Source organism: Natrix helvetica (genome assembly GCF_964273705.1).
Source record: "Natrix helvetica genome assembly, chromosome: 7".
Classification (NCBI taxonomy): domain Eukaryota; kingdom Metazoa; phylum Chordata; class Lepidosauria; order Squamata; family Natricidae; genus Natrix; species Natrix helvetica.
Window position 1 is genome coordinate 21,930,319 of NC_138558.1, and position 144,179 is coordinate 22,074,497.

A 144,179-nucleotide genomic window follows, 5' to 3' on the forward strand; every position below is an offset into this window, starting at 1 on the left:
GGCGGCAGTTCCGCGCCAAGGAGGAGATCTTCCCTCACCCGGGTTCAAGGAGATCCGCCGATCCTCCCGGAGGATCAAAAAATGAGAGACTCCCGGCGGGCGGTGTCATTTTAGACCACGTGGTTTCGGGGGCGCCAGCCAGCGGGTTGCTCCCCCGGGGTTGAGAGTCCCCCCCCCATGACATTATTGTACACGGGACGATCAAAAACGGATGAGGAAAAACGCAACGAGAATACCCGCATGGCGTTCTCGAGCAGGCCTGCACAGCGTGGTTTGTGGCACGAGCCACCCTCCTTGCGTTGGCAATGGGAATCATACAGTAGACGGATATTGATAAACTACCGCTTAGCCACGATCCAGGCCAAAATTAAACGTTTTGCATAATACCAAGCCGCTGTCATGCAAATATAAGCTGCGTTAGAGATGACTACTGCGGGTGTATTATTTGTAAAGATGCTTAGTGTCTTTCACCTATGCTTGGTCATGGCTGGGGATCTGCTGCCCAAAATCGTGGGCTTTTCATTTGTGCCTGTTAATTTTCCTACATTGGGACTGATGGGAGCAAGAGCCAGTGAAGCTTATGGTATGGATAGGTAGGGAGAAAATATAAACTCCGAAAAGTGTTTCGTACTTCAGGTTGGTATGTTTGCTTTCAGATAACATGTAAGGCCATGAACATAATATCCAATGCAGCCAGCATGGTCCATTACAACCACCTTGTTACTAGTCATGAAACACTTCTCATGGCTGCAAGTGGGCAAAGTTGAGAACTGTAAATAAATCAGAATATTCTTCTGACTTCTTAGAATCCTGATCCTGCTGCCAAGGCAAAGCCCCGGCATCACCTGATCTCAAAGTATCCTCGCCAGGTTAAAGCATCCCTTGTTACAGGTGCCCTGGATGTACTAGAGTTCACATCTCATTGTTTCTTGAAAGCCTGAGTTTGTATTGTATAGCTATTCATTTAGCTTAAAGGAATCAGGCATCCACCCCCAGAACAAACTGTTGCGTCCTTTGTTAAAGGATCTATACACTCTTTGTCAGTCTTACTTGAAGCCTGTCCTTTATGTCCGTAACAAAGTTTGTGCATCATATTTTCTCCCAATTCTGCTAGAGAATGTAATTATTTTCTCCTGTTTTATTTGATGCTGAAATTCCAGGTGCCTGTTGTCTTCTTGAAATTCACCTTGGTATCTTCAAAGTGCTTTTTACACACACAGTAAATTTTTGGCTCCTTTTCTTGTATTGTTACGATTATGGTTAGAATAGTCCATGGCTAAAGAGTACCATACTAGTATGTCTTTAATAATTGGTCTTTGAAAACCCTATGCTAAGAAAAGAAATCTTTATTTTAAATTTATTTATACACTTCTAACAGGAAACAGTGGTGCCCCAGAACTGTACATAATCAGCAGAAGGCAGGCATGGATGGTATAGGAAAGCCAATTGAAAGTGAATCTCATATACACATTTTTTTCAAAATGAACTTCTATTAATACATCCATATGTATGATTGAATACTCCAGGAAAGTGCTTACATTAAAATACTATAAATATATCACCATATTATATTTTCCTTAAATGGAAATATCATTTTTTACCTCTGTAATTTATGTTTGTTTGTTTGTTTGTTTATTTCATCATGTATGAATTAGGTAACAAATACAAGTATAGACATGATTATGAATACATGAAATGAATATGAATACAAGGGAATATTAGGACAAGGACGGTACACATGCTGGTGTGCTTATGCCCCTTAAAGACCTCTTAGGAATGGGGTGAGGTCGACGGTAGACAGTCTAAGGTTAAAGTGTTGGAGGTTTGGGGAAGAAACCACAGTATCAGCTAGTGCAGTCCAGGCATTGACAACTCTGTTACTGAAGTTGCATTTTCTGCAATCAAGTTTGGAGGAGTTTACCATAAGTTTGCATCTATTGTGAGCTCATGTGTTATGGTTGAAGCTGAAGTATGCATTGACAGGTAGGACATTGTAGCAGATAATTTTATGTACTACGCTTAGGTCGGATCGAAGACGGCAAAGTGCTAAGTTGTCTAAGCCCAAAATTTCAAGTCTGGTGGCATAAGGTATTCTGTTGCAAACAGAGGAGTGGAGGATTCTTCTCATGAAATATCTCTGGACTTGTTTGATTGTATTTATGTCTGATATGCAGGGCAGGTTCCAGACAGATGAACTGTATTCAAGAATTGGTCTCGCAAAAGTTTCGTATGCCCTCCTACAACCCTTAATGCCTTTTTGGCAATGCTGTTACAAGTGAGCTTTGGCACTTAGATCGTTTGAGATGAGTACTCCAAGATCCTTGACAGTTAGGGTTAGGCTTAGTTAGGGTTAGATCCTGTTCATCCCCTTCAGTGTTTGCATTTATTGTAAAACATTGCTGTGTACCTGTTTGTCTATTGTAAGCAGAGAGAAAGACATTGTTGTTGCTTGCCATTTAAAAATAAAAAGTGAAATCTAGGTGATTATTTCAGCCCTAACATTTGTTTGGCAACTGAAAGAACCTTGGGCTTGAAAAAAGCAAAGAGAAAAGGTTGATAAATGTTTTTCACATTTCAGAGAACTCTTGCGGCTGACAACATCTGAATGATCTTGTCTGATCTTAGAAACAAAATACCACCTAAGGAATACTATGGCTGTAGACTAGATTTGGAAGTAAAAATAATAATCCTAGATGATGACAGTGGAAATTTATCTGAAAAACAGTATAGAAATTACCCACTCATCAGAAGTCAAATGTACTGAAGGAAACTACATTATTTTCATTATGAAGTAGTATATATTTTATTTTATTATATTTATTATTTATTTCCTTTATTATCTTGATAAAATTCAAGGTGGCTAGTATACCTGATACTCCTTTCTCTTCCTATTTTCCCCAAAACAACAACCCTGTTAGGTCAGCTGGGCTGAGAGAATAACTGGCTCAAAGTCTTTACACAAAGGGATAAAACAGTCCAACCTATCAAAAGCAGCACCACAAAATTAGGAACACAAATTGAAATAGGGAAGAAAATGGTAAGTGAGCACCTGTCTACCCTAGACGAGTTCAAATCACCAGGACCGGATGGATTACACCCCAGGGTTCTGAAGGAGCTAGCAGACGAGATCTCAGAACCACTGAATTATATCTTTCAGAGATCCTGGAACACCGGGGAACTACCAGAGGACTGGAAAAGAGCTGATGTGGTTCCCATCTTCAAAAAAGGGAAAAAATTAGATCCAGGAAACTACAGACCTATCAGCCTAACCTCAATACCAGGAAAGATTCTGGAAAAAATAATCAAGCAACGAATTTGCAAACACCTAGAAGCAAACAAAGTAATAGCCAAAAGCCAACATGGATTTGTCAAAAACAGATCATGCCAGACTAATCTTATTGCATTCTTTGATAATGTGACAAAATTAGTGGACCAGAGGAATGCCGTTGATATAGTTTACTTGGACTTCAGTAAGGCTTTTGATAAGGTAGACCATAACCTACTACTAGATAAAGTAGAAGAATGTGGGTTAGACAGCATCACCACCAGATGGATTGGTAACTGGCTGACCAACCGCACTCAACGTGTAGTTCTCAATGGAACTGCATCTACATGGAGGGAAGTATGCAGTGGAGTACCCCAAGGCTCTGTTTTAGGCCCAGTACTCTTCAACATCTTCATCAATGATTTGGATGAGGGAATAAATGGGGAACTCATCAAATTTGCAGATGATACCAAGCTGGCAGGAATAGCCAACACTCCAGAAGATAGGCTTAAGATACAGAAGGATCTTGACAAACTTGAACATTGGGCACTATCTAATAAAATGAAATTCAATGGTGAAAAGAGTAAGGTTCTACATTTAGGCAACAAAAACGGAATGCACAGGTACAGTATAGGTGATACCTTACTCAGTAGTAGAAACTGTGAAAGGGATCTTGGAGTCCTAGTGGACAACCATTTAAATATGAGCCAGCAGTGTGCAGCAGCTGCCAAAAAAGCCAACACAGTTCTAGGCTGCATCAACAGAGGGATAGAATCAAGATCACGTGAAGTGTTAATACCACTTTATAATGCCTTGGTAAGGCCACACTTGGAATACTGCATTCAGTTCTGGTCGCCACGATGTAAAAAAGATGTGGAGACTCTAGAAAGAGTGCAGAGAAGAGCAACAAAGATGATTAGGGGACTGGAGACTAAAACATATGAAGAACGGTTGCAGGAACTGGGTATGTTTAGCTTAAGAGAAAGAAGGACTAGGGGAGACATGATAGCATTATTCCAATATCTCAGAGGTTGCCACAAAGAAGAGGGAGTCAAACTATTCTCCAAAGCACCTGAGGGTAGAACAAGAAGCAATGGGTGGAAACTAATCAAGGAGAGAAGCAAATTAGAACTGAGGAGAAATTTCCTGACAGTGAGAACAATTAATCAGTGGAACAGCTTGCCTCCAGAAGTTGTGAATGCCCCAACACTGGAAGTCTTTAAGAAGATGTTGGATAGCTATTTGTCTGAAACGGTATAGGGTTTCCTGCCTAGGCAGGGGGTTGGACTAGAAGACCTCCAAGGTCCCTTCCAACTCTACTATTGTATTGTATTGTATTGTAAAGTCACCCAGCAATCTTTCATGCCTAAAGTGGAATGAGAACTTAAAGTTTCCTGATTTCTAGCCTGGTGCCTTAAGCATTAGGTCAGACTGGCTCTTTATACCAAACTGCCAGTCCAACAATAGAAGAATTGGCTCAAATGAAGTTGGATACAACTGCTTAACAAATGAGCAATAAATCTATTGTGTGAACAGACTTTTATAAATGGATGGGTTAGCCTTTATCAAATACTTAACGAAGTGTATGAATTTTTATTTTGGTAATTAATTTGGTAGGATTGTTACATGTGCATGTAGTTTTGTCCTTTTTTTTAATCTTCTGGGATAGTAAGGACACTAATTTGCAGGTGGAATGTCTGCAGAAGCTGGTCACATGCTCCATCCCCCATCAATGATGCATTCATTGCCAGTCATGTAGGCCGACTGAAATTTAGGAGAGAGAAAAAATAAGTTAGAAAATAAAAACAAACCTGGCATTCAAGTGATAAAATGCTTCAGAAATGAATGTGATTTCTAATATAATAGGAAATACTAACAAGATTTAATACACACATTGATAATGTGGTTTAACTGGTTTTGAACCTAGTAATGAACTACAGCATCTTTGTAGCATCACCAGATCATCATTGATGCATTATTGTCTGTCTTCATTCTCCTTTCACTTAGGCACAACTTTAACAGATGTTACAGGTCTCTACGAAATTACCTCTGCAGGTTATGGCAACAAATGTTCAATTTGTTGCATAACTTTCACAATAGCAGTTTTAAAGTATGTTTTATTACTGTATGAATCAAGTCAGTTGTGATTAAACAAACCATTTTTTAGTATGTATGAACTCCAGCTTCAAGAAGATTGGTTACTTTAACATCTTAGGACATCAATGATGCTTCATCAGAGAAGAGCAGATGAGTTAGAGGATTGAGAAGGTATGCTAATAAAGTGTCAAATTTGTGTTCAAGCCAGCAATCATGACCACTGATGGTCATGTACTGAAGCCAAGGTGGAGATGATGGCACATGCTAGAACGTTCCAGATTATTGAAATGGCCCAATCAAAGTTAAGGGAACTGACCAATTAGAAAAAGAAAATGTCATCTGCAGTATGGACCCTGAAGGTACAAAACTGGGCATTTACTCTCAAGTTTCAAGGGTCCTCATCAGCACCAGATGTTGCGACTTGAGTCCAAATGTTGCAAGTTTCCCTGCCCTTGCTTCTCTTCATATTTGTCTGGATCTTTAATCAAGCTAAGCATTTAATGAAAATCTGTAACTGGAGATTGAAATCTCCGAAATAAATTAAAATTAGCTTTGATCATCTTGCACAGTAATTTTGAAATGATTTTCACCTTGCTTCTGTAAATACTTATTTTAAATAAAAGAGGAAGTTAATTTTCACTGAGTCTCAGTATTCTGTCCTATGTCAGAAAGTCATCTGTGGGAAAAAGTTCCTAGGGCTCCATTTAGAAATAGAAAAGGAAGTGAAATAAATTATGTTGATAATTGATAACATTTTCTTTTACCTCTGTTTCCCTATTCATACAGTTCCTTATTGCAAAACCAGACTGGCTTGGGATATAAATTGAGGTTTGATTCACTTGGTGTAGTTGTTAAGGTGTTGGCCTAGAAACCAGGAGACTGGGAGTTCTAGTCCTGCCTTAGGCATGAAAACCAGCTGGGTGATTTTTGGGCCAACTTACCCCACAGGGTTTTTGTTATAGGGGAAATGGAAGGAGAAAGAAGTATTGGTATGTTCACTGCCTTGTGTTGTATATGGGGAAAAAAAAGTTGGGATAAAAATCTTTTTAAAAAGTGTTTTTTTTGTGTGGGGGTAGCTTCAAATCAGTGTCGGTCAACTATCTGGATCAGTTCCTGCAGTTTTCTTAGCAAGATTTTTAGAAGTGGTTTGCCAGTGCTTGATTCTTTGGACTGAGAGAGAGTGACTGGTTTATGGTAACCCATTGGCTTTGTGCCTAAGGCAGGACTAGAACTCATGGTCTCCTGGTTTCTAACCTAATGCCTTAATCATACAACCAAACTGTCTCTCTCTATATATTTGTTTTATTTATTTATCAAATTTTTAAACTGCCTATCTCCCTTACAGAAGGGCTGGGTGATGTACAATAAAATAGTGAAATATAAAAACAAGACATAATATAAAAATTTAAAAGAGGGAAAGATACTTAAAACACATATTAAAAATTAACTGAAAGGCGACGGAAGGACTCTCAAGGTGGCCACCAGCCCCGTGCTTATGTTTTCCTCTGGGCTCCACATGCAAGACCAGAGAGCCATGTTTTCACAAGGCCAGCAAGGTGGGGGCCTGTTTCATGTCGGGAGGAGGAAGAATGTTCCACAGGGCAAGGACAATGGCAGGGGAAGTTGTCTTCCTGAAGCCCATCAATTGGAATCATTTGACTAACGGGGTCTGCAACATTCCTGTCTGACAGCGTGGGATGGGCAGATGTAATGGGACAAAAACAGTCCAGTAGGTAGCTTGGCTATACCAACATCTTGAATTGAATTTAGAAGCAAATTGGCACTCAATGCAGTTTGCGGAGAAAAAGTGTTATATGCATCCTTCTTTGGGCGTCCACAATTGCCTACATGGCCACATTCTACACCAGCAGAAGGACAGTATTGGCACAATTTACCAAGAGATAAAAACTGCTGGGCTAGTAATTCCAGGAACTAGCCAGAAGCACAACATAGAAAATAAATATGCCCAAGTGTGTTACATACATTTTGTATCCTCATGCAGAACACTAAGAATAATAAGAGTTTGGAAACCTCCCCCAAATGCATAACGATCTTGAGGACTGTTGAGGGTTTTTAACTGCATTTGTTTACCCTGTTTTCCTGAAATTTAAGACCTCCCTGGATAATAAGCCCAATCAGGCTTTTGAGTGCATGTGCTAAAATAAGTTCTCCCCCGAAAATAAGCCCTCCACAAAAATATTGCAACACAGCAGCAGCCATGAAGTGACCATGCTCGCCACCTCCTGCACCTCAAAAATAATAAGACCTCCCTGAAAATAAGGCCAAGTGCTTATTTTGGGAGGATCAAAAGAAAATAAGACTCTGTCTTATTTTCGGGAAACATGGTACATATTTAACGAGCAATCTCTTCACTCTTAAATTGCTTCTGGCAATTTTTGTCAAACTGGACAAATGTTCACAAATAAGCATATAGAAGTAGAGTTTATGCTGATATGGCAGACTCCATATACACTCCCAATCAGGGGGATCATCCAGTTTAAAATGCAAAATAAAAGACTGTAGGCCACACAAAAGAGAACATCAAAGGATTCACTGCAGCAATTAACTGCAAACCAAAATATTTGGCTTCACTGCGAAAACAATTCCAGGTTTAAGAAAATCTATTTGCCAGTTGAATCTGACTTATCCCCTGATATAATTAAACACCACACAATTTTTGTTATGAAGTTATTTTTAATGGTGTTGAAATCCTACACATAAATCTCAAAATATTGTAATGTCACCTTGGTTGATTATGGGATGTAGCCATATAATCCAAAATTTTACAGATGAATTATTTTGCATTTCAGATAAGAGTTAGATTGTCAAAGGTTAAAATACTTTTTCTCAATTGAAATACGCAGTGCAGTTGGTGCCAGAATTAAAACTACTATTTGACTGAAGGACACATCCCCTTTCTTTACTAACCCATTTTGCATGGTGTTTATTGTGGCAATAAATATGTGCATGACATCTTTCCACTGGCATATTTACCACACATAGCTTGATTTATATTTCAAGGAAATAAGGGCTGAAGTTCACTATGGCCATAATGTCCCATACAGCACATGATTATTTCTATTAGAATAATTTTTGCACATCATACTTTTTTAATCTTCTGAAAGAAATTTGGAACGGTTTTCAGATTTTTTTGGGGGGGGGAATTATTAGTCACGCAGACTAATGCATTTCTTAAATGGGACTGTAATGCAATAATGCAGAAGGACATTGGTGCGGATCAAGATTATTGTGCTAATTATTATGCTATTAGGGGCCTCAGGCTGAACTGGTGACCTTGTGTTACTATTAAAGTTTTATTACCATTAAAACTTTTGCATAATTGCATGAACCATCTTCTGAATTTTAAATGGCATTAAATTAGGAGTGGGAAACTTGCGATACTTGATGACTGCAATAAAGTACTGTTCCAAGACGTCTATAGGTTATGGTCAAAACAAATCAACATAAACCAAATGGAGCTTCACATTCTAATGGTTTCCCAAAACCCTCACAACTGGCCATATAATCTGAGACTGCCAGAAGCTAGAACTCTGCAATGTCTGGAAGTAGATGGCTTCAGATTCCCTATTCTTGAATCCCTATTCCTTGACCTATCAAAATCAGGACAATAAGAGTAAATATTTAAGAAAGAAACTCTAAACAAATGGTACAATGATAATTTGGGATTCAGATTCCATTGCACATATTTGCAGTTATCTATACAGGTAGATCTCATTTTATGACTGTAATTAAGCCTGGAATTATGGTGATAAATCACTGAGTCATTAGGTAGGTCACCATGTGACCATTTCCAATTTTATTACTTTTTATTATGGTAGTCTTTAAGTGAACATGGTGGGTGTTAATCAAATACATTTTATCCAATGACCCTTTTTTACCAGAAACCAGCAAAGAAAGAAAAGAAAGGGGGGGGGGGATCATGGTCATGTGACCATGGGATGATGTGGTGGGCAGGTTGCCAATCACCCAATATGTCATATGACTTCTGGGGACAGCCCTCAGAACTTCAAAATTGGATCGTACTAGGTACCTTTTGGGGGCTCTGTTGTAAAGAGCGACGCCCAAAAGTGATTAAGCAACCTGTCATTAACCAATAGTAGTAGCACTTAGACTTATATACCACTTCATAGTACTTGACAGCCCTCTCTAAGCCGTTTATAGAGTCAGCACATTGCCCCCAACAATCTGGGTCCTCATTTTACCCACCTTGGAAGGATGGAAGGCTGAGTCAACCTTGAGCGGGTCAGAATTGAACTCCTGAAGTGAGCAGTTACTTAGCGTGCAGTGCTGCATTCTAATCACTACACTGCCCTTACCTATAATTACCTATAAAATATCATCTATATATATTTACATATATGTTTCTTCTTCTAAATTTCCCATTTTACCAACAATCTCTTAAGCAACAGGAAAGTTCTATTTTTTTAAAAAACGCCATATGGCTGATCCAAGAAACTTACTTCATCAGAAGCCAGATATACAAAGAGGTGGGCAATTTCCCCAGCGGTAGCCAATCTGCCCATCTTCTGCCTGGCAAGAAAATCTTTTAGTGCCTAGGGTGAAAATGCCATTGGCAGTAAATATTCAGCCCTGGAGTTAGGATTTTTCATCATCAGACGTCACAGATCAGCATTCTAACACTCCCTACAAATGATTTGATAAGTGTCAAAATCTTACGTTGTTTCCAAGATATAATTCAAAAAGAGTAGGACACCTACAAACCTAGAATGCAAATTAACGAAGTTTAATTATGGTAAAATATTGAATGGGACATTTGATACATTTGTTCTTTGGTTAAAAGAATAAACAATATCAACTGAAATAATTTGCTAACTGAAATAGCATAGAAAATAACAGTTGCATCCTTCAAAATTCAAGATATATTGTAAACATTATCCAGCTTTCTTTCTTGAAACATCTTCTCAAGCATGTAATACTCAATACTGTAATACTCAATACTCATCAATACTGCACAGATAAGTACCGCAAGGTCTAAAAAGTACCAGTGTACAATGTTATCACTTGGCACAGCAGCAAATAATTAGCATAACCAATGAAACTCACATAAATTAAAAACTTACTTAAATGGAACAGGTCTCTAGTGTCCATTCTGTACATCCAAAAAGACTAAAAGGGCTAATCATACATCCTTTGAGACTTTAAAAAGTTATCTAATTTATTTTGACACTTGAGGGAAGATGTGCCATTAGCACAGTTACTTGAGAAGACTGTAGTAATGATTTGCTGATACCTCAAAGTCAGCCTATTGAAGCAGTCCCTTCTTTCTAATAGTGCAATTAGTCCAGTAGGACTCCATAAAATCCTACAACAGAAGAAGGCCTCTCTACTGCCATCCTATTTTAGGAATTTGATCTTGGTTGAAGACAGTATTCTTACAAACATGCTGTAATTCTGTAATGATATGGAATGGCTCTTCAAGCAAATCAATTATGTTTTCCTTTATAACAATAAGAGTGCTGTTACCTTCCCACCAAAGTGGTACCTATTTATGTACTTGCATTTGTATGCTTTTGAGCTGCTAGGTTGGCAGGAGCCTGGGCAAGGACCAGAGCTCAATCCGTTGTGCGGATCTCGGGTCTTGAACTTGGACTGCCGGTTTTCCAGCCAACAAGCCCAGCCCCTTAACCATTGAGCCACTCAAAAGTGCTCTGTGATGTTATGCTAGCCACATGACCATGGAAATGTCTTCAGACAGCGCAGGCTCAATGGTCTTGAAACAGAGATGAGCACCATCCCCTACAGTCAAGTCTACAGATTAGCGGAGTAAAATCTGCAAGGACTCCCTTTACCTTTTTTCATACCATGAAAGGCAACACACACATTCCCCTTTGTTGTGGTCCTCCTCTTTGGCCACTGAAACACTGATTGTCAACAACTACTACCTATATATTTGGCTTATTAGATAAATCTAGAAGAAAACACCAGGAAGAGTCTAAAGTAGATTTCTGTCTGAAGTTTCATTTCTTTATTATGTTTTGTATGCTACCAAGTACATGTAGGCTCATGGCGACTCATAATCAGGCATATAATTAAGGATAACATTTTAAGTGTCCTATTTATCTCTCTAATTCCACTTTGTTAGCCTTTTCAAATGTCCCACTTTGGATGGTAACACGGTGTCTTTGCATAGGAACTTCCCAGCAAAGGTTCCTATAAATATTTGGGAAAGTCTTATAGAGCTAGCTGCTATATATGTGTTCCTTCACTGTGCACTTGTTTATTTTAATAAAATGCATTATATACTGTATTTTTCAGAGTATAAGACACACCTTTTCCCCCCTCAAAAAAGAGGGTGAAAATCTGGGTGCGTCTTATACACTGAATACACCATTTCTGGCCTCCCAAAACCTCGCTCCTGCGCATCCCGTTTTTCACAAAAATGGACGTGCAGAGGGTTTGGGAGTCCTGCAATTGCTTCTGGGGCCTGGGGAGGGCACAAATGAGCGAAAAATGGGCCATCTTTTGCTCGTTTTTGCCCCCGCAGCCCCCAGGAGCACTCTACAAGCCTCCAAAGCCTATGTATGCCCTGTTTTTTGCAAAAAACGAGGCGTGCCAAGGGTGTGGGAAGCCTGCAAAATTACTTCTTCAAAATCTTGGTGCATCTTATAGTCCAAAAAATATGGTACCTGTTCTGGATCAGGTCTTGCTTGGATTCTTTCCCTCAGAGAAGGAGTGTCAACAGTGCCTGTAAAACATACCCAAACCTTAATTTAAAATGATGCCATGCGCTTCACAAACAGAGATGGGGCATTTTTTAATTAGACTCTAGACTAAGTAAAAAATACATAGTACTATAAATCAAATGTAGCTGATGCATTGTAAGCACATAATCCCTTAGATAGTAAAGTTCTTCAACTTTGAGCTACAGTTTGAATTCTTTTGAACAATTCTGAAGGACAAAAAAACCAAAACAGAGATTATAGAATATTACATACCAGGACAAACACAGTTGCATCTGATTCCTTTTTCAATGAAGTCAGCAGCTACAGACTTGGTGAGGCCAATAACTGCTGCTTTTGAAGTACTGTAGACACATCTATTGGGAACCCCTGAGGTAGAAAGGATTAGCAATCAGGTAGGTAAGTGGAACATATTAAATGAAGAAGAGTGATTATGTTCCATTCTGTATCGGCCTCCATCTCCATAATGGCTCTTTTGAATAGTCTTGAGCTGCTCCAGACTTCTGTTTGGTTATTTATTTATTTTTTTACAAGGAGTATTTTGTAGATCAGGGGTATCAAACCTGCACAGATCGTGGGCTACAATGTGACATATCACAATGTTTTTTGCCTTTGCAGAGACGGGATGGACATGGCCTTCATGGGCTGATCTGGCCTGCAGGTTGCCAATTTGGTAGGCCTGTGGTAGATGGAGCAATTCTATGCTTTATACAAATTTCTCAATTTTAATTGTATGGACACATTCCTATTTGTTTTTAATTTTTCCTTTTTTTTTTTTTTAGGAACGGAAGCATTCAGTACATAAACAAGTGTTAGCTGCAGTCTTCATTGTCCATCTTTTTAAGCACATATATTCACTCCCTTTCATGCTAGCTGGAACCAGTTATTATCAGCTACTAACCTTTGATACTGGATGCCACAGAAGACATGTTGATAATGTTACCAGATTTCTGCTCAAGCATCTGTTCAAAAATTGAAATGTTAAATGCTGTGATCTCTTAAGTATTAAAAAAATGATTTACAAGTAGAGATCTAAATACTATATCATCTGAAGAATGAGTTTTTTTTCATAGAAGGCACAACAAATATTTGACACAAATGCAAACTTTTCCCAACTTGGTATACCCTGTAATTTTCAAGAACAAATTACATAATTCCCAGCCAGCATTTTGGTTGACAATTATCAATCAAAAAAAATTGGTTGATAATTTGATCAAGAAGTTGAAAACCTATTGAGATTCCAGATTCAGAATGACTAACCTACCATATTTTTCAGAGAATAAAATGCACCTTTTTTCCTCAAAAAAGAGGCTGAAACTCTGGGTGCGTCTTATACACCGAATACAGCATTTTTTGCCTCCTGAAGCCCCCTTCTTCACCAAAATGGCCACGCATACCCTTATGGAGGCTTTCAGAGAACTCTTGGGGACTTGGGAGGGCAGAAATGAGCAAACAAATGGGCCGTTTCCCCTCCCCCCCAGCCCGAGCACTCTATAAGCCTCCATAAGGCTATGCATGCAATTTTTTTGACAAAAACAGGCCTGTTTTTGCAGAGTGCAAAAACTTTTTTTTTCCTTTTGGAAATCTCTTTAACTGATTGATGAGAATTACATTGATCAAGTGCTGTGCCAGCAGAAACAAAGTATTAGGTGCTGCAGATTGTTAGCAATTTCCTTCTCCAGCACATGGATAAATACACCTGGAAACATCTACCTACCTGCCTACTCTCTCTTTCTCCCTACCTATTCACTGTATTTCTCTCTCCCCCTCTATCTACCTACGTACCTACTTACTCTTTCTCTCACCTATCTACTGTATTTCTCTCTCTCTAGCCCTCTACCTACCAACCTACCTACTCTCTCTCTCCCCCTACCTACTGTATTTCTCTCTCTCTCTCCCTCTTTATCCCTCTATCTACCTACCTACTTTTTAAAAATTTGCCTCTTCAAAATCTTGGTGCGCCTTATACTCCGGTGTGTTTTATACTCCGAAAAAAGGCCAAAGTATATGTTTTGGGCCTAATACCCTTTGTGTATTGTTGGCTTTTGTGCCAACAATCACACACTTTTTAATCTCAGCTTTTACTAGCCCCAGCCACCATGGCCAATTGCAACACGTTATGAAATTTGAAAATATGAAAGATATCAGCTGCTGTGCCTTACAGCAGTGTTCCCCAACCCCCGGGCCGCGGACCGGTGCCGGTCCGTGGATCAATCGGCACCGGGCCGCCCGAGGAACTTCAAATCATTTCACTGTGGCGGGCGGCCGAGGCGCAGAGCATTGCGCCCTCCCAAGCCCGCCCATTGTGTGACAATAGCGAATGAAAATTCGCTATTGTTACACTGATGCTCCTCCTGGCCAATCAGGGAGCGAGTCCTCCCGCTTCCTGATTGGCCGAAAGGCAAACCTCACGCCATTGGCCGAGGAGGAGGCGCCACGGGAGGACTGAGGACTCGAGGTCGGAGACGCGGGGACTGAAGAGAAGCTGCCGTAAGATAAGTGCACGGAGGGCGGGGGTTCTCTGCTATTGAGGAGACTCAGCACTATGGCGCGATGATCTCTGTATTGAAAGGGGGAATGCTGGGGCATCTCTGTATTGAAAGGGGCACGCTGGCATCTCTGTATTGAGTGAGTTAAATAAAATAAATCACTTTATATTCATTTTTTGGTGTAGCTGTATTTTATTTTGAAGGCATGTTTAAATACAATTAAATTAAAATTATTAAATCAAAACAAGCGGGCCATGGAAAAATTATCAAATATTTACCGGTCCGCGGTGATAAAAAGGTTGGGGAGCACTGCCTTACAGGATTATTATAAGGATTCCAGATTATTATAAAGTATTACGGTTGCCTACCTCTTTAAAAGATAACATATATTAGGTGGCTTGAGAACTTTTCAACTTCCGAATTTCTTTTCGTCTTACCCAGTTGCTCTACAGACATGGGAAGTCTCAATCTTACCTTAGGCAGGAATGTTTTGATCATGAGATACATGCTACGAACATTGACATTCATTGTGTAGGCCCAGTCTTCTTCCTCACAGTCCAAAATAGTCCCATGATGAACAAACCTACAGCAGAAGACACAACTCTTTTATTTTACTTTCTGAAGCACATAAAGTGTCAAGGTGGCAGAATAAAACCATAAATTAAAGATTCAGGACAAGTCCTAGTATGCTGAAATTATGACAGTTGTTTCAGAACTACAAAGATGATGAGTTTGCACATGTATGATCCACAAAGTGGATAATCACATTTACACTTTCTGAGAAGTGAATTTGTAGGCATTGGCAAACACACTGGCACAAAATTGGAATTGCAGAGGTGTCATAGTCTCTAATACATATAATTAATTACAGGAGGACATATAATTAATTATAGGAAGCTTTGGGACTATGGCAGTGGTTCTCAACCTTCCCAATGCCGCGACCCTTTAATATAGTTCCTCATGTTGTGGTGACCCCCAACCATAAAATTGGTGTCTCGGTTCCTAGGACCATCGAAAATATATGTTTTCCGGTGATCTTAGGTGACCCCTCTGAAAGGGTCATTCGACTCCCAAAGGGGTCCTGACCCACAAGTTGAGAACCACTGGACTATGGCAATAGAGAACGGTTTGATAGTCTCTTTTCCTGTGCTATTAATCAAACTGACACTTGTTCTTATTTTTATGCAGGTTGTTCTGAGCTTTGGAGTGATATTTCAATTCAACCAGGTTTTTGAATGAAGTCCTGTATTTTTCGGACTATAAGACGCACTGGAACATAAGACGCACCATGTTTTTTGAAGAGGTAATTTTTTAAAAAAAGTTTATATTTTAATATTCTAGCATTTATAATATTATTAGGTTTATGCCCATCTGATAGGCAGAATCAAGAAGATTATTATAGAAGGAATCAACTTGCTGTTACTCATTAAATCTTGCATTGCCAAATCATTGTTGATTTAGATTATTAATAATCTAAGTGGAAACAAGAGGCAGATTTCAGAAAGGAGAAAGATTAGAAAAACAGTTAAAATCTGTTAACATCTTACCCTGCAATATTGCACAAAACGTCGATTCTCTTCACCTCCTTGGCCAATTTTTCAATTTGTTCTTTGTTGGTGACATCAAGCACCCGGATCTGAATGCCTGTTAAAAGAAATCAACATACTCTATGCTATGATGAGTGTTTTTTATGTTCTCAAAATTAAAAAAGCAGCCGTATTACGAAGGGGAAAATACAAGTAAAGGGACCATACAGTACTTCCAAAAACAAAAGCCATTTCACAAGTTCAACTTCCATAGCATTTTGGCCCATGTTATCTTAGCAAGGCAAAGTCAAAGAAGAAGGGGGACAAACAGAACCAATTCAAAATATCCTGCTGCCTGAGAGAGAAAAACAAGATGGCACCCACTTGACTTTCTTCTTGCAGAACCCAGAAGATTCCTAAGAATGGTTCCGAAATGCAAAACATGACCTGTTTCTCTTTCTCTCCCTCAAAAGAGGGCAACAGAGGGGGAAATGTCACTCCTGCCCTCCAACATTTAGCAACCCAGATGTTTGCTTTATCCAATGAAAGAGAACTCTTGGAGGCTGATATGTTCTGAAGACATAGGAATTTGGACCAGCCTTTGCACACCTATTCATTTGGTAGTCACATGTTTAGACAAACTCCTGAAGCAAGAAGAAAAAATAGATGTCTTTTGACATCAGCACTCTGCGTGATGTTGGAATGGATGGATGGATGAATGAATGTAGAGCAGAATTTACCATGCTTTCTAATCACATGGAGTAGCTCTGCACCGAGAATCCAAATGCTACTGATGCCGATTCTCCTTCTTCTATGAAGAAATAGCAACTTATAAGCTTTTGCCTGACATAGTCCTCAACATTCATTTATCCATGAAAAATTTTCTTTTACACCGATCTATTTATTTCTTTTATTTATTTATTGGAAATAAATAAATTGTGTCAATGTCTCGATTTTGTCATACAAAAAATGAGAACAAGAACAAGAGAATAAAAATACAATGACAGAAACAATTGGTACATTAGTGCACTTATGCACACCCCCTCTACTGACCACTTAAGTATGAAGTAAAGTCCACGGAAGTTAATTTGTAACCGAAACCGTGAAAATTTGTAGCTGAGACAAATGAATCAGGAAGGGAATTCCAGACTTTGACAACTCTATTACAGAAATCATATTTTTTACAGTCAAGTTTAGAACGATTTACATTGAGTTTACAGAGGTTGTTTCAGCACATATTATTGCGATTAAAACAGAATAAGTCATTTACAGGTAAAACATTACTACGTATAATATTTTATGACATTGCCTACATGTGGTACAGATAGTCCTCCACCTACAACCATTCATTTAGCAACCACTCAAAGTTACAACGGCACTGAAAAAAAGTTGCTTATGATTGGTCCTTGCACATCATCATCTCAACATCTCCACAATCATGTGATCAAAATTCAGGCAATTGACATATATTTATGAGAATTGCAGCATCCCAGGGTTGTGTATTGCCATTTCTGACTTTCCCAGCTGACTTCCAACAAGCAAAGCCAGTGAGACTAATTGGATTCACTTAATGACCACATGACTCACTTAACAACCATGACAAAAAGATGGTAAGACTGGGCATGACTCAACAATTCCCTGGCATAGCAATGGAAATCCTCCTCCCAACCATGGTCGAAAGTCAACTGCCTGTGTCAGCTTCTTCGAAAGCATACACAAAACATCATAAATGTTAAAATTGTTCTGCTCGCAGTAACAAATTTACATTATTAATGTTTCAGTTAGAAGTTATTTCTGTTTGCTGAGTAACATTTTATGTGCCAGCATTTATAACCCAGAATCATAGACACATTTATATCTTCCACTGAATCACTGAATAATTTTCTGAGTTATTTGGAAAATGTAGAACTGAAAATCAAATTCAGAAATAATTGGATCACACTCAGCTGCCTGAATAAAATCTTTTTAACAATAACACCGTTGAAGAATAGGACATTAAACTTAAAGTCAGTTGAAGTCAGCTCCGAGTCCATTCAGGTTAACTACTCTGGAACTTCCTTGAGGATCTAGGAAAGTAAAGGAATCTCTGGAGAAATCAGAGGCAAATGAAGAAAGATTCATGGTAGAGATACAGTTGACCTACATAGCTAAAAGCCAGCCTTGGCACCACTGCTAAATAAACACCAGATTGGAAATTTAAATTAAAATGATCTAATGGAATGAAGAAAACCTGAACTTGACCTGACAATTTTAAACAAATGACATCTGACAATTACCGAGAACTAGGACTTTGGGAGAGTCGTTTATGGAGGCCTTCTTCAGTCCAGTGTCCAATCTTCTCCACCCACTATCCAAATATTTGGGCTTCAACTCCCAGAATTCTCAGTCGGGATTAATTCTGCTGAGACAATTAGGATGTCACATCTACACATCTGGAATGTGCCAGGTAAAGAGGGCAGAACACCCACAGAACTTTTGACAGCTGCTTTATGATTTGCTCATTTATCCTCTCAAAATAGCCGGGAGGCCCATGAGCAGAAGCTGCCAGAGGTTCTTATCTGCATGGTAGCCTTCGGGGTAGGCCTTGCAGGCCACAACCTTGCTGCTTATATTAGAGCTATAAGAGAGAGGAGATAGCAAATGTGAAGGCCATGGTAGCTCCCTTGTTTTCTCTGCTTAAAGATTTGCTCGTTGCCCAGAGCTACCCTGAATCCTGTTCTGACCTAGGCTTCCCTAGATCATGAAGCAGACTCCTCGTCCCGATAAAATCTATTTTATTTAGGTTAAAGGGAATTCCTCCCCAGCAAAGTCCTCGCAAACAGTCTTCCATGAGATTTCACAACTGCAGACCTTTATCTGGCTTGGAGAGTTGCTAGGCCTATATCTTCCAAATGCCACTCTGTAGCAGCAATTACTTGGCAAGAAGTCAGGAACAGATCTTCACCCTAATAAATTGAAGTAATTGTCTCCTGCAAACTCCCCTACCCTTTAGCTCCTCTTTATTCCCTATGGGAGGGGCCATTCACCGTCCACCTGTGCCTTTACTCCCGAGTTCCCTTCTCCTGGCAGCTCTGCGGATGTGCACATTGGGAACAGGCTCCAGCTGTTTTTCTGCCTCACTGATATCCAACTCCAAATGGTAGCTGATAACTGTTGGACAGCCCTGGCCCCATCTTTGCCTCATCAGAACTTCCCCAGACTCCAGAACTGGCCCATGTTCCTCCCCAACCTCCTCACTGTCTGAGTCTGCCGCCAGCTCCACTGGCCGCTCCCCAGGGTCCAGAGGCTTTATAGGAGCCTGGGGAGGGCGAAAACAGCCTTTGCTCTGGAGAACAAAAAACAACTCTACGAGCAAGCCTTCAGGGAAGCCTCCTGAAGGTCCCTGAAGGCTCCGGAGGACTAAGAACGGCCCTACAGACAAACCGGAAGTGACTTCCAGTTTGCTCGTAGGGTCATTTTTTGCCCTCCAGAGCCTTCAGGGATGCCTCCGGAAGGACTCGAACTTCCGATTTGCCCGTAGAGCCAGTTTTTTGCACTCTGGAGGCTTCAGGGAAGCTCCTGAAGCCTCAGGAGGGCCTCCGGGGGGCGGGAGGCTATTTTCACCCTCCCCAGGCTCCTATAAAGCCTCTGGAGTCTGGGGAGGGTGAAAACACCATGCCAAAAAGTGGGGGGGAGGGGAGTGCTGGTTGTGCACATTGCATTATGGGTGTGGCATGCCCACGCACGACCCCCCTTTGTTCTAAGTAATTCAAGGAATACCTGGATAACTTTCCAGTTCTCGAAGTTTGGACTCATTGATATCTGTAGCAATAACTTGAGCTCCTTCTTTTGCAAAAGCCTTTAAAAACAAAAATAGACATACATGTTCATTTTTACAAACTATAGCCAAACAGATAAAAGCAGCACATTATTTTTCTTGTGTTTTTAATAGTTGTGTTTATTTTAAATTGTTATTATCATGTTCTTCTTTGCATTACTCTGGTTCCACTGGAAAAATGGCTAACAACCAACCACAATAACAATAAGATAACAATAGTATCACCATCAAAGATTACAGAAATTGTATAGATTTTATGCCTACAAAATTGATTAGGAACTAATTTTTTCCCTGAGCTTTTCTGGAAACTCTGAAACTGCTATTTTTGATATATGTTCTGAAATACCAGAGAATCTTCACAGACAATGAAAAGTTCTGAAACTGCTGAAAAAAATGACTTGATAGAAAAAAAAATCAAGTCTTTTGCAAGCCATCCTGTAAACTAACAATCTACTTGGGAAAAATGAGTTTTCGCATCAAATGAAAAGACTTTTTATACTTTAACTTTTATATTCAGAAGACAAACCAAAATATATTGGCTGAAAAAAAATTCACGATATACTAAAATCAGATTTGAGATGAGATCTTTAACCCATGAAGTGGAAAGTATTAGTCTATTTGTATATGTTCCAGGCCTGAGGCCCCATATGTGAGAAGGATTCCATCTACTGGTTGTGCCAAGAATTGTTGAGGGTAACATCTTCCTTGGTTACTGTGTATTTTAATCTTTGTATTTATGATGGGAATTATTTTTAATTTAAGATTTCTTGCCATCCCAAATTACTTGTTCAGGTGGGAGTCACAGAAATTGAACATTTGCAGGATACTGATGGTTTGCAAAAATTGGAAAAATGCACAAGAAAAAAAATCTTACCATTTCTCCTAATCGCTATGTATCTATGAAGGGATAAAAAAGGGAAAACTTGGAAGTAGGAATGGAATGGAGTTTTCCAAAAGAAGCTATGGCTGGCAAGCTAGATCATGGATTTTTATTGCAAATTCCAGCTAAATATATCAAATATTATTCCCTAGTATAAACAGTATTTATTTTAAAGATTTATGCAAGTCTTCGCCTTAATGGAAAAGGAATATGTATAAATGGAACAAACCAAGATCATAATATTTTCCTCTGTGTAAGTTGCCCTGTTTTTAAAATTAGGACTGACTTTTATCTTGCATGATTTTATATTATTATGGTTCGCTACACAGTCAGCCAGATGTTCAGACTGGATTTTGAATTTTTATCCACCTATGGAGTCCTTCCCAAGAATCTGAGATAGGCAGGTGTTGGTGTTTTGTGATGTTAGAAGTATCATTGCAGGATATAAGTTGTTCTGAGTAAAGCTGCATTTTGCAATTATTATTATTTGTTCAATTTCTTTAGCCGCCCATCTCAGTAAATGATTCTGTATATACTCTAAAATTGGCCATTAAAGTTTACTTTTTATAGTTATGAACATTATGCCTACGGTAGCTTGAAATACCCACCTCTTAAATAAAAGAACAGAAATGCATACACAATACATTTACTTTCAAAAAGAATGAACTTATAAATGTTACATCACTAAATGAAGATTACTTATGGTGCCTATCTGTAGACACGGGCACAGGTTTTTTTTTTGATTTTTTGCAATAACATGAAAGTGATTTGCCATTGCTTTCTTCTGAGACTAATTTCAGAACTTGGATTCCAAGGATTTCCTGGGAGTTTCCCATCCAAGATGTAACCATGCCTGATACTGTTTAGCTTCTTCAAGATCAGTCAGTCATGAAATGTTGGCACCTGATTGTGATGAAACATAGGCAGCATGACTATTATTCTGATAATATTAAATCCTTTCTCTTCATGTTTTTATTTTCACCACTTCTTTCAGCACATATCCTTTAGCGCTTAAAAGGAAGGTATTTTTGTACCTGAAACTTGTAAAATCAATTGCACAACCTCATGATGATATTCAACAAATAATTCTGCACTTACTTTAGCCACCGCTTGGCCAATTCCTTGGGCTGCGGCAGAGAGCAGTATTACCTTCCCTTCAAGCCGCCCCATTTTAGAAGCAGCTCCGATCAATTGTAGGGCCTTATGGATTAGTGTTCATTACAGCTGCAAGGTAACATACGTTCATTATATTGCCATTTATATAGTAGCCCAAGAGATCTTCGTGCTTTTGTACTTCTGGTTATAAATTTTAGATTTTAGAACTTAATTTACAAGCAGAGTTATTAGAAGGCTATTATGGTAAGACAACATCCTTATTAGCAATCCAGATCCTCATTTATCTGCACATTATTTGAATGTTTTGAGAATGGTTTACTTGAGTATCTAATCGCATAGCCTCTTCTTTTTCATATGAAGCAGATCACCCCACTCCTTAATTTGTAGTTATCTCCAAAAACGTCTTCTATGGTCACTGATTTTGAATTTTATATTTGGCAACGGAGGGGATTTCTAACAAATAATAACATGCCAGGTGGGGAATTCTAGGAGTTGAAATCCTCACATTTTAAAGTTGCTAAGTTTAAAAACATGCTCTGAAGGGTTTGTACCAGTGGTGGTATTCAGCCAGTTCTCTCCGGTTCTGGTGAACTGGTAGTGACGGCTGCGGGACGCTCCGCCCACCCGTCCCGACATAATGTGCGGTGCACATGTGCAGAAGGTGGCTCACATTTACGAACTGGTAGGGAAGGTAAGTGAATCCCACCACTGGTTTGTACTTGAACAAAAAGAAATACAATCCAATATATTCCATGGCGTTCCCTCAGAAAGAAAACTGAACTCAAATAATATATATCAACCTTTTCTTCACCACAGACTTCCTTTCAATAACTTCTGTGGCCACGGACCATGGATCACCAACACTTAAGATTTAAATCATAACATTTCTTCAAATCTTCGTGGACCCCATGACATCACAGCCCCCAGTTTGTGGACCACAGGAAGAGAACATTATACATAACGGTGACCTGCGGCATTATGGTACGTTAATCTTCCTGACTGAAAGCAACTTTTCAAATATATGTGGCAGTTATTGATAAAAAAAGTCAAAGTAGTGTTATTCTTCAGCTATGGAAAGGATGAGGATTTATTAGTTCAAAGAATGAGGCACTGCAAGATAAACCGTTAATGGAATCATTTTTCATAATGAAGGAAACATCTACTTCTCTTAAATTCTGTCCCTGGTTTTAAAAGAACAAGCCCATTTCCTATCCTGGAGAGGGAAGGCTTGGACTTAACACCTTTGCTTCATATGACAAAAGTCATTCCTCTCTCATTTTTGCTTTTGCTTCAGATACTTGTTATTTTGTGAATCCTGGTTGATTCACAATATCATTAATTGAAGGCATTAATGAATCAATGCTTATAAAAAAATAATAAATATTAACTCTCTCAAACGCTCAAGTTCACATATCCCAGGACCAGCCAAGAAATGCAAACTCACGTGACAATATTTTCTGAAACAATCTTCTCCAATCTGAGGTCCCCCACATTTCCCCCTCTCATAAATCCCTAAAAGAATGAATGTAGGAATGGCAATCTGATGGGACAAGGCTGAAGCAAGATGAACAAAACTAGTACTGAAGTTTCATGCTAATTCTGGTTAATCAGCCTCCTTTAACTTATTAAATCAGCAGACACAGTAAATTGGATTGAATGGAGCAGAGTTTGGTTAACAAACAGTTAACTAAGCTTAACACAGTGGGCCGATGCGTTGAGCAAACAACAGCTCTAAATTGCTTGCATTTTGCTTGCCCCTTTGAAAGATCACACGGGGGTTTAAAATATCTACTAATCTTTGATGACATTGACACAATTCATTATGGAACTTAAATCTTTTGGGACCTTTCTCACAAGACTGGAAACAAAGTTTCCATGAGATCTTCGGAGAAAACGCGTCGTTTAGGCATAGGGAAGTGTGGGTGGAGCGATTTGCTTTGACTTCCAATATCTTACATGACAAAGCCCAATGCAATTAAAATTCTTTCGAACTTCTTTTTGCCTACAAAAAAACAACAACCCTGCAGCCTAATTTACTCTCGCATGCGTCTCATAGAGTTTCTTAGCACTAAAAAAAATAATAAACATGACTGCAAGGAAGAAACTCACCGCAGGAATCCAGCAAGGACTTTTACCAGGAGGCAGGCTTCTGTTTTCTGAAGCATGGTGGGATTTGTAGTGCAGTAAAGTGGCCGATTTTTTTAGCGTCCCCGCACGGCAAGAGTTTATACTGCCATCTAGCGAGGAGCTGATTTCAAACTTATTTGGCTGCGTTGAAGTTAATTGTTTGAGGAAAGCTGTTGCTTAATGGAAGTAGGAAAGATGTGGATAGCTGAGAATGAACCTCACCCCTCGTACAGAAATGAACTCGGATGGCAGCCAGCTTTAAGAATGTCATCCCCGTTTTCTCCATCCAGCCGTTTTCAAACTGTTGTACTCTGGATATAGTACTGTGATGGTGAACCTGTGGCACTCGTGTGGCACACCGAGCCCTCTCTGTGGGAATGCCAGCTGTTAAACCAGCAGAGCTCCACCTTGCACCTCCCGCCAGCCAGCTGATTTTTGGGTCTCTATCGCACATGCGTGGGGGAGATGCATGTGCGGGGTGAGCATGGGTGGTCACATGTCCATGTGGGTGTGGGACACGCATGGGGAAGTCGTGTGCATGCACGGGGATCACCTGCGGTGGGGGGGCGCGTGTGGGGGTATGTGTGCATACGTGGGGGCAGTGGAGTACAGGGGGGTCACAGGTGCATGTGGGGGGTATACACGAGGGATTGCATGCACATGCATGGGGGCAGGGCGTGTGTGGGGGTTCACACGTGCATTGCATTATGGGTGCATAATACACTTCTGGCACACAGCAACAAAAAGGTTAGCCATCACTGCTATAGTATGTTAGACAACTATCTCTAAAGTTCCCAGTCAGCAAGGAATTCCCTGCTAGGAATTCTTGGCAGTTGAAAAAATTATGAGATGCAGTGTATCATGGCACTGGCATGTTCCCATGTCATTGTAACAAAGACACTTGTATAATATGCCTATTTCCTTATATGTAAACAATGCCCTCCCCCCCTTTTTTTCCCATCACCAAGAGTGCTATTTCCTCTTGATTTTCACAATAGCAACCTTCCTAGTTTGCTATATTCCCTTTACACATTCCTTAATGGTTGCTCCCAAACTCTTAATACGTTTCTCAATCTGACAACTTGAAGACATATATGGACAATCAACTCCCAGTAGTCCCTGGCTGCCATTGCAGTATTGGAATATTTTTATTCCTTACCAAGTCCATTTCGGAGCTGGGATTAAAAAAAGAAAGAAAGCACCAGCAAGCTGGCTGAGGTTGTTTTTTATTCCTCATCCAAAAGAGATGACAGCAATCTGCTCAAGATACATATGTGGCTGCAAAAGCCTCCTTCATCCAGACACAGGTTATATACATTACAATCAGCCCCTATTTTACAATATCACTTCTTTACCCAATTCCATTCTCACATCATCCTATATAAGGAACTTCCTTCCTCTTGTGCAAAGTCTCATTACATTTTCTGAGAATATATTTATCTAATGAAAAGCTATGTACAGCTTATCTAGCTTCCTTGGGTAAGCTACTTTTAAGGCTTGTAAGGAGTGAGAAGGCCAACTAATTTTAAAGAAAACAATATAATAATAACAACAACAACAACAACTATCAGTCTGAGCCAGAAAAATGTGGATTTCAAAAACGAATGTATCAGATTTGGAAGGTGAACCACATGGACTGTGATATCAGTGAACAAAGGCTAATGGACCAACGACGTGTAATTCTGAGCCACACATTTTTCACTACAGCAGAATTAACAGGAATGGAAGAGAAAGCAACTAATGGTCTGAGTATATCAACAAAGAAGAGTAACATCAAGAATGATTTGCAGACTCAAAAGCAAACTGAGGAAGAAAGGGAGGAAGAGGCTGCTGAAATGGATGAAGATAAAGAACAAGGAAGCACTGAAGAGCAAGGTCCTAGAAGATGATGGAATACAACTTGAGAATGAAGAAATGATAAAAGCAGTAAAACCAGAAGAAGGCTACAAGTACTTGGGGATTTTAAAGGCCTCTGACTTAATGCATAATAAAGTCAAGGAATTAACCTCAGCCAAGTACATTTGACGAATTCGCAAGATATTAAAGTCCAAACTGAGTGGAGGAAACATCATAAAAGCCATAAATACCTGGGCTATACCTGTAATTTGATACTCTGCAGGAATAATTGACTGGACCCAGATGGAGTTGGACAATTTGGACAGAAAAACAAGGAAGCTTATGACAATGAATCATGCTTTGCACCTTAAAAGTGATATTGACTGATTGTATCTACCAAGAGCAAAGGGTGGTCGAGGACTCCTACAAGTAAAGCAGACTGTGGAAGAAGAAAGACACAGCTTGAATGATTACATCCAGAAAAGTGAAGAACCAATGATTAAGGAAGTAAATAAAGGAGGCCCTAAGTTAAAAGCTGAATATAAGAAGTAATTGAGAAGTGAGCTGAAAATTGGAAAAACAAAGCTATGCATGGCCAATACTTGAAAGGTATTGAAGGCAAAGCTGACCAAAAAGTAACTTGGAACTGGTTAAGATCAGGAGTACTGAAAAAAGAAGCAGAAGGCTTTATTTTGGCAGCTCAAGGACAAGCCTTAGCCACAAACTGCATGAAGGCAAAAATTCAACACGTTACCACCAACAGCAAATGTCGCCTCTGTAATGAGAAACATGAGACAATCAACCACTTGATCAGCGGGTGCAGCAAAATTTCAAACTGACTACCTACAATGCCATGACCGCGTTACTAAGATTATTCAGTGGAAATTGTGCCAAAAGTTTGGATTTGAGTACAGCAAAAACCACTGGGACCATCAGGTTGAGAAGGTTTTAGAGAATGAGAAAGGCAAAATCTTATGGGACCTCAGTCAGAATCCAGACTGCCAGGCACTTGGCCTACAACACACCTGACATAACAATAATTGAAAAGAAAAAAGTATGGTTCATTGACATTGCAATACCTGGTGATGCATGAATTGAAGATAAACAGCAAGAAAAAATTACAAAATACCGGGACTTGCAAATGGAGGTTGAGCAACTGTGGAAAAAGAAATCATGTGTTGTCCCAATTGTAATTGGAGTCTTTGGAGCAATACCTAAAGGGCTACCTCACTATTTGAAAATTCTAAATTTACCTGACTTGAACATTCTGACTCTACAAAAAGCCACCTTACTTGGAACAACTTATATCCTCCGACGTTACCTTAACAGTTCCTAGGTCCTTGGTTAGGACTCGAGCTGTTAGACTACCAACCAACCCCAAAGGCTGTGAATCTCACCAAAGATTAATTACACATAATAATAAAAATAATTCTTTATTGTCACTGCACAAACTATGTACAATGAGATTGGTTAAGCTCCCTCAGTGCACCCCCCAACACAATATAAGTCACAATGAAGACAAAAGGAAAAAAAAAATCCCTAACCCAATAAATGAAGCATTGTTTCTGAGCCTTAATAAGAGTGTAAATCAGAGGTTTCAAACTCAATTTCATTGAGGGGCGCTCCTTGGGGCTTGAGTTTGACACCCCTGGTATAAAATAGAATATTCTTTTCAAACATTCTAATAGTAGTCTGACGTACTACAGGTAGTTCTTGACTGATGACCTCAATTAGATGCAGAATTTCTGTTGCTAAGCAAGGCAGTTGTTAAATGAATTATGCCCAATTGAATGACATTTTTTTTGCTATGGTTAAATGAATCAGAAATCAAAACCTAAAATAAGCAAGAATTAACACTAGGATCACGTGAAGGGTTAATACCATTTTATAATGCCTTGGTAAGGCCACACTTGGAATACTGCATTCAGTTTTGGTTGCCATGATGTAAAAAAGATGTGGAGATTCTAGAAAGAGTGCAGAGAAGAACAACAAAGATGATTAGGGGACTGGAGCCTAAAACATGAAGGAACTGGGTATGTCTAGTTTAATGAAAAGAAGGACTAGGGGAGACATGATAGCAGTGTTCCAATATCACAGGGGCTGCCACGAAGAAGAGGGAGTCAAGCTATTCTCCAAAGCACTTGAGGACAGGACAAGAAGCAATGGGTGGAAGGAGAGAAGCAACTTAGAACTAAGGAGAAATTTCCCAACAGAACAATTAAAATCAGTGGAACAACTTGCCTCCAGAAGTTGTGAATGCCCCAACACTGGAAGTCTTTAAGATGTTGGATAGCCATTTGTCTGGAACGGTATAGGGTTTCCTGCCTAGGCAGCAGGTTGGACTAGAAGACCTCCAAGGTCCCTTCCAACTCTGCTATTGTATTGTATTGTATTGATTAATATCAGACCAACAACCAACAGTCAAGCAGTAAACCACTCCCAAACAAGAAACTACCTAGAAAAAAACACTGACAGGGCAAACACGGTATATAAACAGAGAGCAAACCCCATTTTAGTACTGAAAGGGTTACCTAGTTGAGTAATGAAACATCCACAAGAAAACAACCAAACTCAGAGAGCACTAAGGACTCCATACTCCTAACCTATCTTTCCAGTGAAATGTCTGCTTAGAATCATGAATCTCGTTCATTTTTTATCAAGATTATTTCAGCTATAGTCATGATCAGGCAGTTTTTATTTTGGGGGAGCATATCAATGCATATATATCTTTGTACATAGACATGTGCCTGAGAGATGTTGCCAACTGTGGAGATCTAATAGGCAGCCTGCACTGGTTGCCGGTTGTTTTCCGGGTGCGATTCAAGATGTTATGATCTTTAAAGCGCTCCATGGCTTAGGCCCAGGGTACTTGCGAGACCACCTACTGCCACCGGTAGCCTCCCACAGTCCAGTACGATCCCACAGGCTTCCTCAGGGTGCCGTCGGCCAGGCAGTGTCGGCTGGCGACTCCCAGGGGGAGAGCCTTCTCTGTGGGAGCGCCTTCCCTCTGGAATGAGCTGCCCCCGGAGCTTTGCATAATTCCCGACCTCCGGTCCTTCCGACGCACCCTAAAAAGTTGGCTTTTCCAGCAAGCCGGCCTGGCCTGAATAAAATAAATTATTAATTTTAATTGTTAATTTTAATTTAATTTCTAAATCTTATTGTTAATGGCTATTGGATTTTTTTGGGGATATTCTATTTAATCTTTCTTTGAACTTTTGTAATATGTATTTTTTATGTTGTACGCCGCCCTGAGTCCTTTGGGAGAAGAGCGGCATATAAGTCCAATAAACCTAAACCTAATAACATTGACCTCATTTGGATTTTGGGGAGAATTCTAGGGGTCAAATGGAAAGTATTAAATTGATAGACTTTATTTTACCAAAGCAAATAAACAAAACCCACTTATAATCAAACAAAATGAAAATTACACTAACCAGTAGAAATATTTATGTAAATATACTTTATTTATACATTTAAAAATACAATACAAAACACGATACAAAATGAATTTTCTAATGGAGATGTACAAACAAGAGTAAAAAACACATATGGGTGTGATGGAACATATGTTGTAGCCATCAGTTTCATCTTGCCAGAAGAGGAAAAATGAAATGGCATCTGTCAGTCTTGCCCAGCATCTATGAAAGAATCTGACAATCACTGTGTCTTGCAATTAGAAACATCTCCTCTATCTTCTGATGAAAGCCAATCCTTAAAGTTGTTTTCTTCGGATTCTGTTTTGCCAAATTTTGCGTCTGTTAGAAAGAACAGTTGCTAATTGTTAATAAAAATACCGCATTTTTCGCCCTATAAGACGCTCCGGAATATAAGACGCACCCAATTTTAAAGGAGGAAAATCTAGAAAAAAAAGATTTTTGGGCTTAATTGCCACTCAATTTTGGGCTCAATTGTGGTCATAAGTTTTCTTTCTTTGTTTGTTTCTTTCATCTCTCTCTCCCACTTTCTTTTTTTTTCTTTTCTTTTTTCATTCTTTCTACCTCTTTCTCTTTCTCTCTCTTTCTGTTTCTCTGTGTGTCTGTCTGTCTGTCTCTCTCTGTGTGTGTAGCTCTTTGTCTCTCTCTCCCTCTCCCCTCTCTGTCTCTCTCTGTCATTCTTTCTGTGTGTCTGTCTGTCTGTCTCTCTCTCTCCTCCCTCCTCCATCTGTCACTCTGTATGTGTGTGTCTGTCTGTCTCTCACTCTCCCTCCCTCCCCCTCTCTCTCTCTCTCTCTCTGTGTTTCTCTCTCCTCCCTTCCTCTCTGTCTGTCACTCTGTGTGTACGTGTGTGTGTGTGTGTGTGTCTGTCTGTCTGTCACTCACTCAATCACTCACTCTGTGTGTCTCTCTCTCTCTCTCTCTCTCTGTGTGTCTCTGTCTGTCTGTCCCTCTCTCCGTCCCAACTGGAGAACAACCTTTTCTGTCCCCTTACCAGCCCATCCGGGAAGATGAGGAACGCGAGGGAGATCCCCCCCCCACAGATGGGCTCCGAGCCAGAGTGGGGTGGGGAATCCTCCCTTTCCCCCTCTCAGAGATCTTTTGGGAAGTGAAAGAGCTGAGAGAGGGGAAAGCCTCCCATTGAAAACAGTGTTGAGTGAGGTGGGGAATCCTCCCTTTCCCCCTCTTAGAGATCTTTTGGGAAGTGAAAGAGCTGAGAGGGGGAAAAGCCTCCCATTGAAAACAGCGCTGAGTGGGGTGGGGAATCCTTACTTTCCTCCTCTCAGGGATCTTTTGGGAAGGAAAAAGTGGGGTGGGGAATCCTCCCTTTCCTCCTCTCAGGGATCTTTTGGGAAGGAAAAAGTGAGGTGGGGAATCCTCCCATTGAAAACAGCACTGAGTGGGGTGGGGAATCCTTGCTTTCCTCCTCTCAGGGATCTTTTGGGAAGGAAAAAGTGAGGTGGGGAATCCTCCCATTGAAAACAGCGCTGAGTGGGGTGGGGAATCCTTGCTTTCCTCCTCTCAGGGATCTTTTGGGAAGGAAAAAGTGAGGTGGGGAATCCTCCCATTGAAAACAGCACTGAGTGGGGTGGGGAATCCTCCAGTTCCTCCTCTCAGTGATATTTTGGGAAGGAAAAAGTGAGGTGGGGAATCCTCCCATTGAAAACAGCGCTGAGTGGGGTGGGGAATCCTTGCTTTCCTCCTCTCAGGGATCTTTTGGGAAGGAAAAAGTGAGGTGGGGAATCCTCCCATTGAAAACAGCACTGAGTGGGGTGGGGAATCCTTCAGTTCCTCCTCTCAGTGATATTTTGGGAAGGAAAAAGTGAGGTGGGGAATCCTCCCATTGAAAACAGCACTGAGTGGGGTGGGGAATCCTCCAGTTCCTCCTCTCAGTGATATTTTGCTAAGGGAGGCTTCTCAAAATGGGAGGCCCCCATCTCTTTGCACCCTTCAATCCGTCTCTCTCTCCCTCTGATGTCCCCCAATGGCTCAGCGTCCCCCAATGGCTCAGCGTGAAAAACTGGGAAAGAGGAAAAGGAGGAGGAAGGAAAGGGGGGAGAGAAACGGGGGGGGGGGAGGGAGGAAGAGAGAGAATCTCTCCCTTAAAGATCGCCTGCTTAAAGATCCTGCTTAAAAAGAAGCCTCGCTGCCTTTTTCTCTCTGATAGCTGCCTGCTTAAAAAGAAGCCTCGTCCTTCTTTTTAAGCAGGCGATCTTTAAGCAGGCGATCTTTAAGGGAGAGATTCTCTCTCTTCCTCCCCCCCCCCCCGTTTCTCTCCCCCCTTTCCTTCCTCCTCCTTTTCCTCTTTCCCAGTTTTTCACGCTGAGCCATTGGGGGACGTCAGAGGGAGAGAGAGACGGATTGAAGGGTGCAAAGAGATGGGTGCCTCCCATTTTGAGAAGCCTCCCTTAGCAAAATATCGCTGAGAGGAGGAACTGGAGGATTCCCCACCCCACTCAGTGCTGTTTTCAATGGGAGGATTCCCCACCTCACTTTTTCCTTCCCAAAAGATCCCTGAGAGGAGGAAAGCAAGGATTCCCCACCCCACTCAGCGCTGTTTTCAATGGGAGGATTCCCCACCTCACTTTTTCCTTCCCAAAAGATCCCTGAGAGGAGGAAAGCAAGGATTCCCCACCCCACTCAGCGCTGTTTTCAATGGGAGGATTCCCATTCGGCTGCACAAGGACGAGCCCCGATGCAAAAAAATGCCATGGACTTGCAAGTGAGTTACAGGGGCGGGGCTTCCAGGTTCATTGACCAACCAGCAGAAACCCACCACTGCCCAGGTGGCTACATTCGGCCTATAAGACGCAACCAGATTTTCACCCTCTTTTTTGGAGTAAAAAAGTGCGTCTTATAGGGCGAAAAATACGGTAACTACAAATATTTGAGTAACCCAATATAACCGCAAGGGAAGAGCCTGATAGATGTTTGGAACTTTTCTATTTTTAAATCATCACACTATTCTCATGAATTTGAGATTAATTACCTTACTAGATGAGCAGATTATTTAAATAACATGGTGGTACACTACTTCCTGGATATGTAATGTACTAAATGGTAAATTAAACTATGGTGCTCTTAGACCAGGGGTCCCCAAACTTGGCAATTTTAAGACTTGTGGATTTCAACTCCCAGAATTCTCCAGCCAGCATAACTGGCTGGAGTATTCTGGGAGTTGAAGTCTACAAGTCTTAAAGTTGCCAGGTTTGAAGACCTGTGTCTTAGACCTACTATACATTCATGTTGGGAGGACTAAAGTGCTTCTGTTTTGAAAGGATTGAATGGTGACATCACTGTTGCCTGGGGGACACCCTGTTGGGGACTCCTTTCGTGTCCCTGTTAAGTTTCCTACCAAAGTGATATCCATCCATCTACTTATGGTCACCTGCTTTCAAACTGCTGGGTCGGCAATATGACGGGAACTCACCCCATCACGCAGTAGCAACCGCGTATTGAACGTGAGCCTGTCAATTGTCAGCCCAGCGTCCCAACCACCATCTAAGTTGTTCAGAAGGACTATGACGATCCAATCTTACTATGTGCAAGAATTGTCTTGTACTGTATGTTTTTTTCTATTGCTTTCAGCTACACAAAGTTATCATGTAGGTGCACCAGTTATTGGGTGAGGGATGTCAGGACAGGACAGCCTCTAAACCTCACATAAAAATTCAGTACCTTATTTCATAAAATCAGAAACTCTTTGTTCTGCCCAGCTACCCAAACACAACAAACCCTCTGACGTGAACACAAAAGATTCCTTTATTAGGAATCCTAGTAGCCCTGGAAAAAAAAGTTCATCTCACAGGCTAACAAATCCGTCCGTCCGGAATATAAATACCATATTTTTAGGAGTATAAGAAAAAAAGAGGGTGAAAATCTGGGTACGTCTTATACACTGAATACAGCATTTTTGGCCGCCCGAAATCCTGCCTTCACCAAAATGGCCGTGCACAGCCTTTAGGAGCCTTGCAGAATGCTCCCGGGGGGCTGGGGAGGGCAGAAATGAGCAAAAAATTGGTCATTTTTTGCTCAATTTTGCCCCCACCCAGCCAACAGGAGTACTCAATAAGCCTCCGAAAGGCTATGCGTGCTCTGTTTTTGACAAAAAACGGGCCCGTTTTTGCAAAAATGGACCATTTTTTGCTCATTTAGGAGGGGGGGCACTGCCCAGGAGCACTGTACGAGCCTCCTAAAAGGTATTCATGCTCTTTAAAAAAACGGGCCTGTTTTCATGAAAAACAGGCTGTTTTTGGGAGGTCTGCAGAGTGCAAAAACTTTTTTTAAAAATTTGTCTCTTCAAAACCTTGGTGCATTTTGTACTCTGGTGCGTCTTACACTCTGAAAAATACGGTAGTTGTCTGCCACATCTATTCATTTCCGCCCCCTGTCTTTTATCCCCAGAGCTAGGTTGGAGCCTAGTTAGCAGTGGTGGCTCTTCCTTCCCCAGGACAGGCCCATGGCTTTCCACTGCTCTCCCCTTCTCTGCCTTCTGCGCAGCTGCGCATCAAGCATTGGACCTGGCTATTCCTCCTCTTCCTCATCAGCCACCTCCAGACCTGGGGGCTGCTAACTCTCCATCTGAGGGCTGACAGACGGCCCAGGGTCTGCCTCTGTTTCTCTCTCTACCAGCTCCACTCCCTCTTCCCCCCCCCGGAGACCTCAGATTACCATGATGCTGATCCTGAATCCCACACCTCCTCCTTTTCTGAGTCAGTTGCTGGAGAGGCTGGTGGCCTTACAAGCCACAACACTCTTGGCTATCTCATGCAGTGAATAAACAATAACTAATCCTACAATGTTTTGAAACATTTTTCCTACTGATCATTACATTTTGTAGGATTTGTTTTACGTGTGCTATCTATAGAAAAAGCAAATGGATCAGAAAACAAGCTGGTAAACACAGAAGTTGTGTGTGTGTGTGTGTGTGTGATCCCAACACAGCTTTACTCTAAAATAGGCTCTTCGTCTTAGCATCTAAGAATGCATCATCATGCTGTTACTTACTTGCAGTAATCCCTAAGCATGAGTTATCAAAGAAATTTGATTGGCGGTTCGACGGCATCAACTGTGGCGTGTCCAAAGGCAAAATTGGCTGCATGGAGCTCTCCTTGCAGGGAGAGGCTGGCAATGCCAAAAGAGAAGAAGCTGGCTGTTTCCTTGGAGATTTTAGTTTATGCTCCTCAGTGGTGTCTCCCAAGGCACGCTCCCTCCTCTTCATAGCTCGCTCCTTCCATTTCTTAATTTCTTCTTTCAAGAGATGCTCGTTTCTTAAAATATACATTAGAGATATTTAATCACCTGGTGTCCAGATAATGTTTTTTTTTCTTATTCTGCAGAGCCCATTCATTTCCCCCCCCTAACAAATTGTTCTGACCCAGCTCCCCAAACACAACAAATACTCTGAAGTGAACTCAAAAAAATTCTTTACTAGGACTGCTGGAAGCCCCGGCAAACGTTTCTCTCTCAACACAGGCTAACAAGTCCGGCTGAAAGATGAATAGTTGTCTGCCACATCTATTCATCTCTGCCCCCTGTCTTTTATCGCCAGAGCTAGGAGAGGACCTCGCTAGCAGCGGTGGCTCTTCCTTCCCAAGGATCAGCCCACAGATTTCCACTGCTCTCCTCTGCCTTCTGTGCATCAGGCACTGGCCCAGGTGTTCCTCTTCTTCATCAACCACCTCCAGACCTGGGAGCTGTTGACTCTCCATCTGAGGGCTGACGGATGGCCCAGGCTCCGCCTGTTTCTCTCTCTGCCAGCTCCATTTCCTCTTCTCCCTCAAAGCTGACCCTGAGTCCCACACCTCCTCCTCCTCGGATTCGGCTGCTGGAGGGGCCAGTGGCCGACAGACCACAACACAAATGATTACATGTGGCTTTTTGCAAAACTTGCATGCTTGTCCTTTTATTATCTATGCATTCATGACTTATAACACAATGGGCAACCTGTGACCTCCAAAACCCTTTTTGTGAACGTCAGTGCCAATACTTGGCATAATTGTTAAAAATTGGTAGAACAATTTCCCACCATTTGGAGCCAGAAAAATACAGGTAGTTTTGGCCTAAGGCCACACCTGATCCCAAAATTTCTGATGCTAAGCCAGAATGTTGTTAAGTGAATTTGGCCCCATTTTACAACCTTTCTTGCCACAGTTGCTAACTGAATCACCACAGTTGTTAAGTTAGTAACTTGGTTGTGAAGTGAATTAACTTTCTGTTTTCAGAATATGCATAGCTGGCAAGTCAGAAACGTGATGCCAGGAAAAGCTATTCTGAATTAGATCATGAATCTGGGGCAAATATTGTTATAAGAGCCGAGGTGGCGCAGTGGTTAGAGTGCAGTACGGCAGGCAACTTCAGCTGACTGTTAACTGCAGTTCAAATCTCACCGGCTCAAGGTTGACTCAGCCTTCCATGATTGGTAAAATGAGGACCCAGATTGTTGAGGGCAATATGCTGATTCTGTAAACCGCTTAGAGAGGACTATGAAGCGGTATATAAGTCTAAATGCTATTGCTATTATCGGTAACTGTTTAATTTTTTTTTTCAAAATCCCCAGGGCTTAATAAACACTAATTATGATGTCATCCTAAAAAAAGTGATGGTCCTCCCTCACAGGCACCAATGTACCTGCAGACGTTTTCCTTGCCATCACCAATGCTAGCCTTTTTTTTAATGGATGGAACCTCACCAGGAGACATCCAGAACATCAGCTTTTTAAATGTGCACACTATAAAAAAAAAACCACAAGTCTCCCCTCCCCCCCCAAAGCCAACAGTTCAAAACAACCCCAAAGGTCTGATAAAACTGGGAAGCAAGCCAAAGCTAACCATCAATCCCACAATTTTGCCAGGCCAATATCTTCAAATGTGTGGACAGCTTATTTGCCTTTTAGAGCAGTGATGGGTTTTCATTTATTTTATTACTGGTTGGCTCGTGCTCATGCTCAAGTGACGCTTCTTTGCATGGTCGGCGGAGCCTCCTGCCGCCGTCACTACCGGTTCGCCCAATCTGGGGCGAACCGTCAGAAACCCACCTGTTTTAGATATACTGTATGTATCTGTTCTCTATGAAAAATTCATACATGCACAATCATTGTAAGCTGTGTTTCCGGGCAGAATATGATGACTTACGTCAACAGCAGGTCATGTTCTTTCTTGAGTTGAGCGTATTCTTTTTCCAGCTTTGCATGCTCAGATTTTAACACCAGCATATGGGTATTCTGTACAATTCCACTACCGCCACCACAAGTAATTGGTAGAAATGACTGAGAAAGGTCTTTGTTAGACATCACTGAAAAGAAGAAGGTCCAGCATGGTGAGCCTTTTGCCAATGACAACATTACTATCCAAACATTGCAACTTTTTTGAAAATCATCTCATTTCATGACATGGTATAATTTGGGATCACATATTCAAGAGACTGTGGTTCGGGTTGGGGATTTTATCACAGGATTTGAGGCTTCCAGCTTTTATGATTTTAAATGACTTGAGGTGATTAAAAGGAGATAGCACTGATGGAAATGTATCTACAGAAATATATTCAAGCAGGATTTTCTCAAAATAGCCCTGAAAGTATTTCTTTGCACTTTTGGAACACATGAAAGAATGAGTTTGAAAAATGAAAGTATTTTCCTGCTTGGCTATCATTTGTGTAACGTTGTACCTTAAAAGCCCATGTCATACAGCCAAGAGATAACACTCTGGTTTGCATTTACCTGTTATATCCTGTTCTTGTTGAGCTTTACGAAGTTCTTCCTTCAACTTTCTTAACTGCTCTTCCCGATGATCTGCCAGAGCTTTGGCATTTGCCATTCTAGAATAGTGAAGATTCAGTTTTAAATCGAATTAATCAATGATCTTAGTCTACAGTTATACAATTACAATAGTCTACAATGATTGTGAATGGAGGATGCAGAACAATTTGGGACTGTGAATTATTTTTTTAAAGCGCAGTAGCACAATACTTCTCTTAAGCTGTTCCTGCACTTTTGAACAGTTAAGTCCTAAGTTCTTGATTCCCAACACCTGGTCTGCAAAGGTCCTCTACTTAGTGGCTCAGGTTCAGAAATTAAAAGGAACCTTTAAAATAGCTGAGATCTTATGAGATTTGGGAAGTTCTAACTTGAAATTTCAGGTGAGTAGACCAACATCATAAAAAATATAGGCATTCTTCTTTTAAAAAAAACCCTTGAAGTCCTAGAGATGTCATCTCAAGGGAGCTCTCCAGGGTGCAAAGAGGTATTGGATTAATGTTCCATGTCTTAGATAATGGTCTGTCTAAACGTAGAGTCCATTGCTCCATAAAATTGTCTTTTCAATGAAATGGAACTTACTCTCGATCAAACAATTTGGATTGCTTCATCCTTGCCATATCAGCTTTAGCAAGCTGAGTTGTCAGGTCTTCAATTTTCTCCTTATATAATCCAACACCTTTATCCACCTGGGCCTAGTAAGGGAACAAAACATGATCTTGTGAGAAGGGGAAAACAACAGTTGTATATTTCCAAGTGCCCAATAGGCATTTTAGAAAAATGAAATCATATTTACATATTAGATAATAGACTTTTTAATAAGCACATAACATCTCGCTTCGGATCAAAGTAATAATGTCAGGACCATTGTCAAATGGAGGTTTGGATCTAGTAAGAGATCAGAGTTATTACCCTGTCAAATCAGTTGGTGCCCTAACTGATCTGCAGGAAATTATGCTTCTATGGTTTCATTCCGCAAAATGACTGAATTGCATAAAAACTACTAGAGGCCAAAGTTGCAGAGCACTTTCATTTTCTTTAAGGAGGAGTGTTTTTAGCTGCACGCAGTGGGGCAGGGCAAGGCTTGGAGGAAGTATAGCATTGTGAGCTGATGGCTCCTTTTGTGTAAACTTGCCTCCAGTCTCCAGCAGCCCAGAACAACATCACATGAGTTTTATATAGGAACTGCAGAGAAGGTGTGAAGCAGAGGTAGTGTTCTGCGGTTCGCCCCAGTTCGGGAGAACCAGTAGCGGCGGGAGGCTTTGCCCACCCGCCATTGCGGACGTTCTGCACATGCGCAGAAGCACTGCGAGCCACTTCCGGTTCCAAACCGGTAGCAAAGATAAGAGGAAAACATTACTAGCGTCAAGATCATGTGAATCCCATGAATAAATATTTTACTCCCAACATGAAACATCAAAGCAAAGAAGTCACTTATGTTAATTCATACAATACCTTGAGTGTTTCTCTCTCACTTAATGCATTTCTTAAGCAATTTTCTTTTTCTTCTAATGCAGCTTGGAGCTTGATGACTTCGCTCCTGGAAGCTTTCACTTTAAGTTTCATTTCTAGTATGCTTATTATTTTCTCCTTTTCCTGGAGATTTTTTCTTCCTTCATTTATTATGCTTTCTAGATCTTGTATTTTCAACTGTAGATTCTTTGAACAAAGAAAGTTGTGTTATTAGAAAATGGAACACAGCTCTTCCAGATTTTATTTTCAAAGGTGGAGAAAAGGTCTAGCCGTTCTTGGCGATAACTCTGAAACTTGCAGAGTTAATTGGAACTGAAGCTCTGAAGATCATTCATAAGAACTCCAATATTTTGAATGCTGGGCTCTTTATAAGAAGAGTGTGGCCTGAAAACAGTGAAAATGATCAGAAAAACAGACCGCTTCTACTAGAATAGTAAGAGCCACAGCATCAAAGAGGATGAATATAAGCAAAACTAATTGCAAAATGACGCTTCCTCATTTATAAGAAGTAACCCGGTGCCATTTTATGCATCTATTGGGGAAACACTCTTTTTGTTTTGTTTTCGCATGGCAGAATGACCAATGTCATGTTTCCTGCAACCATAGATTTAAAAGTATCATTCTATAGATCTCTTTTAAATCGAACTGTCATGATTTATCAAAATTTACCACACTGATGAACCAAATATTCTGCCATCTGTCCTCTTCAATTAGAAAAGTTGGATAAAACTTATTATGTCAGGAAACCTGTTTAAAAACTAGATTTGGATTTGGGAACATCATCTATTGAGTCTGTCATCTGCACCTCTATAACTGTCTGGTTTGGTTCTGCAACCCAACAAGATAGACACAGACTTCAGAGGATAATCAGAACTGCAGAAAAAGCAATTAGTGCCAACCTGCCTTCCATTGAGGACCTGTATACTGCACAAGTCAAAAAGAGGGATGTGAAAATATATATAGACCCTCACATCCTGGACAAAAATTGTTTCAACTTCTACCCTCAAAATGATGCTATAGGGCACTGCATACCAGAACAACTAGACACAAGAACAGTTTTTTCCCGGGTGGAGAGCTGATGTCGCGACGTGCGATCTTGGTGCTCCGAGATCGCAGACCATATTTCTGCCGTTGGACGGTCCATTTGGACCTCAACCGTCCCGTAGAGACGGTGATTGAGAAGGGCACCTCCTGCTGATCTCAGGGACATCGCAAAGTTCCTGAAAGATCCAGGAATAGCCTTTTTTTTTCAGGTGACAGAAATGCAGCTAATGAAGCTGCTGAAGTTGGGACAGCTCCGGAATGGGAAGATAGTGGAAAGAGAAAGTGTGTTGAATTGGTGAGGATATTTTATTATTAGAGGAAGAGACTACCCAAGAAAAAAATAATTAAGATTGAAGACAGAAGACTGTAGGCGGCGAGATTGATCTGCATTGAATTTAGTGTGTTATCCTGTTTCTATTTTTTTTAACGGATGGAACTTTTGCAGGGGCTCCCTATTTTTTAAACTGAATGGATTAATTCTTTCTTCTTCTTTTTTCACTTTTGCTTACATCTATGGATTAAAATTCTCCTTCTTTTTTAATGCTTGATTGGATTGTTTTTGATCTCCATTTAAGGGTTTGTTTTCTTTCTTAAGCTTGGAATATAAAGAAGATAATAAGGATTATAAAGAGGGTTGTAACAACAGGAGGAAAAGCAGTTACATTGCCACTTAGAGGCTGGATACATTGCTTTTTCTTCTTTCTCTTTGATCACTTGAGATTCAAGGTTCTTTCAGTTTGTTTACTGACAGTGATAGTAGGAAGAGCACAACTTGTTTATACAGGTGCTTTTGGGGAGTTCTATCGCTAGCTATTGGAGGGAAGACCACATTTTGACTTGAAAGATAATAAATGAACCTGTTTGAAGTTTATTAAAATAGCCTTGAACCCTATAGTGGCAGTGTCTGCAAAATTGAAAGAATGACTCAGCAGGAAAAAGAAACTGTAACATTGCAAATGATTATGTTTGAAATTCAAAATCTATTAGTTGTGACAGAGAGAACTGAAAAGAGATTGGAGAATATGGAATACAAAACAGAAAAATCTCATGGAGAAACTAAGGATGTTTACCAAATGAAGAAAGTGGAGGACAGAGTTCAAAAGATGGAAGAAAAAAATGAGCAAAGAGATAAGAAAAATGTGGATACTGACAACAAAGTGAGCATGGTTGGTAATGGCAAGAGCGTTATATGGAAAGGGGAGATAGATGGATTGGAACTCTACCTCAGACTTCAAAGCACAGAAGAAAAGAGAAAAATTGACGGAGATAAGGAGAGAAATCTTGACAGAAATACTAGCGATAACCAAAGACTGATGGAAAGAACAGATGTTGGGTTTCAAGCTTTTATGAGATATGAAAGGAACAACATGTTGCCAAGAGAAGTTTATACAAGATTTATTAAGAAAGTAACTAGAAAATTAATGCAACAAATGGCAAGAGATATAAGACCGTACTATTACTGGAAAGATACAGGTTGATGCAATGAAAATGTATAATAAAAACTAAGCTAAATTTAGTTTACTGGTAGTATGTATAAAATGAAGCAACAATAGCTATAGTTAAATAATGATTAATAATAATAACAATACATATAGATATATTAGCTTGATAATATGAAATTTTATGTACACAACACATGGAGATTATGAGAGGAGGTTTAAAAGCTTTATCTAGAATATGTTATAAAGATGTATTGTGATTGGATGATCTTAGGAAGATTTAATAGAATGCTATCATATAATCCAATTCAAGATTTTGGATATTATATATAAAAGGATGTAAAAACAATTCTAGTCAAATTAAGGTTGGGATATAATAATTGTGATGTACATGAATATAGGTGAATTTAAAATATGCGATTTGATATGAAAAGCAGATGATGACTATGGAAGAGATGCATGGAAATACTACAACCAACTGACACACTTTCTACAATTTGTAATGGAAGATGTTTTTTTTTTAATGTTTGTCCTTGTTCAAAAATAAATAAAAAATGTTTTTTAAAAAAAGAACAGTTTTTTCCCCAACGCCATCACTCTGCTAAACAAATAATTCCCTCACCATTGTCAAACTATTCACTATGTCTGCATTACTATTAATCTTCTCATCGTTCCTATCACCCATCTCCTCCCACTTACGACTGTATGACTATAACTTTGTTGCTTGTATCCTTACAATTTATATTGATTGTTTCCTAGTATGATTTGTTTGTTTATTTGTACCCTATGACTATCATTAAGTGTTGTACCTTACGATTCTTGATGAATGGATCTTGTTTTTTTATGTACACTGGGAGCATATGCACCAAAGACAAATTCCTTGTGTGTCCAATCACATTTGGCCAATAAAGAATTCTATTCTATTCTATTTGGGAAAGCAGAGACTAAATAGAAATTGAATAAATGGCATACCAGGAAAAGTTGCAAAGAAAAGAACTAAGCATTAATCAAATTAGGCAAACATAGAGACATCAGATTAAGGTGCTAAACAGTGTTTAACAAAAACACACCTTTGTATCTTGTTCTGTTGCTTTCAGTTTACATCCTAGGTTCTGGTTTTCTTCTTTTACTGCCATATTAGGAACAGAACAGGATTTTTGTCCTTTCTTTAACACATCTAACTGTAGAATCAGTTCCTTTGTTTCTTCTTTACATGCTTTCAGAGTAGCATTGATCTCTTTGCAGTAGTTGGTGTTTACGGCTTCCAGCGCAGATCTAGCTTGAAAATAAGGCTGTAATATAAAGGCAACAATAGATGTTGGGGCAGGTAGGTTACATTGCTACCTCTAACATAAGAGTCATCCAATTACATTAGAACACAGTTTCTGCAAACTCTAGATCCATGATGGTGAACCTCTGGCACGCATGCCACAGGTGGCATGTAGAGCCAGCCGTCGTCCCAGCCCACCTCCACCGTGCATGCACTACCTAGCGGCCAGCTGGTCTTTGGGTCTCTGCCATGCATGCATGGAGGGTGGAGCCTTCCCTGATCTCTACAGCTTCCCCTCCCAGCGCCCTATCTTTCTACTCCATTTCTGCTGCGTGCACCAACCTGGAAGCTAAAACAGGGTACAGGGGTGCTGTGTGAGCCCCCACCGTGCCCTGGGTTGGCCCTGGAAATCTCTTGCACCAACCTGGAAGCCAAAATGGAGCACGTGGGGTGTGTGTGTGTTGCATGCACGGAGGGGGGCAAGCGCAGGGGACGCATGCACATGCGTGGGGATGGGGCACCTTTGCAGGGGGCCCTCACATTGCAGTTTGGGGATTGGGGGACGCGCACATGCATTCATGCGTGCTTTCGGCACTCAGCACCAAAAAGGTTAACCATCAGTACTCTAGATCAGTGATGGTGAGCGTTTTACTGCTCAGATGCCAAAAGGGCGTGTGCGATAACGTGCATATGTGTGCCCACACCCACAATGCAATGCCCTCCCCCAGGATGCATGTGCGCACAACCTCCCTCCCCCCCCGCACATACGTGCATGCCTCACCGAAGCCTCTGGACTTCCGGTAGCTCCGTTGGGCCGTTTTTCGCCATCCACAGGCTCCGGAGGCTTTTCAGAAGACTGGGGAGGGTGAAAACGACCTTCCCCCGCCACCCGGAAGGCCGAAAATCAACTGGCCAGCCTGCACATGTTCGCTGGAGCTGACATAGGGCAACGCTACACGTGCCCTCAGATATGGCTCCACATGCCACCTGTGGCACGCATACCATAGGTTCGCCATCACGGCTGTACATCAACATGCCCAATAATCTAAGTTGCTTTGAATTATTAAAGCTATAAGAAACACGCAACTACATATACAGCCTTATCTCCATGGGCAGTCTTAAAAAAAAACACGAACAATAATATTGTGCTACACATTTTAAACCTGCATTTCGTACCTCAGCTTTGGGCTGTAGAAATTGATTGATGGACCGAAACTTTTCAATGTTTTGCTTTATTGTTGCCTTAAAGCCTTGCAAATCAAAATGATCTGAACACCGTTCCAAATACTGTTCCATCTCTACGTTCTCACGTTCCAACTCTTGTAACATAACCTCTGTGCTACCAAGTTCTTCTTCCATTTCAGAAATGTCTTTTGAAATTTGCTGTGCCAAGAAATTCATAAAGATGATCTGGTTTGTCAAGACATGCACCATGACTTTTTTTTTTTTTTTTTGCAGCACGGTAACTGGCAAGAAATTTATGCAGAAACCTCTTAACAAAGAGGCAGTATTAACCCTTCCAGCTCAGTTAACAGCACTGAAAGGAAACTTTTAATCTGATTTATCTTCCCACCTGTTCAATAGGGCATCATAGCAGGAATGAAAAGATACATTCTTTTCTTCCTTCCAAGTTTTAATTGGACATGCCAAGGACTGACTTTGAAAAGTGCTGTATTTTGAATTACAACTTTTAGGAAAAACTCTTAACTGTGGTTTAGAATTCCCTCTTCTGCTACACCATCTCAAATATAATAGACAAAGTAGGCCACCTGCTGAATTATGTACAATGCGCATCTTTGGTTTTGTCAAACGGAATATGCAACTTTTTATATGGTGATTTCATTTACCGTATTTTTCAGAGTATAAGACACACCGGGAGTATAAGACGCACCGGGAGTATAAGACACACCAAGGTTTTGAAGAGGCAAATTAAAAAAAAAGTTTTTGCACTCTGGAGGCGTTTTTTTAAAAGGGCATGGATAGCCTTTAGGAGGCTTATAGAATGCTCCTGGGGGCTGGGGTAAAATTGAGCAAAAATCGGGCTGTTTTTTGCTCATTTCTGCCCTCCCCAGCCCCCAGGAGCACCCTGAAAGTTTCCTAGAGGCTCTGCACAGCCATTTTGGTGAAGGGGGTGGGATTTCGGGAGGCAAAAAATGCTGTATTCAATGTATAAACACACCTAGATTTTCAGCCTCTTTTTTGAGGGAAAAAGGTGTGTCTTATACTCTGAAAAATACGGTATGTTTTTTTTAGTTCTTCTCTCAGAAACTGCCCTGAGGTCTCTTGAAAAGAAAAGCAGTATTGACAGCATCTATTATTACATCAAGGTAAAAAGGTTTGACTTTGTTAATAACCTGTCTTCCATGAAGTCTAAGTATTTCTCCTTTCCAATCCAGATGAGAAAGGTAATAGCAAATAAATAAATAAATAAAGCCAGTGGCTCTCTTAGTCCTTCACTGACTTCCGAAAGACCATGACTTTTGAATGGTATCATACAATATCATGGTGGATCAAAGGCAGAATCTTTAGTATCAACCTTAGTCGTCTATTGGCTTCTGGAACATGAGTCTCCAGGAAATGGCTCTAAAGACTAACTGTAACTCGGAGCCACAGTGGCTAGAGTGCAGTATGGCAGGTTACTTCTGCCTGCCTGCCAGTTGCCTGCAATTTGACAGTTCGAATCTCATCAGGCTCCAGGTTAATTCAACCTTCCATCCTTCTGAGGTTTGTAAAATGAGGACCCAAATTATTGGGGGGCAATATGCTGACTCTGTAAGCCGCTCAGAGGGCTGTAAAGCACTGTGAAGCAGTATATAAATCTAAGACAAATGCTATTGCTATTATTATCTCTGCAGAGATTAGACTGGCCTCCATTTTGACACTGCTCTGAAGTCCTTGGTTTTTACAATGGGCCTGGGGAACCTGGAGTGGGATAGATCCCATCAAGTGGCTTGTTTGACTGATTGCTGTTGCCAGAGGGCTGCATGGTTATTGTTTTTATTGTTGTACTAGGTCAGGGGTGGCGAACAAGTTCGACAAAAAGAGCCAAAATTTTAAACTGTGAGAGTCAGAGAGCCACACCACGCAGTGACCTGCCAAAACAGACAAACATTCACACAAAAGCATATAATTTTAACAATAATATATTAAACACATAATATAACATGCTCAGTCAGTTGTAGCCACTCGAATGGACTTTCTATTTGAGGCACTGTTGCCACCAAACTGAGTGTGAGTGCCCTGCAGAAGGATGACCTATGAATACTAAGTATACCCCATCTTGTTGGCACATAGGTAAAAGTAAAAATAAGACGTCTCCTCTTCAGTTGAGCCCGACTCTAGGGGGCAATGCTTATCTCCATTTCTTAGTCAAGAGAGCCATGTTATCCAAAGACACTTCCGTGGTCATGTGGCCAGCATGATTTATATGCCAAGGTGCACAGAACACTTGTTACTTTCCCATAAAAAGTGGTACCTATTTATCTACTTGCATTGGCATGCTTTTGAACTGCTAGGTGGGCAGGAGCAAGGGTGAGGACGGGAGCTCACTCATCACATGGCACCTGAGTCTCAAACCCAGGCTGTCAGCTTTCCAGCTGACAAGCTTAGAATCTTTTAACCACTGAGCCATCACATCTCTTTGATGGCACAAAATCAATCATTCAGATATGTTAGGCAAACACAATCAAAAGTGATGTCCAAAGTTTTACTAATTCACAGCTCCGGGGAAAAAAAGTTGGAGATAGAGATTAAATAAATTAGGGAATAATATAGAGCAATATCTCTTACTCTCAGCAATGTTCAGGTAGGTGGACTTCAACTCCCAGAATTCCCCAGCCAGTATTAGATGTTCAATCATACAAATGTGTAATTGCAATATTTGAATACTGCCAATTTCACATGAAAGCTTGCCTATTATCTTCAATGCAAGGTTTACAAGATACAATGACTTTTTGGAGGCTCGGATCGCGCGCTCCCTTTCGGCGCTAAACCCGGAAGTACGGTCGACGCGACGACGCTTGCCTGCGCTCCACCAGCTCGGCTGGGAACGGAAGCCGAGCTGGTGGAGCGCAGGCAAGCGTTGTCGCGTCGACCGTACTTCCGGGTTTAGCACGCGATCCGAGCCACAGTATACTAAATAATAATAAGAGGCAAAGAGCCTCATTCATTTTGGCCGGGAGCCGCATGCGGCTCGTGAGCCGCGTATTCGCTACCCCTGTACTAGGTGATAACCCGGCATTGCCCAGGTATTTATTTATGCTAATCTTGTATTAGGCAGGAAAAGGAATGAATTATACTTATAGTGTCAAGTCAAAGTACTGCTGGAACACACACACACAGACACACACGCAAACTTGAATCCAAAATGCACACTATCACTGTCAAAAGTAGTGTAATTTGATACTATAGGTATAATTCATTTCCTTTTGATTTCAGCGGCCCAGGCGTTCCAGAATTATGCTGGAACACACAGACACCCCGAGGGGTGTCTTACACCCACAGTATTTGTTTCAGACAGTAAGTCATCTGTGTACCAAGTTTGGTTGAAATTGCTCGAGGCGCTCCAGAAAACACACACACACATACTTTTCTATCCAGTATATATAGATAACCAACAAATTTACATTTTCTAATTTAAAAAAAATTAAAAAAAAATAAATCAGCAGATGATGGAAATTATTACCACAGCCCACAACACAGGATAGCAAATATTTTAGGTTCTGTTATGCAATGGGGTAGATGCTTCCCAATCCAAATGTTGTGAGGCTGTGTGAGATTTTCGCATGAGGGAAGGGTTTGGAAATGGTGCTTGGAGATATAGCAATGTCGCTTTCCCCAGCCCCAAACAGGCAACCTTTGGAAAAGCATTACCTCTGTGAGACCATTCAAGCTCTGGATCAGTTCAGAGACACCAAACTGCTGGGATACAGCTCCCTGCTGTTCCAAGTGAGGCTTTCCAAGTTGCTGCATTTGCATTAGCAGTGCATGTTGATTTCTTCGCTCATCAAGCAGCTCCTTTGTGTACTGGCTGACGTTTGTGTAGTATTCTTTTCTTTTGTCACACAGGCAGGCAAAAAAGTACTGTTGAAGATGAAGAAGTTAATTACGAGCTGTGATGGTACAGTGGTTAAACTGTAGTATTAGGAGATTGACTCTGCCCATAGCCAGGAGTTTGATCCTGACCGGTTCAAGGTTGACACAACCTTCCATCCTTCCAAGGTGGGTAAAATGAGGAGCCAAATTGTTGGGTACAATAGGCTGACTCTGTAAACTGCGAAGTGAGGGGCTGTAAAGCATTGTGAAGTGGTATATAAGTCTAAGTGCTATCACTATTACTAAAAGAACGTAAGTGCTCAAAATCTAGTTGAGTTTAGTCATTTATCTTGGGATAAGCTGCAGACCACTTTAGCTTTACTCTGTAAGCAAACTTTAACTTTACAATAAGTTTGGTCAGCTCTCAAATGTGCCATAAAACCTGGCTTGTTTAACGTGGGCTACCATCCCTAGGGACGCAATGGCTCAGTGGCTGAGCTTGTTGATCAGAAAGGTTGGCAGTTAGAATTCCTAGCACCGCATAACGGAGTGAGCCCGTTACTTGTCCCAGCTTCTGCCAACCTAGCCGATCAAAATCATGTAAAAATGCAAGTAGAAAAATAGAGATCACCTTTGATGGGAAGGTAACAGCGTTCCATGCACCTTTGGCATTTAGTCATACCAGCCACATGACCATGGACAGCGCTGACTCTTCAGCTTTGAAATGGAGCTGAACACCGCCCCCTAGAGTCGGGAATGACTAGCACGTATGTGCGAGGGGATCCTTTACCATCCCTATTTGCCTGTTTTTCTATTGAATCTTATGCTACCCATTGCTGAAGAGAGTTTGTGCTGTTTTGTTCCGGAGGTGCAGAATTGACTGTTCCCCAAAAAACCACTTAGTCTACAAACAGAATTGTGGACTGGATCAATATTTCCCCACCTGGGTGCCCTCCAGATATATAGACAATTGTCTGAAATTCTCAACAAAGGATTGCTGGCTAGGGAATTTTGGGAGCTGAAGTGCTCCTCTTTGGAGGAGTTTCAAGCTGGGGAAGGTTGAACTAGATAGACCTCTGCTCTGATATAAGAGAGATCTTCCTTAAAATTTGAACGTATTTACATTTAGTGACCGTTTAAAGTTACAATATATTTATGGCCATTGCAGTATCCCCATAGTCATGTGATCAAAATTAAGATCCTTGGCAACTAGCTTATATTTACAATGGTTACTGTGTCCCAGGGTCATGTGGTCACCTCTGACAAGCCAAGTCAATGGGGAAGCCAGATTCCCTTAACAACTGTGATACGAACTTAACAACTGCAGTGATACACTGACTATGGCAGGAAAGGGACAAAACTCATTTAACAACTGTCTTGCTTTGCAACAGAAATTTTGGGCTCAATTGTTGCAAGTCGAGGATTGCCTGTAAACTGTACAAAAGAACTAACAGAAGCTAACATATTCTGTTAGTGACTTACTGAGTTTGTAAGGCCCACTAAGCCATGGATTTTAGTTTAACCCCCAAGGATAGATTTAGATACAGGTAGTCCTTGATTTATGACCAGTTGCATAGTGATGAAAGTTACCACAGACAAAACCCAATGGTACTTACAAACCTGTTGTGAACTTCTGATGGCTGTGGCCACCCTGCAGTCGTGTGGCCACATTTCAGATGCTTGCAGACATTTCCAGTGTTACACAGTCACATGACTGGGATTTATCACATTTAGCATTAACTTCTGGATTCAGGCAAAAATGCCCTATAACCAATTTCGCTGCATTTAAGTACAATGACAATAAAGATGATACTTATACTTAATGAACAATGGGTTCACTTAACAACAATGGGTCCACCTATTGACCACAGATTCACTTAATGACCATGGTGAGTTACTGAACTGCCCCAAAATGCTTTAAAATCGGGTCTCTCATGTGATCATCTGTTTTATGGCGGTCACAATTTATGACATCAATGGGCAGACCTCATTATAGTTGTAAGTCGAGATCCACTCGACTTACAAAACTAAACAAAATTTACACCAAAACTAAACAAACCACTTAATAGTTTAGCATGTGATACAAAATACTATTTAAAGCTAGTACCTGAAGTTTGTTCAACAAGCTGTAGAGGCTGTTACTTATGCGCTCATTTTCTATTTGAAGCCTTTTGATGTTATTGGCTTCCTGGCGAGAAATGTCAGGAAGCCACTTGGTTATTAAGGCTTTCTTGCTATCATACTGATTCTTGATCTGAAGAGAGACTTTTATGAAATATTCAGATCTTTTTTCCAGCTCTGGAAATTTCTTCTGAGCCTCCTGAAATAAAAAAAGAAACAGGCTGAAATTAACCAGGGCTTTCACCTTTTAAAATCAGTGGTTTTCTCAAAAAATCACAAAGGTCATAGCAGGAATAAAATAAAATTTCATAGTCAAAAAGACCACAATCTTGTGCTATTAAGAAACATGTTTTGATCAACCAGAGTGCGTTTTTTGAATTGCTTTCATGTGAACAAGCTTCAACATTGTTGAATATTAGGTTTGTCCTTGCTGTAATCCTCCCCCTCACCAGAACATACATTATACCCGTGATGGCGAACCTATAGCAAGCGTGCCACAGGTGGCACGTGGAACCATTTCTGAGGGCACATAAGTCGTTGACCTGTTAGCTCCAGCGCGTGCTGGCCAGCTGATTTTGGCCTTGATTTTCGGCAGCTTTTCACCCTCCAGAGGCTTCAGGAAAGCCTCCTGAAGGCGAAAACCCACCCAATGTGCAAACTGCAAGTTGGAAAATGGACCATTTCCAGCCACTGTAGGGCCTTTGGGGGTGGCTGTTCCCCCCCCTTCCCCAGGCTCCTAGAAATCCTCTGGAGTCTGGGGAGGGCAAAAACGGACTTACCGGGTCCATTAGAAGTGGGAAAATAGGCCGTTTCAAGCCTCCAGAGGATAGGGGAAGCCATTTTAACCCTCCTTAGGCTCTAAGAAAGCTGTGCACACATGTGGACGGCAGTGGGGTGTATGTGTGTGTGTCACACGGGCATGAACAGGGGGCATGGCGTGTCCCCCCCTTAACTTATGGGGGTGGGCACGTGAGCATGCGCAATAGTGTGCACACTATTGGCACCCGAGGTGAAAAAGGTTCGCCATCATTGCATAATACATTCACAGACAGCTGGCGAAAAGTATATCTGCAGGGTGTGATTTAAAAAATATATATATATCTCAAAATGGCAGCCACAATGGGGCACAACACTGTCCATCTTTTAAGTGTAATATTCCCAAAAAAGAAATGGAGTTTCGATCACATTGTTACCACTGCCATTGTGAGGTGTGGGTTGGTTTTTTTTTTTTTTACATCATAATCTGAAGACACCCCTGATAACAGCAGCACAAGGGAAGAGTTCTTGGGGTAGCAATTATTCTGAGGAAACCACTAGATTTACAAATCATCTTTCTATATCAAGAGCTCCTGCATTGCAATGGATGTTCCTCTGTTTTCTGGTATAATATACAAGTTCACAGATAGATTGGGTATTACTGGAAATTGACTTGAGTCACTGTGAGAACAGGCTGGATAAAAGAGTCCTCCACTCCTCTACTCACAATAGAATTCCCTATGGCACCAGGCTTGAAATTTTGGATAATCTGGAACTGCGCCGCCTGTGGTCCGATCTAAGCATAGTACACAAAATTGTCTGCTACAACGTCTTGCCTGTTAACGATTTCTTCAGCTTCAACCACAATAATACACGGGCAAACAATCGATACAAACTCAAGGTAAACTGCTTCAAACTTGATTGCAGAAAATACGACTTCAGCAACAGAGTAGTCAATGCCTGGAATGCTCTACTTGATTCTGTTGTTACATCCTCAAACCCTCACAACTTCAATCTCAAACTGTCTACCATGGGCCTCACCCCATTCTTAAGAGGTCTGTAAAGGGGGCGGGCATAAGCTCACCATCATCCCTGTCCTACTGTCTCCATTTAACTGTATTTACTTCCTGTGTTCATGTTTATATTCATACCTATACTTGTTAACTTGTTCATGTTTGATAAATAAAGAAATGGTAGAAGTTAGAACTCCACTTAATGCAGATTTAATTAATGGGGAATAGAGTAAAATGGTGATAGCATTTACCATTATTCTGAATATTTTTGCTTCCAAGCTTTCAAAGCAGTCTTGCATTTTTCGTTGGACACTCATTTCAGACTCCTGTAAAGAAGAATATATGTACTCAGTGGTAAACTATTATCTCAATATGAGCAGATTATGTCCAATTAAATAGAATACTTAATAGAACTGTAAAGATGGAAAAATACTTTGATTCCTGCAATGGACGAATGGCTGCAAAAAAGAGATGGCTAAATTGACTGCTTTGATTAAAGAAATGAATACAATCAGTTTCGTTTCCATTTGGAAAACGCTTTTGGATTTTGTGCTTGCAATGGAAAAAATAATAATGAAACTTTGACTTTGGGTTTTGCTGATTAGATAGGTTTGTTGTTATAGAAATGGCTGGTGCTGTATATAAAGCTCCAGGTTTCCTGGGTCCAATCAAGTCTAGGAGGCAGTGCTCATCTTTGTTTCTTAGCTGAAGAAGCCAACATTGTCTGAAGACACTTCCATGGTCATGTGGTCAGCATGACCGTATGACTGAGACACACAGAATGTGTTACTTTCCCACCAAAGTGGTACCTATTTATCTACTTGCATTGGCATTCCCTTCTGAATTGCTAGGTGGTCAGTTGCTGGGGTAAGTAATTGCAGCTCACCCGGTTGCTCAGGTCTTGAATCCGGGCTATCAGCTTTCCAGTTGACAAACTCAGCATCTTTAATTGCGGAGCCATCACATCTCGTGGCTAGTATATATTACTAGCTGGATACCCGTGTTCCACTATGAAACTAAGTGATCGGACTCCTCTCCTCTCTCTCAGATTTGCCCCACAGAAGCCTCTCCTCTCCTCTCCCCCTTCTCTCTGGTTACTTGTCACAGCTTCTGCTAACTTAGCAGTTCAAAAGCAAGTACAAAATGCAAGTAGTCATGGCGGCCACATGACCACGGAGACGTCTTCAGACCGCGCTGGCTCTTTGGCTTTGAAACGGAGATGAGCACCGCCCCCTAGAGTTGGGAATGACTAGCACATATGTGCGAGGGGAACCTTTATCTTTACCTAAAGGAACTTACAATGTGATGTTTGGATTGAAAGCTAGACCTCCACATCTATCACCAATGGTTTTACAGAATAAGAAACAATATATCAATGAAATTCCATTCACTGGAAAGTATCCTGTACCTTTCCAGCATTTTGAGTGAAGGTCTCCTGAAGTTGGCTTTGAGTTTCTTCCTTAATGTTCTCCGTAACCTGCTGAAGGTCATCTCTCTCTTTTTGAAGCAATGCCTTCTCTTTCAATAGCTGTTGAACACATTTCTCCTGCTCCCTCAATTCGGCTGTCAATTGTTTCTTTTCCTCAGTAAGGCTGTTTGCCTCTTCGTTTAATTTTATTATCTAAGGAATTAAATGTTACACCATTACTACAGCAGCCTTTCTCAGATAGTGACTTTGAGAGATAACAACAGTTTTGAACCCTTATATTTCAGGGTGAAAATATGGAAGATGCAAGGTTAGGGAAAACTAAATCAAAGTCTGTGTAGCATCAAGTTTTGTCTAAAGAACAGAACAGAGCAGAACATATTGGCCAAATGTGATTGGACACACAAGCAATTTGTCTCTGGCACATAAGCTCTGAGTGTACATAAAAACAACAAAGTAAAGTAACCATAAGATACCAATAGGAGAAGGTAGTGGGAAAGATGAAAAGGATAATAGTAATACAGACTTACTACATGGATAAATATCCTTAGACATAAGACAGTGCTGTGGGGATTAGGTATTCAGCAAAGAGAGGGGGAAAATGTCTCTGTGTCTAATTGTTTTGGCATGCAATGCCCTATAACGCTATCTAGACGGGAAACAGTTTAGTCCATGATGTGAGGGTTCTGTAGCAGGGATGAAATACAGCAGGTTCTGGAGAACCGGTAGCAGAAATTTTGAGTATTTCGGAGAACTGGTAGCGGAAACTTAGTTCGGAGAACAGGTAGCAGAAATTTTGAGTAGTTCGGAGAACAGATAGCGGAAATTTTGAGTAGTCCCGAGAACCGGCAAATGCCACCTCTGGCTGGCCCTAGAGTGGGGTGGGAATGGGATTTTGCAGTATCCTTCCCCTGCCACGCCCATAGAACTGGTAGCAAAAAAAAATTGAATTTCACCACTGGTCTGTAGGTAACGTCTCAGCTCTATTTCTGACCCATGTGTTATTCAGGTCCTCAATGGAAGGCAATGGAATACTAAGAAAATTAAAATTTGCTTCTTTCCCTAAACATCTGAATTCCTTAGAGTACTGTTTAAACATTTCAAATCAGTTTAGATTCACAAATGCTATTTTCCCAACTTTCCAGTTCAGTACCTATTTAAAATACTTATGTACAAACATAATACTATTCATAGGAAAGCATCATGTACCTTTGCAGCGTTTTCAGATAAGATCTCCTGAAATTGACTTTGAGTTTCCTCCCTAATGTTCTCCATAACCTGCTGAAGGTCATCTCTCTCTTTTTGAAGCAAGTTGTTTTCTTTCAGTAGCTGTTGGACACATTTCTCCTGCTCCCGCAATTCTGCTGTCAATTGTTTCTTTTCCTCATTAAGGCTGCTTGCCTCTTTGTTTAATTTTATTATCTAAGGAATTAAATGTTACACCATTTACTACAGTAGCCTTTCTCAGCAAGTGCCTTAGAGAGATAACAGGTTTTGAACCCTTATATTTCAGGGTGAAAATATGGAAGATGCACGATTAGGGAAACCTAAATCAAAGCCTGTGTAGCATCAAGTTTTGTCTAAAGAACAGGACAGAATACATTGGCCAAATGTGATTGAACGCATAAGGAATTGGTCTCTGGTGCATAAGCTCTTGTACATAAAAACAACAAAGTAATATAATCATAAGGTACCAATAAGAGAAGGTATCAGGAAAGATGAAAAGGATAATAATAATACAGACTTACTACATGGGTAAATATCCTTCGACATAAGGCAGTGCTATGAGGATTAGGTATTCAGCAGACAGAGGGGAAATTGTCTATGTGCCTAGATGTTTTGGCATGAAATGCCCTATAACATTATCTAGATGGGAAGAGTTGGAATAGTTTATGTCCATGATGTGAGGGGTCTGTAGGTAACTACTCAGCTCTCTTTCTGACCCATGTAGTATTCAGGTCCTCAATGGAAGGCAACGGAATACTAAGGAAATTAAAATTTGCTTCTTTCCCTAAACCTTTGAGTACTCTGTTTAAACATATCAAATTATTTTAGATTCACAAATGCTATTTTCCCAACTTTCCAGTTCAGTACATATTTAAAATACTTATGTACAAATATAATACCATTCATCGGAAAGCATCACATACCTTTGCAGCGTTTTCAGAGAAGGTCTCCTGAAGCTGGCTTTGAGTTTCTTCCTTAATGTTCTCCGTAATCTGCTGAAGGTCATCTCTCTCTTTTTGAAGCAATTCCTTCTCTTTCAATAGCTGTTGAACACATTTCTCCTGCTCCCTCAATTCGGCTGTCAATTGTTTCTTTTCCTCAGTAAGACTGTTTACTTCTTCATTTGATTTTATTATCTAAGGAATTAAATGTTACACCATTAGTACAGCAGCCTTCCCCAGCTAATCCCTTTGAGAATAAATGCAGTTTTTTTAAAAAAAAAACATCATTCAAGGTCAAAATATGGAGGATGCAGTTAGGGAAAACTAAATCAAAGTCAATATTAATGGTAAACAGTACTAAGGAAATTAAAATTTGTGTTTCCACTAAACAGTGAAGTCCTTAGAGTGGTCTTTTAAAAATAAATAAATTATTTTTAACTTAACTGCAGTGCAGTAAACATTTAAAGTAGAAAAACATTTAAAGTGGTACCACTGTACTGATGTACAAACCTAAACATGACTATAATCACTTTAATTTAATCACTTTAACTTTCTCCAGCCAGGTTGGAGAATCTTGGAAGCTGAAGTCCACAAGTCTTAAAGTTTCCAAGTTTGGAGATCCCTGTCCTAGATAAATACCCCTCTGGGGAAGAATGGTTGGCATGGACCGGGACCAAAAATATTCGTAAGGTAAGGATCTCACTTGATTTTTCAAGTTGCATGATCCAAATTCAGGGCAAAAATGTAAATTAGTTTTAATGTAATTTATATATTTTATAATTTGGTCTAATTTCTAAGAGCATGAAAGAGTCCAGCCTAATCAAATCAAAGTCAAATCCAGTCTCTTGGAAACCAATTAGTCTGTGATTGCAAGCCTACAAGAAGGAAATGACCAGGACAATATGTTCCACTGACACTGGTCTTCAGAATGATGCTACTGTTGAAATGGGAGGTGGCACAAAATTTAAGAGCTGTTGAATGCTCATTGCTCCAAATTTAGTTAATCCTGTTTTTTATAATAGTTCCTTTTTATCTGTCTAGGCTTCATTAAAAAACAACTTGTAATTTTCTTACTTTTTCTTTTAGGTGCTTTGTTTCTTCTTTACTCTCTTCTTCTAATTTCTGAAACATCTGTTGTTGCTCAAGAACGAAATTCTTCTGGGCATTTACCTCATCTTCGTGTGATTTTACATACATCAACAATTTCTCCATTTCAAGTTGACTATGCTCACACTTAATGTGTGTGTGTGTGAAGAGAGAGAGGCGGGGTGGGGGTGGGGAGAGAATGTCATGAGATACAATTATTCAGGACATCAATTGCAATATTAAAAGTTTGTACAATTGCGATTCCACCCATTCTTTTAGGTTAAATAAAAAATATTGACCAGGGGAAAGGGGGCGGGGGAGAGTTTAAAACAGCAGACACTCTTTAGTATTAAAACACTTAAAAATGGTATCTTTCTTACCTTTTTCTTCAGCTCCTCGTGAATTTTTAAAGTCTGAAAATCTGTAGTTACGATTTTTTCTTTCAGTTCTTCTACCATTTCCTTATGTTCTTTGAGAGAATTATTAGCCTCCCTCAGTTCTTGCTGCAGTTCCAAATTCTTTAACAGCAAATAAAATAAAATAAAATAAATTCACAGGCAATCAAGGTGACCACCACATTTGAAGAAAATCTTAATCCAATAAAAAGGATTTCCCGCAAAAGGGGCAGCAAATTAAGTCGCTTTGAAATAAGATGGCAGCAAATAAATTGAATGAATGGAATGAATGAATTCTTACCACTGGAACGAGCCTCTCTATAGTCTCACTCAGACGGTGGACGGTTTGAATCATGTTATCCTTCTCGGTTTGAAGAACCTCTATTTCTGTTCTTAGATTCTCTTTTTCTTGGCTGATGTATTTGAAGTTTTCTTCACTGCTCTGAAGCGTCTGAACCAGCTCTGTTTTCTCCCTCTGCAAGGCTTCCATTTGAGACTCAGAGATACTTCTCAGCTGTTCATCATCCTTCGTCTTCTCTACAGTCTGCTGACTCTCCTCTTCTTTCAGGCAGAGCAGTTGCCGCAGCTCGAGGGAATTGTTTTCTAGGTATTGGATCTGAAACATGATTTTTATGAAGAAGAATTGGGCTATTTTGCATTTTGCAGTCCAAAATGTCTGATTGCCGTATTTTCTGGACTATAAGATGTACTGGAGTATAAGACACAGCAAGATGTTTAACAGGTAAATTAAAATAATTTTTTTTTGCCTTCCCCAGCCCCCAGGAACACTCTGCAGGCCTCCCAAACCCTCTGCACACCCCCCTTTTTGTGCAAAAGGGGGCTGCAGAGAGTTTGAGGGCTGCAAAGTGCTCCTGGGGGCTGAGGAGGGCAAAAAACCAAGCATAAAGCCTCATTTTTCATGAAAACGAGCCTCTTTTTTGGGGGGGGGCGCAAAAATGGGGTTTGCAGAAGGTTTGGGAGGCCTGTAGAGTGCTCCTGGGGGCTGCGAAGGACAAAACAATGAGCAAAAAATGGCCCAGTTTTTTTTTTTTTTTTTACAAAAAACAGGGCATGCAGATTTTGGAAGGCCTGCAGAGTACTCCTGGGGGCTTGGGAGGAAAAAACAGCCCCATTTTTGTGAAAAATGGACCCATTTTCCGCTTGTTTTTGCCCTCCCCAGTCCCAAGCAGCACTTTGCAGGCTTCCCAAACTCTCTGCACGTCCACTTTTGTGAAAAACGGGATGCGGTAGCTGGGTTTTGGGAGGCCAAAAATGCTGTATTCAGTGTATCAGACGCACCCAAATTTCCACCTTCTTTTTTTTTGGGGGGGGGGGGAAAGGGTGCGTCTTATATTCTGAAAAACACAGTATTTAGAAATTCCTCTATTAATTTGGTTAATCCCATTTTCAAAGCTATCACCATTGCAACTGATAATCAATTCTATTTTCTGAATGTGTTCTGTGTAATTTTGGCAAAAGAGTTCCTTTTCATCTATACTATCTTGATTTTTTTTTTAATTAGAGGCTTTTAGAAATAATTTGAAATATAAAAGGGACATACTGTCAAAAAAAACCAAAACCCGGAGCTTACTTTAAAAAAAACATTTAAAATTTTAAGGCCATATTTATGAACATAATTCTACTTTTCATTTACTTACCTTTTCTTTTAGTTTTTTTGTTTCTTCTTTAAATTCCTCTTCAAGTCTCTGAAACATCTGTTGTTTCTCAAGAACTAAATTCTTCTGTGTATTAACCTCATCTTCTTGTAATTTTACATATGCTAACAATTTCTCCAGTTCTAATTGAGTATCCTCAGCCTAAAATATATATTGAGAAAAAAAGCTCATTACATCATGAAATAAAATCAGTTGGCAGATCAGTTTCTATTATGCAATTTGAAGAATATATCAAGTGTTTCAAGAACTGAACTTTAGAATTATTGTAAACTTTAAAATAAAAATGATTGACTAGGGCACTAGAGAACTTTAAACATGTTAGAATATTCATGACTGGGAGAGACATGGTAACAAGGTCAGCCAACGAATAGGCATAGCAACTAAGTCAGCCAATGGGAGCTGAAACAGAACTGAGTCTGTGCTGAGAATTGAAACTAAAACAAGACTATTCTGCTCTGAACTGAAAACTACTCTGCTGTACTGCTGCTTATGTTTTACTTGCAACGTCTACCACGTTGAAAGGCTCTACTATTGGTATTGTACTTTTACTCATCTGTTATATAAAGAAGTTAATGAATCCAGCTGAATCAGTTATCTGTGTGTGCTTTCTGGATTTGATTTTTCTGCAGCAAACTCTGACAAAACGGCAGATGTTGAAAGCATCATGCTCAATCCTGTTAAAACCAGGAGGCTGTAAACTTTTGAGCACCCCGGATCTGGGTTCATTCCATCTTTAGTCTTGGATGAGGTTATACTCCCCTGTTCACGACTGGTGTTTAATCTATGGATTATTTGGTACATGTTGCTCCAACCTGAAGAGCAGGTAGCAATTGTGATAAAGAGGACCTTTGCATAGCTTCACCTGGTGTTACCCGTTGCATCCACTGCTGGATCAGGAAACACTTCAGATGGTTTCTCAAGTCCTAGTCACCTAAAGGTAGAATTACTGCAATGCAGTCTAGGTCAGGCTGCCTTTGAAGACCAATAAGAAGGTACAGTTCTGTGATGGCGAACCTATGGCACATGTGCCACAGGTGGCATGCAGAGCCATTTCTGAGGGCATGCAAGACGGTGCTGTGTCAGCTCCAGTGCACATGCACTGGCTGGCCAGCTGATTTTCGGCTCTTTTTCGCCCTCCGGAGGCTTCCCTGGGGAAAAACCGTCCAAAGGGCAACCCAGAAGTCCATTCCCGAACTTCCAGTTTGCATGTTGGACCATTTTTCACTCTCCCCAGGCTTCAGGAGGCTTCCCTGAAGCCTGGGTAGGGCAAAAAATGGCCCAACGGGGCCCACGAGGAATTTGGGAACAAACTTCTGGGTTGCTCGTTGGGCCATTTTTCTCCCTTCGGAGGCTTTCCTGAAGCCTGCAGAGGGCAAAAAACAGCCCAACACGCCTCCCGAAAATCCGGAGGCTTTAGTGAGGCCTGCATGCATATGGGGGGGGGGGAGGGGGGTGTTGTGCGCACATGCGTGGGGGGAGGGCATTACATTATGGGTGTGGGCACGCACGGACAACACCCCCACCCCCCCTGCTTCCCCTTTTGGCATGCCTTGACAAAAAGGTTAGCCATCACTGGTATAGTTGGTTCAGAATGCAACAGTGGGGCATTGCTGAAGAATTCCTTGGAAAATCCATTGAACACGGATGCTAACTAAGCTACACTAATTGTCAGTGAGTTTCCAGCTGCAATTCAAGGTGTTGTTTATAATCTATAAAGCTTTATCTGTATATCTCTCAGGGTTTCTGCCTATTCTTTCCGAGATCAATGATAGCTCCTTCCATGATGATATTCCAAGAATTGCTTTAAAGGCCTTACAGTAGGAGATTTGAGAAGGCTTGTCGGTAGTGAAATATTTTTTATTTGAGGGGTGGAATATATGAGATATAGTTTTCCAAATGCTTCAGATGTTTTCTTTGTTTTTCTGTTTTTAAAAATTATAAACTGAACAAAATTATTCTGGAACCAGGTGGCCTTTACATGTAATAAATAATAACGATGCTTTTTAAGTGTCACACGTTTTCCTACCTTTTGTTTCAATTCCTCGTCAATTTTTGAAGTCTGAGAATCTACGGCTATGGTTTTTCCTTTCGGTTCTTCTACCATTTCCTTAGGTTCTCTGAGTGGATTATTAGCCTCATTCAATTGTTCCTGCAGTTCCAAATTCTTCAATGAAAAATAAAGCCATAAGAAATAAAACCACATTTAAATTAAATCCTAATCCAACAAAAAGTATCTCCCCAAAGATGGCAGCAATTGAATTCTTACCATTGGAATCAGCTTCTCTAGAGTCTCACCTAGATGGTAGACAGTTTGAGTCATGGTATCCTTCTCGGCTTGAAGAACCTCTACCTCTGTTCTCAGATGCTCTTTTTCTTGGCCGATGTTTTTAATGTCTTCTTCAGTGCTGTGAAGCTTCTGAACCAGCTCAGCATTCTCCTTCTGCAGGACGTCCACTTGAGACTCAAGACTAATTTTTAGCTGCTCTGCGTCATCAAAATTTTCTGCACTCTGATTCGTCTGGAGCAATTGCTGCAGGTCAAAGGACTTTGTTTTTAGCTGTTGGATTTGAGAAAGAACGTTTATGAAATCGAACTTATCAAATGTCTCCGATTTTTTAATTTTCTATGAAAAGTAGGAAAGAATGGCGTATTCTTTCAGATAAGGGACTAGCAGTCTTTCGATTGTTAGAAGTAATTCATTGTATGGTGGCGGTGTTTAGAATGCAGTACTGAGAGCTAACTCTGCCGAATGCCAGGAGTTCGATCTTGACCAGCTCAAGGTTGACTCCGCCTTCCATCCTTCAAAGATCAATAAAATGAGGACCTAGATTGTTAGGGGCAATATGCTGATTCTGTAAACTGCTTAGAGAGGGCTGTAAAGCACCATGAAGTGAGTATAAGATGCACTCCCCTACCCCCAAAGTGGGTGCAAAGGTCTGTATGTCTTATACTCTGACTATTGTAGCGGGAGGAGAGGTTGCTGCAATGCTGATAAGCTGTTCTAGAATGGGTTGTGGCGGCGGTGGCAAATGGGCTGCGGCGAATGGGAGGAGGCAAATGGGCCGCAGCAAAGGTGCATCAGTCCACGGCAAACAGGCATCAGTGGTGAATAGGCCACAGCAAATGGGCTGCGGTGATGAACGGGCCCCACCAAGTGGGCATTGGTGAATGGGCACACTGAATGAGTGTCGGCACCAAATGGGCATCGGCAAATGGGCATCATTGGTGAAGTCCAAAAAATACGGGAAGTGCTATTGCTATATGTAATCTTTAGAGCAGACTAGTTGTGAAAAATGAACTGGCAATGCCACAGATGTCAGCATAGCTCAATTTTTTTTTTATCCCAGTCTATAACCTCCAAACATTTATTCATATTAGTCAGTTTTGCATGGAATGCTACTAAGCAGAGACAATATTTTATCAAATGTTCTTATTAAAGTTTTCTAATATTTTCTTGGCTGTAATAATACTGTTCAATGTGTTCATTGATTTTGGTACATTTTAAAATGTTTTATTAATGTTTGGGCATTTTGGTGTAGGTTTGATCTTATTTGTTACCGCAGGCCAAAACAATGAATAAATTGATTGATATGTACCATTTGGTTGCTTTCTAGATACTGATTCTTTTCCTTTTCCAAATCCTCCAGTTGATGTTGCAAGGCCACTTTCTCTTGCTGGAGAGTGGCAATCTGCTCCTTAATCCACTGAAGTTCATTGCTGACGTCTTCATTTTGAAATTGGTTTACCGAGATGTCTTTCAAGTTGTCTGTTAATTTCAGAATCTGCAGTATCTGTAATATCTGCAATGAATATATTATTCTGTAAGTTCTTTGAAGAAAATAAATAAGCAGCCTTTGATCTAACAGAAAATCTACATCCCAGATCAAGAAACTTCATTCTGTCAATGCATTTCTGTTACAGATAACGCTTACCTGTTGTTTTTGATCATCAATTGTGATCTCTAAAGTTTCCTTAACTCTTGAAATCTGTTTGTCTTTCTCTGCAATGGTTTCTTTAAGTTCTTCGATGAGCTTCTGAAACTGCTTCAAAGAATTCTGGGCACTCATTAACCCCTCCTGGGCTTCAATATTCTTTCATAAAAAGATTGAGAAATAGACATATTCATGCATTAGAAATAACATAAAATATATTGTGGGGTGCATATAATATTTTATCCTACATATGATTGTTTTCTTAATACAGGGATGGACAATTTGATGTTACATGTGGTAGCAGAACAGAAAAGGACAACAGAGTTGGAAGGCACCAGAGTTGGAGGTCTTCTAGTTCAATCCCCTGCTCAAGCAGGAGACCCTATACGATTTCAGACAAATAGTTGTCCAGTCTCTTCTTAAAAACCTCCAATGTTGGAGCACTCCTAACTACTGGTTCCACTGATTAATATCCTGAGGTTCTCCAAAAAAACCCATGATGGTTTAGTTGCATTTTTCTGAAATGCACATGTAAAATGAATGTAAGGATGGAAATAGCCATACTCAGCATCCTTGCTGACTCCTAACCATACCCAATCAATTAAAAGTTCCAAAAGAATATTAGAATTAATACAGTGGAGGAGGCGGAAGCCTTCATTAAAAAGCATCTCTCCCTCCTAGAGGACGAACACAGCGAAGGTAGTGGAAAGGACAGCAAGGTACAAGACAAGAGGGAGGGGGGGCTGAGGCTCCCTCTGGGGACAGGGAGGAAGGAGCAATATCGAAAAGGCTCAGGTCACAAAAATAAAAGTATTTGAAATAACAGTAATTGGTGATATTCTAGAAAGTGACAAAGGAAAATGAACGAACACATGGTTGACAATGTAAATAAGACCTTGTTTTCTGCTTATCTTTTTTATTTTGTTTTTAAGATTGTAAAAATTGTGAGTTTTGGATGGATTTCTATCACTAGTGTGGGAGCTGCCAAAAATTTTAATATATCCCCCTTACCTTTCCCCATAAACGTATAAAAACCAATAAAATTTTTGGAAAAAAAATGTTCCAAAATAATAAATATGGTCCATAATGATAAAGTCACCTGCTCTTTGACTACTGTTTCTCTGTCATGTTTAACTTACCATCGAGACAGTATCTTGTATATCTTCTTTGAGCTGATCTCTCTCCTTCTCAAGGGCTTCCTGTTTTTGTTTGAAGTCATTTCTTTCTTGGGTCAAGGCTTTTATTTTTTCTTTATCCTCCTGAAGTCTTTCCATCATGTCTGACTTTTGTGCCTCCTCGGCTTCCATTTTGGACTCCCAAGACTTCAACTGATCTTTGAGCTCTTCCATTTCACTCAGCTTTTCACGCGCTTCATCCAGTTGTTTTTTAAGCGTGAGCAGCTCCTCTTGCTCCACGTCCTTCTCCTTGAAATCTTCCTTTTTGGTAGATTGCTTTGATTTTTCAGGAAATTATAGCATATAAGTGAAACACATTTTAAATTATTGAAAATGCAGCATCAAAAGTTGTCAAATGTTGTTGTAAATGTTGTAATTGCATTTAACTTTGTTTTGTAATAATCTTAATGAATTCCTTGCAAAACCAATAACAAGTTCCAATACAGTAGGCTGAGTACCGAGATGCAATTTGATACACAAAGTATAATGGGTCTAATACTTCCTGTAACTTGCATACAATGTACAGATTCATACAATGCTCCAAATCTTAAATCTAGATTTAACCAAACATGCTGTAGTTCCTATATTCCCATAACATGCTGTGTCTAAAACAAATGTCTATGTTATAGTTTACAAAATTAACATCTGGTTCACCCGAACCGGTGCAAACCGGCTGAATGCCACCCCTGGCTAAGCATCACATACTATTCTACTCCAGCTTATTTCTGTTGATGTAGGCAAGGCTGCATGCACTTCTACGGCTGCTGAAATAGGCAGCATGTTGAGCAATTTAACAGTAAAACTCTTTCTGGAATGACATCCTAGATATTAAAGGCTAAGACAAAACAGTTTAATGATTCCAGCTAAGACCTGGGTGCCATATGTTGCAGTATGGGTAGTCCTCGACTTACAACAGTTCATTTAGTGACTCTTCAAATAATATTTTCTCCTACATATGGTTGTTTTCTTAATACATGGATGGACAATTTGATGTTACATGTGGTAGCAGAACAGAAATGCACAACAGAGTTGGAAGGCACCAGAGTTGGAGGTCTTCTAGTTCAACCCCCTGCTCAAGCAGGAGACCCTATACCAGTGATGGCGAACCTATGGCACGCGGAGCCATTTGTCAGGACACGTGACGTGCTGCCCTGTCAGCTGGCCAGCGCGCATGCACGCTCTGGCCAGCTGAGTTCTCCTTTTTAAAAGCCATTTTTCACCCTCCCCAGGCTCCAGAGGCTTTATAGGAGCCTGGGGAGGGCAAAAAGAGCCTCCCCCGCCCTCCCAGAGGGCCTCCGAAGGCTTCAGGGACCATCCGGAGGCTTCCATAAAGCCTTCGGAACGCTTAAAACCACCCTCCGAGCAACTGGAAGTCACTTCCGATTTGCTCGGAGGGTCGTTTTAAGCGTTCCGAAGGCTTCAGGGAAGCCTCCGGACGGTCCCTGAAGCCTCCGGAGGGCCTCCGGGGGGGCGGGGAGGCTCTTTTCGCCCTCCCCAGGCTCCTATAAAGCCTCTGGGGCCTGGGGAGGGCGAAAAAAGCATGTAAAATGGGGGGGGGGGTCGCGCGTTGTGCACGCATGCGCACTGGGGGGGGTGCACATTGCATTATGGGTGCGGCACACCCGCACACTACCCCCCTGCGCTCCCCCCACTTGTGGCACGCGAGCCAAAAAAGGTTCGCCATCGCTGCCCTATACCATTTCAGACAAATAGTTGTCCAGTCTCTTCTTAAAAACCTCCAATGTTGGAGCACTCCTAACTACTGGGGGCAACTACTGGTTCCACTGATTAATATCCTGAGGTTCTCCAAAAAAAAACCATGATGGTTTAGTTGCATTTTTCTGAACCACACATGAAAAATGAATTGAAGGATGGAAATAGCCATACTCAGCAGTTATGAGGCACGATGTGCCTGTTAACACTCTTAACTTCCCTAAAAGACCAATATTTTTGGCTGCACTTAGTGATATCACTGAATACAATCCTTGCTGACTCCTAACCCAATCAATTAAAACTTCCAAAAGAATAAATATGGTCCATAATGATAAAGTCACCTGCTCTTTGACTATTGTTTCTCTGCCATGTTTAACTTACCATCGAGACAATATCTTGTATCTCTTCTTTGAGCTGATCTCTCTCCTTCTCAAGGGCTTCCTGTTTTTGTTTGAAGTCATTTCTTTCTTGGGTCAAGGCTCTTATTTTTTCTTTATCCTCCTGAAGTCTTTCCATCATGTCTGACTTTTGTGCCTCCTCGGCTTCCACTTTGGACTCCCAAGCCTTCAACTGATCTTTGAGCTCTTCCATTTCACTCAGCTTTTCACGCGCTTCATCCAGTTGTTTTTTAAGCGTGAGCAGCTCCTCTTGCTCCACGTCCTTCTCCTTGAAATCTTCCTTTTTGATAGATTGCTTTTTTTCAGGAAATTATAACATATAAGTGAAACACAATTTAATATATTGAAAATGCAGCATCAAAAGTTTTCAAATGTTGTAATTGCATTTAACTTTGTTTTGCAATAATCTTAATGAATTCCTTGCAAATACTTAAGAATCATCTCCCCTCCTCCACATTCTCCTTCCACCATCAAACAACTTGAAAATATGTAAATATATGTAAAACTGAAGCTGGTACCAAAAAGATATTTCAAGTGTATTGCAACAATATTCTATTAAACAACAATCCCTTTGAATGGATAGTCAATGTAGTATAATGGCCGTGATTAGGGGGAGGCAAAGATTCAAAAGTACTAGCAGCCTTGGATATACCCTAGAGCGTCAAACTGACAGCCTGTGAGCCAGATGCATCACTTGCAGGCCACGCCCACTCCAGCTCCGCGAAAAAACATATCGATATGTCACGTGATGCGGTGTGTTTGACACCTGTGCCCTTGAGCCATACTTAATCCCTGCTTAAACTTTTAGTATAAAAAGTAGTAGATGCATAGCAGAGCCAGGGAATATTCATGGGGCTATTACTAGGTTTAGAGATACTGAGGAGCTCACAGGAAAGCTATTTCACAGGTGATAAGTCAACTTATGCATCAGTCTGTTTTGTATCCATGATTAATGAATTCTCAGTACCTTGGCTATAAAAGGCAATTGTTTTGCCATAGGAAATTACGTCCTAAATCTTTTCTTTTAATGCAGCAGTAGATAATTCCATTCCACTTTCGGTGTGAAATTGGAAAATTAGATGAAGCAATAACAAGTTCCAACACAGTAGGCCGAGTATAAATATGGTCCATAATGATAAAGTCACCTGCTCTTTGACTACTGTTTCTCTGCCATGTTTAACTTACCATCGAGACAATATCTTGTATCTCTTCTTTGAGCTGATCTCTCTCCTTCTCAAGGGCTTCCTGTTTTTGTTTGAAGTCATTTCTTTCTTGGGTCAAGGCTCTTATTTTTTCTTTATCCTCTTGAAGTCTTTCCATCATGTCTGACTTTTGTGCCTCCTCGGCTTCCATTTTGGACTCCCAAGCCTTCAACTGATCTTTGAGCTCTTTCATTTCACTCAGCTTTTCACGCGCTTCATCCAGTTCTTTTTTAAGTATAAGCAGCTCCTCTTGCTCCACGTCCTTCTCCTCTAATTCTTCCATTTTGGTAGATTGCTTTGATTTTTCAGGAAATTATAACATATAAGTGAAACACAATTTAATATATTGAAAATGCAGCATCAAAAGTTGTCAAATGTTGTAATTGCATTTAACTTTGTTTTGCAATAATCTTATTGAATTCCTTGCAAATACAATAACAAGTTTTAACACAGTAGGCTAAGTACCAAGATGCAATTTGATACACAAAGTATAATGGGTCTAATACTTCCTGTAACTTGTATACAATGTACAGATTCATACAATGCTCCAAGTCCTAAATCTAGATTTATCCAAACATGCTGTAGTTCCTATATTCCCATAACATGTCGTGTCTAAAACAAATGTCTATGTTATAGTTTACCATGATAGCAAGTATGAATTAGGTCAAGACAACACAATTAGCAGTTTCATCTTAGCTAAGCACAGGGGGGTGGGTGGGATTGAAACATGTTAGTAAGCGGTTCTCTGCCAGCTTGCTGGGTGGGCGTGACCTACTTAGCTTGCTGCACCATGGCGGGGTTGTGTGTGTTTCGCCCTCTCCAGGCTCCGGAGACCCTCCAGAGGCTGGAAACAGGTCTGTTTTCGGACTTTCAGTAGGCCTATTTTTTGCCCTTCCCAGGCTCCGGAGGCTTTCCCCTAGCCTCCAGGAGGTAGAATGTCAGGCTCTGGAGGCTAAAAACGGGCCCATTTCCAGACTTCCAGGAGGCCCATTGTTTTCCCCTGTTAGAGCCTCTGTGTGGGGCCTGCACTTTACCTGGCATGATGATTGGGCAACGTAGTAGAGAGTCCTGGGAGGGGCGGGCCCAGCCGGTACTTGCTACAACCGGTTCTCTAAACCAGATGCAAAATTAACATCTGGTTCACCCAAACCGGTGCAAACCTGCTGAATCCCACCCCTGGCTAACTATCAAAGTATTCTACTCCAGCTTATTTCTGTTGATGTAGGCAAGGCTGCATGCACTTCTACGGCTGTTGAAATAGGCAGCATGTTGAGCAATTTAACAGTAAAACTCTTTCTGGAATGACATCCCAGATATTAAAGGCTAAGACAAAACAGTTTAATGATTCCAGTGAAGACCTGGGTGCCATATGTTGCAGTATGGGTAGTCCTGGACTTTAGTGACTTTTCACATAATATTTTCTCCTACATATGGTTGTTTTCTTAATACAGGGATGGACAATTTGATGTTCCATGTGGTAGCAGAACAGAAAAGGACAACAGAGTTGGAAGGCACCAGAATTGGAGGTCTTCTAGTTCAACCCCCTGCTCAAGCAGGAGACCCTATACGATTTCAGACAAATAGTTGTCCAGTCTCTTCTTAAAAACCTCCAATGTTGGAGCACTCCTAACTACTGGGGGCAACTACTGGTTCCACTGATTAATATCCTGAGGTTCTCAAAAAAAAAACCATGATGGTTTAGTTTCATTTTTCTGAACCGCACATGAAAAATGAATTGAAGGATGGAAATAGCCATACTCAGCAGTTATGAGGCACGATGTGCCTGTTAACACTCTTAACTTCCCTAAAAGACCAATATTTTTGGCTGCACTTAGTGATATCACTGAATACAATCCTTGCTGACTCCTAACCCAATCAATTAAAACTTCCAAAAGAATAAATATGGTCCATAATGATAAAGTCACCTGCTCTTTGACTATTGTTTCTCTGCCATGTTTAACTTACCATCGAGACAATATCTTGTATCTCTTCTTTGAGCTGATCTCTCTCCTTCTCAAGGGCTTCCTGTTTTTGTTTGAAGTCATTTCTTTCTTGGGTCAAGGCTCTTATTTTTTCTTTATCCTCCTGAAGTCTTTCCATCATGTCTGACTTTTGTGCCTCCTCGGCTTCCATTTTGGACTCCCAAGCCTTCAACTGATCTTTGAGCTCTTCCATTTCACTCAGCTTTTCATGCGCTTCATCCAGTTGTTTTTTAAGTATAAGCAGCTCCTCTTGCTCCACGTCCTTCTCCTCTAATCCTTCCTTTTTGATAGATTGCTTTTTTTCAGGAAACTATAACATATAAGTGAAACACAATTTAATATATTGAAAATGCAGCATCAAAAGTTGTCAAATGTTGAAATCGCTTTTAACATTGTTTTGCAATAATCTTAATGAATTCCTTGCAAATACTTAAGAATCATCTTCCCTTCTCCACATTCTCCTTCCACCATCAAACAACTTGAAAATATGTAAATATATGTAAAACTGAAGCTGGTACCAAAAAGACATTTTAAGTGTATTGTAACAATATTCTCTTAAACAATGATCCCTTTGAATGAATAGTCAGTGTAGTATAATGGCCGAGATTAGGGGGAGGCAAAGATTCAAAAGTACTAGCAGCCTTGGATATACCCTAGAGCAGGGGCGTCAAACTGGCGGCCTGTTGGCCGGATGCATCACTTGCAGGCCACGCCCACTCCAGCTCCGCGAAAAAACATCACAATACATCACGTGATGCGGTGTGTTTGACACCTGTGCCCTTGAGCTTACTTAATCCCTGCTTAAACTTTTAGTATAAAAAATAGTAGATGCATAGCAGAGCCAGGGAATGTTCATGGGGCTATTACTAGGTTTAGAGATACTGAGGAGCTCACAGGAAAGCTATTTTACAGGTGATAAGTCAACTTATGCATCAGTCTGTTTTGTATCCAGGATTAATGAATTCTCAGTACCTTGGCTATAAAAGGCAATTGTTTTGCCATAGGAAATTACATGCTAAATCTTTTCTTTTAATGCAGCAGCAGATAATTCCATTCCACTTTCGGTGTGAAATTGGAAAATTAGATGAAGCAATAACAAGTTCCAACACGGTAGGCTGAGTACCGAGATGCAATTTGATACACAAAGTATAATGGGTCTAATACTTCCTGTAACTTGCATACAATGTACAAATTTAGACTATGCTCCAAGTCCTAAATCTAGATTTAACCAAACATGCTGTAGTTCCTATATTCCCATAACATGCCATGTCTAAAACAAATGTCTATGTTATAGTTTACCATGATAGCAAGTATGAATTAGGTCAAGACAACACAATTAGCAGTTTCATGTTAGCTAAGCACAGGGGGTGGGTGGGATTGAAACATGTTAGTAAGCGGTTCTCTGCCAGCTTGCTGGGTGGGCGTGACCTACTTGGCTTGCTGCACCATGGCAGGGTTGTGTGTGTTTCGCCCTCTCCAGGCTCCGGAGACCCTCCAGAGGCTGGAAACAGGCCCGTTTTCGGACTTTCAGTAGGCCTATTTTTCACCCTTCCCAGCCTCCGGAGGCTTTTCCCTAGCCTCCAGGAGGTAGAATGTCAGGCTCTGGAGGCTAAAAACGGGCCTATTTCCAGACTTCCAGGAGGCCCATTGTTTTGCCCTCTTAGAGCCTCTTTGTGGGGCCTGCACTTTACCTGGCATGATGACTGGGCAACGTAGTAGAGAGTCCTGGGAGGGGCAGGCCCAGCCGGTACTTGCTACAACCGGTTCTCTGAACTGGATGCAAAATTAACATCTGGTTCACCCAAACCGGTGCAAACCTGCTGAATCCCACCCCTGGCTAACTATCAAAGTATTCTACTCCAGCTTATTTCTGTTGATGTAGGCAAGGCTGCATGCACTTCTACGGCTGTTGAAATAGGCAGCACGTTGAGCAATTTAACAGTAAAACTCTTTCTGGAATGACATCCTAGATATTAAAGGCTAAGACAAAACAGTTTAATGATTCCAGTGAAGACCTGGGTGCCATATGTTGCAGTATGGGTAGTCCTGGACTTTAGTGACTTTTCACATAATATTTTCTCCTACATATAATACAATACAATACAATACAATAGTAGAGTTGGAAGGGACCTTGGAGGTCTTCTAGTCCAACCCCTGCCTAGGCAGGAAACCCTATACCTTTTCAGACAGATGGCTATCCAACATCTTCTTAAAGACTTCCAGTGTTGGGGCATTCTACTGGTTCCACTGATTAATATCCTGAGGTTCTCCAAAAAACCCTATGATGGTTTAGTTGCATTTTTCTGAACCGCACATGTAAAATGAATGTAAGGATGGAAATAGCCATACTTAGCATTTATGAGGGACGATGTGCCTGTTATCACTCTTAACTTCCCTAAAAGACCAATATTTTTGGCTGCACTTAGTGATATCACTGAATACAATCTTTGCTGACTCCTAACCCAATCAATTAAAACCTCCAAAAGAATAAATATGGTCCATAATGACAAAGTCACCTGCTTCTCTGCCATGTTTAACTTACCATCGAGACAATATCTTGTATCTCTTCTTTGAGCTGATCTCTCTCCTTCTCAAGGGCTTCCTGTTTTTGTTTGAAGTCATTTCTTTCTTGGGTCAAGGCTCTTATTTTTTCTTTATCCTCCTGAAGTCTTTCCATCACGTCTGACTTTTGTGCCTCCTCGGCTTCCCTTTTGGACTCCCAAGCCTTCAACTGACCTTTGAGCTCTTCCATTTCACTCAGCTTTTCATGCGCTTCATCCAGTTGTTTTTTAAGTGTGAGAAGCTCCTCTTGTTCCAAGTCCTTCTCCTTGAAATCTTCCTTTTTGGTAGATCGCTTTGATTTTTCAGGAAATTATAACATATAAGTGAAACACAATTTAATATGTTGAAAATCCAGCATCAAAAGTTGTCAAATATTGAAATCGCTTTTAACTTTGTTTTGCAATAATCTTAATGAATTCCTTGCAAATACAATAACAAGTTTTAACACAGTAGGCTAAGTACCAAGAGGCCAATTTTTCGCCCTCCCAGAGCCTCCACGTGGGACCTGCACTTTACCTGGCCACGTAGAGACTCCAGGAAGGGACGGGGCCAGCTGGTCCTTGCAACAACCGGTTCGCTTAACCGGATGCAAAATTAACATCTGGTTCGCCCAAACCGGTGCAAACCTGCTGAATTCCACCCCTGGCTAAGCATCACATACTATTCTACTCCAGCTTATTTCTGTTGATGTAGGCAAGGCTGCATGCACTTCTACGGCTGTTGAAATAGGCAGCACGTTGAGCAATTTAACAGTAAAACTCTTTCTGGAATGACATCCCAGATATTAAAGGCTAAGACAAAACAGTTTAATGATTCCAGTGAAGACCTGGGTGCTATATGTTGCAGTATGGGTAGTCCTGGACTTTAGTGACTTTTCACATAATATTTTCTCCTACATACAATACAATACAATACAATACAATAGTAGAGTTGGAAGGGACCTTGGAGGTCTTCTAGTCCAACCCTTGCCTAGGCAGGAAACCCTATACCTTTTCAGACAGATGGCTATCCAACATCTTCTTAAAGACTTCCAGTGTTGGGGCATTCTACTGGTTCCACTGATTAATATCCTGAGGTTTCCCAAAAAGCCCTATGATGGTTTACTTGCATTTTTCTGAACCGCACATGTAAAATGAATGTAAGGATGGAAATAGCCATACTCAGCATTTATGAGGGACGATGTGCCTGTTATCACTCTTAACTTCCCTAAAAGACCAATATTTTTGGCTGCACTTAGTGATATCACTGAATACAATCCTTGCTGACTCCTAACCCAATCAATTAAAAGTTCCAAAAGAATAAATATGGTCCATAATGACAAAGTCACCTGCTTCTCTGCCATGTTTAACTTACCATCGAGACAATATCTTGTATCTCTTCTTTGAGCTGATCTCTCTCCTTCTCAAGGGCTTCCTGTTTTTGTTTGAAGTCATTTCTTTCTTGGGTCAAGGCTCTTATTTTTTCTCTATCCTCCTGAAGTCTTTCCGTCATGTCTGACTTTTGTGCCTCCTCGGCTTCCACTTTGGACTCCCAAGCCTTCAACTGACCTTTGAGCTCTTCCATTTCACTCAGCTTTTCATGCGCTTCATCCAGTTGTTTTTTAAGTGTGAGAAGCTCCTCTTGTTCCAAGTCCTTCCCCTCAAATTCTTCCTTTTTGGTAGATTGCTTTTTTTTCAGGAAATTATAACATATATGTGAAGCACAATTTAATATATTGAAAAGTTGTATATTGAAAATGCAGCATCAAAAATTGTCAAATGTTGAAATCGCTTTTAACTTTGTTTTGCAATAATCTTAATGAATTCCTTGCAAATACTTAAGACGTTTTAAGTGTATTGTAACAATATTCTCTTAAACAATGATCCCTTTGAATGGATAGTCAGTGTAGTATAATGGCCAAGACTACGGGGAGGCAAAGATTCAAGAGTACTAGCAGCCTTGGATATACCCTAGAGGAGAGGCATCAAACTGGCGGCCTGTGGGGCAGATGCATCACTTGCAGCCCACGCCCACTCCAGCTCCCGAAAAAACATCACGATACGTCACGTGACGGCAAAATGACGCGGTGTGTTTGACACCTGTCCCCTTGGGCCATACTGAATCCCTGCTTAAACTTTTAGTATAAAAAATAGTAGATGCATAGCAGAGCCAGGGAATATTCATGGGGCTATTCCTCGGTTTAGAGATACTGAGGAGCTCAAAGGAAAGGTATTTCAGAGGTGATAAGTCAACTTATGCATCAGTCTGTTTTTTATCCATGGTTAATGAATTCTCAGTACTTTGGCATGGGAAATTTCCTGCTAAATCTTTTCTTTGAAAGCAGCAGCAGATAATTCCATTCCACTTTCGGTGTGAAATTGGAAAATTAAACAAAGCAATAACAATAGTAATAAGCAAGAGGCACCTAAGCTCCATTACTGTTGGCTGAGTTCCCAGATGCAATTTGATACACAAAATATAATGGGTCTAATATGTCCTGTAAATTGGATACAATGTACAGATTCATACAATGCCCCCAAGTCCTAAATCTAGATTTAACCAAACATGCTGTAGTTCCTATGTTCACATAACATGCCTTGTCTGAAAGAAACATCTATGTCCATGATGGCTAACCTATGGCACGCGTGCCGCAGAGGGCACGCAAGCTGTCGCCCCAACTGTTCGCTGTGCATGTGTTAATGTATCTATTGACTTATCATATTAAATGGGCACTTACCTCTTGGGTATTATAACTGATGGAAGTATTGAGACTTCCATTGGAACAGGAATCTATTTGTGTTTTCATGGATTTGTCTTCTTCAGCCACAGCCAAGGATTTCTGCTGCAATTTACCACATGGCTGCCTGAGTTCTTCAAAAGCTACGGTGTGTCCTCTCATCACTTCATCATTTGTTAAATCCATTTTGGATGCCACTGTTTGAGTTGCTTCATGAAACATTTTCTCTTTTTCAGCAACTTGAGACAGCAACATTTCTTTTTCTGACATCAGCAAAGCAATTGTGTCGTTTTTTTCAACAATCTGGTAATAAAACCAAAAGCATATATTATGAACAAAATATGGGAGAACAGCTCTTGGTGTTTTCGTTATGTTTTAAAAATTAACTAGATAATAATGGAAGATAATTGTTTGGGATTCTTGGTTTGCTTCTCTTAACGGGAATCAATTTGATGTCTGTCATTATTCCAAAACTAATCAAAAGATTATCTGTTGTAATCTTGCTTTAGTCTTAAAAAGAAATCTTGTAGGGACTTGCTCTATTTTCCTAGCTGAAGTCTATTACTGCTTATCACACTTTGCCAATCAATCCTATCTTCTAACAAATTCTGTATTCCCCACTTTTAGCAATCTAACACCCAAAATTCCATTCTCTAAATATGAAAGAAACTGGAAGTTAAAGCAACAAAATAACACTGTGATTTCTAATTCAATTTTCAAATGCTTTTGAATCAAGCAAGCAGCTGCCTCTTTTTTCAGGATTGAGTACTGGTTTGGAAGCTACTCCAAGAAACAACTATTGATTTTGCTAGGAGCCTGTTCCAAAGTCACTGTGTAAAGCCCTCGCAACTAATCACTGACTTTCTGCTAAAAGTCAATAAAATTGTTTACAATGCTGAAATAGGTCACTAGTGCTAGAAGTCTGTTTTAGGAAACAGTAAAGAAAATAAACTTTATTCTGAAAAGAGAAAACATTTCACTTGAAAATGTAAGTATTGCTATATGAAATGGTATTGAATAATAGCCAGTGATTCATGCAATATTTTTTACTTCTTTATGTAAGATTTCAAGATCTGATCCAGAGTTTGCTTCTGATAAACCAGCCAACTTTTCCTTTAAATCCACGTTCTCGTCCAAGGCTTTATTAAGCTGATTTTTTAAATCCTCCATTTCCCCTCCCAACTCCATATATGGTAGCAAGCCTGGAAAAGAGAGGGAAAAACGTATCACGGAAATGAATGACAACTGTGCTATGTTGACTGGATTGCTCTATACCAGTGATGGCGAACCTATGGCACGCGTGCCACAGGTGGCACGCGGAGCCGTTTGTCAGGGCATGCGAGGCGCTGCCCTGTCAGCTGGCCAGTTGAGTTCACCTTTTAAAAACCTATTTTTCGCTTTTCCAGGCTCCAGAGGCTTTATATGAGCCTGGGGAGGGCGAAAAGAGCCTCCCCCCCCCGGAGGCTTCAGGGACCGTCCGGAGGTTTCCCTGACGCCCTCAGAGCGCTTTGCTCGGAGGGTCCCTAAACCCTTCGGAGCGCTTAAAACGACCCTCCGAGCAACCCGGAAGTCACTTCCGGTTTGCTCGGAGGCTGGTTTTAAGCCTTCCAAAGGCTTCAGGGTAGCCTCTGGACGGTCCCTGAAGCCTCCGGAGGGCCTCGGGGGGGCGGGGGAGGCTCTTTTCGCCCTCCCCAGACTCCTATAAAGCCTCTGGAGCCTGGGGAGGGCGAAAAAAGCATGTTAAAATGGGGGGGGTGTTTGCACCTTGTGCGTGCATGCACACTGGGGGGTCGCGCATTGTGTTATGAGTGCGGCACGCCCGCACACGACCCCCCTGCGCTCCCCCCCTTGTGGCACGCGAGCCAAAAAAGGTTCGCCATCGCTGCTCTATACATAGGAAGCTACATCATGGGGAACCCATATCATCAACGGTTCTTTCGTTTTCATGAACTTTTGCTGTCTTACTTATAAATACTGGAGATTAAATCTTGGACTATACAGTAAAGAATACTGTATATCTTTGAGCTGTAGCCCCAGTTCTTATTTTTTATACATTTTAGGTAGGGTGAAATTTCTTGTTAAAATGCAGAGTAATTCATATCCTGAGTTTTGCAAATTACATTGCTGACGGAAACAGAAAAACAGTGACATAACAACAAAAGCCACTCTCCCTTACATCCCTAAAAAATAAAACTTTGCTGCTCATACAGTTTGGCTTATTTCCTCTCTGTTCCTTTTCTTAGTTATGCAGTTTCCTTTCTCCATTTTGATTTTTTGAGTTTTGAGTTTTGATTTTCAGAACAATCTTTAATTTTGAAACTCCCGAGCAGCAGTTATATCCTTTTTCTTAAATATAGGAAAGGCAACTACAAATTGGAATCCAGGCAACCCATTTTAAGTGGAAAAATAACTGAGTATATTTTTTAATGGTAGCTGCAATAGTTTTGTTAAAAGAGATCCTGCAACTAAATTAAACGTCTCATCAAATGCCTATGAGGTGAATGAAAACCTAAAGTATATTTGATAAGCTTTAAAATACTACAAAACTTTTTGGTGGTTTTATTATAGATGGCTGAGATATCTCCTTCACTAGATTTTTTTTTAAAATCTCAATTTGGAAAGGGGGGGAAGGAGGCTCAAATTGTGCGCAAGAAATAAAAGCAAACCAAGCCACATAAAAAATAAGCAAAACCTAAAAAAAAAAAAAAAACAAAGCAACATGACAGAAAAAAATAAGACACCTTCCCATTCTGACTTCTCAAAATCCTTCCTGAAACACTGCAGATTTAATTTAATGCAACCTTTCCCAACCCACATGTACTGGAATTACAACTCCTAGTATTCCTACCAGCATTCTACTGACTTTAAATTGGAAAACTTTTTCCTCAGCATTTAGGATTTCATAAAGGACAAAGGAATACCTTTTGAATTGTTAACTTCCACTAGTGAGGTCAGCTTTGCATTTTCTTGCATGTAATACTGTAGCTCTTTCTGGAGATCAGACTGCATTTTTTTATAGTTGGCTTTTCCTGTTTCTAATTGGGTCTTGTAGCTTCCAAGATCTTTTTCAATTTGATTGCAAGTATCTGAGAGCTGGTTCTATATGGGAATGAGTTAGCATCAGAGGTGGGCCGCACATATTTTAACAACCGGTTTGCCGACAATGTGAGTGCATGCACGCTTCACGCACGCACTTCGCACACGCACGCTTCGCACACACACGCTTTGTATGCGCAACACCTAAAACAAGGCTTTTCCGATGGGGAAGGTTTCTTGCACAACCTGCTAGGTCAGCCATGGTTAGTAGAACAAGTGAGACACACAAATCAGCTGGGTTGTGGGACAGGGCAAGAGAGCCGGAAAATGAGATATCTAGGACCAGACAGCATCGGGGCAGGGCCAGCCGGTGCTCAGAACTACCGGTTTGAGTGAACCAGTCCAAAACGGGAGCAGCCAACCGTTGGTTAGTACAGTATGAACATGAACATCCAAGTACAGATTGGCAATGTACAACAAACACAGTTTGCTCTGTGATTTCCGCTTTCTGGCTTACAAGAAAACCATCTTAGGCAGCATTGCCTCACACACACACCTTCAAATTGTCACTAGATTCATTCTAGGAATTATCAGCAGCATAATCTACAAGATGAGATGAGATCTTAAACTTAAATCTCTATTGTGGTAGGCTCCTTAATGTTATCTTCTTCTGAATGTACATCGGATCCTGGGAAAAGATGCCTCCAGTTTTTTTTTAAAATCATTTCGCTTACCATTTACATAACAGTCTTCTAATGAGAAACAAATAACTTTTTTACAAACAAACATGTTCTAGAGTTTTGAAACAGGTTTTCAGCAGCTAATTTTTATTTTTATTTTCTTACCATTTTTTCTTTCAGTGTTATATTTTCACTTTGGAGGAATGCAGATTCTTTCTTAGCATCCAGGGCAACTGCTTCAGCATCTCTGAGGGACTGCTTTAACTCTTGCACTTCATCCCGTTTTTTCCTTGGAGTTTGCTGCAAGCATGAAGATTGTGATAGTGTGGTTTAAGCAGAGATAACTATTCTATCAAGGAAAAATGAAAACTATTTTTTTTTGGTATGGTTGATGGGTTGTGGCCAGGAAAGTTAAAACAGATGATTCATAAATTTATTTTCGCAATCGCCACATCATGATGAATTTCAATTTAAAAAAAACAACAGAGGTAAAGCCTAAATACCAGGGGTGTCAAACTTGAGTCGTCACATGATGTATTGCAACTTCCACCCCCCTTTGCTAAACCGGGCAGGGGCATGGCCAGCACATGATGCATCCAGCCCACGGGCCACGAGTTTGACACCCCTGCTATATATTATCCTTTACTGGCTCCATTTTGCTGCTTCGGTTATCACAAAACAGGACAAAAATATCAGCAAAATGTTCACTCCTTGGGAGAAATTATGATCACTTCTATAGCTCTGAAAACTGAACTCACTTTAGAAATGCATCCTCAGCCATAATAATATGTTAACCCATGCTATTATATTTATATGAAAAAAAATCACATTGATTTATAGAAAATTTGTATACAAGTAGCCCCCAACTTACAACAGTTCATTTAGTGACCAAAGTTACAATGGCACTGAAAAAACTGACTCACCACTGTTTTTCATACTTATGGCTATTACTGCATTCTCGTACTCATGTGATCAAAAATCAGATCCTTGGCAACTGATTCATATTTATCATGGCTGCAATGTCCAAGGGTCATATGATCACCTTGTGTACCCTTTCTCACAAGCAAAGCCAATGGGGAAGCCGGATTCACTTAACAATTGGGTCATTAATTTAACACCTGCAGCGATTCACTTAACAACTGTGACAAGATAGGTTGTAACATGGGGCAAAATTCACTTAACAAATGTCTCTCTTAGGAACAGAAACATCGACCTCAACTGTGTTTGTAAGTTGAGGACTAATTGTATTTATCAAATTGTCCCAAGACTGCTCAATGGACAATGAATGCTAACTATTGGAATATTGGCTCTAATGATTACTTGGAAAATGCAGTAAAAGTTTCTAAGTGATTGGGTTTAGACATGATAACAAACTTGATTTTTGACAGACTTGATTTTCATTAAAATCAAGTTTTGTTAAATAAGAAACAACTTGCTAGCTTCCCACAATATGTTAAACCCGAACCAAAGAAATCATATTATAGCTTAGAATTATCTCTCCTTGTGAATCAGGCCAATGCGATAATAACACCATGAGAATTTGTATCTCTCTCTATCCATGTAGCAAACCAAACTTTTGGACATGGTTTAGCCACATGGAAATATCATTCATTCTCCAATCACTCACTGGAAATTGTGAAAATACATCAACTGACAAGAGCTCTTATTAATAACTTGTGTTAACTTTTGTAACTTCTACAAATTATTTGCTTTGCCTAGAAAACTTGATAAATTTACTTCGGGGTGTCAAATTTGCAATGTCACGTTGTTGTCACATGTCATATCATGACTCCCCCCCCCACCGTGCGCTGAACCGGGGATGGGCATGGCCAGTGCATGACACATCTGGCCCTCGGGCCCCAAGTTTGACACCCCTGCTCTATGTGATAGTCTAGAGCAGTGTTTCTCAAACTTGGTGACTTTAAGTCCTGTGGACTTCAACTCCCAGAATTCCCCAGCCAGCTATGCTTTTCATGAGAGGGACGTGGTGGCTCAGTGGCTAAGATGCTGAGCTTGTCAATCAGAAGGTCGGCAGTTCGAATCCCTAGCGTCGCGTAACAGAGTGAGCGCCCCTTACTTGTCCTAGCTTCTGCCAACCTAACAGTTTGAAAGCATGTAAAAATGCAAGTAAAAAAATAGGAACCATCTTTGTTAGAAAGGTAACAGCGTTCCGTGCGCTTTCGGCATTTAGTCATGCTGGCCACATGACCACGGAGATGTTTTTGGACAGAGCTGGCTCTTCAGCTTTGAAACAGAGATGAGCACCGCCTCCTAGAGTCTGGAACGACTACTACGTATGTATTAGGGGAACCTTTACCTTTTATGCTTTTCATGGTTCACTTACTAAATACACAATTAATTAAGAAGTTTCAGACTTACTATTAAAATGGTTGTATCATTTTTGTCTTTTCTAAACTCTTCTACAAGGCTTTTAAGTTTCTTATTGTGCTCTTCCAACGCTGTGATTCTTTCCTCTTGTTCCTTGCACTGCATGTCTTTTGAGTTTATTTCTTGCTATAAAACAAACAAAAAGGTATATCTCAAACACATTCAGTACATGCTATACTAAATACAAAGGAATTGCCCCCATTCAATATCGCCATTCCATTAAAAAAAAAAGGGAAACCCGGCAACCACAACCAGCTCACCTGAAGGTCTTGATTGTATATTTCTGCATTTGAAATTATAGCCTTTAAGTTGGTAATTTCATGCATTAGTTGCATCTGTGGAGCAAGTGAAGCAAATAGCAAAGCAGTTATGAAGCACCCATTGGTTTAGTTTACTTGCCATCACCATAAGAAAGATAAGCAGCCTTTGCATTAAAAGATTCTGTTAGAACCACTCAATTTTAGATAAGCATCTAGTTCAGGGATGTCAAACTGGATTTCTTCGAGGGCCAGATCAGCATTGTAGTGCTCCTCTGAGGGCTGGCGGGGTGGGGGTGGGAGACACAAGACGGCTGCCTCCTGCAGCATTTTGCTGGCCAAAATCACTCCCGGCGCCTCCTTTTTTGCCTCCATGGTGTCCTGCAGCAGCCTTCCGGCCAAAAACAGGCCGCTGGAGGCCCCGTGTGGCTTGTTTTCAGCTTCCAGCAACACTCTACCCACCAAAAAGGGCCTCACGGAGGCCCCGCAGGCCGGTCCTTTGGTATTTCCAGGCCGGCACCACGGGCCAGATTTAAACATCTTGCAGGCCGGATCCAGCCTGCCGGCTTTGAGTTTGACGCCCCTGAACTAGTTGTTACTGCAGGAAATACTGTTTTTACATATCTTAACCCAGAGAAAAATCTAGGAAACAAAATTTCAACCTCAGTACCAGAGTGGCTAGATTTGTACATGGCACTGTGCAATGATGACTTGGTTTATATATAACACTAAGCTAAAATCAAATCAGCCATGTTTTGGCTAATCTCAAACGTAATAATTGTGGTTGGTTGTGGAACCATGGCCCAATATAGTATGTATACAGTCAAAAGCAAAGCTTAGCTTTGTAAGACATGTACATCCAGTCATTGTTATTACTTCTCAGTCTTTCAAAGTAGAATGCCTTGGTTGCAAGATTTAATATTTCATGGTTGGACACAACAAGTTTAATTCTACTTCAGTAATTTATATCCCATTAAAATTAGTGCATTTATGTCCCATCTTCCTTTCATAATGGACATTGAGAGAGAAAATGCGTTATTCCCAGATGATCGTTGGGCAAGATGCTGTGCAAGGTTATAGTGCCATGTGACCCAAACACTTTGCCCTAATCTATGTCCTCCAGGACAACCTTTTCACTCCCAGATTTCCTATCCAGCACTGTCTTCAGATGTGTTGGTCAGGAAATCTGGGAACTGAAGTCCTAAACAACTGGGATGCATTGGAAGTATAATGCGAACCTGTCGGCTTGCAAAGGTTTTGCATGGAGACTGGAAGCTTCTGGGGGCCGTGATCTCGTGTGACTTCAGGCACCCATCTGCTTTCGCAGAGAATGGCGGTCTGAAGTCACATGAGATAATCCCCCCCCCCCCGAATATTTTACTCTTGGTGTGCAAAAAGCATTTTTCGGATAGTGGAAGCAAAATTGTCCCACTCTCAAAGAAACCGCAAACGAGAGAACGGTGATCTTCTCAAGGTAAGTGAGTCCGGCATGGCGGGATTAGGGTGGGGAAGTAATTATGGCGAGCCAGGTGGGGAGAATAAGCAGGGTGAATGATGCAGTGCCTCTGCAGTCGTAAATTATTTCTGTGGTGCTTCAACATTCGTAATTTAGGGGCTGTGTTGTAAATACTCAGGGGGTGTTATCACGTAATTTCGAACGGTCAATAAGTGAACTAATTGTGAACTCATAAATCGAGGATTACCTGTATAAAATAGTTGGGGGAAAAAATCTCACAACTTTACATGTTTTGAAAGAACTGCAGTGGCGTTTAGTCTGTTTGCACTTCACAATGAAAGTCTTTAAAGCTTATGGAAATGTTTCATTTGCATACAAATGTTTCATTTGCAAACTCTCCTTTTTTCTCACCTCCTGCTCTTCAGAAGCCTGTTTCTCAAGGGCCATAAATTCATGGGTTGATATTTTCTCATGCAGCTCTGTGAGTTCATAGGTCAGCCGTTCTTTCTCCAAGCACACACTATCAAATTTTGCTTGTATGGTTTGCTGTTCAGTGACGGCATTATTCTAGCCAAGAAAGGAATGGAGGAAATTACATCTTTTACCCATAACCTCTGGTTGAATATCCTGCAATCTACAAAAATGACTCACCCTTTCTTCCAAGAGGCTTTGGCAAAGCTGAATCGACTCTCTCTTAGAAGTCTAGAACAAAAGACACTTCAGGCAACAACATTCTTCTACTTTGCAAAATATTAAATGTAATGAAACTTAAAAGGGATTGTTGCTTAAAACCATTCTGCCTCATCATCAAATTATCTTCCCAGCTGGAAGAAAAACTCTATTTTTACACATAATAATATGCAAATAACATTTATTTTATTGGATTTGTAATAATATAAATCTAGCTAGGAATAAAGATAATAAGAGAACCTGTTCCCTTTCTTCCTTTACAGGCAGATCAAGACACTGCTGGCATAAAATAGAGGCACTGGGGAAGAGTTTTTGATAAGCTGTATTTCCCCTTAATGTGCAATTCTACAACCCACTGAAGAATGTTTGCCCACTGCATTGGAAAAAATGGTTCAACAATATATCCAACCCTCTCTGCAAATTCTGCATGTTTTTTTTTTATCAGCCCCCAATACTTACAAAGTTTATTTTCGATCCCGGGATCCATTCCTCCTCAGGCATAATACTGGATGGATCCTCATAGTCGGAGAAGTCCGAGGATACAGCTAAGAATTAAAAACACCCCGAACCAGGGGAACAATAATGGAATTATTGTATATGTATACACTTAAAAGGAGGATGTATGTAAAATTATTAATATGAAATATGATTAATGGAATATGATTAATACCACCAATATTAAATTGAGTATGCTCTAATGCTGAAATACACCATGTAAAGCCTAGTGGAGAGTGGAAGGGAAGAGGGATGGAGGGTAAGAGAGAGGATAGAAGAAAGGGAAGAAGAGGTGAAGAAAAGAGGAGGAGAGAGAGAAGGAGCAAAAACAGGAGAGAGGAGGAGAAAAAAGGGAAGGTAGAAATAGAAAGGAGAGGAGGGATGGTAGAAGGAAGGAAGGAGGTAGGGAGGAGGAGAGAGGGAGAGAAGGTAGGGCTGCGGTGGAATAGGGTATAATATGGTGTATGGAAAGTAGAAGAGCAAATGAGAGTTGTTGGGGGTGGATGATAAGAGGAATAGATATAATATAATATTGGATAATACATAATAGTGCTTGCTAAGATGTAATGGTATACTTATGGATATTTATATGAAAATAAAAATAAAAAAACCTGTAAAAGGAAAAAAAATAAAAACACCCCCAACCCCGAAGTATATAAAATTAAATGGAAATTCTGTGAAATATTTTTTTTAAAATAGAAAATACCGTATTTATTCGAGTATAACGCGCAAAATTTTATACCCAAAAAAGAAGTCAAAGTTTGGGTGCGCGTTATAAACGAGGGCTGGGCTGGGGTGGCAGTGGCGAATTGTAAATTGTAAATTTCCGGACTGCAGCCTCGATCCCGGCCTCAGGCGGCGCCGCGCCGTGCTCAATAGTCGCAACTCAGCTGCCTGCCGCCTTTCCCCTCCTTTGTCTCCCCGCCGCTGCCGCCGCCGTTTAAACCAAGGAATCGTTGCTTGTTCTACCTACAGAAGGTCCAGCATAGAAGCGAAGCCGAAAGAGATCCTTGCGAGGCTCTGCAGGCTTCCTCGGAGTAAGGAAGGCAACAGCTCCCCTCACCCCCCAGAAAGCAGCGGGGCTCGTCGCGATGAAAAAGGCAGCCCTGATGCCGAGGAGAGCCTTGCAAGGAGGCGGAAAGGAAAAGCCCGAAAAGGCACCAAAAGAAGCGGGGGGAGCTTCGCCCGCCTGGTGGGCAGCCATCGAGGCGTTTTCAAAGGCGGCGCCTGGGAGAGATGAGGCGGCACTCCGGCGGTCCTGTTGCCAGCGTTCGGCGGCAGCAGCGGCGGCAATAGTCGGAGCGCCGCTGCTGCCGCCGAACACTGGCAACAGGCGCGCACAGGCTGCCCACCAGGCGGGCAAAGCTCCCCCCGCTTCTTTTGGTGCCTTTTCGGGCTTTTCCTTTCCGCCTCCTTGCAAGGCTCTCCTCGGCATCAGGGCTGCCTTTTTCATCGCGACGAGCCCCGGGTGAGGGGAGCTGTTGCCTTCCTTACTCCGAGGAAGCCTGCAGAGCCTCGCAAGGATCTCTTTTGGCTTCGCTTCTATGCTGGACCTTTAGCCTGCTCTTCCTCTTCTCGATACAGCAATCGCCTACTCATTACAATGCCTCCCGCGAGTTTGGTCTTATTTTGTCTTGACTAGAGCAAAAGTTGGCGCGCCTACGCCCCCTTCCCGCCCCGCCGGCGGCAATAGTCATTACTATTACAATGCTTGGTGTGAAACAAAATTTTATACCAATTTTTAATCGAAAATTAGGGGGTGCACGTTATACACGTGTGCGCGTTATACTCGAATAAATACGGGTAGCTACTTTTGGTCTCCTTAATTGTCACCAAGCGACAACCATTCCATTAAGACTCTAAATCGTTTTTATAACAGATAACTGAATTTTATAGAACTTAAGCTTGTTCTTTTCCGTCCCATTTGATTTGGATAGATGTTTAACTCCAGCAAGTAGCTTTCGTCCTAGTGAGAAATGCAGATTTTATACTAGCTCTGTTATGCTGAGTGCCTTGGGCACAAGCACCTGCCAGATCAATACATTTGAAAAGTTGGGTCTTTTCAATCTCTGGAGACAGCTGCCCGATTCAGATTTCTTTCAGAGCAATTAAGAGAGAAACTGAACTTGGTACAGGCAGTCCTTGTTTAACAATGCCAACGGGGACCAGAAATTCTCTTAAGCGATGTACTTAAAAAACAAACATGTGACTGTGCTGCTTCTGCTAAATGAGGCACTTACTGTATTTTTCAGAGTATAAGATGCACCTTTTTCCCTCAAAAAAGAGGGTGAAAATCTGGGGGCATCTTATACACTGAATACAGCATTTTTGGCCTTCCGAAACCCCGCCCCTTTGCAATAATGGTGATGCATAGCCTTTAGGAGGCTTCCAGAATGCTCCTGGGGGCTGGGGAGGGCAAAAATGAGCAAAAAATGGCCTGTTTGTTTGCTTGTTTTTCCCCCCAGCTCCCAAAAGTACTCTATAAGCCTTCTAAAGGCTATGCATGGCCTGTTTTGGCAAAAAATGGACCTGTTTTCGCAAGGTCTGCAGGGACAAAAACTTTTAAAAAAAAATTTGCCTCTTCAAAATCTTGGTGTGTGTTATACTCTGGTGTGTCTTATATTCTGAAAAATATGGTAAGTCAAAAGCAGTGTGACCGTGCTGCTCAGTGACAACAGTTCTGGAAGCCCTACAGTTGCTGTTGAGTGAAGACTGCCCAGGTGGTTAAGTGAGGACCACACTTGACCTCAACTTCCAACTTCCTGCTGCTTTCCCAAACGACTGTTTGTAGGAAGCCAGCAAGGAAGGTCGCAAATCATGTGACTGTGGAGATGTTGCAATGGCCATAAGTACATGGTCTGGTTGTAACAACCTCCTATAAGTACAGTCACTGAACAAATGATTGTTAAAGGAGGACCACCTGTAGTTTAAGGCTGGAATGTCACTCTTCACAGTCCATCTCATATTTAGCAGAATTCAACTGTCAGGCCTGCAGCCATATTTTCTTGTGGATCTTAGGCCTGCCACACTTTCTATTATTCTACTATGCATTTTCTATTGTGGGAAAGTGGGAGGGGGGATTGTACGGAGTTAGATGGTATGTAGCCATAACAAAATTCTTTCTAGAAAACTAAACCGTGCCGCAGACATCCGGGTGTGAGTCCCTCGTCGTGAGATGGGGCCCAGGGAGGCAGTTGGGCCTGCTGATAGTATACCTGGCTCCTCGCTATACTTCAGCGGCCCTGCCCGAACTCCTTGAGCTGATCTCATCGGTGGCGGTTGAGACCCCCAAACTTTTAGTGATGGGGGATTTTAATCTGCCGTCGATGGGAGAAGCGTCTGAGGGGGTTCGGGAGTTCATGGCTTCCATGACAGCCATGGACCTGACCCAGTTAATTCAGGGCCCTACTCACGAGGGAGGCCACACCCTGGACCTTGTTTTCGTCTCTGGCCAGTGGACGAGTGATCTGGGAATAGGGGACCTAGACATTATTCCCCTGTCATGGTCGGATCACTCACTTCTCCGGCTGGACTTCCCTGGTGCTACCCCCCGCCGCGAGGAGGCGGAACTGGAAGGTATTAGATGGTTCCGCCCCAAGCGCCTGATGGAACCGGATAGGTTCCAGACGGAACTTGGGCCACCCCCTGTGGACCTGACCCGCCCCCGAGTGGAGGACCTGGTAGACGCATGGAATAGTGCGACTACCGGGGTCCTAGACCGGGTGGCGCCTTTGCGGCCTCTCCTGCGGCGACGAACCACCCTGGCACCTTGGTTCACCGAGGAGCTAAGGGTGATGAAACGCCACAAGAGACGCCTAGAGAGTCGTTGGAGATCCTCCCGTTCCGAACTTGACCGAGCACAGGCACGAGCCTTTTTGAAGACGTACCTTGTGGCATTAAGAGTGGCCAAACGTCAACATTGTGCCGCTCTTATTGCGTCTGCAGATAGCCGCCCTGCCGCCCTGTTTCGGGTGACCCGCTCTCTCTTGTTTGAGAGACCACGGGAAGCCCCATTACAGGGCAGAGCAGAGGAGTTTGGGAAATATCTACAGGACAAAGTCGCTCAAATCCGGATGGGATGGGCCCCTTTCAGTGGTTCAGTAGAGACGCCCGTGGCGAGTCTTGAGGGACCGCTTTGGGAGGAGTTTGACTCGGTTGCCATCGAGGATTTGGACAGGTTACGTGGACGTCTGCGACCCACCACATGTGTATTGGACCCGTGTCCCTCCTGGCTTGTACTGGCATCCTGGGAGGTTACGCGCGACTGGCTCCTTGGCCTGGTGAACGCCTCGCTGGGTGAGGGGTCTCTACCGGCCGCCTTGAAAGAGGCGGTGGTGAGGCCCCTGCTCAAGAAGCCTTCCCTGGATCCGACGGACCTAGTCAATTATCGTCCTGTCTCCAACCTTCCTTTTTTAGCGAAGGTTGTAGAGAGTGTGGTGGTAGAGCAGTTCCCACGTCACCTGGAGGAAAATGATTATCTAGACCCGCGCCAGTCCGGCTTCCGACCCGGGCACAGCACGGAGACGGCCTTGGTCGCATTGGTTGATGATCTCTGGAGGGCCAGAGATAGGGGTTGTTCCTCTATCCTGGTCCTATTAGATCTCTCGGCGGCGTTCGATACCATCGACCATGGTATCCTGTTGCACCGGCTAGAGGGGCTAGGAGTCAGGGGCACCGTGTTACGGTGGTTTGGCTCCTACCTCTCTGATCGGACGCAACGTGTGTTGGCAGGGGAGCAGAGCTCGACCCGGAGGCCACTCACATGTGGAGTGCCACAGGGATCGGTGCTCTCGCCTCTCCTGTTCAACACATATATGAAACCGCTGGGCGAGATCATCCGTGGTTTTGGGGTGGGATATCATCTGTATGCTGATGATACTCAGCTATACATTTCCACCCCGAACCACCCCAATGAGGCCGTCGAAATGATGTCCCGGTGTCTGGAGGCCGTACGGGTCTGGATGGATGGCAACCGACTAAAACTCAACCCTGCCAAGACGGAGTGGCTGTGGCTCCCGGCCTCCCGGTTCAACCAGGTGCTTCCATCTCTGGCCATCGGGGGCGTCCAACTAGCCCCCATGGAACAGGTGCGCAATTTGGGCGTCCTCCTGGATGCCCGGTTGTCCATGGATGATCATGTAACAGCCGTGGCTAGGGGGGCGTTCCATCAGGTTCGCCTGATGCGCCAATTGCGCCCCTTTTTGGACCGGGATGCCCTACGCACAGTCACCCATGCGCTAGTGACGTCTCGCCTGGACTACTGCAATGCTCTCTACATGGGGCTTCCCTTGAGATGCACTCGGAGACTACAGTTGGTCCAGAACGCGGCCGCGCGGGTGATTATGGGGAGGACTAGATACTCCCCTGTAACACCTCTCCTGCGCGAGCTGCACTGGCTTCCTGTGGTCTACCGAGTGCGTTTCAAGGTTTTGATTATGATCTTTAAAGCGCTTCATGGCACAGGGCCTAGTTATATGCAGGATCGCATCCTGCCCCACACATCCCTACGACCAATTCGCTCACACAGAGAGGGACTTCTCCGGGTGCCGTCCGCCAAACAGTGCCGGGGGGCGACACCCAGGAGCAGAGCCTTCTCTGTGATGGGCCCAGCCCTGTGGAATGACCTCCCCCGTGACATCAGGATTACTTCCGATCTCCGCTCCTTCCGTGTACAGCTGAAGACCCACCTCTTTCAATTATCTGGCCTGGCTCAATCGTAATTTCTCTTATTCCTCCTAACTGTTTTTTAAATTGTCTTTAAATATTAATTCTTAATTGCATATTGGGTTTTTACAATTTGGGGTATTTTAATGCTGATTTTTAGCTGTCTAAATGATGAAATTTGTTACCTCCTCCGTGTATGCGTGTATGTGTGTTTTGTATTTATGTATGTTTATGTGCTGTTATATATCTTTTATGTTTTATGCTCCATTGTACGCCGCCCCGAGTCCTACTTGGAAAGGGAGCGGCTAATAAATCCAAATTATTATTATTATTAAGGTCATCCTTTGTCTCTGCACCTCTGCACCTGACCGGAAATGGATGGGTGGAAGCTTCCACCATGGCAGTGGACGATTGTTCCATGTGATGGATTTGTGGGTGTGGGGGCAAGATCTTGAACTTTCAACTGAGTTGGAAAACTGGGAAGACTTCAGATTCAGGTTTTCCCAGATGTGCCAACATGGCTCTCTTAATAAATTGGAACTTTGAACAATACTTTACCTTGGACTCTGATTTACTTTTGGATGCTATTTGGAACCCTGACATCAACAGTATCAGACAAATAACATGTATGTTAAGCATACCTTCTAAAGAGGCATATGATGGCATTTACTATTAGCAATTTTTTACGAATGACAAGTCTTGATTTGCTACAAGCCACAATTAACTGGTATATTCCTTTTAAGATTTAGGAGTCAACTGAAACATTTTCTTAGGAAAAGAACTTACATTCTTCCATCTCTGTCAGACAAGGCAAAGAACTTTTGAAGCGCTTAGCTCTTCCAGGAATGTCTTCCAGGAAAGGGATTCCCCCATCTTGGCTTAAAGCCCCGGGAGCCCAGGTCACACGCCTCTTCTTTTTATCCTTAAATTAAGAATAAAATAAAAATAAGCACACAATTTGTTGGCCAAGCTTTCCCACACTTCAAACATGGTCAGAATTTCTTAGCCAGCATGCGGACTGAGGAATTCTGGGATGTGAAGTCTTAATAACTTGTAACGATCTGAGAAAGGACTTGATATGATAGGTTACATTATACCTATGATAAATAAAAGGACTTAAACTTTGTTCTCTGTAGAGCCAGGAGCTCTAGTAGAAACCGTTAGTGGCAAAAATATAGGCAATGTTGATTTTGAAAAATCTTTCACAGGGAAGGAGTAGAGCAGCAGATGTAAATGTAACAGCACCTGACATTATGACCCACTAATTCAGTCCTAGAGATCATCAACCCTGACTGCTCTTTAGAAGGCCAGATCCTGAAGAGGAAACTTAAATACTTTGGCCACCTAATGAGAAGGAAGGACTCACTCTAGAAGAGCCTAATTCTGGGAAAGATTGAGGGCAAAAGAAGAAGGGGACAACAGAGAATGAGGGGGCTGGATGGAGTCACTGAAGCAGTGTGAGCTTTAATGGGCCTGGGGGGTGGTAGAGGACAGAAAAGCCTGGAGGAATGTTGTCCATGAGATTGCGATGGATTGGACACAACTTCGCAATAACAACAACAGTCTTAATACAGAGCAGCCTGACAAGCAATGCTAAAGCTTTGTGATATAAGCTATTAGTATAAGCTTGAGAAACAGATAAGAGTTCTGACAAACAAGAATTGTCGACTGAAGATTGTTTTTATGAAGACAGCAGAAGACAAGTCTTTACTATTTTCTCAAACAGTTGCAAAACCACTGAAAATACCATTTCATACAACTGCAACTACTCAATCTATCACCAAGATGAGAAAGGGATGTCAAACTCAAGGCTCGCGGGCCGAATCCAAACTCCCCCGAGCTCCATTTGTGCTGGCAGAGGGCTAACAAAACAAACGAAAAGCAACCCCCCCCCAAAAAGTCAAACACAACCCTGATGCGGCCCTCAATGAAATTGAGTTTGACACACCTGGTCTAAATCAATTGTGCTTCAAAAATATATCTCATATTTATGTATCAATTTTTGATTTACCGTGAACTTACATTTTTAGAATTTAAAAGATCTAGAATGTAAGACATGCTATTGGTTTTAAGATTTATCATATTTCTTGTATCATCACAAGAATAAAAGCCATTACTACTAAAATCTAAACAAAACCTGGCTTCTTCATCACCCCTTGGGATGCTCAACAACTTACTCCAGACATACTGCATTCCAGTGTCTGGGTAAAAATCTAAATCTTAATGGCCTTTTGAAAGGCTAAGACAGTGGTCGGCAACCTTAAGTACTCAAATAGCCATAAAGGTCCTAACCGGAAGCCCCCCCGTTCAATTCTGAAGCTGACCGGAGGTCCGGTACCCCCACCATAGTCTCCTCCTAGCGTGGTGTCCTTTTTCCTCTACCTGTCCTAACCGAAAGCCCTATCAATTGTGGAGCCAACTGGCGACAGGGAGCCGCAGCAGAAGGATGAAAGAGCCACATGCGGCTCCAGAGCCGCAAGTTGCTGACCTCTGGGCTAGGAGAATGAGGGTTCTTTATGTTTACATAAATGTTTCCCATCCTCCCAAACATAACAATTCCAAAACAAACAAACAATGCTTTCTAACTTTCTGCAAGATTTAATCTTTATACTTACCTTTCGCTCCTGTTCTCGCAAAAAAGAGGATGAAGTCACCAACATCTCTGTGAGTGCCCTTATCCTGTCTTGCTGCTCTTTCTGAACGGAATTCTTCTCTTCCAAGAGTTGTGCTAACTGATTTTTGGTTTGAGAATAAGACGAAACCTAAAACAGAAGATACCAAGGCTGCTTATCAAATAGAAATTTTGGTTCTGCAAGGAAATAAACATGAAGAATTTGAACTTTTACATTTACATTACAGGATGCAACATCATATTTTTCGGAGTATAAGACTTAACTCACCCCAAAAAAGAGGGAGAAAATTTGGGTGTGTCTTATACACCGAATGTAGCCCCCCCCCAAAAAAATCTGAGGCATGGAGGCAGCGATGGTCCGTGGCAATCCCTGCAACCTGGAACAGGTGATTGGGGGTATTTTGGCAGTCTGATCTGTGCTGAATCAGGCTCCAATAAGTACTAAAGCTGACCTGGCTGGTCAGTTTGCAGCAGCAATCACATTCAGAAAGTACACACAAGTAACTGATTCAGCAGGATTCAAAATATTAATAAAATATAATATAATAGCAAAAGCAGGTTTTCCAAGGCAGCAGTAAATACAAGCAAAACACAAGCAGTTTCACTTTCAGTTCTCAGCTAAGCCAGGCTCCTTCCTGTCTCCTTGTTGCTCACACAGCAAGTACTGTTTCAGAGTCCAAATAGCCCTCATTGGCTGACTTAGTTGCTGTGCCTATTCATTGGCTGACCAAGTTATGAACTCTCACACACTGGCAGGAAGTTAGCCAGCTGAATACCACGGATGCTGGTAGGCAGAGGCAGGATTTTCCTTCTTCTCATTTTCCTCCCCAAAAACTAAGGTGTGTCTTATACGCTGAAAAATACGGTAATCATACAATCTGTGGAAAGGTAGACTAGCAAACATTATCTATGGCAGGATGTCCAAGGAAAAAGAGAATATTTTTGACTTCTTCAGATGGAGATCATAGAAAGATCAGTCACTTAGTAAGTCAAGACAAATGTTCAGTGGATCAATACTTTCCTACTTCCCAGTGTCCACAACAAAGAGTAAAAACTACAAGTGATTTTAAATAAAAAAATAAAATTAAAGTCACTAGAGGAGAAATAAGAGTTAGCTACAGATTACTAAAATGTAATAAGAAGCTTCCCTTGTGGCTGTCAGGAGTCCATACGTTTTGGAGTTCTCCTAAGTAACTGTCCAGCTTCTTCATCTGAAATTTCTGTTCAGATTTTATTCCTGCTCCTATCCTAGATGCATTTTTTTCCCAGTTTTTCAATTTGTCCTAACACTTTTGCCAGATTCAGCTGAAATGTAGGTAGCATCTAAACATACATAATGAATCATTGATTCTCTTGGAAGGCAATGTTCAAAGTTTGTGATATGCAGCATTCAAGAAACTGGGCAGACAATTAATGAGTTTTTAGAACAGTGCATGCTCTCTGATGGATTTGGCCTGTTGGGCTGGAAAATGACCCACCCAATCCACTTAGGCTAGGCAACTTACTTCTTCCAGCTGGCGTTTCAAATCTTCTATTTCATTACGGTATCTCTTTAGAAGAGCATCATCATCAAGAACTTCATTGACTTTCGGGGTATTCTTCATCTTTTTAGCTGTACTGGCAAACTAGAAGAGACAAAATATGTAGAGAAGGCCAATAATATAATAAAAATCAGTATATATATATTTTAAAAAATCTTGTTTGATTACATTCATAAACTGAAAACATACTATTCTTATTGGATATCCCTGTATATTTCTTTCTTTATGAAGAGTGTTTTCCTTCTCTCTGATAGCACTTTGTGTAAACAAAATTGAGAAATAGATCAGCCAATAATTCATTATCGTGTTTCCCCAAAAATAAGACAGAGTTTCATTTTCTTTTGACCCCCGAAATAAGCACTTGGCCTTATTTTCAGGGAGGTCTTATTATTTTTGAGGTGCAGGAGGCGGCGAGCGTGGTCACCTCATGGCTGTTGCTATGTTGCAATATTTTCGGGGAGGGCTTATTTTAGTGCATGCGTTCAAAAGCCCGATTGGGCTTATTATCCGGGGAGGTCTTATTTTCAGGGAAACAGGGTAGACTAATTCATAGACTGGCCTGGAAGGCCACAAATTCCTTCTCGGTACCACTCTTAGGTCTACCTGTGAATAAATCCTTTACACAGAGCTCTGATACCCCAACTAATACTTTTTAGCTATCTGTCTCTAAGGAGTAGCACTATACTTTGACAAAGTTTCAAAAACGACTTGTACTGAGGCCGATGTTGGAAGATAAACAAAAATGCAACAAATCAACAAAATAAAAGTAGAATATACTCATACTTTTCCACATAGTACAATAGTCGGGGAGAATATATATATATATAAAAAAATAATCATATGAAGAGTAACTACGGTATATCGTTTTGAAGTGACAACTGCTGTTTGCACTCTTCTGCTTGTGCATATCCATAGCCTTTTAGCAAGAACATTAGAAATTACCTGGAGTGTGCTAAGAGTCTCTTCCAACGATGCTGGTGTAATTGTACATATAATAACAGTCTTGGCATTTCCACCCAAGGAGTTCTGGAGAATTCTTGTTAGCTTACTGTCCCTGTAGTTGATAAAGCCCCTGGTGCAAAGGGATGAGAAAAACAACAAAATATTATGGATGAGGCTGAGGGGAAATTGGTTCAACAGCCCACTCATTATCTTTAGACAAAGTGAGAACACTAATTAGTGCAATAATAAAACTATCCATATTAAACATGTGAAAAGATGCACGTTAAAAATTGAAGTGGGAAAAAGGGAGATTCAGAATTCATCCAACGTTTCGATGCTCCAATTGAAACAGGAATGATTTATTTCTTACCCAGACTGATCATCACAAAGTTTCTTGATAACTTGGCCCAAGATGAAGAGGCTCCGGTTAATATTACACCCTTCTTTAAGTCGAATCCCTAAGCACATACGTAAAACACATCATTTCAGTTATTGCTGTATAGATTTACGGCATCATAAATCAGTTCTCATTTTAAGGTCATAGGAAGACGTACTGAATCAAATACACAGTCTACACACTCCAGCATTTAAAAAAAAACCAAAACAAGTAACTGAATGGATCCTTTTGAAAGCCTACAAGGTAAGGGCGAATGCAATTCTCCATTCAGATTCTTCTACAACTGGAACTGGGAAGTATAGACCTCAACAATAAAGATGACACAGCCACGACAACTGAAAGTCATTCACAGCCCTACACGCCATGAATTTGTCTAGTTTCCTTTTAAAATTGTTTATTCTGATAGCAGGGCATTAATACATTGCTTCCCCGAAAATAAGACAGGGTCTTATTTTCTTTTGACCCCTGAAATAAGCGCTTGGCCTTATTTTAGGTGGGGTCTTATTATTTTTGAGGTGCAAGAGGCGGCAAGCGTGGTCACACCATGGCTGCTGTTGTGTTGCAATATTTTTGGGGAGGGCTTATTTTCAGGGGAGAGTTTATTTTAGCGCATGCACTCAAAAGTCCGATAGGGTTTATTATTCGGGGAGGTCTTATTTTGGGGGAAAAAGGGTAGTTTGGGATATCTAACCTTTAATGATTACAGAAGTAAAAACACAATCTAGCACAGGTTAAAAATAGCTGTATTGTGATTTTATTCTTATATTTCTAGCCAACAATGGCTATTTAACTTTATGCAGATATAACATTACAGTTCCTAATGATCAGTATGAGCCCTTTATTACTTACTGTTCATTTAGGAGCGGGCAATTATGTGTTATCTCCATATTCCCACATTACTACATTTATAAGTACTCCTTGACATACGACAATTGAGCCCAAAATTTCTGGTGCTGTGAGACATTTGCTTAAGTGAATCTTGCCCTGTTTTACAACCTTTCTTGTCACAGTTGTTAAATTAGTAACATGGTTGTCAAGTAAATATGGCTTCCCCACTGACTTTTCTTGTCAGAAGGTTGCAAAAGGTGATCACATCACCCGAGGACACTCAACCGTCATAAACATGAGACAGTTGCCAAATGTCTGAATTTTGATTACATCACCATGGGGATCCTGCAATGGTCGTAAGTAAGAAATGGTCACAAGTGACTTTTTTTCAGTGCCATTGTAACTTCGAACAGTCACTAAATAAACTATTGTAAGTTGAGGACTACCTGTAATTTAAAACAGGAGTTTCTTTGGAAGAATCTTTGGCTGGGGAATTCTGGGAGTTGAAATCTACAAGTTTTAAAGTTCCCAAGTTTGGACACCCCTGCTTTAGAGAGTGCGGAGAAGATAAAGGGAGAACTGCAATGTATGCCAGTCTGAGGAGGGCCTTTGAAAATGGCAGGATATGAATGCAGTCTATTTAAGGCAATAAATTAGGAACAAGTTACTACAGAATTACAGACAGAAAGTTTCACTGAGGAGTAAACACATACCTTCAGCCCCTGTTTGACTGGCTCTTTCACTTCCTGCCAGATCTACAAAATTCTGAAAAATTGAGACGGAATTTGTTAAGCTTAGTTTTATTTGAACGATTTTGCCTTCAGTGGAACTTGCTGAAGAGCACAATCAAACATTAGAACTGATGAGTCAAACTCACTGAAATTCAGAAAGCACCAATATAAAAAAAGCAAGTGTTACACACATGCTCCCAAGTTCAGCTTATGGTCCCTCGCTCACACATTCACAGCGCTGGAAAAGAGCCACCCTCAAATCACTTTCGAGCGAACACCAAAGAACAAACTGGTGTTTAGAATACACTCAATTTAAAATAATACCAAGCTTTTACTGGCTGCAATGTATATATTTGCTGTTTCACCCATGTGCACTTAACCACATCCTCAACTAGGCTGGAGGGCACCAGCGAGAGGGACAGAAGTCGCAAAGTCTGGGTCCAAAGATGATAAAGAGTGGGTGAGCTTCAGGACCCTTTTATCCCCCTTGCTTTGTTCTGGTAGCTGTTGATGGGACTTAGGGAGGGGTTTCCCATGTACTCCGGCCCAATTTCTTTTGTCTGATTCAGGTGAAATTTATTAGATTATTAGTATAAACCAAAACATAACTGTTACTTAATGTTTATAAAGTTACACCAGTGTACTATCATATCCCACTTATTATAACCCGTGCAATCTTACAAATAACTCACCAAATGGGAAACCATTACAGCTCCTTCATAGCTCGAGCCAGAAGTATGCTTTTCTTTACTTTCAATGATCTTTAAAAAAAGGTAATATCATGAACCAGATTTAAAAACACTTTCATACATTACAAAACAGAGCTAGACAAACATTTAAACGGAATCACATATCACATTAATTTTAGTGCAGCATGTGTACCAGGTTAATTTCCCCTACCTTAAGGGACAGGAGCAGAGATGGGTTGCTGACGGTTCGGCTGAACCAGTAGTGGAATTCAGGCCTGGGTCGCAGAATCGGCATTGACCCAGGCCTGACACACCCCTGAACCGGTTCTTCGGTGTTTTCTGCCGTCGCTGGCATGGTTCTGCGCACAAATGTGCATGCACAAGCAAAGCGTGCCCACATGTGTAGCAAAGCGGTACTAACTAGTTCAAGAACCCACTCCTGGACAGGAGGCAACCTTTCCTAGCCTGACACCAAAGCCGTGTTGTCTAAGAATTCACTCCCACCACAACTGGATGAAGCTATTTGCAACATATTCTTCCCCATAAGAGATTACTTTATTCATCAGTTCCTGAATATTGTTAGAAGATAAAGCCCAATTCAAAGTCTGAAGGAGGAGGCTAAGGGGAGATATGATAGAAATAGTATCAGCAGGAATGTGGATTGATTCTTCAGAGTGATAGGAATGGATGAGAGCTTTACACAGAGAGAATCAAACTCAAAGTAACTTTCTGATCTTGAGAGCTATCAATCAATTGAACAAGCTTGTTTCCTAGAATTAAGGTTGTTCTGTCAGTGTAGTTTTCAAACAAAACTGAACAGCCATTTGTCTGGGAACAGGATTTATGGTTTGGCCAAATAAAAATAAAGAACATGCCCTCAAAATCACCAAGGGAGCATTATATTTATCACCATAAACTCCCAAACCTTGAGGTCAGGATTTTCTTCATCAGACCTGTGGCCTCATTTGTCCTACAGGAGTCACTAAGAACTGAAGTGCCTCAATTGATATGATTCTCTACATGGTGGAAGTTATGTCCCATTCAATCTTTTGTATTAATGTGGTTATTTAGTAGCTGCATGGCCGATGCTGCTGTACACTGTGGCACGAACTAAATGAAGGTAGGAATCCAAAAATTAGCACTTACCATTCTAAAAATTGTATGAGAACGGCTGCTTCTTTCATTCATTTTTGTCTCACCGTAGTGCCTATTTTCTGTTTAGAAGAAACATTAGATACAGATCATTCTTATATTGGATTTTCTCTTCTGACTTATTCTCGTTTCCCATAAAATAGACTTCAGCAGATGGTGCCTATAAACACACCTGGCTTCCTTTTCCCACTGAACGCCTTCACAGCCTCCAACTTCCCTTCCAACTCTTTGTTATTTTGCGCCTCTTTTCTGGGAACTCTTACAGCAGCCCTTTCTTTCCCCTCCAAACAACAGAAGATCACCCCCACTCCAGCTGTGAACAGGGGTAGCAGCACAGCAAGCTCTTCATCTTTTATTTTCAACAAAAGGGCTAACATGTACTGTACCACAAATGTCCAATTCAGCATAGTGGTTTCATTGCTATGTTCTTGCACATGTTTGCATGTGTGCTTGAGGCACGGAGAAAGAAAGTTATATATGAGCCCTGATGGTGCAGTAGTTAGAATGCAGGCAAACTCCGACCACACTCTGGAGTTCGATCCTGACGGGCTCAAGATTAATTCAGACTTCCATCTTTCCGAGGTTGGTAAAATGAGGATCCAGATTGTTGGGGGCAATATGCTAACTCTGTAAACCGCCTAGAGAGTGCTCTAAAGCACTATGGAGCAATATATAAATGTAATGCTATAACTGTATATGTGAGCATACGTGAGCATGTTGCCCACGTGGACAAGAAAGACAAGTTGTGTGAATGGGGGAGTATTCATCTGCAGGGAAGAGACAATAAAGAAAAGTGTTTTGAAGCTAGTATGTATTCATTTGCAGATATGGAGGGGTGACTTTTAACGGATTTAGAACTCTTGAGGTTTGTCTATAATGCTCAATGAGTTTAAACCATTATTGGATAGCAAATCTTACTTTCTCCTTTCTTCAGCCAGCTCATAACCTCTTCTGGAGAAACCACTACTTCTTCATTCAGATCTTCAACATATATTGTCCTCTAGAAGAGAAACATTCAATTATTATTATATCAATCAACATTCTTTATCAGTTGTGAGTATTGTGCCTTGTTCTTGATATATAGTTGGGCCAATGTTTGACTTTGACTTAACCATGAATAAAACCTTCAAAAAACCCTGGTCAGCCCGGGAACAATCCAGAATAATTGAGACTAGTGAAGGAATGGCTGTAATGGGGAGGCTTGCTGGAGAGGTAGCACTAGAGGTGCGTATTTCTCCAGCCTCATGTACTTACATTGATGTCTTCACGAACAACCAGTGACTTCTTTTTCCTAATGTTGCTGCATAGCAAGTCTTGTATAGTTTCATTATGAATTTCCATGTAGGATATACGGAGCAGGAATTCCCTATCTGGAATCTAAAAATTAGGAGAGATTACATTCATCAATACTTCTGAAGACACCTTGTTCCACAGATACATTTATATTATCAATGCCATTAATCATAAATCTTTCCTATGTGCATTCCCAGACATGCTTTATTTGTTAGACTACCACTTTAATTACATCAAGTCATCTGTCAGTGCTGATGACAGTCCAACAGCAGAGGACTCATGGCTAAAGAAAGATTAATGTATACATTGATAACAGGGTCTTCTTCATAAGTGGTCAAAAAGACTTTTAACTCAACTTGTGACAGTCCCAAGAATGTGCTCCCCTAGATAGTGAACTTAAACTCTACACTTTTTATGCGACTAAAAATCCTGGTGAAAGAGGCTTTTTTAGCTGTTATTTTGAATTTTAAAAACATGCAGATAGTCCTGTATTTCTGGACTGTATAACTGGATTTCTTTTGAAGCTTGGCTCAAGGCTCATGATTTAATTAGGGTATCCGTCGGAACCCTGACACCTTAATTTATGACCTTTCAAAATTACCTTAACAAAATGACTTATGACTATTCTCACACTTACAACCATCGCAGCATCCCCAGGGTCATCTTTATCTCGCTGCTTGGCAATTGGCAGTTTAAAATGGGGTCAGATGATCACTATCTGTGACTTTCCCAGCAAGCAAAGTCAATGAGGGAAGCCATATTTGCTTACCGACTGCAGCAAAAACCGGTCACAAAATCATAGGCAGCTCACTTAACTGCCTTGCTTAGCAATGGAAGTTCCAGTCCCAATTATGGTTGTAAGTCAAGGACAACTTGTATTGTGGGCACGCATGCAAAATTATTTTCCAGGTATGGCTAATTACATCTGAAAGCAAGCCAATGATTTTACTCCAAATTTCTTTAGCCTTCCAATATGTTCACTATATATAAGCCTTGGTGGCATAGTGTAAAGTGCAGTACTGTAGGCTACTTCTACTGACTGCTGGCTGTCAAAGTTCAAATCTCACCAGGCTCAAGATTGACTCAGTTGTTCATCCTTCGGTAAAAGAGGTCAGTAAAATGAGGACCCAGAATGTTGGAGGCAACGTGCTGACTCTGTAAATCGCTTAGAAAGGGCTGTAAAGCACTGTGAAGTGGTATGCACCATATTTTCCAGAGTATAAGACGCACCTTTTCCCCCCAAAAGAGGGTGAAAATCTGGGTGCGTCTTATACACGGAATACAACATTTTTGGCCTACCAAAACCCCGCTCTCTTTGCAAAAATGGATGTGCAGAGGGCCTTTTTTGCCCCCTGGAGCACTCTACAAGCCTCCCAAAGCCTCTGCATGCCCCTACCTTTTGTGAAAAATGGGCTGTTTTTCGCTCCCTCCCAGGCTCCCAAAGCTCTGCATGCCCCTCCCCCTCCTTTTTTTTTTTTTTTTGCAAAAAAACGATGTCTGTAGAGTGCAAAATCATGGTGCGTCTTATAGTCCGAAAAATACGGTAAGTCTGCTATTGCTACTATGACACCAACTTTTTGTGAGCAGACGAGCACACTTCCCAATAAGTGTTCTGAGCATATTGTAGTTGGCTTTTGGCCCTGGCAGCCCCCTTGATATACCCCAGCCTCTCTTCTCTTCCCCAGTAATCTTCTGTGCACACTGCGGATTGGGTCAAATAGCCAGACCTTTACACAGAAGCCTCCCAGATTATGCCTTTAAAAGATAGTGTTAAATCGAAAGAACATTCACATCTTCTACAAGGGGCTCTGGAAAGCTGCTTTGAACTCAGCATATTTTTGCATGGAGATGGAAAACCAGAGGGAGGGGGGGGGGACTCTCTGATAACCCTCCATTCATTTTCTTGTAGCCTCTGGAATGGGAATCATGACATACAGCCTGAAAAATGCTGGCACGAGAAGCTAGGAACTCTGCTGCAGTTTCAATGCCAGTCATCTCCATTTCTGCAAAAGCCTTGGGTAGCTGAAATATAAACACTCAGTAGAATCACTTACTCTACAGATCGTATTGAAGACATCATTAATTGCCATGGTTAAGATACCTGGACCATCTTTGGTACCCAATATTGTGTACGTTTTGCCTGAAGCGGTCTGACCGTAAGCAAAAATAGTCCCTAAAAATAAGCAGAATGATTAGTTCAAATTAATAGCCACATGCACAAATATGCACAAGGATTATTATTTAAAGTACCATTATATCCTTGAACGGCCGACTTGATAATCGGAGCAGTTACACCTTCGTAGACTTCCTTTGTGCTGTTGTTAGAGTGGAAAACACGATCTTCAAAAAAAAGCAAAAAAATTAATTTGTAGACACTGTGCCCAGTCCCTGAAAAACCATCAGGCCAATACAGGCATTCTTCTATTTACAACCATTCATTTAGTGACTATTTGAAGTTACAGTGACACTGGAAAAAAAATGATAGGACCATTTTTCACACTTACGACTGTTGCAGCATGCCCCCGTCACAAGATCAAAAATTTGACAACTGACTTGACAACTGACTCATATTTATGACAGTGTTATGGCCTGCCAGTGGCCTGCAGAGCTGGCAGCAGATTCAGACAGTGAGGAGGTTGGGGAGGAACATGGGCCAGTCCTGGAGTCTGGGGAAGACTTTGATGAGGGCTCTGTGTTGGAGGCAGAGAGGGGGCCAGAGCCATATGCCAGTTATCAGCTCCCTTCAGAGTCAGACATCAGTGAGGCAGATGAACAGCTGGAGTCTGTTCACAGTGTGCGCATGGGCAGAGTTGCCAGACGAAGGGAACAGCTAAAGTACAGGGGTCGACTTGGGAGTAAGGCCACAGGTGGACGATGAATGGCCCTCCCAGAGGAAATAAAAGAGGAGCTAAAGGGGAGTGGAGTTTGCAGGAGACAATTAGTTTGCTTAATTGGTTCATGACTCTCCGAGACTCCTTGCCAGGTTTTGCAGTTATCGGCCTGTCAGCTCTCCAAGCCAGATAAGGTCTGTGACTATAAATCCTCCCTTGACACTTTGCTGGATATGAATGAGCAGAATTCACGGGAAATTAATAAAAGGTTTTTTTTTCCCTCGGGGGAAAAAGTTTGCTTCATGCTCTTGAGAAGCCTAGGTCAGAATAGAGAGTTGTGGTGTCCTGGGGTCATGTGATCCCTTTTTGTGATTTTCTAACAAGCAAAGTCAATGGGAAGCCAGATTCACCTAACTGTGTTACTAACTTAACAACTGCAATGATTTACTCAACTGTTGTAAGGAACATCATAAAATGGAGCAAAACTCACTTAATTGTTTTCCTTAAAAACAAATTTTGGGCTCAACTATAGTAAGTCAAGTTCCAGTTCCATCAGTACTTTGTAAGCCGAAGCAGCTTTTGCACATTCATCCTTTTGAAACCAATTGCTTGAGGATGTATTATGCCAATATTGAACAACAATTGTGAATGACCTGTATGATAGGTATTAACATTCATATAGTTTATTTGATTTATGCTAAATCACAAGTATTATTCTTCATAGAGTATCATGTTTAATGATTGTACATTCAGTTTTTTAATCTGAATATAACCTAGGAAGTGCACTGTATTCATCTTTCTGGGGACAAAGGGAGATGTAAGAAAATTCACCAGACAGAACAACAAAAATGATCCGAAAATTTCCAGAAAAGGAACTACTGAAAAATGAAATCAGTTTCAGAGCAGAAAATCCAAGAGATAAAAACTTAAAGAACAAACAGGAAAATCTCATTTGTAATTTTAAAAATTTGCTGAAAAGAGAACAGAACAATGATCATAGCAAGTTATGATGTTAACTGGCAAAACTCAAGAGACAACTAGGTTGCCCAGCAAGGAGAAAAGTAATATATGTATTACCAAAATCAGGGGTCCCCAAACGTGGCAACTTTAAGACTTGTGAACTTCAACTCCCAAAGTTCTCTGGCTGGAGAATTCTGGGAATTGAAGTTCACAAGTCTTAAAGTTTCCAAGTTTGAAGACCTCTGACCAAAATGGTGGTCTCTGTAAAAATCTACCATTTTCCAAGAAGGGCTCTTCTGATGTTTAAGCATCAAGAAAGAAAATTACTCATCTTTTTGATTAATTAGCTTTTTGTCTCGCCATCAGTAGGCAATCCTATCTTATCAACCATTCTTTTCTCCACACTGACAACACTGTGAGATGGATTAGGCTAAGAAAGGCCAGTGGCACCCAAACAACTTTTGTGCCAAAATCAAATCTAGGATTCATAGTCTCCTGGTTTTTAGAGCTAATAGATCCCCAAAAAACCAGTTACTTCTTGGAGGTAAAAATGAAAGTTAATTATCGAATGTAGCACGAACAGTAGCAGCAGAAGATATAGCAGTGCATGCCACACAACTAAACAAGTCGAAGTATTACTATTCATCCATACATTTATAAGAGTCATTGTTCTGAGCACAGAAAGAAGAGTGGCAATTTCCCATCATATATGCCACCTTTAGCCACCAGAGAAACAGATTGGGTTACAGATTACTGAAACAATGAATGATATTCAATGCTTCTGCTACAAAAAAATAATAATCAGTTTGCAACACAGGGGTGGGCTGCTGTGGGTTCGCAGGGGTTCGGGAGAACCTCTAGCTAAGATCATGTGCAGTTTGAAGAACCCCCAAATCCCACTCCTGGCTGGCCCCGCCCACCCCACCCAGGAGTCCCTATGTGGCCCGTTTTGGATGCAGGTAAGTGCAGGGTGTGCACGGAGGCTTGGGGAGGGTAAAAAAAAAGGGCCTACTGGAAGTTCGGGAAGGCTGCAAACGGGCCCATTTCCTACCTTCAGAGCCTAGGGAGACTATTTTCGCCCTCCTGGAGGCTCAAAGAAAACCTCCAAAAGTTGTGGTGCAGGAAGCCGACTACGCCACGCCCACCATAACCACACCCACCCAGCAACTATGCAGAGAACCCCTTGCTAAACTTTTTTTTGGGAAATATACTTTCAATTTTATTTGCTGCGTACATTTAGACTCTGGATGGATGCAGCATCCCTCCGATACAGTGTCCAACAGCTTGGGCAAGTTGGAGTGGAATTTGGCTCGCACTATGCCTCTGTTTCTGTAGGCACAGGTAACCTTCCCCCAGATGACTCTAGTCTGATTGGGCTCCCCCACCCCCACCCCGGAGCCACCGTGTTGTTTTTGGCCTTGTAGATGTAGGCACATTTTTTCCCCATTCGTTCCCCAACGAATTCGGTCTCGTTGCGGGAATAGACGCCTTCCACTTTCAGCAGGGCAGTGTGCTCTCTCTGGTTTCAGAGGCGTCGTGTGCAGCCAGCAAAAGTGGCCTCGAATCACAATCTGCCCGTCATGTGTTGCCTTAGAAGTCTCGTTTCCAGCAGGCCTCCACAATCAGCGGCCCAAAATGGAGGCAGCAAGAAAGAAATGCCCTTGCTAAACTGTTTGAAGCCCACCCCTGGCTATACACATAGAAAATGCACAAAGATGAAGAGGGTGGGTTATTACATTCAGTATGGCTTTTTTAATTAATCAAGACATCCCATTTGTAAATCCTCCTATTACTTTACATATACTCATGCTGAAAACCACACAAATACTCATTTCAGGAGTTATCAAGGGCTTACCAAAGACAAATGACCTGGTCCCATCTGTTTGTGATACAGTGCAGTCTTCACTTTTCCATGAAACCTGGCCTTTTTCATCCAGCTCTTCATTTTCCCTTAAAAAAATGAATCAAGGTGTTCAAGTCAGTTGATGACTTCAGGAATAAAGAGAACCGTTTCCCCTAAAACTTGATATGCCCCTTAATGAGCTTTAAAAGTAGTGGATCTCACCCAGGTGCAAGGTTTGTAATTTCTGACATCAACGCTTCTGGAAAATGCACACTACACTCTTTATTTGTTTTGTAAATTAACATGAGGAAGTGTACACAGTTTTACCCAATTATAAATGGGAGTAATTAGGAGTCTTCTGCTGCATTTTAGATTGATTAGGGCCATTCAAGTCTGTGCTGATTCTTAATAACCAGATATATTTTCTCCATAATGGGTGCATTTCAAACAGAGAAGCATGTTCAGGAAAACTAGATGGAACAGATAGGTCAGATCTGAATTCAAACCATCCAGATAATAGTTAATATTAAATATTTCACCATACTGACCTCTGGAAGGGAGATGCTCCCTCCCCCCATTTTATTCCCTCCCTATATATATTTGATAAAGTCCGTTCCTTCCTCCTCTGTCTCTCCGTTTAACTTACTTTCATAAGTTCCATATTAAAAGGGAAAATTGGAAAAGAGAATCCTACAAATGCTACATTGAATTGGAGGAAAACAGGGGCTACAAAACTGACGATCAAAGACCCCGAAACAGCAAATATAAAAAGGCAACCAGCGGCAACCCATATAAGTATAATCTTTACTGCCATTGTACTTAAATACAACGAAATTGGTTATCTAAACATATATCTAAACATAATAACAAAAATAAAACCACCTGGCAATAAGTGGCCGCACTCGCACGCAAACGGTAACGCCGCCTTCTTCCATCATCTCGCCTGGCTTCTTAGGACTTATCTTTTAAAACTGAGCTTCAGCATTTGAATTTTGTCCTAGGGCTCTTCCGATTGGTCGGTTGGCGAGGGAAGACCCATTTCCTCCCAAGGCGGACTGAACCATTATTCCAGAGAGGGTCCGTGTCGCAAAGGGCGAATGCATCCAAGCTCTTGAGGGGTGGTAAAGAAGAAAAGGGATGTAATTAATCCTTATTAGATGAGAAGTCCATGTTGCATGGATTCCGGTCGCTTTTCTTCCTGTGAGTAAAAGCGTGAAAAATGAGCGACGATATACACATTTCGTATTATTTGCCTTTTTAAAAAACAAAACAAAAGCGGCGGTGGGGATAGAGTTAAAAAGGCGGGCCTTAGAAGGAAGAAGAAACGGGAAGGCGGATGCTGATTGGTCGAAGGCGTCCTTAGGTTTAAACCCTGCAAAACGGGAGGCCTTTTGATGGTTTTCAGCGCGGGAGCCGCTTTCGTCGCTTTGACCAGAAAGCAACAAGGAAGTGCCAGGAAATCCCTGGGACTCCAGCTCGTTATCTTTCAGTCTTAATGATGCTCCAGTTTGTGGGATGGTTCAGATAGCGTCTCCGCTCCTTTCGTCAGCTGCCAATTTGCAAACAATGGCTGTGTTAATAGAATAGAATAGAGTATAGAGAATATAGAATAGAATAGTATAGAATATAGAATAGAAAATAGTATAGAATATAGAACAGAAAATAGAATAGAAAAAGTATAGAATAGAATAACAGAGTTGGAAGGGACCTTGGAGGTCTTCTAGTCCAACCCCCTGCCTAGGCAGGAAACCCTACTGTTTCAGACAAATGGCTATCCAACATCTTTTTAAAGACTTCCAGTGTTGGGGCATTCACAACTTCTGGAGGCAAGCTGTTCCACTGATTAATTGTTCTGTCAGGAAGTTTCTCCTCAGTTCTAAGTTGTTTCTCTCCTTGATTAGTCTCCATCCATTGCTTCTTGTCCTGCCCTCAGGTGCCTTGGAGAATAGCTTGACTCCCTCTTCTTTGTGGCAACCCCTGAGATATTGGAACACTGCTATCATGTCTCCCCTAGTCCTTCTTTCTATTAAACTAGACATACCCAGTTCCTGCAACCGTTCTTCATATGTTTTAGTCTCCAATCCCCTAATCATCTTCATTGCTCTTCTTTCCATTCTTTCTAGAGTCTCCACATCTTTTCTACATCATGGCGACCAAAACTGGGTGCAGTATTCCAAGTGCTCCAATTGATCATGCTTAGCCGTGGTCAGTGTAAAGCATCATGGTTTGATTTAGCATGGTTTGGGATTGTGTGATGCAGAGAAGGCCAATCAGTTACATCAGCATAACAGGTCAGACTGAAATGCTGTTGTAATTAGATGGGTAATCAGAAGTAATCATGTTAGGTAGTCAAAACATTTAACTTGATTGTGTATTGTGTTTGGAAGAAAAAAAGGAATGGCAAAGATTTATATGTTCAAGATGACGAGCTTGGAAAATAAGGCAAGGATTTGTGTAAAATATATTTTCTTTGGAATAATATGGACTATATTGTCCCAAAGGTGCTTTTTCAAGAGGCAACTGGACTTTCTGGTTTTTCTTTGAGGACGTTTTGCTTCTCATCCAAGCAGCTCTGATGTTGATATCTCATCTTTGTGGAAAAACTGGCCTATGAACATACAGTATCGCCGTTTTGTCATATTGCATCTTGTTTTAAACAAGGTTTGTGAGTTATCTAAGATTGCCATCAGTTCCATATTTAAGAAATTGTTTCCTTATTGAAATAAAATAATTAATTAGCTATTGAACATTACTCTTTTTTGTTTTGGTGATAGAGTACAACTGCTGGAAACAAATTTAATTCAAAATTGAGATTTATTGCTATTCCAAACTACTTTTAAAAAAATGCTATTAGAGTTTTATTTTTGATTTACTCATCAAAAGTACTACAAATAACCAATGTATTATACAATACAGTGTTTATCAGAATACATTTATAGAAAAGTTTATCCTTAACAAAAACTATTATAACAGTATTTTGGAGCTTAATCGTCCTCATCCTCGTCTTCCTCTTCCTCTTCCTCCATTTCTTCTGCTTCCAGTGCCTCTTCTTGTGCAGCCTTAAGTGCCATCTCTTCTTCCACAGTTGGATCAAGTCCCTCACTGATTTCAGGTCCAATAATATATTCGGTCTGCACTGTGGGTGGCAATGTAGGGTTGAAGTTTTCTGGACTGTATTTGAGACCCCAGCCTATATAAATGTTATCAAATTTCCTAAAACAGAAAGCAGACGACTCGAACATTATTAAAAATGCACATCTACTGGTAATTAGTGATGCCTCTTTCCTGCAGCCCCCGCCTTACTTTTCCCAGCAATGTATACGGTATCACTCTTTCCCAATCAAGTTGGGACTTGCAAGCTTCAGACTTTCTAGCTAACATGACCCCTGAGCCAAAAAAGGTTCGCCATCGCTGGCCTAAAGGATGCATTGTGTTATATTCATGGATAACAAATTGTGGTGCTCGATCCCAAATTTGTCGTGGAAAAGATGAACGTTTGCAGTTCTCAGTAGATCCCACTGGCTTGAGTTTAGTGAAAACTGTATAAAAACAGTGTATTGTCATTTCTCTATAAATAAAATCAACCCTTGATTAAGATGGAAAATTACGGAGCAGAGATTTTATAATTGGAAATAATCAGAACATTACATTGATCCTTACTGCCTACCTTCCAATAGCAAAGGAATATCCTCCAGGCCACAAGTTAGCTTGAAGGACAGCGAGGGCATATTGAGGAACTAAATGTGTTGAAGCGTCAGAAGACCATGGAGGGATACTTTGAATATCTGTTAAAAACAAAGTGATTTTGGGATATCAGAAATGTTTTGTACGAAATTATGCTGTCAGGATAAACTTACAGATCAGAAGCCGGTAGACCTGTATGTAGGAAAATATGTCAGTCCTGCAAGCCATCTTTTCTTTTTAGATTTCAGGCCTGCCACACTTTCTACTGTTTACTTTCTATTGTGGGAAAATGGGAGGGGGGATTATATGGAGCTGGGTGATGTGTAGCCATAATAACATTCTTCTTAGAAAGTCAAGGTCGCTTTTGTCTCTGCACCTGTCTGGATGTGAATAGGAGGAATCTGTCTTCGTGGCAGTAGAAGATTGGACCATGTGATGGACTTGTGGGTGTTGATCTTGAACTTTCAGCTGGGCGGGACAATCTGGAAGCTTTCAGATTCGGGTTTTCCCAGATGTGACGACAACACGCCATCTCTAACTTTAACTTTAACTTAACTTTATTGGATTTCTAGACCGCCCCTCTCTCAAAAGAGACTCGGGACGGTGTACAGTCATATTAAAATAGTTAAACAGTAAATATACATGTTATAAGTATACAATAAATAAATTAAACATAGGGCTGGAGGAGGTAGTAGAAGTTCCCTGTACAAATAAATTGGAACTTTGAGGAACCACAAGCCTTGGAGTTTTGTTTTGTTGGGGGTGTTTTTTGGAAACCTGAGAAAATACACCTTCTATTTAAAAAGTTTAATTATGCACCATGTGATAAGTTGATTTAACAAAATCACTCATCACCATTGTCTGCTTTCTCACTGCCCAAACAATCCATGTTCCTAGAACTTAAGAAACAAAAAGAATCGGCCAGGTGAGATTTTTGCTGTAGTACCTGCATCTTCAGAGAGTGGTGTGAGAAGAGGCGGTCCTGTTTCCTGTAACTCTTCAGGCTCCTCTTGTTTCTCTTCTTCATCTTCCTCTTCCTCCTCTTCCTCTGATTTTTGGTAGGGATTAACCCAGGTACAGCGCCCCTGCACCCAAACAAACCAGAATCAGCAAGGTCAATGACTTTTTTCATTTGCCTACGAGGACACATATATGCCACCTTTTTCTCCACTGGATGTCTCCAGCGCCATTATCTTAGCTCTCCTCTATCAGGCTTTTTCCCCTTCAGTGAGCTGCCTGGTATTTTAAAATCATCCCATACCTGAGTGGGTGGAACATTGTTTGGTCATATATATGTATGACAAATGTAATTGGGAATGTTTTGGTAAGCATACGAGATTTATGAAATCGCTTCACTCACACATCCTATTTCAAAGTGTACACGTTTTTGTTGTCCAGTGCCTACTGCTGGCTGGGCGACTTTGGGCTCTCTCAGCCCACTTCACCTCACAGGGTGGTGACTGGGGGGCGGATAAGAGGCAAGGTATGTTCACCGCTTTCAGTTATATGGGTAGTCCCCACTTAACAATGGAGGGTGTGATAAACTTGATTTCATTGAGGGCCGCATCAGGGTTGTGTTCAACCTCAGTGGGCCGGGGTGGGCATTGGCAGCTTGACATTACTCCTATCGGGGGGCACCTGTGGTGGCCTGAGTGCTCCACCAGAGAAAACAGGCTCCCGAGTTCCATTTTGGGCTGGCACGGCCTCCTGCAACCCTCTGCCAAACAAAACTGAGCTCGGTAGGGCCATTTTCACTGGCAGAGGGTTGGAGGAGGCCGCGCCAGCCCAAAACGGAACTTGGGAGCCCATTTTTGCTGGCAGAAGCACTGTGGGCTGGTCCTTTGCTGTTTCCAGGGTGGTCCTGCGGGCCAGAGCTAAGTACCCTGCGGGCCTGATCCAGCCCCCTGGCCTTGAGTTTGACACCCCTGACTTAACGACTTCAAAGTTACAACAGGAGCCCCCTCAAGCCATTAAGAACTAGTTCTGAAGTTTTAATGGCTGCACACGTGCGGTCCTTTGACCATATTTCGGTCATATAGCAACAGGCTCACTATTGTGGCTGGTTGCAGCATACTTCAGTAACATGACTGTGATTTATAATTTTTTAAAAAATGATTTCTATCCTTTTTGGCTGATTTCTGCCGAAAAGCACTCATAGGAATGCATTGATTCCCTTAATGATCCTAATGCTCATGTAATGATTGCTGCAAAAAAGTCAGATCTGGTAATGTGGGTGCTTAGATTTATGACCTTCTTGCCTAACTCTGAATACTACAAAAACCTAATTGCATACTTTGTCATCTACCTTAAGGATAATTATATAAAACCATTATACGGATGTATAATTATTATCCCAATGTATAATTATTATCCCATTGCCATCATTCTGATAATATTTTCATTGATTTAATATAGAGCAGAAATTAGTCAATTTCCAGGAACATTAAATTATTTAAAAGAAATAGACCAAATAAAAGAGGAGGTGGAGTTGCACTATATATAAGCAATAACTACATCTCTACAGAAACAGAGCACAACAATGATGAGATCTATCTTGAATGCATTTGGGTCAATATTAAAGGTTGGGGGGGAAATGACATTGCCATAGGTCTATACTACAGGCCACCCAACCAAGCAGAGGAAGTAGATGAACTTTTTGCTAGTCAGCTAACTAAGGTATGTAGGAAACACATCACAATAGTAATGGGGGATTTTAACTACCCTGACATCAACTGGGAAACAAACTCTCCACCAACTCTGCTAGGTTCCTAACGAACCTAGCAGACAACTTTGTTTCCCAAAAAGTAGAGAAGGGAACAAGGGGATCAGCCATATTAGACTTAATTCTCACTAACAGAGAGGAAATGATAGAAGGTGTTGAAGCCATAGGAACCCTGGGGGCAAGTGATCATGCAATATTGGAATTCAACATTATGGAAACACAAGTAGTAGAACAAAGTCAAACTAGTGTCTTGGATTTTAAGAGAGCCAATTTCAATAAACTTAGAGAAAGCTTGGGAAGAATTCCATGGATGAGAATCCTCAAGGGGAAAACTCAAGAAGCTTGGGAAATTTTGAAAAATGAGATTACAAAAGCTCAGTCTAGCACAATACCAATGAAGAAGAAAAATAACAGCTTCCAAAAGAAACCAGCATGGCTGCATAAATAACTCTGACAAATTGAAAGACAAAAAAGTTAAGTATAAAAAGTTTAAAGAGGGGGACATCACTAAGGCAGAATATCAGCAAATAGCCCCGAGCCTGTAAAGATGAAGTAAGGAAAGCTAAGGCTCACAATGAAGAAAGGCTTGCCACAAAAAAACAAAAAAAGCTTCTTCCAACATATTAAAAACAAGAAAAAGGTTAAGGAAACAATTGGTCCATTGCTGGGAGAAAGTGGCAAGAAGGTGACAAGCAACAGGGAGAAAGCAGAACTATTTAACTCATTTTTTGCATCTGTCTTTACACAAAAGGATAAAACAGTCCAACTTATCAAAAACAGCACCACAAAAATCAGATTAAGAACACAAATTGAAATAGGGAAGAAAATGGTAAGTGAGCACCTATCTACCCTAGACGAGTTCAAGTCACCAGGACCGGACGGATTACACCCCAAGGTTCTGAAGAAATTGGCAGACGAGATCTCAGAACCACTGAACTATATCTTTCAGAGATCCTGGAGGACTGGAAAAGAGCTGATGTGGTTCCCATTTTCAAAAAAGGAAAAAAAAATAGATCCAGGAAACTATAGACCTATCAGCCTGACCTCAATACAAGGAAAGATTCTGGAAAAGATAATCAAGCAACAAATTAGCGAACACCTAGAAGTAAACAAAGTAAAAGCCAAAAGCCAACATGGGTTTGTCAAAAACAGATCATGCCAGACTAATCTTATTGCATTCTTTGACAAAGTGACAAAATTAGTGGACCAGAGGAATGCCATCAATATAGATTACTTGGACTTCAGTAAGGCATTTGATAAGGTAGACCATAACCTACTACTAGATAAAGTAGAAGAATGTGGGTTGGACAGCATCACCACCAGATGGATTCATAACTAGCTGACCAACCGCACTCAACGTGTAGTCCTCAATGGAACTGCATCTACATGGAGGGAGGTATGCAATGGAGTTCCCCAAGGCTCTGTTTTGGGCCCAGTACTCTTCAACATCTTCATCAATGATTTGGATGAGGGAATAAATGGGGAACTCATCAAATTTGCAGATGAGACCAAGCTGGCAGGAATAGCCAACACTCCAGAAGACAGGCTTAAGATACAGAAGGATCTTGACAAACTTGAACATTGGGCACTATCTAATAAAATGAAATTCAATGGTGAAAAAAGTAAGGTTCTACATTTAGGCAAGGAAAACGAAATGCACAGGTACAGTATAGATGGTACCTTCCTCAATAGTAGTAACTGTGAGAGGGATCTTGGAGTCCTAGTGGACAACCATTTAAATAAGAGCCAGCGGTGTGCAGCAGCTGCCAAAAAAGCCAACACAGTTCTAGGCTACATAAACAGAGGGATAGAATCAAGATCATGTGAAGTGTTAATACCACTTTATAATGCCTTGGTAAGGCCACACTTGGAATACTGCGTTCTGTTTTGGTCGCCACGATGTAGAAAAGATATGGAGACTCTAGAAAGAGTGCAGAGAAGAGCAACAAAGATGATCAGGGGGACTGGAGACTAAAACATATGAAGAACAGTTGCAGGAACTGGGTATGTCTAGTTTAATGAAAAGAAGGACTAGGGGAGACATGATAGCAGTGTTCCAATATCTCAGGGGTTGCCACAAAGAAGAGGGAGTCAAGCTATTCTCCAAAGCACCTGAGGGCAGGACAAGAAGCAGTGGGTGGAAACTAATCAAGGAGAGAAGCAACTTAGAACTGAGGAGAAATTTCCTGACAGACCTAGCAATTAATCAATGGAACAGCTTGCCTCCAGAAGTTGTGAATGCCCCAACACTGGAAGTCTTTAAGAAGATGTTGGATAGCCATTTGTCTGAAACAGTAGGGTTTCCTGCCTAGGTATGGGGTTGGACTAGAAGACCTCCAAGGTCCCTTCCAACTCTGCTAATGTATTGTATTGTATTGTGATATTTATCTAATCCCTGAATTTAAATAAGCTACATAGCATAGTTAAATTAAATAAAAACTGATTGTCCTGGCCTTATTCCCTAGTAGAGTCTTACACCTGTTCCATATTATTAACACTGTAATGCAAGTAACAGGTGAGATGCAGATCATATCAGTAGAAGGATCTACAGTATATACATACATACTGAGAGATTAGGGAACTGGTGGCTTTTGGACGAAAATGGAATATTTCCAGCACTATAACATCTCTGATGCTTTTTAGTATGAATGCTTGAAAAACATAAGCAGAAAAGAGGTTATTTGGGATTGGTTTTCTTATGTTTCTATTGATCATGTAAAGAACTTATATCAGGGGTGTCCAAACTTGGCAACTTTAAGACTTGTGGACTTCAACTCTCCAGAAATTCCCCAGCCAGCAGAGCTGGCTGGGGAATTCTGGGAGTTGAAGTCCACAAGTCTTAAAGTTGCCAAGTTTGGACACCCCTGACTTATATCAACAGGGAGGCCACCACCAATAAAACTTTCCACCCTTGTTCATTAATTTCAATGCTGGAAAAAATTTACCGCAGAAGTCTTTTTTCCCCCTGGAACGTGTTAAGGAAATAAAAATTACTAAAGCTGCAATTGACAGGCACTAAAGCTGTACAGTGGTTTTGGTATTTTTTTGGCATCACAAGTGCAGATTTTGCTTAGCATACCTGTTTTAAAATATTCTGTACATGATGCACCCAGTTCGAAAGGGTGTCCAACAACTCTGGCACAGGAATGGGTTCGAAGTCAGGATTTTCTTCATAACTGTCTCTCCCAGCTCCGCCTTCTTCCTCTTCATCCCCTTCTTCTTCTCCAAACTGATAAAAGCCAAGGGGACTGACCTGTGTTGCTGCTGAAATGCGGGCAATCTGGACCCTGAGGTAATTTGCCTCATTGCCTGGGAAAGGTGGATAACACACAATGGGAGCATCTAACTTCCCCACTAAGAACTTCTTAATTTTCCTGGCATTCACGATCTGAGTAGGGGTCACCTGGGGTAATTTCACCCACGGTTTGCCTGGTTCGTTGCAAACAAAGTAAGTGTATTTATTAGCACCGGTCCGATAATCTTCTTTTGGTGTTACTGGTGGCGGCTTGTAGTTGGGTTTTGGTGGCTCATCTTTTTCTTCTTCATCTTCATCTTCTTCATCCCTGGCCTCTATTCCCTCTTTTAGTCCTTCCTCGGCAGTTTCTTCTTCCTCTGCTTCTTCCTCCTCTTCTCCTTCACGGAATTCAACTTCAGCTACAATATAATTGGCTTCAATACCTAAAAGTTTGCCCCAGAAGCGACACGTCTGGATTGGATGAGTGGCAATCAGTTGCTTGAGGGCAAGGAATATGTGGTAGTATTCTTCTGAGCTCAAACCAACCCCAGCCTGTTCAAAATAGTAAGCTGTCTCCATTACATTGGGTAGAGGAGTTTCTGGCTAAAGAGGAAAACCTTCAATTAGGGAGCATAATAAAGGAATTGTCTTTCACTATATGTAAGCATTTATTCTTACTGGAGCAAATCCTCAACACATTTATAATTTAACACTGAATTTAATAGGATTCACTCACAAGCAATACGTGGCCTTGATATTTTCCTCCCATGTAATGTTTGTTGCAGTGAATAGTTCTGAAAAATTACTGTGTGCAAGACTACATTGCTGAATATTTTATTGTGTTAATTGGATAATCTGCTTTCGATCAAGCTGACCAGCATGGTACAAACATACCAAATAGTTTATGAAACTATTAGTGCAAACCCCATCAAATGGTTGATGAAAATTATGGAGAAAATCCCACATTTATCTCCGTCCCTAATGTAATGTATCTGTGAGTGAATATGTATCTGCTTGAGATATACAGATACGTTTTCGATTTACAATTGTTCATTTAGTGACTGTCTGAAGTTATAACAGCACTGAAAAAAGTGACTTATGACCATTCTTCACACTTATGGCCATTGTAGCATCCCTGTAGGCACATGATCAAAATCTGGATGCTTGGGCAATTGGTTCATATGCTTGATTTATGATGGTTGCAACCCTAACCATCTTCTGCAATCCTCTGACAAAGTCAATGGGGAAGCCAGATTGTCTTAACAACTGCGTTACTAATTTAACAATTCCAATGATTCCCTTAACCACTGTGGCAATAAAGGTCGTAAAATGGGGCAAAACAAATTTTGGGCTCCATTCAGTGGTGAAATTCAATTTTTACTACTGGTTCTGTGGGAGTGGCTTGGTGGGCGTGGTGTGGCTTGGTGGGTACGGCTTGAGCTTGCAGGGGGAGGATACTGCAAAATCTCCATTCCCACCCCACTCTGGGGCCAGCCAGAGGTGGAATTTGCCGGTTCTCTGAACTACTCAAAATTTCCGCTACCAGTTTCCCAGAACCTGTCAAAACCTGCTGGATTTCACCCCGGCTCAATTGTGTTTCTAAATCGAGGAATACCTGTAGAAACTTTGTCTTTTGTCTATTTATCTATCTCCTTTCTACAACACTGTAGCATGTACCATGCCCCATAAAACAGGGCAACAATGGGGCAAAATTCACTTAACAAATGTTTTACTTAGCAATGTACATTTTGGGCTCCATTATGGTTGTAAATGAAGGACTATTTGTATTGGACTGACTTACCAATTCCTCTTCTGGTTCTTGATCTGCGCCATCTCCACCACCAGCCCTTTGGAAGAGAGTTTTGTATATTTCAGCCAATTCAAATGTTGGGTGTTTTTCAAATTCATCCCGGAGGGTGTCCAATTTCTTTTGGAATCGAGCACACTTTATATCCTTACTGATGTTCTCGATGATATCTGCTGGATTTTCAGGCCGCTCTTCCAGAATCTTTGACAACATGTCAGAAAGATGGTCATACCTATGCAATTATGAAAAAGGATTGCTATTAGCCAACTACTACCACTCATCACTGGCTCATTTCTCTCCCATGCTACTTCGTTAGCTTTTAAAACCAACCATTTGTCAAAGAAGAAAATCTATGACAACTTGGAGATATAATGAACTTTATTAAGTTTAAGTTAAGATGCTGGGCTCAGAGCATGGACCAGTTTTAGTTCATCCTCCATCACAGAAACATGGATTGACTTTTGGACAGAAATTTTGTGCCAACTGATCTCAAAGGGAGAAAAAAAAATAAGTGGGAGCATTATGTACACTGCATTGACCTCCCATACAAAACATACAATATATGTGTAATTGTAAATAAATGTTACAAGCCTTTATGGCAGTGGTGAAATGCATTTTTTTTTACTACCGGTACTGTGGGCGTGGCCTGGTGGGCGTGGCAGGGGAAGGATACTGCAAAATCTTACTGCAAAAGGATACTACAAAAAACAGACAGAGGTGGTATTTGCCAGTTCTCCGAACTACTCAAAATTTCCGCTACTGGTTCTCCAGAACCTATCAGAACCTGCTGAATTTCACCCCTGCTTTATGGTCTGTGATCCAATTCTTAAGGTAATAGTTGATGCATCCAATAAAATGAACTGAATTTCTTATGGCACAATCCTCATATACACCATAATAAATTTAGGATATCAAAAATCTAAATATCAGTAAAAGAATATTGAAAATTCTTTGCTGTCATTTAGCAGTGATGCAAATATTTGCCACCAAGATTAATAGACTTATAAAATGCATCTATTTTTAAAACAGGCCACACATCTTTGGATTGGTTTTACTCAAGCAAACCAATCCAAAGACAGTCTCTGGAAACTATTATTCAGCTTGTAAGTATTCAAAAGCTCAGTGCTCCTTTATCATTTTTAAAGCTGGGAGGGAGCAATATTTTTTTTAAAATAAAGGGCTTGGGAATAAAACGAGAACAACTTCTGTAACTTTTGGAGTTACAGGTTTTTGCAAATTTATCAGATTGCAAATATCAGGTCTCAACAGAAAAGGCTGAAGTTTCCTCCAGCTCTTTACTGCCATCTAGTGTCCTATCAGGCTTTCTGCAGCACACAACTCTAGATTTCTTATACGTTTTTGGGTGGCTTCCCGTTAGTTCATACGTTAAAACCAGGGGGTCTCCAAATTTGGCAACTTTAAGACTTGTGGACTTCATCTCCCAGAATTCTCCAGCCAGCTATCCCTATCCCTAACCCTATCTCTATCTCTATCTCTATCTCTATCCCTAACCCTATCCCTATCTCTATCCCTATCCCTATCCCTATTCCTATCCCTATAGCTATGCTGGCTGGAGAATTCTGGGAGTTGAAGTCCACAAGTCTTAAAGTTGGCAAGTTTGAAGACCTCTGCTTTAAACTCTGGTTTAAGTACTGCTGTTTGCAGGAAAGCTCACAATGGCTGGCTTCCCACAACCACCAAACTTAAACGGAGCATAGTAGGGGAACCCAACACTGCCTGCAATTTTTATTTCTTATCTCCCCACGACCCCGACCCCGCGAACCAACTGGTGCCTGCGGGTGCAGGTTTCCTTAGCCGAGGGTTTTGTTTTGTTGTTGCTCCTATCCCTCTGCTAACTCACAAGCTGACGCCCGTTTTGACGCTGGTCCGCAACAGGTAGGCTTTTGCATTCTTGATGGCCAGTATCCGAGGACCCGGATCTGAAACCTGGTCTTCGTACAAATTCATCATCCTCAGCTGGGAGAGGAAGCCCGGTTCGTGGGGCTGGTAAGGGCCGTGGGGGTCCGACTGCAGCATTTGGCTGCTCCTGGACGTCGTGGCTTGGAAACTGCTCCCTGCCCTCTGATCCACGTAGCTGGTAGGCTGCTGAAGGTTCGCCCTCCCCGGCGGCTGCTGCCAAGACACGCCGCCCTTCGAATCCGGCGTGGCGCCCCTCGCTTGAAAGAGGGCGCCTCTGGCTTGCTGGGGCTGGTAGACGTTGCCTTTGCCTTCCTGCTGCTGGTCGTAGACGCTCAGCCGAGGCTGCTCTGGCTGGTAGACGGTGCTTCGCTGGGGCTGAACCGGACCGTGGTCCGGCCACAGCGGCCGACCCTCTTCGGGGACGCCCTCTGCATCGGGCACGTTGGCGTCTCCGGGCGTTTCATCTTGGGGCTCCGGCTGCTCTTCGGGGGGTTCGGCCATTGGGTAAAGCGGGCGAGCGCGGAGTTTGCCGTCGCTTCGCCTTTGCAGGGACGCTTCACCACTTTGCGAGAAGCGTTGCTAATGTCAACTGGGCGCCGTTGCTAGGGAAAGCGGATTGGCTGCGACGCTCCTAACTGAGGAGGCGAGGAGAAGGGCGCCGCTAGTGGTCGGATCGGGAAACTGTTGGCCAGGTCTGACAGGCATCTTTCTTTCTTTCTTTCTTTCTTTCTTTCTTTCTTTCTTTCTTTCTTTCTTTCTTTCTTTCTTTCTTTCTTTCTTTCTTTCTTTCTTTCTTTCTTTCTTTCTTTCTTTCTTCCTTCCTTCCTTCCTTCCTTCCTTCCTTCCTTCCTTCCTTCCTTCCTTGATTGCTTTATTTATTGATTTGTCAACAAGTACAAGGAAACAAGTATCAGTATAGACATAAGACATGGACCCATGAAAAAAAATGGCACAAATAAATGGATATAAAATAAGCAAAACATAGCCATAAACACATAGAAAGTGTTCACCCACTGTGTTGAAATTCAGTTGCTAGGCTTATCCAAGGCGTGAAGCCAGATAGGGTTTTTTATATTTATTTATTTATTTAATTTGTCAGTGGTTTACAAGATAATAGGTATAAGAATAAACATAAATATGAATGAAATGGGGATGGATAAATGGGGACAGGAGGACAGGGACAGGAGCACGATGGTGCGCTTATGCACGCCCCCTTTTAAAGACCTCTTCGGAATGGGGCGAAGTTCACGGTAGATAGTTTAAGGTTAAAAATTATGGGGATTTGAAGATGTTAACAACAGAATCAGGTAGTGCATTCCAGGTGTTGACCACTCTTGCTGAAGTCGTATTTTCTGCAATCAAGTTTGGAGCAGTTTACATTGAGTTTGTATCTGTTGTGTGCTCTTGTATTATTGCGATTGAAGCTGAAGTAGTCATTGACCGCTAGGATATTGTAGCAGATAATTTTGTGTACTACACTCAAGTCTGACTGTAGCGGCATAGCTCTAGGTTGTGCAAGCCCCCATGATCCCCCATGATCATCGAGTTTGTTTTGTGAGCATGGCCTGTTGCCTGCCTCCCCCCCCCCCAAGACTCAGAGCGACAGATAGAGGTGCTCTGGATAAGCCAGATGGCTTCGTTAACTGGGCATCCAACTCTTTTTTTAATATATGTTTTAAAGAAAACATAAAAACAACACTAATATAAAATATAACAAAGAGAGAAGGAAAAATTTAAAAAGTGCAGAGAGAAACAATAAAAAGATAGAAATAAGCTTCTGATTTCTTCTGCAGCAAATATAGCAAAATTATCTCATAGACTCTGGTTACAAAAAGCCCCTCTCACTGTTTTCTATTGTCCATTTTTTAATCATCAAAGCCATCAGTTACAAGGGCATTTTCCCCATTTCATGCAAAAACCCTGCAAGGAGTTTCTAGTCAACTATGAATCGACTGATGATACTGAATTAGGCGCTATAGGTACAATAATGATGAGTTTTGTTATTGCTAAAATGTATGAACTTTTGTTGACATACGAGAGACGAAAACAAATAGAATAATGCATGATAAAAGGGCCCAAAACTTTGCTTACAATATGCAAATGGAACAATGAGAAAATACCTGGCTAAACGGATTGAACTTTATGTTGTGCTCTAAACTTAAGAGAATTTTTATAAAATGATGTATTAAGTTACCTGCCAGATCTAAGTATGTTAGAAAAGACTAATCTATTTTCTATTATAACACACAGCACTTTCATTTCCTCTTTTGCTCGAAAGTCCGGAGCAGGAAGGAAATATTCTACAACAGGGGTGCCCGATCTTGACAATTTTAAGACTTGTTGAAGTCAACTCCCAGAACCTTAGACTGTTTATTGTTGACCTCACCCCATTCCTAAAAGGTCTTTAAGGGGTGGGCATAAACACACCAGAGTGCCTACCGTCCCTGTCCTAATATCCCCTTTTATTTGTATCCATTTCATGTATTCATAATCATGTTTATACATATATCTGTTATCTAATTCATGCTTGATGAAATAAATAAATAAATATTTCCCAGCCAATGGTGATAAGTCTAACCATTTGACACGGGACCAATGCACTCCAAGTTCAAGGAGGACAATGTACATGAAGATAGGTTGGCATAATATACAGTTGATGTGGCCACCAGGTTGATTTGAGAACATTCTCAGAAGCCGATAGGAAAATATAGCAAGATGTATCCAGCAGATGGCAGCTGTATTCCAATGATGTTTTATGGTATGAAATTCAAACAAGTATCAAAATAATGTAACTGCTACCATGGACAAAAGGTTGAATGTGGCAGGATAGCTTTAAATTGAAAATAGTGTGTTCTGTTATAGAGGTACAGACAATTGCAAGGGGTATCCTTCCATTTGCCACCATCCAGTCTAAGCTGAAGAAGCTTCTTGGCTGAGAAGCGAAACATCTCCAGAATAAAACCAGAAAGTCCAGTTGCCTCTTGAAAAAGCATCTTTGGGACAACCATGACCTGAATGACTGAGAATCTCCATAGACATTCAAAGATGGAGTCTGCATATCTGAAGGCAAAGTTCCTACCTTTTCACACATGATCAGAGCGCATTTCACACATGATCAGAGCTCAAACCAGGGGCATCTAGAACTGCATAGAAAGGACGCGTCTCAATGGTCCAAGCTCTGGACCTGGCCAAAACAGAAGCTCAATTGCTCTGGAACTGTTAAACAGAAACAAGGTTTATTTAGGCCTGAGACTCAGCACTCATTGAGTCCTTTGGCTGAAAGTTTGTTGCAAAGTCAGTGCTGGCAGCTTTTGCCTTCCAGCGTCTTATGTAGGCAGGGTCCATGCCCTCTTTCTGCCTAGACACGTCTCCAGCCACTCAACCACCATCCGGTAGTCGATCGGACAGCCCAGTCAACTTGGAATCCCATGATGTAGCTCTGTTTGATTGAGCTGCTGCTGATAAAGCTGCTGCCAGTCAGCTGTTTGACAGCCAGATCATGGCCTCCCGGCCCACTGCCAATCATCTGGTCGAAGGGGAAGAAACAAAGGAGAAGTGCTGCCATTGCCTTCAGCCACCACTGGAGAAATGCTGAAGCATGCACCACTGGCTAGCTGTTCGGTGGCTGGGAACCCTGCCGTCATTCGCTGCTGATTCTCACTGCCATTGCTGCTTTCCCCCACACCCAGGTATGGCAAACCCCTGCAGGAGTTTGACACAGGGGTGAAATATTACCGGTTCTGACTGGTTCACCCAAACCGGTAGTAAAAATGCTACCTGTTTGCCTAAACTGCTATTTCAGGCTATCAGTTGTGACACATGATTTATATTAGCTACAATGGTCAGATTTTCTGCTTTCTAGCTAATCTAAATCACCTGGCACAGCGGATTCCCCCCTTGCTGTTCTACTTAACTTTGCAGATGTGCTCAGTAGCCGGCACATCCCATTTTGACCCTCTGAGTGCGCTCACATTGCTACCAAACTGGTAGCAAAGGTAAGTTGATTTCACCCGGGTTTGAAAAACACATTGAGACCAACATATACACAAACCATACCCCAAGTTCACACAAAGGACCAGTCCCCCTATAAAACCAAGTCCATGCAGCCCATTTTCTCCATAGTCTACCCTTAAGAGTAGAACTTTTGTTCTTGAGAATAAAATCTCCTTTTTGCATCATATGTCTGGATTTCAATTTTCTTTTATTTGTTCTTGGTTCACCCCGGCTTGTGAAAAGCCCAAATTATTCTCTCAAGAAACTGAATTAAGATATTTAGAACTGACATCAATCCATTCGATTTGGGTTCTTCCTGTTGGAATATTTATAATTGCTGAAGAACATGGTATAGGTTGAAAGGCTTTGGACATTTAAAAAAAAGCATAAAAGCAAAGTTTCTTTTTCTTGTTTTTTAAGATAGTCCTAGTTAGGGGCTGAAGTGCTTAACATTTGTGGGGAATTTTTTTTAAAAAATGTGACAAATAAAAAAGTAACTTGAACCAGAGACAGATGCAAATATTATTTTGGAGGCCAAAGCTTTAGTTTTCCATTTTAGGCCTGCTGGGGGGAGCACAAAGTGAGTAGGATATACAAGACAGTTTTTTTAAAAAAAAATAGGACTTGTGTTAGTTTTCATCTATTCTCCACTTTCCATGAAGGGAAATAATGATGTCAGTTATGTTCCCGAGATCCTAGGAAAAAAAACCCCACCTTAGAGCTACTCATGCCAACACAGTTCTAGGCTGCATCAACAGAGGGATAGAATCAAGATCACGTGAAGTGTTAATACCACTTTATAATGCCTTGGTAAGGCCACACTTGGAATACTGCATTCAGTTCTGGTCGCCACGATGTAAAAAAGATGTGGAGACCCTAGAAAGAGTGTGAGAAGACCAACAAAGATGATTAGAGGACTGGAGACTAAAACATATGAAGAACGGTTGCAGGAACTAGGTATGTCTAGCTTAAGAGAAAGAAGGACTAGGGGAGACATGATAGCAGTGTTCCAATATCTCAGGGGTTGCCACAAAGAAGAGGGAGTCAAACTATTCTCCAAAGCACCTGAGGGTAGAACAAGAAGCAATGGGTAGAAACTAATCAAGGAGAGAAGCAACTTAGAACTGAGGAGAAACTTCCTGACAGTTAGAACAATTAATCAGTGGAACAGCTTGCCTCCAGAAGTTGTGAATGCCCCAACACTGGAAGTCTTTAAGAAGATGTTGGATAGCATCTGTCTGAAACGGTATAGGGTTTCCTGCCTAGGCAGGGGGTTCGACTAGAAGACCTCCAAGGTCCCTTCCAACTCTACTATTGTATTGTATTGCATGAGTCCCTACGGGGAGAGGGGGCGGTCTATAAATTAAATAAACCTTAAACCTTAACCGTATTGTATTGCTGTAGAAACAATGTGTAGCTAAAGAAAGATACACTTAAATGCAATTAGAATCTTAAACTTTAATGAAAATGAATTGCTATGATCCATAAGTTACCTATTGTAAGAATAGCGATGCAGGCTCAGCCTTACATATACACACCTTGCAATGGCTGATGAAATTAAATGGCAACTGTGGTGCAGCTGAACATAGAAAAAACTAATGCAGCCACTCAAAATCCTTTCCCCATGTGGAAAGGCTATTAGGACTAAGGGAGGAAGCCATTCTTCCCCAGGGGGCTGATAGTCAGCATTGCTGTTGCTTAGAACAAAAGAGCGCATTTAGGATAGAATCTGGATTGATTCTGAGTGGAGGATAGAAGCTTCACATCAATTTGGGATACTAAAAGAGATTATGCACCAGCAAGCTGTCTACTTTTTAATACATTTTTAGATGCATAGATTTGCATCTCATCAGGATTATATGTTTAGAAAATGCTATTCCTTTAACAATTTTTGACGATTTACAAGATGCAATAAAACATCACTGATCTCCATGAAATGTCGAATAAGAGGAATAATGAGAATGGATATTAAACACAAATACTAAAATGGTGGCATTAAAAGGCCTGGGAAAAAATAAATATATTTTGAGCCCTCCTAAATTATCAAAAGGAGGGAGGTTGCTTCTAGCCTAATAACATTAATATTGCGGAACAGAAAACTCTTTAGAAATACTACCAATTGTGTCTACACAAATTAAAACATGATTTCCTAATGAGCTTAAATGGAGAATTAAACACAAATCAAATTCTGACCCACTTAATAGGAACAATAGGACTCTTTGAGATGGGGTTCTGATTGTAGATCAATAAGATAGAAGTGGGTGTTAATAAAGCTACCCTTTCCACATCTATGTCATTAATGGAAAAAATTATACCTATAGACTTAAAAGATGCCACAACTAATCTTAGCTCTGCCTTCATCCATTTGGGTTTTATTCAGTGCCTCTAAAAGTGTATTAAGTATATTGCACCCAAATCCTTATTAGGAGGGGGTCATATCAGGGATGGGATTCTACTGGTTCAGCCCACTTCTGGCGAACCGGTAGCTCCGTAAATCGCTTTGGAGCGAACAAGTGGGCCCGCCCTCCCGCCAGCCCCTGCGCTTTACCTACCTTTATCTTCTCAGTTGAATTGCAAGGCAGCTGCCGCACCTCAGCTGTTTTCCTTCCCAAGCAGCAATCTGGAAGGTAAGTATTCTGTAAACTGCACATGCGTGCGAAGCACACGCTCAGTGAACCGGTCAGTGAACTGGTTGTTAAACCAGTAGGATCACGCCACAGCATATCACTAACACCCCGGGTGTCCATTTCATCAGACAGCTGGAATCTAGCAATGTGTAAAACTATTAGAAAAATATTTCCCCTGTCTGGTAAGCTATCTTTTTCACACATTGTCTTCTTAAGGTTAAAAAAAAAAAGGAGAATAAGATTCATAGAACAGGAAGAAGGTTGTTTAAGGTAAAATAAGATAATTCATTTGAAGGATGACTGAAGGAATGAGAAGAATGAGATGGGAATGAGAAGAACAGATAGAAGGGAGGTATGATGGTTCCTGGAAGGACATCACGTTGAAGAAAGTAAAAGAAGAAAGTTCTTCACCATTCTACAGTACAGGAGGCAAAATAATGGACAAAGGAAGCTGAATGTAAAATTTATTTATTTGTTTGTTTGTCAAGCTTTTTTCAAGATAACAAGTATAGGTATGAACATAAACATGAACAAAGGAAGTAAAAATAGAGAAATGGGGACAGTAAGAGAGGGATGGTAGGCACACTGGTGCACTTATGCACGCTCCCTTTACAGACCTCTTAAGAATGGGGTAAGGTCTACGGTAGACAGTTTGAGATTAAAGTAATGAGGGTTTGAGGTTGTAACAACGGAGTTGGGTAGAGCATTCCAGGAATTGACCACTCTGTTGCTGAAGTCGTATTTTCTGCAATCGAGTTTGAAGCGGTTTATCGATTGCTTGCCCATGTATTATTGTGGTTGAAGCTGAAGAAGTTGTTGACATTAATTAATGAAATTAACGAAATTAATGTAAATAAACCAACCAAACCAACCCCATTCGAACAGTAAGAGTACTGTACTTCAACAGCGGCCCACTTAAAAAAAGAAATGGATAGATGCTGACTATTGCCTTTAAAACCCTTCAACTCATGGAGTCTGACTATCTGATAGGCTGCTTATTTCCTTTTGTTTCTGATATGATCAGGCAGAATACTGCATCTCAGTTCTGTCAGTGTCATCTTGGTGGAACGGGAAGCATGCCTTTTCTATTGCCACATCTGCCTTCTGAAATGATGTCCCCCAGAGATTTGTGTAGCTCCCACTCTTGTGACATTTAGCATCATTAAAGAATCAGGCGGCCTCTAAAATTGGATAAATAAATAAATAAAATAAAGGGCATACTATTTATATGCAAAATTATTTGCACAGTAAAGAAATCATGTCTGTTGAGAGTAAGATTTCCTTGACAGACTATGCAAACATTGACAAAAGGGGCTGAAATATTCTTGAAACATGGAAAACAATAAGGTGACCAACTTTTTTACAATGAAAAGGAGGACAAATAAATTGGAAAAAAAATTATCGTAAATAAAAGAAATATTTCATTCATTGCAACAATAATACACTAAAATATGATATATGCATAATAAAAACCTTTGCAACATTTTATATTGTAATTATGCTTACATGCCTGTTAATTATTATTTAAATGAGTACTTTTCCATTGAATTAATATTTTTTGTCAATGTATCATCTTCTAAGAATATATTGGAAATATCTGAACAAGAAATATCCTTCATATTGAATTTTACGGCAAGTGCTGCAGCTAGAGTATCAACATTCAATCTCAATTTCTCACTTGTCCAAAAATCATTGGCAATTGAAAAAAAAACTCTTTCAACTGCTGCATTAGTTCCAGGGCAGCACAACATAAATTGAACAAGTATAAATAAATGTTCACATGGAATATGTTCATTTTTGAAATGGCTGAAAATATCCACCCATCTTTTATCAATTTCAACGTGTTGATTTTCCCATTGTATTAATTTTTCAGAATTTAAATATGCATTCAGTCTTCTAATTTCTTCAAAGAGACAATTGTCATCTATTTTAATGTCTAGCATTTCTTTAGATAAAAATTCAACACAAGATTCAATATCTGTTCAATATACTTGCGATGAAGTAAAAAAAACACTATTAAAAACTGTTTAATAAAATACGTCACATAACGCGCAACAGATTAGCCTTCAAATATCAAAAAGGAGGACATGTAGGAGGACACTTTTCAAGGGAGGACAGAACTTAAAAAAGAAGGACTGTCCTCCCTAAAGGAGGACGGTTGGTCACCTTAAAAACAATAATGCATTGGACTGTGAGAATAGCCTTGAGAACAGGAGGAAGACGAAAAGCAGGAAGTAATCAGTTCTCTTGTAGATTAAAGCAGAGATGAGGGAGTCACTTGTAGACTTGCAATATTCTATTACTGTAAGCTTATAATAAAAAGTAGTATAAATATATATAAAGTATATATCTCTATCTCTATATCCTATATCCTATATCCTATATCCTATATCCTATTTCCTCTGTCTGTCTGTTGTGAATACATTACAGTTGCAGTAGTTTGGTTCAGGCTTTGCTGAAGCTGAAACGCAAGTAGGCCGTGTCTGTCTGTCTGTCTGTCTGTCTGTCTGTCTGTCTGTCTGTCTATCTATCTATCTATCTATCTATCTATCTATCTATCTATCTATCTATCTATCTATCTATCTATCTTCTATACAGATTACTTTATTTTTCACTGGAATATGAGGAGGGCTGAGGTATGGCACACTCAGACTTGAAAAATTATTATAGCCTATCTCAATAAAATATATTTCTTATTTTCTATGGAGATAATTTCCTGATCTGTCTACCTAGTAGGACTGATATCTCTAGGTAGGGTCAACCTTGCTATGGCCATAGCCTAATTTTTATGAAATGAAATTTTGGAATAGAGTTCCAGAGATATAGACACAGCTTTTATTTGAACTCAACTTAATTTCAATAGAAAAGAATTCCATATTGATTTTTGTTAGATAGAATTATGCAGAACCTATTTCAATCATGGCTAGATGTGACTGGGTAGATATTTTTTTTTTAAGTCATTCATTATTATATTTAATTACTGTCTTTTTCCAAGATCACAAGGCAGTATACATGGAATTTTCTTAATATTTTGTCCCTGGCTGATTGGCCTGAAGAAAAATTACTGGCATAGGTCATCCAATAGCGTTCTGATTATATGTACTTCAGAGGTGGTATTCAGCAGGTTCTGGCCGGTTCTGGAGAACTGGTAGCAGAAATTTTGAGTAGTTCATGGAACCGGTTAATACACTTCTGACTGCCCCTGCCCCCATCTATTCTCTGCCTCAAGAGTCAGGAGGAAATGGAGATTTTGCAGTAACCTTTCCCTATCATGCCCACCAAACCACGCCCACCAAACCACGCCCACAGAACCGGTAGTAAAAAAAATTGAATCCCACCACTAATGTACTTGTACCTAGTTCTTCCTGATTTAGTCCAGCACCTAGTCCAAATGCTTCATTGGCACTAATGGAAGCTTTCTTCTATAAATAACAATTTAGTTGTGTTAGTTTTTAACAGTCCTGCTATAGGCTTAACTCATCCTTTTCATGCTATAGCCCCAATTTTGCAATTGGTAATAATAATTAAGTTCTAATCTAATGTATTTAGTATTTCATCTAGTTTGGCTCTGGTATTTATTTAACTATACTCTGAAAATATGGTCACACTCCAGCTCAAAATTTCTACAGCTGAGCTTTAGTATTAGGAAGCAAAACTTCTATAACTGAATCTTGGCATCTTCTGCTTCCCACCAAACCTATCAATTTCAGTGGAATTAAGGCTCAGAATAATAATTATAATGGGATGGCCTAGGCCTAGCTGTATTAATTACAGTATATCTACACTGTTTCACATTATATCCGTCAGGGGTGTCAAACTCGATTTCATTAGGAGCCGCATCAGGATTGTGTTTTACCTTCGGGTGTGTGTGTGTGAGTGAGCATGGCTAGGATGGGTGTAGCCAGGGTGGGCACGGCCAGCTCGACATCCTGCAGCTCTCTGCCAGTGAAAATGGAGGCCGGGAGGGCTGGGATTGACCCTCGCAAGCTCCATTTTTGCTGGCAGAGGCCCTGCAGGCCGGTCCTTCGCTGTTTCCAGGATGGCCCCGCAGGCCAGATTTAAGCATCCTGCAGGCCATAGCCAGCTCGCAAACCTTGAGTATGACACCCCTGATATAGGTTCAAAAAATAATATTTTGCAGAGTGGTCTTATGATACTTGTCCCTAAGAGTACTGATAGCAATCAGTGGCAGGTAGGATGAGCCTGGTGCTGAGGTTCTTCAGACTGAAACCATCCTGCACAATTAGAAATAGTGTAGGAACAATGTAATTGATATTAACATGTGTTTATTTGCCCGTAACATGTTAGGTCCATGCAGTGACGGGTTTCAAAAATGTTTAGAACCTCTTCACTAGGTGTGGCCTGCTTTGTGGGAGTGGCTTGCCGGCCATGTGACCGGGTGGGAGTGGCTTGCCGGCCATGTGACTGGGTGGGTGTGGCCAACTTGTAAAATGTGGTAAAACTCACTTAACAATGCTCCTGCTTAGCAACAAAAATGTTGGCTCAGAAACTCTGGCATTTGAAGCAAGCAGGTCTTAAAGCTGTCAAGTTACAAGACCCTTGCAACCCTAACCCTTCAGAAAAAAACCCCCAGGGGTGTTCAGACTTGACAGCTTTAAGACTTGTGGACTTCAACTCCCAGAATTCCTCCTCTCGCTCTTCATCTTGATGATGTGCGGAAGGGTGGGGGGAGGGAGCTGGAACCGGTTCTAAACGGCACTGTAGATTTGTGGAACCTCTTCCTGGCAGAACTTGCAGGAACCCACCCCTGGGTCCATGAACCATAGTTGAGATTTGTCTGCCTAGATAGCCAGCAGTCAACTATGCGGATTTTAGCTATGCTCACCTCATTTGCTATGTGTATCATATCCAGCACTCTGATTGTTTATGATGAAAGATTAGTGAAGGATGTAAGGATGCTGAGAAATTCTAAATGAAGAACAAAGCGTTTTTGGGTAAAATGTCATCAGTGGATCTTGAAAATAAAGGGCAAGGCAGGACAGGATAGGAAAGGAGATCTAAATAGAAAATGGAATGACTTTAAGAAGACAGAGTATAAGTCTTGTATGAACAAGTACTGCAAGGTAGATTAATCTCACAACCAAATGGGAATTGGGAAAAGGAATGAGGATATGAAAGCTATTTCAAGAAAAAAAGGCTAATCCATAAAACACAGTTAAAAACATACCCTTCCCTCCCAAGTGCCAAACCAAACATCCTTACAGTTCAAATACAAAAATACAAATAAATACTAAATTTATGACACTGTCTAAATTAGCGGATGCACTGGTAATTTCTTTGATTTACTACTTATTGTATTTCTGCTGTTTGCATAACTTCCTCATCTAAATTGAACAGTCTGATGTATATATTTTTATGTATATGTTTTAAGCATACAATATCTAAGTTTAATTATCTATTCACATTTTTCCTGTCTAGCAAATATTATCATGATTCTTTCCATCTATAAAGATTATTGTCTCAAGCAAGTTATCAGTTGCTTAGGACAGTTTCCATAATACATGCTTATGTGTTATGATTATAAACTCCAATTTTTAATTGATTGTTAGTCACCTAGAATCATGCATTAAGGGTGACTATATAAATTTAATAGATGGATATATGAAGATATAGCTATAGATGGCTATCATTTGGGCAACCTAGATTAGGCTGTATTTATCTCTATTTGTTCTAGAAAATGCAGTAAAAAATTGAAAATTTCCTACAACTCTATAGAATGAAGTTGAGATTCTGCAGATTCTTGCGTTCTTTATTAAATTATGAATGGGCTCTAGAAGCAGTAGGAACTGCTTCCAACAGATGCTAGCAACATAAGCTGTTCCCAAGGCAACGTTTTATGGCTCTGAAACATAAAACAGTGCTTTTTTGAGGGTGAATGAAGAAACTGTTTTCTTTGTTGAAGAAAAACTGCCAGACAAATCAGCAACCCAAATACTGCCTATTTTATTAAGATGCCTAATCATTAATATTAACATAAATACTTTGTTCAATGTGCAAAGCAAAAGAAGAACCAGTTCTTATCCTCCACCATCTCATAATCCTACCACTGCCTCCTGCATATAAGGTCTACCAATGGGACTTATTCCTGGGAATTAGGGAAAATCATTGCCTCCCCTTGCTATTCTTTTACTGTAAAATAAGAAGATGGAAAGAAAAAGAAAAAGTCAATGGAAAGAATACAGTTGAATGTGGCGGTATTTCTCCTAATTAAACCTACAAAAACAAATAACACATTAGCAGGCATGGATGCTACGGATCGCTTCCCAAAATGATTGGGGAAGCATCATTTTAAATAGTTCGCAAGCACATCATATCTTTGTTATTCATTAAACAACCCAACTTCTCTTTAGTTTACTTTATTGTCATTGCACCTTGTACAATGAAATTAAATGCAATCTTCAGTGTACAATGGAAGTTCAGGTTGTGGTTGTTAAGGAATCATGTGCAGTCATTAAGCACATCAGGTGGTGACTTATTGGAAGCTGGCAGTGAAGATCACAAGTGGTGATGATATGACTGTGGGAAGCTGTGACCATTGTAACTGTGTGCCGGTTGCCAAGTGCCCCAATCATGATCCTGTGACTGTGGGGACACTGCGACAGCCACAACTTCAAGGACCAGTGAAAAGTCTTCTTATTGAACACTGTTGTAACTTCGAATGGTTGCTGAACAAGAAGTCAGTAAGTGAGGACTACCTGTATAGTCAAAAGCCCTTCCCTGTCTTTCATGGTTGACAAAGCATAGCGATACCCCTAACTACAACAATTGTACTGACCACTTGGTGGGCTCTGTAGTACCGCAGTACTCTGGTTCTCTGGCCTGCTGGCAAGAGATGAGAGAGACTCAGAAGGGACTCTGGAAGTCTTCTGGTTCAACCACCTGCTGAAGGAAGGACTCCTTGTATTATCATGGGAAAATGGTTGTCTAACATTTTCTGGAAAATCTCCAGTGATGAAGCACCCACAACTTGAGTTGAACCATGCACATCTCTAAAGTATCCCAGGAAACATTCTTCTGTGCTTTAATGACTTGAGGACAGCTGGAAAAATGTCACTTCCTGCTTTTTCTTTTATTTTGGGGAATAAAAATTAAAAATAATAAAGCCCAAGCAGGATATGCATCCTTGTGGGCAAGGTTGGTGAAGTTATCTTCCCCTTTCTTCCTTTTTTCCAGATTGACTATGTTTTTGTAAAACTACTCTAGCACTTCTTCTCTCTACTTGGCAGCAGGAAGAGAAGGTTAATGTTCTTGCTCACCCTTTAATCCTTATTTGGATGACAGAAGTGGCCAGGAGGCATAATTTTGGCTCTACATAATTGCAGAACGGTTCTGAGCTAAAACGATTCTCTTTTCAGTCTATCACACAGTACTTCTTGTTTAGCCCAGTTAAGTCTGTAACATGAACGCAGCCTGTGAAGATGTGGGTGTGTTTAGGAAAGACATTTATTTTTATTAACCATTTAACTTTATTGCAAATCTAATGGAACACAAAGGACGCTTTGCAAGGAGATAGATCTGAATGCTGCCTTTTTGCATCGGTTCTCTAGGCAACATTGGCATTCACAGTGTCCTTGATTTAGTCCTCATCTCTCTGAGTTGGGTTGACTGGATGGGAGAATAATACGAGGCAGTTAAAAATAGAAGAATACAAAGATCCTAAAAAATAGATACCCTGGAAAACAATAAATCAACATTATCAGAACTAACGTTCCACAAAAACTCCACCAATTTCTCTAGCCCAAGACCTAGAGAAATAGTTGGGTTCAATGGTGGGATTCCAATTTTTTTACTACAGGTTCTGTGGGCATGGCTTGGTGGGCGTGGTATGGCTTGGTAGGAGTGGCTTGGTGGGCGTGGCAGGGGAAGGATACTGTAAAATCTCCATTCCCTCCCCACTCCAGGGAAAGGTTACTGCAAAATCCCCATTTCTTCCCAATCAACTGGGACTCGGGAGGCAGAGAATAGATGGGGGGTGGGCTCCCGAGCTCTGGTTTTGGCTGTGATGGCCTCCTGCAAACGTCTGTCAGCTGCCCTCCCAAGCTCTGTTTTTGCTGGCAGAGGCACTGTGGGCTGGTCCTTCGCTGTTTCCAGGATAGTCCCACAGACCAGCTCTAAGCACCCTGTGGGCCGGATCTGGCCCCCAGACCTTGAGTTTGACACCCTTGTTCTACAAGGTTGACGCTCTTGGTAATCTAATCACTTCTGAGATTTGCCTAGTTCCCATCATCCACTTTCAGCTGCTATAGGCATGCCCCTTCCTCTTCAGTCAATGGATGCTACTATCTACGGTAGCCAGTTTGTCCTGGGCTCAAGGCAGATAAGATGCCAACTTCCACTGAGGCATTTGCCTACGTAACACCTAAATGGCACTAAACACTCTTGGCACAATTGAGCCTAGCATTCTTTTGGAAGACCAGAAGGCCTATTTTTAATACAAAATTAATGGTCCTTTCAAAAAATGGCAGATCTTCGTTTAAAAAAGATGGCTAGTATTTTTCCACTGAAAATTTAAGAAAATCACATTCTGTGTTGTTGATATTGTCCCCAATGAACATATTGGAGTTTTCTGTAGGTCAGACACAAGATGTTATGCCTAGCATAAGATTATTATTAAAGCTATTTAGGGATGCACTTTGGAAGGGGAAAAAACAGTGATTTGGAATATGCTTGGGAAACCATTTTATTAGAGATGTCATATTGGCACATCCGGGAAAACCTGAATCTGAAAGCTTTTAGGTTTTCCCCACCCAAATGAAAGTTCAAGTCCCTGCCAGCACCCACATGTCCATCACATGATCCAATCAGGCACCGTCCCAACTGGAGATGCCTTCAAGTCACACCACTCCATATGCAGGTCAATGTGTCTTTGACTCTCTGAGAAAAGAATGTTATTTTGACTATATATCTCCCATACTCCATATAATCCCTCTTCCCAATTCCCCACAACAGAAAGCCCAATGCAAAAGATGGCTTCCAGGTCTGACAGCTAAATTACTCCAAAACTTTGTTCCTTTGTCCCATCCAAATAGAATTAATGTTTTTATCAATGCCTGATACATGAATCTTAATTTGGGAAAATATTAAAAAAACTCCCTTTCAAAGGGCTCTAAACAAAATTAGGATATTTGGTCTTCATTTATTAAATTTAATGCATTTTTAAAGCAAGGCTGAATGGAGAATTCTGAGAGATGAAGTCCATACATCTTAAAGTTGCCAAAGGTAAAAACACCGTTTTATACTATATTTTCTTTTATTCTTTGCCAAAGAAAAGTGCAGCCAGTTTTCTGCAACTGAGGTCAGGGAGACTACAGAGAGAATGACAGGTGAATTTGTGGGATGCAGACACTGCTGAGATCCAGGTTAACCAGCTGTTTTAGGCTGAAAACCAATCAGCAACATTCACTGGATTTCAGCATTTTAGCATTTTCAGAGAGTCAGCTATCTGAGTTCCTCTATGAAATAGGTATAAAATTGCAGTGCTACTGTCTTCATTTATTAGAACGGAGGTCACTCTCCTGTATAAAATACTATGACGCATTACCACCTCTTGTTTTTCTCTCATCAGCTGTGGAGACAAAGCATATGAAATGCAATACCTCCAGATGGGAACCTTTGATTACTAACTTATTTATCAAAGATAATTTTAATGATTTGCATCTGATGTGAAATTTGGTTGCGGAACTGCAGATCAGTTTTTCACAATCTGGATGCATTTAGAATAAGAACAGAATAGAATAGCAGAATTGGATGGGACCTTGGAGGTCTTCTAGTCCAACCCCCTGCTTAGGCAGGAAACCCTACACCACTTCAGACAAATGGTTATCCAACATCTTCTTAAAAACTTCCAGTGTTGTAATGTAATATACTATAAGTAAAGGTAAAGGTTTCCTTTGCACATATGTGCTAGTTGTTCTCAACTCTAGGGGGTGGTGCTCATCTCCATTTCAAAGCTGAAGAGCAAGCGCTCTCCAAAGAGGTCTCCGTGGTCATGTGGCCAGCATGACTAGACACCAAAGGCGCATGGAATGCTGTTACCTTCCCACCAAAGGTGGTACCTATTTTTCTACTTGCATTTTTACATCCTTTTGAACTGCTAGGTTGGCAGAAGCTGGGACAAGTAACAGGAGCTCACTCTGTTACATAGTGCTAGGGATTCGAACCGCTGAACTGCCGACCTTTCTGATGGACAAGTTCAGCATCTTAGCCACTGAGCCACCACGTTGTCCGACATAACATAACATAGCATGGCATGGCATGGCATGGCATGGCATGGCATGGCATGGCATAGCAATGCAATGCAATGCAATGCAATGCAATGCAATGCAATGCAATGCAATGCAATGCAATGCAATGCAATGCAATGCAATGCAATGCAATACAATACAATACAATAAATAATAAATATAAGGATACTCTGAGTTTTTTTTATCATGCAGTTACTCTACTCTCATTTATGGAATTGTAGAAGAGATCCAGATGATGTTCTTTTTGACTGAAACCTCCTTATGTTTTTCTGTAATTCTTATCAGAATAAGAAGCCATTTTATCAAAAGAATGTGAGAGCTTAACAATATCTTTTGATTGCAGAGCAAGGAGTCCTCCATTGGAAATATTATTCTCCAATTCTGTAAATTCACAGCCTCTCAGCTCATCAGTATTACATAGAACAATCATCCTCAACTTAGATGCTTTCAGATATGTGGGACATGACTTTTACTTAGAAGAGTTCCGAGAGCTGGGTCTTAACACATTTAGAGGACACCAGGACTCCAGAAAATGCTGAAAGAGAAACCATACTAACTGCTTGTATGAAATATGCTTTACTCTGGAACTGAGTAGCCAACAAATATAAGAGGCCTGCAGTCCTTGATGTTCTCTGAATTTGGTTATTTTCTTGCAGACATTTCATTACCCAACTAGATAATATATCAGAGTATGTATGCAAAATTTCTCCTGGTAGCAGTGATTTTTGTTACCTAGTTGGGTAATGAAACATTTGAAGAAAACAACCAAGCTCAGAAAGCATCAAAGACCCCACAGTTGAACCCTAAGCTACAAATATTCTCTTCTTTAAGTATGAGAAGCATTCTGGTTGAAGAGAAGGCAGAGGAAGAGGTCAACTCTCTTCCCTTGAAAACATCTAGGTATGATTCTTTTATTCTTTTTAGTTACAGTGTCAAGTCAAATCATCAGGTAATTAGGTAGCATGCAATAGGGAGCAAGGAACCTTAATCCTTTTATATGTGGGATAGGCCATCACGGTTGTCCATATGTGAGAAAATGGCAATACTAAAAGATAATACTATCAGGATCCCAAGGCTAAAAGTGTCTATCAGACTGTCTGCCGGAAAGCGGAAAATGTTTTTCATTTCTCGACAGAACCTACTGAAGTTCTGCTGAGAAGTTTAATATGAAGTTTAATAGATAGCACCAGAGTATAAGATGCACCAAGATTTTGAAGAGACAAATTAAGAAAAAAACGTTTTTGCACTCTGCATACCTCTCAAAAATGGCCCATTTTTCACGAAAACTGGTTCGTTTTTTTCAAGAAAAGGGCATTTATTCGAGGCTAGACCTGCTCCGCCTGCGGGAGTCCCCCCTCTCGCAGGCATGGCCCTTGACGCTCGTAAGGGCCCGCCTTGATGACGGGTTTATAGACCCCGAGAGGTGGAGGAAACGGAAGCTTAGGGGGTTTTTAACCAAGTGTTTTTTATCCTTTTTAGGGGGTTCCAGGGAGGGTTTTAGGGTGGGGGGGGATCTGTCCAGGAGGGGGGCCAGTGCCAGGCGAACAGGTGAGTCTAGGAGGGAAGTGAGTGTGGTGGAGGGGGGGAGGGGAAAGAACATTCCAATAGAGGGTTGTTTTATTACATCGGTCGCGGGGAGGAGGGGATGCGAGGACAGGAGAAGACCACAACGTCGGTTGGGAGACCGTGGTTGTTGGTTACACCCGGTCATTTGTACCAACCCCCGCAATCTAGGTGGTCAGGAACTACAGAGCCAGGGCCTGAGGCTGATGCTCTGCAATGCAAGGTCCGTGACCAACAAGACCCCCCTCATTAATGAGTTGATCTCAGAGGGGGAGCTGGACCTTGCAGGGATAACGGAGACCTGGTTGGGCCACGAGGGTGGTTTACCCCTCGTGGAGATGTGCCCACCGGGTTTCTGTGCATTCCATCAGCCTCGGGCCCTGGGTAAGGGTGGTGGAGTGGCGGTAGTTATGCGGGAATGTCTAGAGCCGAGGGAGTTCACTGTACCTCAGATACCCGAGTGTGAGTGCCTTGGTGTGAAATGGGCCCAGGGAGGCAGTGGGGCTTGCTGATTGTATACTTGGCTCCTCGCTATGCATCAGCAGCCCTGCCCGAGCTCCTCGAGCTGATCTCAGAGACGGCAGTTGAGACCCCCAAGCTTATGGTCATGGGGGATTTCAACTTGCCGTCGATGGGGGAAGCATCCGAGGTAGCTCGGGAGTTCATGGCTTCCATGACAGCCATGGACCTGACCCAATTAATTCAGGGCCCCACACACGAAGGTGGCCACACTCTGGGACCTTGTTTTCGTATCTGAACAGTGGACGAGTGATCTGGGAAGAGGGGATGTAGTCATCACTCCCCTGTCATGGTCAGATCACTCATGTCTCCGGCTGGACTTCCCTGGCGCTACCCCCACCGCGAGGAGGCGGAACCAAACTGTCCAAGTTGGTACCGCCCCAGGCGCCTGATGGAACCGGATAGGTTCCAGACGGAGCTTGGGCCATTCCCTGTAGCCCTGACCCGCTCTCGCTCCGAGAACCTAGTGGCCGCCTTGTGAGACCATTCTGGGAGGAGTTTGATTCTGTTGCCCCCGAGGATTTGGATAGGTTGCGTGGACGGCTGCGACCGACCACATGTTTAATGGACCCGTGTCCTTCCTGGTTGGTACTGGCATCCTGGGAAGTGACACGAGGCTGGCTACTGGGCTTGGTGAACGCCTCTTTGGGTGAGGGGTCCTTACCTGCCGCCTTGAAAGAGGTGGTGGTGAGGCCCTTACTCAAGAGGCCTTCCCTTGACCCGATGGAGCTAGCTAATTATCGTCCAGTCTCCAACCTTCCCTTTTTAGCGAAGGCTGTAGAGAATGTGGTGGCACAGCAGTTTCCACGGCACCTTGAGGAATCCGAATATCTAGACCCACGCCAGTCCGGCTTCCGGCCCGGACACAGCACGGAGACGGCCTTGGTCGCGTTGGTTGATGATCTCTGGAGGGCCAGAGATAGGGGTTGTTCCTCTATCCTGGTCCTATTAGATCTGTCAGCGGCTTTCGATACCATCGACCATGGTATCCTATTGCGCCGGCTGGGGGGGATGGGAGTTGGAGGCACCGTTCTGTGGTGGTTCGGCTCCTACCTCTCCGACCGGAAGCAATGTGTGTTGGCAGGGGGGCAGAGGTCGACCCTGAGGCCACTCACTTGTGGGGTGCCTCAGGGGTCGGTCCTCTCGCCCCTTCTGTTCAACGCATATGTGAAGCCGCTGGGGGAGATCATCCGTGGTTTTGGGGTGGAGTATCATCTGTACGCTGATGATACCCAGCTGTACATTTCCACCCCAGGCCACCCCAACGAGGCTGTCGAGGTGATGTCCCGGTGTTTGGAAGCCATCGGGGTCTGGATGTGGGACAACAGACTCAAGCTCAACCCCTCCAAGACTGAGTGGCTGTGGCTACCGGCACCCCGGTTCAGTCAGTTGATTCCATCAGTGACCATAGGGGGCGAGCAATTGCCCCCTGTGGAACGGGCGCGCAATTTGGGCATCCTCCTAGATGCCCGGCTCTCAATGGATGACCATGTGGCAGCCGTGGCAAGGGGGGCGTTCCACCAGGTTCGCCTGGTGTGCCAATTGCGCCCCCTACTGGACCGGGATGCCTTACGCACGGTCACTCATGCACTGGTGACGTCTCGGCTGGACTACTGCAATGCCCTCTACATGGGGCTTCCCTTGGGACGCGCTCGAAGGCTGCAGCTAGTCCAGAACGCAGCCGCGCGGGCTATTATGGGGAGTACTAGGTACTCCCACGTAACACCGCTCCTGCGCGAGCTGCACTGGCTGCCTGTGGTCTTTCGGGTGCGTTTCAAGGTGTTAATTACCATCTTTAAAGCGCTCCATGGCTCAGGACCTAGTTACTTGCGGGATTGCATCCTACCACACACTTCCCTGCGACCAATTCGCTCTCACAGGGAGGGACTCCTCCGGGTGCCGTCCACTAAGCAATGCCAACAGGCGGCGCCTAGGAGTAGAGCCTTCTCTGTGATGGGCCCAACCCTCTGGAATGACCTCCCCCCCGATATTAGAACCACCACCGACTTCCGCTCCTTCCGACAAAAACTGAAGACTCACCTGTTCCGTTTAGCCGGCTTGGCCCATTCATAGTCTTATTCTACCTCCTGGCAGATATTTTTAATCGGGTATTTTTTAGGGGTTATTTTAAATATTGTTTTTAAATGCTTTGCTTTATGTACAGTTTCTTATAGCCTCCTCTTTTAGGTACTGAGTATGTAATTATGTTTGTACTTTCGATTTATTTATGTGTTTTATCTGACTGTACACCACCCCGAGTCCCTTTGGGGAGAGGGGGCGGTATAAAAGTCCAAATAAAGTAAAGTAAAGTAAAGCATGAATAGCCTTTAGGAGGCTTGTAGAGTGCTCCTGGAGGGTGTGTGTATGTGTGGGGGAAACGAGCAAAAAAGACCCATTTTTTTGCTCATTTCTGCACTCCCCAGCCCCTAGGAGCACTCTATAAGCCTCCTAAAGGCAATGCACGGCCATTTTGGTGAAGGGGTGGGGTTGGGAGGCAAAAAAATGCTGTATTCAGTGTATAAGACGTACCCAGATTTTCAGCCTCTTTTTTGAGGGAAAAATGTGCATCTTATACTCTAAAAAATACGGTAGTTTAATATGCTATGTAGTTAAACTCCAAGCTCATCTTTATTCTCTGTACTTTTTGTAAAAAAGTTGCTGAGGCACAAATATCTACTTATGGCATAAAAGTGACAAAATGGTCTATAATAAATCACAGTCATGAATAAATTAGATCTATATTTTTTTGGAAAGATGGTAAATTTTTTCCTCTGCATCTCTTTTGCAATGTTTTGAAATATTGCCATGGTGTACCACATTAGAGTGTCAGCAAGTTTAGCATTCTTAACTATCATTTTTATTTTGTCTTTTATTAGACAGTTTATTAGATTTGCATGCTGCTGAATCTATCTGACATGAAAAGAAGAATAAAATCACAATATAAATTAAAATGTCCATGGTGCAAAATAGGGAATAATGGAGAGCAACAATTACAAATAAATAAAAACAGATCAATGCCTCATTGATCTCCAGATGTCTTGTGGAAAATTTTGAACCATTAGCAGCATAGCTGAGTCTGACGGGATGCAATTATTCTTAATTTGCTAATGTATTCACCCATTCAACATAGTTGAATAACTGACATATTTATTTGTTTAATCCCTCGGCCAAGAAATGGAGGTGAGCACCATGCCCTAGAGTGAGACACAACTCATAGGGAAAACTTTACCTTTTTATTTATTTAGTGATGGCACAGTAGTTGGAATGCAGTATTGCAGGCTGACTCTGCTTACTGTCAGGAGTTCAATCCTGACCAGTTCAAAGTTGACTGCGCCTTCCATCCTTCTGAGGTCAGAAGATGAGGACCTAAATTGTTGGAGGCAATATGCTGATATTGTCAAGTGCTCTGAGAGTGCTATAAAGCACTTTGGAACAGTATATAAGTCTAAAGGCTATTGCTAAATACTGATATCTACTCTTAAGGGATGTGGTGGCTCAGTGGCTAAGATGCTGAGCTTGTCGATCAGAAGGTCGGAAGTTCAGCAGTTTGAATCACTAGCGCTGCGTAACAGAGTGAGGTCCAGTTACTTGTTCCAGCTTCTGCTAACCTAGCAGTTTCAAAGAATGTAAAAATGCAAGTAGAAAAATAGGAACCACCTTTGGTGGGAAGGTAACAGCATTCCATGCACCTTGAGTGTTTACTCAGGCTGGCCACATGACCACGGAGACGTCTTCAGACAGTGTTGGATTTTCAGCTTAGAAACGGAGATGAGCACTGCCCTCTAGAGTCAGGAACAATTAGCACACACTGTATGTGCCAGGGGAACCTTTACCTTTACTTAATATCTACTCTTAAACAGTATATATTCTGGTTTTATATGTTACTTTCATGGTTTCCTTAAGCTTGCAAATGATGAATTATTAATAGAATAATTGAATTATTTTTTTTAAAGAAAAAGTAAATACAGGAGGGATGGAATATAAATTGGGATTCTAGCAGAATATACCATCCTGCTATAAAAGTAGTATTCATTCTTAGATTCCCTAATGTTGTAGGGATACAGCTCCAAACATTAGCAGTGGATATGGCTAATCACGGGCTAATGAGATTTATATGTCAACAGTCTGTTTCTTAAATGGGTCATACTTAGTGAAAAATAAGTTTTACCCAAATGACATTCCTTGTTCAAACCTGAACCATTATATTGCATCACTGAAAAGCAGAGTAGGATTTACCTAGGTACACTTTACAGAGTGTGTAAAATAAAAATCTTAAATTGTGTGGACAGTTTTCAAATACTGGCCAAGTCAATAATAGGCTCGAGTGGGATAGAGCAGATTCTTTTTTAAGCAATGCATCTTAGTATATTCTAAATGTAAAAAAAGGAACAGATCAGCCCCCAGCCCAGTATTGGACTGTTGTAGAAGGAGTGGCAGAACTTAGGGGCAGAGTTAAAAGAGGGATCAGCCTAGAATTCCCGACTTAATCTACTTGTAGCTACTTACAGTAGAATTCTAGACTAATCTCTCTTTAAACTCTGCCCCCCTCCACTACAGCTGCTCTGCAAAATACTTTTTTTTCTTATGAAAACCTTTGCTATAACATACTGACCCTTTCAATAGAGATGGTAGGATGGTAGATTTGGGCAAACTCTGAAGAAGTAATCTACAACAAAGCTCTCTCTGAGCCTTTTGCTCTTCACTGCCAGTGATTCTGAATAGAGACAAATTATCACTACTGGTTTTTCTGCTCCCCCTTCTGCGTTTGACTTCTGATTCCAGACTGAACATCCCTCCCCTTCCCTGATACATAGCAAGGGTTCTACATAAGTAGAACAGCTGTTGGACCATCTGTTAGCAAGGCCAGCTGATTAACACTCAAGGGAAGATTCAAAGTGTTGGCCAAGAAAATGAGCAGACAAAATGTTGTTTGGATTCTCCCCATACTATTTAACACCTACATGCAGTGCTGGGAGAGGCTGCCTGCTGGTTCAGGTGAGGTGTTGCCAATATGCTGATGACACGCAATTATATGTTGCTGCCCCAGGCTAAGATGCTGCTGCGGGTGTCCTAAATTGGTGCCTGGATGAGAATCAGAATCTGGATGTGAAGAAACAAGCAAGGCAACAAAGCTGTGCCAAGACTGAGCTACTTGTTGCCCGTAAGCATTGGAAAACTTCTTTAAACTTGGTCCAAATAAGATGCCCTTGATGGGATAGTGCTCCTTCTGAAGGAGTGCATGATCTAGTGGTCCTTTAGGATTCATGGCTCCTGCTGAAACAGCAGATAAAAGCCATGACTCAAAGAGGACCTTTCTTCACCTTAGTCTGTAGATGGACATCTGACAGATTTCAGTGAAGGTCCACCTTGTTCTCAGAAGTTTCATCTTCATCATTCACTTTCATCTTCCATCTCTTTCACTTTCATCTTTTTCATCACTTTCATCTTGTCAACTGACACGGGCTTGGGAAACTCTTTGTCACCCTATGATCTGGAGGGATGGCCCCCTCTCATTCCAGAAGGGGATGGCATGAAAAGTGGCCCAAGGGATTCAGTCTTATAAAATCTAAATCCTTGCAAGGTTTCAGATAAAATAAGGATTGAAGAATGCTAACATCTTGCGGGTTTCATGGAAGAAATCCAGAATGGTCTCTAAAGCTGTAAGATGGCAATATTAGAAGAATTTGTCTCTCTACTTCCATCTTTGCTCTCATTGTTTTTTGTCATTTTAATGTCTTCTATAATGTTTTAAATACACCTAGAGTACTGCATACAGTTTGAGTCACCACACTATAAAAAAGATGTTGAGACTCTAGAAAGACTGCAGAGAAGAGCAACCAGGATGATTAGGGGACTGGAGGCTAAAGCATACGATGAAAGTTTGTGGGAACTGGGCATGGCTAATCTAATGAAGAGAAGGACCAGGGGAGATATGATAGCAGTGTTCCAATATTTGCGGGGCTGCCACAGAGAGGAAGGGGTCAAGCTATTTTCCAAAGCACCTGTTCTGTCCCATGATTCCAAATGAATATGCAGACCCAGGCTTGGTTGTCTGCCACAACTAATTACATAGATAAAGCCACCCCTTGGCTGGGAGCCTAGAAAGTTCTCTTCACAAACACAAGATAACCCTTACAGAAGGCTTTCAGAACGGCTCGAATATGGACTGTTGTCTCCTGCAAAGATTCCCCTCCCTTCGCTCCACTTATAAACTCTTTGGGAGGGGCCACACCCTTAACCAGCTGTCCCTACTACCTTCTATCACATCTTCTCCACACCTGTTCTTGTCTCCTACCAATTCGACATCTACGCACATCAGGGACAACCTCCCTCTGTTCCTCCTCACTGCTCCCTGACTCAAACGCCATCTAGTGGCCAATAGGCCTCTCTAGTTCCTGCTCTGACTCCAAACACCCTCCAGAGTCTTCCTCATCCTCCAGAGCAGTCCCATAATGCTCTGAGCTGTTAGAGTCCACCAGCAACTCAGCCGGCTGCTGCTGGACCACAACAGCACCTGAAGGCCAGACGAGGAATAATAGATGGAAACTGAACAAGGAGAGATACAACCTGGAAATAAGGAGAAATTTTCTGACAGTGAGAACAACCAACCAACAGAACAGCTTGTTTTCCGAAGTTGTGGGAGCTTCATTACTGGAAGCTTTCAAGAAGAGAATGGACTGCTATTTGTCAGAAATGGTGTAGGGTCTCCTGCTTGGGTGGGGGGTTGGACTAGATGACCTACAAGGTTCTTTCCAATTCCATTAACCTAATCTAATGTGACAATAGTGGGTCTCTCTTCTTGAATTGAAAAGGCAAAATAAAACAATATTTGTTATCTTATTTTCACAGGAGAAAAAAATGCTACGAGGGAGCAATAAAACCATCCTGCCTGAAGACTAAAGAGAGCCAACGTACAATCGTAAGAGGGTAAACAATGGAGTCAAAGCAGGAATAATTTGCTGTTTTCACTGAAAGCTGTGAAAGAAATAGGTGGCGATTTGAAAATGTTCCTCAATTTAAAGTTAGCAGACTGTATCATAATATTCTCCATCTGTTCATCTACACATTCTTCTGTATTTGGAAATTGAATATCCAGCTCAGTCCTGGTTATCAAAGGATGGTTACTAAAAGGATGAAGGAAGCTTTAGCAAAGTGGACAATATAAATTGGGTGTATAAGTGAAGATATTCTGTAAAGATTTCTGTATCTTAATCCCCTCCCCCCTGTAATCAATCTGGTTAGAGAATCCTCTATACAAGTCTTTTCTTTGGGCACACTTGACTGCCAAGAATTTGACATTTTCTCAGCTAATCAGAAAAAGAGTTTCTCCTTTTAATATCAGGCAGAGGTTACTGGCTGATGGCTCCAAGTTGCTTCTGTTTAACAGATCTATCATCCTGGCATGTACATACTCAGTACTTGCATTGTCCTTTATAGTTTCTCTGTGGGAGAGCCTTGCCAGATGCTACATTTGAAAGAGCTCTATATTTTTATCTCCTTTCCCAATGAATGTTTTACAGTAAGTTGAAATTGAAAAATTTTACATGCTTGCATTTTTTTTCAGGGAAATGCCCTTTCAAGTATATGCCTCTCCCTGTGAGGTAGGTGAAGGCAACATTAATTAAAAGGCAGGACATAGAGATGGGACATGCACAAAGGAGTGGGGTGGAAAAGGACATTGAACCCTTCAACC

General features: G+C 41.3%; 3 protein-coding genes and 1 long non-coding RNA gene across 5 annotated transcripts; all 4 read right to left on the reverse strand.

The window, feature by feature from the left end:
* Positions 1-4,789: 4,789 nt before the first annotated feature.
* On the reverse strand, positions 4,790-24,123 carry BDH2 (3-hydroxybutyrate dehydrogenase 2). 2 transcript variants are annotated; one of them, XM_081959819.1, is made up of 10 exons: positions 24,022-24,123; positions 21,895-22,020; positions 19,859-19,937; positions 16,121-16,217; positions 15,048-15,156; positions 12,986-13,046; positions 12,340-12,453; positions 12,031-12,089; positions 9,844-9,936; positions 4,790-5,029 (listed from the first exon to the last, which is right to left on the reverse strand). In XM_081959819.1, exons 2-10 carry the CDS (start codon positions 21,964-21,966, stop codon positions 4,976-4,978), a joined length of 738 nt encoding a protein of 245 aa, XP_081815945.1. In that variant the 5' UTR covers positions 21,967-22,020; positions 24,022-24,123; the 3' UTR covers positions 4,790-4,975. The 2 variants fall into 2 exon arrangements, with proteins under 2 accessions (XP_081815945.1, XP_081815946.1); XM_081959820.1 differs by lacking the exon at positions 4,790-5,029 and having other exon boundaries at positions 9,901-10,027.
* Positions 14,019-15,035, reverse strand: LOC309395506. The gene is made up of 2 exons (XR_014175918.1): positions 14,887-15,035; positions 14,019-14,241 (listed from the first exon to the last, which is right to left on the reverse strand). It is a non-coding gene; the product is annotated as an uncharacterized lncRNA (long non-coding RNA).
* Positions 24,124-29,321: 5,198 nt separating the features above from the next.
* CENPE (centromere protein E) lies at positions 29,322-105,188 on the reverse strand. Its single transcript, XM_081960011.1, has 51 exons — positions 105,034-105,188; positions 104,164-104,258; positions 100,768-100,857; positions 100,572-100,690; positions 98,479-98,601; positions 98,143-98,224; positions 97,219-97,286; positions 96,076-96,144; positions 95,366-95,417; positions 93,798-93,885; positions 93,428-93,557; positions 92,450-92,569; positions 90,928-91,074; positions 89,099-89,234; positions 82,613-82,698; positions 82,115-82,165; positions 81,875-82,030; positions 80,011-80,085; positions 79,742-79,876; positions 77,528-77,662; positions 76,568-76,745; positions 74,697-74,848; positions 73,647-73,949; positions 72,284-72,595; positions 70,911-71,222; positions 68,352-68,678; positions 66,370-66,681; positions 65,168-65,479; positions 63,038-63,349; positions 61,899-62,057; positions 61,563-61,766; positions 60,233-60,523; positions 59,993-60,130; positions 57,949-58,107; positions 56,592-56,906; positions 56,276-56,413; positions 55,884-56,042; positions 54,792-55,004; positions 53,851-54,063; positions 52,624-52,836; positions 51,467-51,541; positions 49,433-49,645; positions 47,164-47,373; positions 43,468-43,674; positions 42,092-42,313; positions 38,521-38,724; positions 37,648-37,760; positions 37,030-37,127; positions 36,446-36,605; positions 34,320-34,582; positions 29,322-29,633 (listed from the first exon to the last, which is right to left on the reverse strand). Exons 1-51 carry the CDS (start codon positions 105,087-105,089, stop codon positions 29,536-29,538), a joined length of 8,598 nt encoding a protein of 2,865 aa, XP_081816137.1. The 5' UTR covers positions 105,090-105,188; the 3' UTR covers positions 29,322-29,535.
* Positions 105,189-106,952: 1,764 nt separating this feature from the next.
* Positions 106,953-118,082, reverse strand: RSPH6A (radial spoke head 6 homolog A). The gene is made up of 6 exons (XM_081960055.1): positions 117,461-118,082; positions 115,594-115,831; positions 113,637-114,395; positions 108,782-108,920; positions 107,819-107,936; positions 106,953-107,364 (listed from the first exon to the last, which is right to left on the reverse strand). The coding sequence occupies exons 1-6, from the start codon at positions 118,018-118,020 to the stop codon at positions 107,136-107,138; spliced, it is 2,043 nt and encodes a 680-aa protein (XP_081816181.1). The 5' UTR covers positions 118,021-118,082; the 3' UTR covers positions 106,953-107,135.
* Positions 118,083-144,179: the final 26,097 nt, after the last annotated feature.

Coding starts and splice junctions, on each gene's coding strand:
- BDH2 (XM_081959819.1), bottom strand. CDS start 21,966: ATGGGGCGGCTTGAAGGGAAGGTAATACTGCTCTCTGCCGCAGCCCAA. Junction 16,218..19,858: donor AGAACTGGAAAGTTATCCAG/GTATTCCTTGAA, acceptor TTCTTTTAACAG/GCATTCAGATCCGGGTGCTT. Junction 5,030..9,843: donor TATATCTGGCTTCTGATGAA/GTAAGTTTCTTG, acceptor CCTAAATTTCAG/TCGGCCTACATGACTGGCAA.
- CENPE (XM_081960011.1), bottom strand. CDS start 105,089: ATGATGGAAGAAGGCGGCGTTACCGTTTGCGTGCGAGTGCGGCCACTT. Junction 91,075..92,449: donor TGAAACGCCAGCTGGAAGAA/GTAAGTTGCCTA, acceptor CTTCTGTTTTAG/GTTTCGTCTTATTCTCAAAC. Junction 51,542..52,623: donor TCACTCAAAATGCTGGAAAG/GTACAGGATACT, acceptor TCTTCTTTACAG/GAGTCTGAAATGAGTGTCCA.
- RSPH6A (XM_081960055.1), bottom strand. CDS start 118,020: ATGGCCGAACCCCCCGAAGAGCAGCCGGAGCCCCAAGATGAAACGCCC. Junction 108,921..113,636: donor TACAGAATATTTTAAAACAG/GTATGCTAAGCA, acceptor GTTTGGGTGCAG/GGGCGCTGTACCTGGGTTAA. Junction 107,365..107,818: donor TATTCCTTTGCTATTGGAAG/GTAGGCAGTAAG, acceptor TTTCTGTTTTAG/GAAATTTGATAACATTTATA.